The sequence below is a fragment of the Phragmites australis genome, chromosome 5 (assembly GCF_958298935.1).
Source record: "Phragmites australis chromosome 5, lpPhrAust1.1, whole genome shotgun sequence".
NCBI lineage: Eukaryota > Viridiplantae > Streptophyta > Magnoliopsida > Poales > Poaceae > Phragmites > Phragmites australis.
The window spans coordinates 15,720,217-15,864,395 of record NC_084925.1 but is presented as its reverse complement, the minus strand read 5'-3'; the positions used below and the strand labels follow the sequence as shown (position 1 = coordinate 15,864,395).

Genomic DNA, 144,179 nt, shown 5'->3' with positions numbered 1-144,179 from the left:
GGGATAAGCCCCATCCTACGAAGATTACAAATTTCTATATATGAGCAATAAGCACTTTCTCATGCGAAGGCTAAAACCTGCTCCCTCGTGTGGAGGGTAACATTCATGCATATGTAAAGAATAGGTGCTTTGATGCATATAAGTAGTGCGAGCACAAAGAAGATGAGTACTTCATTGATTGCGCGAAGATTAAATTCTTTGATGCATTTATCATGCGAGTGCATGAAAATAAACGCTTCGGCATGCAAGGGAAGGGTAAACGTGATGGCCGCATGCAAAGATAAAAACTTAGGTATAGAGCTCTCACTAGTCCATTCATCCATTCATGCATATAAGAATCGATTCATTCATATGAATGGTAGATATCCAGCATATGAAAAGGAACAAATGCTTTGATGGATTTATGTAATAAGTACACAGAAGATAATGCTTCGGCATTCATATGAAGACTACATTCTTCGACGCAAATGTAATGCGAATGCGCAAACAATAAATGCTTCGACATACGAGCAAAGGGTAACTAGTTTGATGCATATGTAATGCCGATGCGTGAAGAACACTTGCTTCGTACGTGCAGAGGGTAAGAATAGTTTCTTTGATACATATGAGTAATGCAAGTGTAAACTATTTGAGCATTCGAAAAAATGAACATGCACGGAGAATAAATATCTCGATGCCCGCAATGCAAAGCGTGCAAAGCGGATGCATCCTGAGTGATGATGTTTTGTACATTCATGATGAGTATGCGCTCCGTTGCAAATGAGTAATGCTGATATTCATAAATGCAAAGCGTATATAATCGCAAAGTATGGATGCATGCAAGTGCGCAAAAATAAACACTTTGGCACATAAATACGATATATGAGGCATAGATGCTTCAATGCAATGATGCAGTTTATGTATGCAGAGATGAAACTCTCCGGCATTTATGCGAGGAGCAAGTACTTTGGTACTTGTGGAGATAATCTTTGTTATATGAAAAATAAAACACATAGGAAGAGTAGATGCTTTGTCACACCGAAGAATAAAATATCCCTTATACACGGGAGAAAGACCTGCATTTAAGGAACGAACACACAAGCAAAGGGTAAGAACCTATACGAAGGACCAAAACCTACAAGCGAGGAATGAAGTCCCTCAAGCGAAGAGTTAGTATATTTATTCAGAAGAGTGAATGCTACTATGAAGCATGCATACATATGAAGGCCACCCTTCCCGCCTTAGCATTTCAGCAAACAAGCAAAGAGTAAGTAATTCGGTGCATTTATGTAATGCAACTACTCATACAGTAAATGCTTCATCATACAGATGTGATGCACGCATGCGAAAAATAAACATGCATGTTTGAAGAGCAAATGCTTCGGCACATATAAACAAAGAATAAATACTTTGCTGAACGTAATGGAAAATTAAGTGCTTCGACATGTTTATATTATGCACGCGCATGAGATGCCAAATGCTCTAGGGGGTTAATTCATTTATGCAATATGGTGAATAAATAATAATCAGCTGATGGCAACATTGTTAGCGTGCACGATTGAGGTTTTTTTGTGTGTGTGCAAACGTCAAGAGTAAGCCAGCTTACTCTATGCAGAGTGCCTGACTTAGCAAGCAGTATACAGGAGCGTACAACCCAGTTAGCAAAGAATGAATAAATTAATTAACTATAATGCTAGCACCCTTACATCCGATGTCGTCAGAAGCCTGTTGGGCCCACTCAACTACTGAGAACTTTATTCGATCCTGTTAGCACCTACGTAGACAACTCTGTAGTCTCCAGTAGCTTCATTCCTCTTCCTGCATTTTTTCTCTCTCCAATTGATCCATCCAATCCCCCAGCGCTCGAATCTGCCCCTGTCCGTAGCAGCAGCCGCCGCTGTCCCCGACGAGGTCTGTAACAACGTCAAGTTGGCGTCCAATAGCTAGTGCTTCCACTGTAGTTCACGATTCAGCATGTCCGTGGTTTGCGGGGGTCGCAATGGCGACACCGTGCGTCTCGTTCGGATCGGAGAGTGGTTGGGGTTTCGCATCATGGTGGAGGAAGTTGCAGAGTCGAGAAGGTTCGGCTACGTATTGGATCGAAAGAGGCTAGAATCTCAATCTTATAGGCAAGTCAATTGGATGTCACAGTGGCCTCTTTGAGATGTTGCATTCATGTATTCATTCCGATTGTTGCAACAACAATTATGACTATTGAGATGTTGCAACCGTTTCTCTCTAGTGTTGTAGTAGGTAAATTATGATATGCCATCAGGCGATTTGAAATGTTTCAACGATTACAACATGTGATTTGGCTCAAATTGGTCTTTTTGATTCTGCAATAGGTGAATTGGGTTGTTCCAGTAAGTGATTTGTTATGTTGGGGTGTGAATTTTTTACGATAATGCTCCTCCTAAGACGTCCGAGACTGCGTTCCGCCCAGACGCTTCATTCAACACAATGCGTAACCCTAGACCCAAAATTTTTATTCAATCGAGTTTGCAGAGAAGCGTGTCCATCTCTTGTCTCCAACAGAGCACCGCTCTTTGTCCTGCGTTCTCTGTCTCATCCAACCCGCTCTGATCAGGTCCAGGCCTGCTACTCCATGACCATCGATCGCTTTGATGTTCCGAAGCACATGCTATCCACCTTCACTATTGTCGTCATAGCCAAGCTCCTGGAGGTGGTCACGTTGTCGTTGGGCGTTGGCGTCGGCCAAAGGTGCTAGAGTTCAAGGACACCAGGAGGTTGTTGCCATCATTGGCGCTCGTGGGCACGCTCACGGCGCTACAGGTGTTGGCCCTAGAGCCCTAGTAGACGCCGCCATCGTGGTGCTGCAATCGTGGCCTCATGGTCAGTGGCTAGCAGCACAATAGGTCAGGCTCAGCAAGGGTCACTGCTCAACGGCACTTCCGCGCAGGTGAGATGAAGCAGCAAGGCATTGAATCGAGCGGTGAAGAGCTTTTTTCTATGTTGCAGCAGCTGATTTTGGATGTTTACAGATGATTTAGGATGTTGTATTAGCTTATTTGATGTTTCAACATGTGATTTGGTAGGATCAACTTGTTTTACTGATATTGCAGCAGGGGGATTGGGATGTTGTAACAGGAGATTTAGAATGTTGGAAAAAAATATCGATGTTGAGGTTATCGTTTTATCTTTTTTCTTGTGGCATGTTGCATGAAACATGGCACTGATATTGCGATGGGATTTTCTCTCTCCTAGAATCAGACGTCAGTAAGCTACTTTTTGTTGCGTGCAACATGATGGCATGTTGCTATGGGAATTTTCTAGTAGAGAATGAAATGGAGAAGAGATATTCGTGCCTTTTGTTATATGCAACATGACGGTATGTTGCGGTGAGAATTTTCCAGTTTGCATCGAATGGCAGAGCTGCTGTCTGGCTATTTTGATCCAACAGCCTGGAATCGTCCGGAGGGAGCACCGACTCTGGATATCCGGGCGCTAGCTCCTCTGATTAGTTAACTCACTGGATCCAAGCACGAGCGCACAACTGGCTGACTAATTGGGCTAGCACTAGGCACCCGTGATGCTGCAGGTCCTGAGATCGAAGGCTACCATTAATTCATATATTTTTACCACGAACAAATGCAAGGACTCACCTAACCGGTCCAATTGTGGGAGCAAGCCCCGAATGGAAGGCTCCTCAACCTAACACGCGAAGGCCAACGCACAAAGGTTGGCCTGTGAAGGCCCACCAAACAAAAGCCTGAGTCACGTGAACAGGTTGCAACGAAGGCCCGATTCACGCAGAGAGGCCACAGCGGAGGCCTACCGAGCGAAGGCCCAAGTTGCACGGAGAGGCTGCACTGAAGACCTATTGAACGGCGAAGGCTCACCATCACAATGTCAAAACTCTTCTCCCTCTCGAAGTTCATTGGTCCACCGCCCGCTCGAAGGCGGGCTTCACTAGACTTGGACGTGTTCGCTAGACTTGGACCTATGCACGCCCAGTCAGGCCTTCACCATCCGAAGGCAGGCCTGTCTTGACTGGCTTGCGGCGATGTGTCGAGGAACCTTTGTTATCATCAAAGAAAACATAATGTAGTGGAAAAGCTTCACTGTAATTCAGAGATTCCGTGAGAGAATAATCACAAAGAAAACATAATGTAGTGGAAAAGCTTTTTCTTCTCTATTCTATGTTTATAATGAAGGGTTTTGCCTCGTATATATAGTGCCAAAAATCCCTAAGAGATAGAATCAGATTTTTCAAAAGATAGAGATGGAACCATATTCGGATGTAAAACTCTAGGTTTCTTAACACTTCACTTTGGGCACTTATCGTAAAATGCATATATCTTATCAAAACTCTCCAAAAACCCAATGAAAAAAATTGAGAGAAAAAGTACCTAGCTCGCGATATGGTCACATAAATTGCCAAATTAAAAACCTTATCATTAGAAACTTCAAGAAAACTCATGTAAGGGAAAAAGAGTGCAATCCACTCAAAATTCTTCATATAATCTTCATGATTAACTTTGGACACTTAATCTTATTGATTAAGATTTAATTCCTTATTTCGGTATTATGTGAAAATCCTCTCCTTGAAATATGCAACTCTCTAAGTCTCATCATCCCAATACCACATGCACATCTTTCAAAACTAGATGCAGCGAGAGACTTAGTTAAAAAATCTGCAAGATTTTCACATGATTTGATATGCATTACCTTTAATTCATTCATTTTATGCAATTCATGAGTATAAAAGAACTTGGGGTCAATATGCTTTGTTAAGTTCATTTTCACATATCCTGATTCCACTTGTGCAACATATACAGTATTATCTTCATAGATAATGGTGGGGGATATTAGTAGTGTTCAAACCACATGACTGCTGGATATGATTGATCACTCTTCTAAGCCATGCGTGTTCCCTTACGGCTTCATATAAAACTATTATTTTCAAGTGGTTCATCAAAGTAGATGCAAAACTTTACTTTAACGATTTCCAGGATATTGCAGTTCCACCACATAGGAAAATATAGTCAGTATGTGATTTTGCTATATGCGGGTCTAACAGATACCCAGCATCTATGTATCCAATTAGACTTAGGTCCTAATTCTTTATATAGAACAGAGCCAGATCTTTGCTGCCTTGCATGTAACATAGAATATCCTTCACGCCCTTCCAATACCTTTTAGTGGGCTCTGCACTGTATCATGCAAGTTTATTTTTTGCAAACATTATGTCTAGCCTAGTGCAATTAGCAAGATACATCAGCGCACCTATTGCACTTAAGTATGGGAATTCTGGTTCAAATACTTCTTCCCCCTCTTCTCTAGGTCTATAGGGATCTTGATCTGCTTGCAATGACCTTCCGACCATAGGGGTTTTAGTAGAAAATGATTTTTTAAAACCAAACCACACTAACACCTTCTGAGTGTAGTTTTACTGATGTACAAAAAATCCATCTGACACATGCTCTAGCTGCAGGCCTAAGGAAAACTTGGTTTTATCTAAATCTTTCATTTCAAATTCAGACTTGAAGTATAAGATTGCTTCATCAATTTCTTCTTCTATACCAATGATATTAAGATCATCTGCATATACAAAAATCAATTCTCGGACCTGACTATTTCAACCCATATAGCAATTTCTTCAATTATACGCTATAAAGATGTCTATTTTTTGTATCCTGATCTGGCAATGGTATTCCTTCAGGTACCTTCATGTAAATATTCAAATCAAGGCTCCCATAAAGACATGTGGTCACAACATACATCAATTTTATTTTTAACTCCAGATTGACTGTCATCGAGATTAAATATCTAAAGGTAATACCACCTATCACCGGGGAATAGGTTTCTTTATAATCAACACCTGGTTGTTGATTGAAACCTTCTGCAACTAGTCGTGCTTTGCACCTCAAATTTCATTCCTTTTCATTCCTCTTATGAAAAAAACCCCACTTGTATCCTACTAGTTTGATACGGGGAGGTGTGCGGCATATTGGCCCCCAAACCTCTCTTTTGTTCAGGGACAACAGTTCAGCTGTTTATTGCTTCTGTCAGTCTTCCCAATCTGACCTCATTCTACATTCAGTGAGCGATGTTTGCTCAGGGTTAGGATCTATAACCATGACAATTTTATTTGCGAAGTATATATCAACTATTTTGGTTTCTCTATTCCATAATTCCCTTGAATTCACATAGTTCATTGCTATTTCATCATGGGTTGCACTTTTAGGTGGTTCTTTATCTTGCTCTTCATTATTTCTTTCGGTATACTTTCAGGTGCTTCCTTATTATTTCTTACTATGGGACCAAGGTCATTTAGTTTACCAGTGTCGATTTCAGCGCGCACATTTTCCCTGGTTTCTTTCTTCGTGGGAAGATTCAAATCTAGTATGCCTATTTCCTTAGGTTTCATACTGTCGCCATGTCTCAACTGGCTCCCCTTCTTCTTTCTTTGGGGTATTTTTATGATCGGCTATGGTAAGCTCTTAATTCTCACTTTCGCCAGACATCTTCGGCTATTTGGCACTTGAGGAACTTAATTTCTTATCCTTTTATTATTTTCAGATCTCCTAGGACAAGATGAGGGGTACTTTCTTTTGGTACTTCCACCCTCTTCTGTGCATTGCATGCAGTCACATACGACTTAGTCACGCTCCTCAAATCACAAAATGATCAGATGAATCATTTGCTAATTTCTGCAAATCAATAATTTTTTGTACTTCATCATTTGTTTCACTAGTGTGAGGATCATGTGCCGCAATTCCTTCTGCTTGCCAAATAATTTCCTGACACTTTTCATCCAAGGGTATATTTCCTCTCCTAATGATGAAAAAATATTTTTATCAAATATGCAACTAACGAAGCGGGCCGTATGCAAATTTTCAGTTGTTGGATCTAAATATTGGATTATGGATGCACTCTCATAACTGACATATATTCCAATTTTTCACAAAGGTTCCATAGCGCTTCATTGTGGCAGTGGCATTGGCAGATAAACCATACGTCCAAATTTATATAAATGAGAAATTTTTGGAATTACCCCTTGCCCTAGTTGCACAATTGAATGGATGTTATATGAGGATGGTCTATAATTAATGAGAGCTGCCGCATGTAAGAGATCATGTCCCCAACATGTAGTAGGTAAATTATAGTACTGCAATAAAGGTCTAGCAATGAATTTTATTCTTTTGCTTCGGCTAGTCCATTCCGAGTGTGGATAAGTGGTACAGAGTATTCAACTTTAATTCTCATACCAGTGCAATAATCATCAAACCCTTTAGAAGTAAATTCTCCAATGTTGTCCATTCTAATAGATTTCGCTCGATAGTTAGGAAAAATATTCCTGATTTGTTTGATCTACGAGATCAACTTTGCAAAGGCGTTGTTGTGGGTAGATAATAGACATACATGTGACCACTTTGAGGATGTGTCTATCAATACCATAAAGTTCTAGATCAGGCTAGAAAGCGCCTGAATAGGACTACAAATATCCCCCTAGATTTGGTCAAGGAATGCAGGGATTTCATTTTGTACCTTCAAGGTAGACGGTCTTATCATTAATTTCCCTGTAGCACATGCATGACATACTAGATCTTCATGATTTGGGAAATTATATACATTTATGCCATGACCTTGTGAGTTAGTAATTTTGTTCCTCATCATTCTAAGACCAGAGTGACCAAATCTATCATGCTATAAGGAGAATAATTATGCACCACAAAACACAGTCTTCAAGGTAATAAAGACTTCATGTGCTTTAATGCGAGTGTAGTACAAGTCACTGCTCATGGAGGGAAATTTTTCTAGTATTCTCACTTCACTATCACGCTTAGTGATGAGCAGGTGCTCCCTATCATCTTCTTCACTAGTTTCTACATAGAAACCATTAGCGCGAATATCTTTAAAACTTAAGAGATTTCTTGTAGATTAAAGGTACAACAATACTTCTTCAATATGCAAAGTAGTACCTACATGTAGTAGCAATTATCACTATCAGTGATAGTCATCACATTTCTAGAGCTATTTCTAATAGACTGGAAATACATATTTTCTCTTAAGATAATGTTTATGGTTTCACTATCCACAATACATACTTTCTCCTTACAGACACCACACATATTCTTTAAATACCCAAAAAATATTATTTGTAGCTAAGCTTGCTCTTCTAGAGCTTTCATTTATTCATTCAATTCTTCTAAATTCAGCAACTAAATGGATGGCTAATCACTCTGATTCTAGATAGAGTCTATGAAATATCGGCCACTTCTTCTTCAATGGCTTTCTTTTATGGCAGTAGAGAAGAGCAAAATAGAGGCCTCTGCATCCTTCATTGGGAGGTCTTTTACTACCAGTGCGGGAGCATCATCAACTTCCATGTGAGATATTTCCCTTTTCAATTGTGGCCACTTTATCCACCTCCATCCCCACTACAATGGTGAGGTGTGCTTCTGGCTTCTCCTTCTACTTCTTCTGGTATGCTTTCACAACATGCTTTTGTGTTTTGCAGATTCTGGTTTTGCTCACCATATGGCTTGACTTCTTTCATTGTCCTACCATTATCATCACCAAACTTGACCTTATCTGCCATCACTTTCCTTCCTCCCTTTCCCTTCTTCTTATTGCGGTTCTTGCGTGCTTTGAAAGAGTTGTGATTGACTTCTAGGCACAATCAACTCCTTGTTCGTGATGCCAACCATTTACATATTCAAATGACTTAAGTATTACTACTAGTAAAGTTGCATCGTGTTGCTAAATAGGATTAATGTAAATTTTCTGATATTTTCTATGCTATTATATTAATATTACTGAATTTAAACGCATAACATGCAATTTAAACAGTAACAATAACATAGAGAAAAATACTGCATAATTGCTAAAAATAGATGCAAAATTCAAATTCTAGAGGTTCTGGTATGCAAAAATAGAGCCTCTGGGTAATTTTCAAAATAATCAGGGGCCTAAATGCAAAAATATAGGGTTGCGCTCAATTCAATGAAAAACCTAGAGGTTAAAAGTAAAATTTTGTATTTTTTTCTTTTTTTCATTTCCACTAACCTTCTTCCTTTATTGGGTCGGCCCGCTAACATTAGGCTGGCCTGGCCCATCCAGCCCCCACTTAGACCCATTGCTAGCCGTCTCCAGGGTGGCGAGCGAGTGGAGGCAGTGCAGGACGGTACCGACATGACGGCGTGCTGACTGTGGTGCGCCCCGGCGCAACCCACGGCCGGTGCTTCGGCACTGATGCGCTTCCGGCATAGCCAAGTGATGGTGGCCCAGGTGGTGGCATGTGATGGTGCTGCTTCGGGTGGCGCAGAGGCGTGGTGGGGTTGGCGCACGGCGAACGATGAGTACCGATGGGTGGCGGCTGCCTACAATCGCGGTGGTCGCTGAGCTGACGGTTGGTGCGACAACCATTGGCCAGCTGGGCATTGCAACGCGTAGACCAGGTGCCACTTTAGCCATCTACGGCGCGGGACAAGCGCATGGCCAGTGGCGGAGGCGCATATAGGGATGTAACGGCACGATCGATGGTTGTGCCGCTTTGGGAGGCGCAAAGGGCACGGCGAAGCGAGAGGACCGCCGGCTTCCATGCTCGTGGTGTGCCATGTTTTTTTCTCTTTTTCTCGACCTGTGGCAGTGGCCTTCGAGCCACCGTGTTCTTGTGCCAGAGGGTCGGCCGCCGGATTCCAGCCAGCGGCATGGTGGTAGCTGTGGGCCCCACTGGTTCTACGCCATGTACAAATCCGAGGATGCTATGCTGATGCTATTCACGGTATTGTTCATGCTACTATTCATTGCTATGATGTATAGATCTAAAGCAAAAATAGTAGATACAAGAATACATACCAATCCGATTGTATCTTTTAATTCTTACCAATAAATTCGTGTCGCTTAGAGTATATAAGCTATGCCATAATCTGCCCGCTTGACAACGATGTCAATGCAATACTGATCGGTTGTAGGCAGCTTTGTTCTACTAGGTTGGTCTCTAGCAGAGCTTCATACTGATAACGTGTTGATGAACATTTGCTATCTGGTGTAGTCCAGAGATTCTGTGAGAGAATAATCACAAAGAAGACATAATATAGAGGAAAAACTTTATTTTTTTTATTCATCTGTATTTATAATGAGAATTTCTACCGTGTATATATAGTAAAAAAACCCAAAAAATGAAATTAAATATTTTAATAGCTCGAGACCAATCCACATTTGATTATAAAACTACAAATTTCCTAACACTATGCTCCTCCAGCGTGCGCGCGAAATTACTCAGCTACAGATGTTAGCTAAAACAGCGAAGGCGTGAAACGAGCCGTACATATAATTAATATATATCTCCCTCAGGTCTACGGGAACGGGAACGTGTTAGTAATAACATACCAAGGTCACATACAGAAGTTAATAACAGAGCAACACACGGTGGAACGGTTTATTATGGTTGTGTTTGTTTGAGCTTCTGCTTTTGAGTTTTTCTAAAAAGCTATGTTTTTGGTTTGTCTGAAAAGCTGTTTTTAGAAATTGGTTGTTAGCTTCTACAATAAATTTTTGGCTTCTCAGCACATAGCTTCTCAGAAAAATATATCTCAGCGAGCTTCTCAGCTTTAGTTTATTTTCCTCAGAAGTAGGCTTCTGGCTTCTTCAGAAGCCACTTCTCTAGAACCCCGTTTGTTCTGACTTCTGGCTTCTGGCTTCTGTCAGTAGCAGAAACAGAACCAGAAGCAGGAAACAAACACAGCCTATGAACGAGCAGCTAGCGCTAAGCTACCAAGAGGTTTTGAGATCGAAACCACTTCGTAGCAATCCTTTTTTAAAAAAATAAGTGGCGTGCAGAATTGGTTACCTCTGGCCGCAATAAATGATGTCGTGCAAGGCGTAGCCGTGGTCGGCATCCCCACTTACCTGATGGGTTTTTCATCCCCTTACACCAGCACGCTCCCGCCATATCAGATGGGGAGACTTTTCTTCCATTAAACTTGTTGTAGGGTAAAAATTGGTCCTATTTCTATTCTTTAATAGGAGAGTTCTCCGTCGGGAAATAGGGATCAGAGCCTCGTTGACATCACTAGATGTGGTGTGTGAAGGTTCTTCACGTTTCGGGCTGCGACGCGCGACAGCCCACGAGGCGCAAATGACCGCTTTGGTCCACGATTCGCCACAACCCACGAAGGGTGGAGGCTTCGGGCCGAACGCCGAAGGCCTGTGAAGGGGTCTTCGTGTCAAAGGTCTGCGAAGGGTGGGCTTTTGGCAACGAAGCCATTACAGGTGGTCATGGGATCAAATCCTACAGCCATGGCAACGAAGCCATTACAGCTGTCCTTATAGGAGTACAAATATTACGAATAAACTCTTATGCCTTTAATAGACTGTTCTATTATATGAGCTTTTTTTTTTAACCTAGACCTTTCTCTAATAATGTTTATCCTAGTTTTGTTTAAGAATTCATTGTGAATTACTATGATTTCTTCATTTTCTGCATTTCGAGAAGTGGGCATGTGGTCTCTTTGTTGTGTCAGAATATGTTCCTTTTTCTGTTAGATGTTTTCTAGTTGATGTTCAGATGATAATTTATGGGCAACTACTTGTGAAGCAAGTTTTAATGAACTTAAGAGGAAGCTGACAATGCTAATGTTACTGGATATCCAGAAGAATTTTGACATATATTGTGACGCATCCCGACAAGGTCTGGGATGTGTTTTGATGCAAGAAGGACAAGTTGTAGGTTATGCATCGAGACAGTTAAGGACTCATAAAAAAAACTACCCGATTCATGATCTAGAGTTAGAAGTCGTATTACATGCTTTGAAGATATAGAGACATTACCTCATCGGTAAAAGGTGAGAGATATATACAGATCATAAGAGCTTGAAGTATATATTCGCACATATAGATCTCAACTTAAGACAACGTAGATAGTTAGAGATAATCAAGGACTACAAAAAGCAAGTGTAGTTGCAAATACATAAAGTTGAAAAGCCTACTGCAACATGACTCCATTACAAGAAGCTCAACAAGCTTTATGTGAAGAATTACGACTACTTAACCTAGGATTTGTCATGGACATGGAGGCAGTAACCATGGAAGTGGAAACTAGTTTGGATGAGAGCATTCAAAATGGTCAAGTTAAAGATGAAAATATCAAGGAGATCAAACATAATATTGAAATAGGCAAGGCCCCAAAGTTCTCGGAGGATGAGAAAGGCATAGTGTTGTTTGGCAAGCGTATCTACATACCGGACCAAAAAGAGCTCAAGGAGATAATCTTAAGAGAAACCCATAAGTCAACTTACTCTATTTATCCAGGTAGTACGAAGATGTACCATGATCTGAAGGATCGCTATTGATGTGCTGGTATGAAGCAAGAAATTACCAAGTATGTAGCAGTGTGTGATATATGTCAACGCGTGAAAGCAAAACACTATAAACAAGCTGGTTTGCTACAATATTTGAAGATACCTGAATGGAAGTGAGAAGAAATTGTTGTGGACTTTATAGTGGGTTTACCTCGTACCCAGTTAGGCTATGATTCCATATGGGTCATTGTGGGTCATCTCACTAAAGTAGCTCACTTCATTCCAATTAAAACTACCTACAATGAAGCTAAGTCAGAAGACATATGCATGTCAAGGATTGTAAGCTTACATAGAATTCCAAAGAGGATAGTATCAGATCAAGGTACCTAGTTTACCTCAAGGTTTTGGTAAAACCTACATGAATCCCTCGATACAAAGTTGAATTTTAGCTCGGCATATCATCCACATACAGATGGATAAACAGAAAGAGTAAATCAAATACTCGATGATATGTTATGAGTGTGTGCTCTCCATAATCGTAATAGTTGGGACAGGAATCTACCATATGCAGAATTCTCTTATAACAACAGTTACCATTCTAGTTTATAGATGGCCCCATTCAAAGTATTATATGGGAGAAATGTAGAACACCTCCGCATTGGAGTGAACCTGGAGAAGGCCAAGTGTTTTGACCTAAGATACTTAAAGAAGCTAAATGATTAGAACTTGTTAGTTTGGTCAATCGTGGTGGTGGGAATTTTGGTTGAGGTGTTGGGAGGTTGGTTAAGTCAAGATGGTTGGAATCTTGAGGTGGTTGGTTATTTATAGTTGTTTACTTCTTTCCAAATGCGTTTATTTAAATATTGTTTTATGCAAAAGAGCCACATTACCATATTGTTGTCAAGCCTTCATATGTATAATTATATAGCCACAACTTGTTGAGTACGACATGTGCTCACTCTTGCTATCTGACATCCCAAAATTCTCATACATGTCATTAAGCATTCATAAGCATCATTAGCATCGTGATTGAACTTAGGGCTTGAAATAATTTTAAAACAGTGATTGCTCGCTTTAATAATAAGTGATGGCACTGTGAAGGAACTCACAAATTTACTATGTAACTTAGGGCTTGAAATAATTTTATAATTTAGCCCGTGAATTGTCAAGAATATTAGTGAATTGTCCCAGATTTTTGGAAATTAGATTTATCCTTAAAAATTTGTGCAAGTTAGAAAAGTGGACAAATTTGAAGAATTTTAATTCAAATTTGTCTCAATGTTTTTGGGTTAAAAAAATCAAAATGGGTTGCTTATGTTTTATAGTATCATAAAAAATTGTCCTATATTTTTTGGAGCTTAAAAGCATCTGGTTTGGAATAGAGCAAGAAGGATATATTTCACTCAATTCGGTCACTGTTCATTTCGGGCCCACTCATCATCCCCTCCACCTGACCTCTCACTCTACCATTGTGTCGAGTGCCGCCATTGTTGACCAACGAAACCAACCACCAAGCCACGCCATCGTGCCTACTTCCAAGGAGTTCAGCCGCTGCCTTTATCCTCTCTCTCACTATCCCTTATCTCTCCCTTTCCAATCTCTCTCTCTCTCTCTCTCTCTCCTCCACCAAGTATAGCACATCACAACATGGTGCCACCACCGTCAAATCCACCACGCTTAAGCCCCGATTAGCCCAGCACATACCAAGAAGAGCACGAAGGAAGATGCTAGTGCCTCCTTGGAGCTATTCATTGCGTGAATCCATCATCTCCCCGTCGGATCGAGCGTGTCATCGCCTTCTTTCCCAACTCTGGTGGCTCCACTCCACCCTTCATCATTGAGCTACCTCATTGTTGCCTCTTTGTGTTAACCGAACCTTTGGTGAGCTTCCTCGTGACCCCTTGAAGTTTTTACGTGTGTCTTTTTCCCATCGGCCCAAAGCTGGCACGGTCGTCCCCATACATTGTTCGTCACCACCCCTCTGCACACGCAACCAGCCATGCTCCAGCTTGGCCCATCAGCAAATAGCGACACAATTGAGTCCACACGCCCACGTAGAGCCTTTGGGTGCCCTCGATTGGGCTGACTTGGCTATCGTTTGCCGCTGGCATGCTAGACCGATCCACCATGGTTGTCGCCTCCTTGTGCTCGTCGTTGACCATGCTCCGGCCGAGCTCATCAGTCGACACTTTCCTGATGAGTCTCCCCATTGCGCACTGGTACCATGGATGCTTCTTTCCATCCATATTCCACTACCATCCACCGCCGGTGACCCTGCACCACCGCCCGTATGCGTAGCCGGCGAGGCCAACTGCGGTCATATTATTTTGACCGGGTATGTGGGCCTTGGGCCCACTGGTTTGTGTCTCGGGCTAGTCGCCTTTGAGTGCAAAAATGATTTAGGACATTAGTTTTCGGATATATCAAAAAATGCAAAATAGAATAATTTCTACACTGTTATTCGACTGAACCTGGTAAAATGCATAGTAAATTAAATATTGATCAAAAAAATAGTGGAACAAATTTTTTTAGCTTCGTATGGTCATACTCTATTTATTAAAAATACTAGGAGATGTGACATATGTACTTAAATTATTATAGTTAATGAAATTTGTTTAAGCTTCATTAATTCATAATTAATTATTGGTGAGTCCAAAATTGGTGAAACTAATTTTGTTAATCTTTTTAGATTGTGAAATGTTCATTAAAAATACTCACCCTCATGTTAAACATAATTAACATATTATTTAGGATCAAGATTTGATTTAAGCTTAATTAATCTAGGAAAATATTAACTGTTTAACAATAAATCACAATTAAGAAAATCATTGATGATTTAAACCCATGAAATGATGCATTGCATCTCCACTATTATTATGCATTGTGGAGAATCTCTCATCGCATATCATCCATACTCATTACAATGCACCGTTCCTTTATTTAGAAACCGACGCTTCGGAGAGTCGTGTACTTCAACCTAAGAACGAACCAGAGGAGTTCGTGAGTGAAGTTCATGAAGCACCAGACAACCATCTACCATATCTCTCCTATAATTTGATGAATCATTTTTCAGTTTGCTAGAAATTGCTATGTGTCATATATGCATATTTTAGTGAGTCAATGTTGGGAATTGGATATATCATATTTGTTGTATAGTACCTACCTTAATAAAGTTGTTAGTCCTGATCTTTATAGCCTCGGTATAATGTGTCATGGTTCAACTTAAAAGTGATGCAGTAATGGCTTAGCCTTGCCTAGGTCCTTGGCAAAAGTTGAGTGGTGGATATCACCGTCGTTCGCGAGCTATAAGGTTTTCAAGTACTTTCCAAAAGAATGATAAGTTGTGATCACAGTTGATGAGATTGAGACGATGTAACATCCCAAAATCTTTAAATATGTCATTAATCATTCATGAGCATGTTTAGCATCATGTTTATTTGTTTGAGCCAGTTTTGCAAGCATTTAAAACTTTAAACATAATTTGTCAAGTTTAATAATAAGCGATGCTTTGTGAAAGAACTCACAATTTTGCTATGTAACATAGGATTTGATATAATCTTATAAAGTATTACATGTAATATGAAGAATATTAGTGATTTTTTTCCAGATTTTTGGACTTAAATTTGAAGCTTGAAAAATCTGTTCAAGTTACAAAAGTTGACAACTATGAGAAATTTTAATTTGAATTTATCTTTAACTCTTTAGATGAAACCATTTAAAATGAGTTGCACTTTATAGTATCCAAGCACATATAGCAGAGCCCTTGCTTTTCTCCTTCCCAGCGGAACCGAGCAGAGCAGCAGCAGTAGCTCACTCTCTCGTGCTCTCTCTCGTCCAAACACAGTAGCAGTAGAGCCTATGCTCCTCTCTCAGTCGAGCTTAGAGCAGCAGCTATGGCTCTCTCGCATCTACGCTCCCGTCAGGCCTCGGCGCGCAGCTCCAGAACCACCGCTCGTGCGGCTCGTTTTCCTCGCGCTCGGCATCAACGCAGAGAGCTTTGCTGGACTCCTCTCAAGCCAGCGTACACAACCCGAGCTAGAGATCTTCTTCCCGTAGCCCAGTGCCACAGCAGAGCTCCTCCATCGCCGCCGTGAGCCCAAACCGCCGTCGTCTTCTCCAACTTCGGCGGGCAAGATCCGGTCGCACATCGATCCACTGCAGCAGTGCGTCTTCCAGCCAACTGGGGGCATGATGAGTTTCCTGGGACTCTCCTCGCACTCTTTCCTGTGCCAGTTCATCGTTGTCCTGTCTCCGGCATGGCCATCCGCGTGAGCCGAGCGCCGCAGCGCCATGGCGCTCATCGCCGGCTGTGCTCCGGCCAGGACTTCCAGCCGCTGCCACCCTCCGCTAGCCGAGACTTGCTGTCGTTTGCCGCCGACCGGTCTGCATAATGTTGCAGCCATGGTTCTACTGTGCAGCCTTGGAGGCTTTGTACGCCTCTGACCAAGACCATTTTGACTGAGGTCAAGTGCCTGGGGCCATTTTCATGACTCAGGCTAGTCGGTCCCGGTCCCGGTACCAGTGGATTTTATTAGCGAAGAATGAGAAGTATCAGGTAAGCATCTATTATATCTCTTATATATTTTGGTGAATTATTGGTCAATTTGCTAGATATTGCTATGTGTCGTATATGCATGTTTTAGCAAGTCGATGTCAGGAATAGTGTAGATCCTATTTGTTGTATGGTACCTACCTTGGTAAAATTGTTAATCTCGGTCCTTATAGCTTGGGTATAATATGTCATGGTCTAACATAAAAATAATACGATAATTGTTTAATCTTTGCATAGGTCATCGATAGAAGTCGAACGGTGGATGTCTCCATCATTCACGAGCTACAGGGTTTTCAGTCACTATGTCAAAAAAAAAAAGACAAGTTGGAATAATTAGTTGGTGAGATTTGAGACAAAATGTGGGCGGTGTCAGGGCAGTTCGGGAGAGGAGGCCTAGGTGCCATAGACCGCTTGCATCGTTTAAGTACCGTCTGTGGTGTCTGTTGGCTTAAACATATTTTCGTATTACCACATATCTGAATATAGTAAGGATGAGCTAAGTATCATACGTCACAGTGTTCATTTGAATCATCCATCCAAGGTGCAAGTTGTACTTATAAGAGACTCCTAGGGGTATTCGAGCATGGACCTAGGTACTCTCTGTATGTTTGGGCATGGGAACAAAGATTCAGGTAGATACGTGAATGGTTATCACGTGAATCATCATTTGCAACTGACGTGTTGTATGGTCGATGGTCTCATGTTGTGTGGGTAAAGTTGTACTCCCCTATATGGTGTAAAATTAATTTGAATTGCCGCACTCTCGGTCATGGAGCACGCTAAAGTTTCACAAGGTAACATCGTAGAATTCGTTCAATTTGGGAAATGAAAAGTATGTGGCTTCTGGGAGAAGCATGTGCGAGTACTCATTTTAGTTGAGCAAGTTTACTTTACTAAAGTTTACATTTATTATCGGTTGATGCTAGTTGTTTGCGTCATTATATTGGTTAAAGTGTTTTTGCTAAATTAACTTAATTTTGTGGCTTTTTCTTGCTATTCATCCAAATGTATTATCCTGCAAGTCAGGAATATATATACCCATATTATGTAAGTCTTAGAAGTGCCTTCATACTCAGAGTGCTGCCCTAAGTTGATGCAAGTAATGATAAGCTAGTTTTCGGATACTTTTATCTTGCCAATGCCGGTGATGGGCAGGAGTAGAGGAGGAATGTCTGAGCTAGTCCCGGTGGTACCTCATGGGCAATTGCGCCACTGGCCTTTTGGTTTTTATTAATACCCTTCCGCTACGTATGACAACTCTAATATAAGTAGAAACTGGAACTTGTGAACAAGGTATGTAAGAAAAGTTAAAATGTTCACACTATGTTCATATCATGTTATGAAACTATGCTGTAAACGGTATATACAGTGATCTTAGGCTTTGTTGAGCATATATCGGGACTACTGGAATTACTCCCGTTTTAATCGACTTAATTATTGATTAAGCCGGGTGTAATTTGGACAGGTCTGACAGACAAAATGTAGGCGGTGTCAGGGGCAGTTCGAGAGATGAGACACAGGTGCCATGGATCATATGTGAGTTAGAAAAATTGAGACGAGATGTGGACGATGTTAGGGGCAGTTCGAGAGAGGAGACCCGGGTGCCATAGATCATTTGCATCATTTAAACACCGTCTGTGGTGTCATTTGGCTTAAGCACTTTTTCATACTAACCAGATATCTGAATGTGGTAAGATGAGTCGAATACCTTATGTTGTTGTGACCCTTTGGCTTGAACGCCTACGGTGTTGTGCGCTAGCGGGCTTGTAGAGGTATCTAGGTTGCTCTAGGAGTAAATCTAGTTGACCTTCGCACCGAGAGGCGCATGTCCCAATCGGTCGGGACTTATTTGGGAAAGGTTATCACAGGTACCTCTTGTGTAGCTATCAAGTTGCACAAGCCGAATGGTCTCATATTATGTGGGTAAAGAAGTACTCCCCTGCAGAGTATAAAATCAATTCAAATTGTTGCATTCTTGGTCATGAGCACGTTTAATATCTATTGGACATTATCGTAGAGTTTTGTTCAGTTTGGGAGAAAAGGAAATTATGTGGGCTGTTAAGAGAAGCATGTGATGATGCTTATTTGAGTTGAGCAAGTTTATATTTCTTGGAGATTACGATTATTGTTTGTTAATGCTAGTTGTTCAGGTCATCATGTTGAATCAATTTAACGTGTGGCATACTCTTTGCTATTTATCTAAATGCATTTTCCTTGGAGTCGGAAATAGTATATACCTATATTGTATAAGTGAAAGAGCGCATGCAATGCGATGAACATGAGTGAAATACAATGCAATGTGATCCGAATGCTATGAAAATGCACATGAATGAAGTGCATAAGTAAAGAACATGCTAGAACAATGCTTACACAAGTATGATCATAAGCTCACGGTATAAATGAATAAACGAGGTGTTGTCCAAAAAGGATAAAAAAAAATAAAAGATGCACATTTAAACGAGGTTGATGTTGAGACAACACCTAACATGCCACTAAATATTTTTCATAGATAGGAGTGCACTAACAAAGATTTCTAGAAGTGTACCCTTAAATTATTTGTATTAATTTATGTACAAATTTTAGAATTTAACAATGTGAGGCCAAATATGTGCTAAAACCATGTGCCAAACTACTATAACATGCTGACCACTGTTTTTACTAGAAAGTACTATATTTATAAAGATTGTTGGAACTAGATTCACTTCTTTGGACTTACCATGAATTAATAGTAAATTATATAATGTTTAACGTTTAATTCAATACAGAAAATAAAATGCAAATAACATGAGTGCTAGCATTTTCATAGTGTAGATCATGATCATACAAAGCTAACAAAATTTGTTTCACAATTGTTGGACCATTATTCAATTTACTATGAATTCTTGAAGTTGCAGTCGATTTCCATGTTGTATAGATAATCGTGTTTTTAGATTATTAAATTGACGTGCCAATATTTTTACACCGAGCAACAACTTTTCCAAAGATATGAAAGTGGGGCCGGAATAGTTGACTCAGGTCAAAATTGCCTTGAGCCCCAACTGCACAATGTCGGGCCAGCAGCAGCACTGTGCAAGTCGGCCGGTGATGGATGACAAAAAGACCCCCCGAGCGGAGTGCAGCGGAAGAACCAGCACATCAACATGAACATGTCGGAGGGGCACTTGGCCAGAGGGTCTAGCCAGAGCGCAATCGGTGGCAGCCGCTCGCTCGATGCAACAGTGCTTGATGCCCCGCGGTGGGACGTGCTGGTGTTGGGGCATGCGTGTGGAGTAGGGATCCTCACCATGTGGTTGGATTGAGCAGAGAAGCTATGGGCTGGCGGCGTGTCGGCAAGGGGGCAGAGGTGGTTGCTAGAGTCAGGGAAGAAGACTGCACAATTCTTGAACCGACTAGAAATTGACGACACTCGTGCAGGAAAGGCGTCGGTGACGGTTTGGCGACCTCTTCCTTCTCTCTCATTCCCCATGCGAAATGTCACCAACATCCTCAACCAAGTGCCTATCCTCTCCCCCTCCCGTAGCTCTCCCCCTCTGCTCCCTCACTCACTCTCCTCACTGAGCCTGGCTGAGTTGAGCAAAATGGAAAAAGCATCCTCCTCCCTCTCTCCCAGCTGAAACATTGACCCTAAAGAACTCCAAAATTTGCCAAACCTTTTCCATAACTCCTATAATTCGTAATAAACCCATTTTAAAGAGATTCATCTCAATAGCTCATATAGAATTGAAACAAAAATCCTCCAAACAGGGCTACTTTTAAAAATTCTAGCAATTTTTAAGGCCAGAAAACAATTCTCAAAAATCTGAGAAAATTCACTAACATTCGTCCCACATATGTACAAATTTATAAAACTATTTTCAACCCTGTGTTATTTGGTGAAAAAGTAAGTTCCTTTATAATGCTCCATTTAATTGTATTTTTATCATTTCATGTGATTTTCTCTTTTTAATTCAATTTGAATTCAAACCAAATTAATTTGCACAACATCCCATCAAATGATTATGAATGCTTATGAATTTCATGTAAACATGAATATGCATGAATTTGGGGTGTGACATGGAGATTGCGAGGAAGCTAGCCATGCAGGAGAACCGTCCAAATCGCACTCAGCTTAACCAAATATGATGGCTGGCTATAAAGATAAGAGCTAGCACACGCCTGTCCTTTCGGTGTGCCGCGTGCTAATCCATATATAAAGCCAACCATCGCAACCACTATTCGATTAAAACGAGCACAATTTCGGTAGTCCTGATATGTGCTCAATATCCCATGATCACAAAACATATTTTTACAACAATCATGTCATCTCAAGACATAATAAAGTGCAGGTAATTAAATTGGATTACATGTCTTGGATAATATTACAAGCCTCAAGTTAAAGTGCTACAAATCTGAAATTTAAAAGTTGGCAGCACATATTACAAGATCAAGCACTCAAATAGACATTAACACAAGCTAGATGAATCATATTACAACAAGTTAAACCTCTTGCGAATTAATGTCTATGTGCAACGCAAAATAACCAAAATGACAAAAGCTAGTGGTGCCATTTGCCCTTAAGGCACCACCGAATTAGCCTCAGAGAAAATCTCTACTCTTGCCCTTCGCTGGCATCGGCGGGTACAAAGTAGCCATACACAAGCTCATATTCACCTGCAAAAACTCAACAACAACACCGTGAGTATGGAGGTACTAGCAAGACTTACACAATAGGGTACATATATTCCTGACTCAAAGGATAATGAATTTGGATGAATTAGCAAGGAATATGCTACAAGGCTAAATTGATTTAGGGAAAGAAATTTAACGACACAAATGTATGAGCATCTATTATAACTCAACCTCTTAGGATATCCTATCATGACAATAATACATAACCATAGACAACATATGAAATGATTATCTCAATATTGAATATGATCATCTCAACATAGAACATAATGGAACCATCACATCTCATCCCACATATAACCACATATGGTCTTCTCAACAAAAGACATAAATAGCCACCTCATTTTGTCCCACGCACCACCATATCACAAATACCAAACAGGACTCTACGATGTCGTCTAATGAATATTAAGATTGCGAGAGCACGGCAATTTAAATTGATTTTATACATTACAGGGGAGTACATATTTACCTATATGACACCACACCACCCTCTATACAACCAGTCGGTTGCAAGCGATGATTCACATGGCAACCGTTTATGTACCCACCCCGAACCTTTGTTCCTATGCCTGAGTATGCAGAGACAGCCTAGGTCTACTCCCGGAGCAACCTCATATTTCTCTTACAAGTCCGCTCACTCACATCATGGGAACATGAGTCAAATAAATGCGATGACTTACGATACTTAGCTCATCCTTTCCTTATTTGGATATGTGGAAGTACAAAAAATTGCTTAAGTCAACAGCGCCAACAATACGGTGCTTAAACGATGCAAACGGTTTATGGTAGCCAGGTCCCTCTCTTGACCTACCTCTAATACCACTCACATCTCGTCTTATTCTCACAACTCATATCCCAACATCATTTTCATTGTGAATAATAATTAATCCATATAGCTCATGAATGATGGAACGTTCCACCGTTTGACTTCTACCGAAAATCTAAGCATGTCCAAGAAAAGTTCACACAAGTTTTAAGTTGGACACTAGCAACTTATACCCATGTTACAATGATGGAGATCATCAATAATCAAGGTAGGAAAAGAGCAACAAGATAAGTTCTACCTGATTCTCGACAACAACGTGATAACTGTGCATATATGACACTAGCGATAACTAGCAAAATTAAACTATCCAAAATTCATAAAAATATAGAAGAAGTATGCATAGATACTTGTCTTAGTACTCAGCTTCACAATTAAGATCAATCATAAGTTTCAACTCAAGAATATCCGTCACTTTCCGGTTCATCGCTAAAAGAAAGACGGTATAACGCAATTAACATGCATGAAATGCATATGAAAAATAGTCCAAATGCCATGAAAATGTGCAAGGAGGTAGTGTACTGTGCAAGCACATGATGTAATAAGAATCATAGAATTTAAAGTGCACATGCTAATGGTATGAAGAAAACAATAGGGTGCTGTCCAAAAGGACTAAATAAAATAAAAGACACGTATTAAAACAAAGTTGACGTTAAGAAAACAGCTAGAATGACATTCATTATTTTTAATGTGTATTGGTACACTAATAAATATTTTTATAAGTGGTATCACCTCTAAATTATTTTTAATCTTTTTTTACAATTTTTAGAAGCTAATAATGTGAGATCAACAAATGTTAAAACAATGGGCCAAACTATTCTAACATGCTGGCCAATATTTTTTTCCTAAAAGCAATCTATCTTAAAAGATTAACAGAACTAGATTCACTAATCTTAGACATTCCAGGAATTTAGGGTGAATTAAAAAATTTAAAGCACATTAAATTCACTACAAAAATTAATTTACATTTTTCATGAGCACCAGTATTTTTATACTGTATTATAAGACCATACAAGGTTAAAAAATGTGGTTTCACATTTTTTAGGAGCTATATTTATTTTCCTATGTATTTCACAATGTTCAGCTGATTTAATAGTTTATTAAAAAAATTGATTTCGCTCTTTCCTGGAATAAACCAATAACTAAATAGCCTAAGAACGTTTCCTATTCAGATCCCTAGCCTTTGTGATGATAGTGGGGCCAGGGCCCATGTTTACCAGGTCTACACCTTTGACGGGGTCAACCGAGCTTGAACAGCCATGGCAGCGGCATTGACCTTCGCAGGCGGTGAGCGGCTGCGGGGCTTGGTCGGAGGAAAGTCTAGGGAGCTGCAGCATGGAGCAGAGAGTTGGTTTGAAGCAGCTGTGGCAACATGCAGTGGCTGGGTTGCGCCTAGTGGCATCAATGGTGGCGGCGACGCACAGTTGTGTGTGGCATAGAGAGATAAGGAGGCTGCGGGGAGTAGAGCTGGGACTTTGGGCTGTGCTTTAAGGGCCGGCCCAAGCCTGGCACAGCCCGGTCCAGCCTAAGTTCGACCCGGCACGAGCACTAATGAGCCGAGCTGACCCGGCCTGATTTATGGCCTGGGCTGGGCCTTGATATGGGGACCAATGGGCGATTCGGCCCGGTACAAAAAATGGGTCGGGCCTGGGCCAGCTCGGTACGAAAAAAGCCCGAGGCACGGTGGCCCAGTTCGTCATATACAATCTGCAAGCTGAGTTGTGATATGGTGATGTCAAATAAAAGAAAGAAAATTGGCTCTGCTCGGTCACATCTCTTAGGCCATTTTCCTGCATGTCAGAAGAAAATGGTCATGGACTCATGATGTACTGAACATTGAGGCAAATGAGAATATGCAAGGTTCAGTACCATGGATTTGAATTAGAGGCTGTAAGTTAAGAAGCTAAACAGTTTATGATTATACACATCCCTGCAGGATCAAGAATTGTGGTGATTTACAACACGAGCACATGAATCTCTCAACCAAACTTCACAAGCAAGCAGTACTACTAAGCTACAAGCAAACGTGAGATTAGGAATACAAGGCATACAACCAGGTGAGCTAGTGAGCATATGCCGGCGCGCCCTCACGCGCCCTCCAGTGCGGTGGAATGTGGCGGTGCTGGGCCCGTGCAAGCCTGGCTTGACGAGGCCCATCGTGCATCCGTGCAGGGTCTGAGCCTAGCTGAAGGTGGCTTGGGCCAGCCCGGCCCGGCCCGAACAGTTTCTCGGGCCATCCTAGCACGGCCCAGAAGGCTCGAGGCCCAAAGGGGCCGGGTCGGGCCAGCCCGACCCGACCTGGCCCAAGTCCCACCTCTAGCGGGGAGGTAGCTTAAGGGGTCAGGGAGATTCACCTTCACGTGCTAAAGGTCTTCGCAGTTCTCGTCGGAGTGGAGGAGGGCTGGATGAGGTGGTCAGTCGAGAGGTCCTCGGCAGCGGCAATGGAGACTGGCGGCAAGGAAAGCTCCAAATCCGGTCTGTGCAGCAAGGTATACAAGCCCAGAACAGGTCAAGAAGATGCACAAGATCGAGTAGAAGACATGCCCTAGAGGAATCAAGCTGAAACTTACCAACGGGGATGGATTCGGGTGGATGCTCGGAGAGGAAAAACGTGAGGGAGGAGGGAGCATCTGCTGTCTGCCTGGCCGAGTGAAGTAGTGAGGGAGAGAGGAGAGAGATGAGGCAATGGAGGCTAGGTAGAGAAGGTCATGGCGGCTCCTTTGAGGTGGATCGCTTGTTTGTGGCTGGGAGAGGTACGAGGCTACTGCTGCTTCTGTGTGCTAAGCCGAGTGAGAGAGGGTAGCAGAGAGAGGGTCAGCCAAATCCGGATCCTTTGACTTCAGGGGCATGAAGTCACGAGAGAACAGTAAATTGTGAGTAGGTAAATAGTTTTTTTGACATCAATTACTGTAGCAAAGTACTGTAGTAACGGTTCCGTTATTTTACTGTACCGATTACTGTTCCCATTGCACTGTAGCAGAGCATCTGTTCTATCCATCCACGATCCAACAGTCTATGGAGATTTGAAGTCACCTAACTTCACCCGTCGGTGAAGTGAGAGGATTCGATTCCAGGTCAGCCATGTCTACTTTACCTTTGGTCCACCATCCATTTCTGTAATGCTAGCGAATAGATAATTAAAAGTTCAATACATGTAAGATGCCATCCTAGATAAATAAATGAAGTTGGTGGATGAATAGAATAGCTCATCACATGAATATGATCTAGGCTCATTCCTTAAACAATTTTACAAATTAAAATATTAACGTTAAATATATGGTTTGAAAGGGAAGTTGTTATTAAAGTTGTTCAAAGTGGATCAAATACACGAATACAAAGTGAAATTTACCTGTTCTTTTTAACGCACTACTACTAGCACGCGTCGTCCGGGCGTCCGGCTATCACCTGTTGAGATCTAAGGACCCCGAAAAGCCCCCAAATTCCCAAACCCCAGTCAGACTCGTCTTTCCTCTCCCCGCCCGACCCGCGATGCCCCCCAGATCGGACCACGCTGCAGGCAGCGCGACCGCAGCCGCGGCGGCCGCCCAGACTCAGGGATCCGACTTCGACTCGATCGACCCCCTCTTCCACGTCCTCCGCGTGCTCCCCTTCTCCTTCCTCCGGCCGCCGCGCACCCGCCTGAGGCTGCCGTCCAACCTGGTGCTCCCCTCCCCGATAACCGTCTTCTCCCTCATCCTCCTCACCTACTTCGCCGTCGTCTCTGGCCTCGTCTACGATGTCATCGTCGAGCCCCCCGGCATCGGCAGCGCGCAAGACCCCGCCACCGGCGCCGTCCGCCCCGTCGTCTTCCTGCCGGGACGCGTCAACGGGCAGTACATCATCGAGGGACTCTCCTCCGGGTTCATGTTCCTCCTTGGCGGCGTCGGCATCATCCTCCTCGACCTCGCCGTCGACCGCACCAGGCCCCGGAGCCTCCGCGTCTCCTTCGGCGGCGCCGGTGCAGTTGCCGTCGTCATCGCCTACGCCATGGCCATGCTGTTCATCCGCATCAAGATCCCCGGCTACCTATGGTGATTGGTGAGGTTGATAAATCTTACCGGTTACCAGATCCGTTGCAAGATCTCTCTACATCCAGATAGATCTGCTTGCTGTGGTTGATGGAACTAGCGTACTACTCTTTTAATTATGTTAATGTTATCACAGGTGCTGTATGATATAGACTCTAAGTTTCTGGCTGAGAATTATCATTTTGAAATGGTGCCGAACATGGTTTTTCTCAGTATTGTTATTCAGTGATTGCATGGGAATCAAATTTCTACTAAGTAGATCTATTTGCTGTAGTTGATTGAACTACCGTTTTTTTTCTTCGACTAAGTAGCGGTTATGAGTTATCTCCATTGTATTTTTCTTGGAGATATATTTGTGATTGGAAGAATCAAGAATGAAAGGATGAGGGTTCAGAATGTGAGTGAGATGAATTTTTTGGTTAAAATACAGGTATTAGATATGTTACTGTATGATATTGGACCCTATAGATTGTTTGTTGGAAATTTTTTCTCTTCAAGTGTTGCAATGTTTTCATGATATGTTGGTGACTATGAATCTATGATAAAACTACGATAACATACTTCAAAATCTCTTTGTTTTGCATAATATATTGTATATTCAGTAAATTATTGGAGCATTACTTTTTAGATGTTTCCATTTTGAATATTTGAAATTGGGTTCATGTGGGGCTAATACCTCTTTTACTGGTTAGTGACTATGCAAATATACCGTAGTTCATGTTCACACGTTGTTTCACAGTTCTTGTAATTAGCCTTTTAGTTTGTGGATCTGACCTACCTTTATCGTATAATTGGTTAAGCTAATATGACATTTGTTCTGTGTTTAAATGCGGTGACTTGCTTCTAGATTAGGCCAGATTATTGTCACTATCATACGATTAGGCGTTTACCATAGCAAATCTAATATAGGACCAAATGTGTTGTTGATTTCTGGTTCAAATCTCAAGGGTCACATCCACTAAATAAAATTAAGACCGATGGAGAGCTGGTTTTCTTGGGGTCCGTATATGATCTTTTTTCGGGGTTGCTTCATGGGCCAAATATTCTCAGGGACCTTGGAGTGCCTATGAATTTAGTTTAATTCTTTTGAATAGTAGCGATTATTCTGCATTTGTTCATGAGTATGTGAACAATCCCGTGCAATGTGAAGTTATTGAATGTAAATAATCCCAATTTGTGTAAAGTTATAGAATGTAAATTCTGTTATCAGCAGTTCAGCACTCAGCAGAATGATGCTGTAGGACATTTTAATAAGCATTTGTGACAAGAAAGATTGAACCTTGACAAAATCACTTAGTATATACTTGTAGTGGAGCTTTGACTCTTATTTATACTACAATATTTAATAGGAAATCAATTGATTATAAAACTTTTGTAGAGAATATTTGGTTTTCGTTGAATGAATGGGACCTAGGTTTTCCACCTGTGTAAAAATATTTAGAGAAGAGGTGAAATATACAAGTGGATGTGAACAAAGAAAAAAAAAAGAAACAAGAAATGGGACATTGTGGAAATAGAGAAGTCGCTGCCTCAAGAAGATACTAATAGCATTGCATAAATAATCCCCAAATTCTGTACAATCTACTTCTATCCTTTCCATGTCGTGCTTATTGTTTTTCTTCAATAAATTTGTGCTACCATATTCAAATCACTGTGGTGATTACAAGGATTTTTTTTTTTGGGTCTTGAGAACTGCTCCAATTCTAACATCATTGCATCCTAGGTATGCTTGTGGTTCGTTAGTTGAATAAGGCTACCTGGTCGTACAAGTTTTTGTTTGGCTAATGAAATGTAATGAATGATCTTCTAAAACTGAGTAATTCCACAAGGAGGAAAATTCCTGCGAAACTTGTCATACAATTTTTTGTTGTTGTTGTATTTGTTTGTAGCTGCAGAGGGAAATCACATCTTTTATATGTAATTCTGTATCATATTTTACCCCAATTCCAGGCATATTTATCCCACTTCCAGGGGAACATTTGTATCAACATTTCGATCTGTTAACCTAATAATGCATGATATTTTATTGTGAGATTGAAAATACAGTTTTGTTTGGCATAAGCCATTAGCCTTACTTGAATAGACGTTGTAATATAGTACCCTAATCAACTTAAAGGGAAGAGTTGAGTTCTCCCTATTGTCTTGATTTAAATGAGGGAATGTGTTAGAATGTGTTTGTATGGTATGGAGATACTTGCAGTATTTTTGAGATGTGGGCATCTGGCTTTTGAGCATGAATTTTGTTTTAAAGTCAGTCGTAACATACTAACGTGGTGCTGTCCTGGTACAAGCATGGTATCTTGTCATGATGTAAACACTTGGATTTGCAAGAAATGAATGAGGTTTTAACCTGCATTCTGTGTAGAATGTTGAGCAGAATGGAGGACATGAAATAGGGCATATTTTAGAATATTTTTCTGGCATGGAAGCTTGGAAAGTTCGGGATTAAATTTATGTTTGGATTTGTTAAAGCATAGCATGATATTGTCCCGAGGGACAAGTGTGGCTATTAGCACATTCTTGTCTTGAGTTGTTAAAATAACAAAAACGGAAACTGGTGTACCGTGCTCTCTATGGAATGTTGTTTAATATGAAATGATATAATAAAACGATGCTGACCTTAGGGGTTAGTGTGGTTAGTTAAATTCATAATCGGGTGTGGAAAATTCGTGCTTATGATGCTGAATGTTTGGAGGTAGATGTTCTGTTATGTTTTCCTGACAAATGATATGGATAGAGGTGCTTTTATTATTTGCACCTGAATGTAGACGTCTTTGTTGTTATCTGAGTTATATCATTTTTTTGTAAGTATTGCACTTATTTTTGAGTCTGAGGTTGTTAGTAAACTTGTATGGCTTATGCTTGCAAGAAAAGTATTCATGGTATGTGGGGGGAAAATAAGCATCCATCCCCGAACTTTTTTTTGGGGGGGGGGGGGGGGGTGGGCGCTGGGATATGGGTCGTACTTAACTATATTTTATAAACTGCTAAATACTTTTCTGTCAAGCGACTGGGAGAGACAATTAATTGACGAAAATTCTGGAAAGGTTCGAAGCGTTTGTAAGTGTGGTTAGAGGGTATACACCATCATGATTTGTGATAGCTTGAAGCATTTTTCTCATATAACAACATCAGCGGATTTCTAAATTTTTTTGAAGGGGCACCAAATTTAAGCACGGATTGTTCCGACTATTGCTTCTCTAATGCCCCTGATGTTCTATCTAATTGTTTTTATTCGAGAATTTTGACGTTACACATGAGAATTAGAGGTGACAGCGGAAAGGGTTCGAACCTGAATCTAGCCCAGTTCTGCCCGCGGCCCCATGTAAAATAAGGCCCAGCCCAATTCGAGGAAGAGGGCTGTGTTCTTGCGTAGTCGCGCCATTGCGGCCCCTCCATCCATTTCGAGATTTCGTCTAGTAGCAAAGTCAGGGCGTGGGAGTGGAAGACGGAGACGAACCAAACGGCACGCTGGAGATAAACGACCGTGTGTGTGACTACTCAGATATTAATTTGTAGCCCTACAACCCAGCTGCGTCTCGGCAACGTAGTACTAGTTCGTGTGGATAGGATGATGTAATGGCCAATATTGTCAGCTATCCAGACCAGATCAAAACACATTTTTTTTTTCTTTTATCGGGATCAAAACGCAATTTTTTTTCTGTTATCGGGTTCAAAACACAACTTTGTTATGGATATATGGCCATATGGCATTAACGCAAGCGCATTGCAAGCAGGGTATACAAATCATTTAAAACCGCTTGGAAATTCGTGAATATCAGCCAATTCGGTTCGCACCATATTTAAAAATTGACCTGTTTCGAATTTGAATTCAAAAAGTTTCAAAAAATTAAAAATCACAAAATATTCTAAAAATACTAAGATAATTATAAGACCTTTTGTGAATTTTATTTTAAAAAATAATGTCATTTGTATTATATTTCAGGAGAGAAAGTTTGAAAAAAAAAGAAAAATATTGAAATAGGTCGTATGAATATGATGATTTGGCCCATCATGTTAAGGAAAATCTTAACATGCAAACACATATTTTCTTTATGTAGGGTGTATCTTAACAGGATCTTTAAAATTGGCTTCAGTTTAATGTAGAATTTTAGTATTTCTCCATAATTTTTACAAAGTTCACAAACATAAAGTTAACATGTTAAGAAATTGTAAGTAACTTTTTCATGTCTACTATTATTTTTCCTATATAAAGTATAGTATAAGTAAACTAATAAAAGTAGTTTCATTAATCTTGAGATGTGATGAGTTAGTTCTGAATTAATCTAGCTTCAACACATTTACATAATTATACATGTTACAATAACTATTTCATGAGTTCATGTATTTTTACAAGAGATAGAATCATGTAAGAAGACTAACAAAATTGGTTTCATGATTTTTTTTTATCAGCAAAGAATTAACTATACATTTAACTAGGTTTAGCAATTATATTTTCTCACAGAAAAGATACAACTTTTTAATGCGTATAAATACTTTTATTATATAGATCATGTTACAAAGTAAACCAACAAAATTTGTTTCACTTGATTTGAAGCTTAAATGAATTAGTTATTGATTTTACAAGATTGAGCTTTTTTTTCTGAACTGCAGGGTTTTTGATAAAACGGCGTGGTTTTCAATCGAATTCGAGCGGTTTTTAATCACAAATGAAATATGAAAATACGGTTGGTTTTCGATAGAATTTGAGCGGTTTTGGCAAAAATCAAGCAATTATCAAATCATCGATTAGATCGGTTTTGTCTCTAATTTACAAATTTGAGCGAATTCTTCACTAAATTTTGAACGATTTTATGATATTAGTGAATTTTAAAAAATCGCCAGGTAACGATTTTCAAATCTCAAATAATTTTATTAACCTGATTTACTTGTTAGATTCTTCCCAGTTTCTAGTATCCCCACCCCAAAAAAGTCTCGATCGACTAGCCAAATCCAAAAGGGCACCTTTTTTTTTCTCTTTTTTGCTTTCTGTGAGGTCAAACCACGTACTACCAAACAGTGCTCCCTACTCCCGTACTGTTCCTGTCGTGGCGGTCAACAGTACAGTGCGTGGGACGTGACGGGGGTTCGATGGCTAGTGGGAGAAGGACGGCCTGTGCCGTGCCGTGCCGTTCCGTGCGCACGCACGCACTACGGCTCCAGCAGCGGGATGCCCGCGCGCGGCTCGGCAAAACTCCACGCGCGCGTGCCCCGGCTAATGGTACGGTACGGTGGATGGATGGCCATCTCACCCGCCGCGGTGTCGCACTAGCCAGCTAGCTATATCTCGCCACCCGCTACTACGGTACGGGGCCGGATTCTCCACGCGTGGCGGCAAGAAGGCCTCACGAGACGACGACGCATCGTTTGCCTGCGCTGCACGGCGGAATCACCACAGCACTGACTGGACGGCGCGGCACATTCGCCGCGTGCTGTGCGGATGTGTACTGTCGCCTGGATCGAGTACGTACGCAACGCACGTCGCGTCATACGGATGGACTGTGCGGCCGGGATCGATGGATGGATTCCGTGGACCGGGCGCGACATACGCATACAATCCGTTGTTGCTGGTCGCAGTACTATAGAACAACATATTACTATCTGTTTTAAAACTATTTTACTGTTATTTTAGAGCCGATAACGAGTACTGAACAGTAATAGTCACCAATTATTATTATTAGCTCGATGAAGTGGAAGTAAAGGAGTTATCACTACCAGCTAAAATTACGAGCTGATAGTGATGATGGATGAATCACTATCGGCTGAATAATTTCAATCGACAGTGATTCTTAAGACTCACTATTGGCTAAATGCTTCAGCCGACAGTATTTTGTCTCTCCTTCCTTACTATGCGCCCTCCTTTTGTCCTTTTTCTATCTCCTCGATCTTTTCGTCTCTCCCTCTCAATACATGCATATAATAAAACATATATTTAATAAAAATCAATAATAAATGTATCTTCATTAATACATAGTAATTCATATCATATTCGAGTGAACACATATTACAAGTCATAGGTATCGATAAATATACATATATACATAATAGTTCTCATAGGTCACCACCAAAAAATCGGTCGAGTTGAGCCAGTCCAGTATCCCTCTACCTCCTCCGCGAATGGGACCGCATCTCTACACGGACAGTTGATGGTGTGTGTACATCTAGGGATGTCGGGGGACGGATGGTCGTGGAGCGAAGGACTCGATCATGTCTGATCGACCGCAGCATCGTCTAAGCTCTAGGCTCGCTGGCGTATCAAAGACATCAAAGTCTAACGCCTAAACGTCACTACGGTTTGAGCTTTCGATCTCCTCCACAGCACACTAACGGGCCACCCTCTCGTCTTCCTCCTCCTGGGCACGCTTATAGGGGATACTGCTTCTTGCTCCTCCGCAATGTATAGCTGATAGGTCAGCCTCTCATCATCCTCTTCCTCCTAGGCACGCATACGGGTCATTGCTTCTGGACCAAGTGTACTGACATGAATACAATAAGATACATATTTAATGTAAATGAATAATAAATACATTTTCATTAACACATAGTAATTCATGTCTTTTATTAATACATAGTAATTAATACCCTCCATTAAAATAATGTCACATGGTGATATATAAATCATCTAATCACCTGGTAGCCTTTCTACTTGTCACATACTCTTGATTAGAAGGTACATAATCATTTAAAGATCTCTCACGTGTCGATGGCACGATCGGTTCATGAAACTCGCCAGTTGGTTTGATAACATGTTCCATGAAGAATCCGATGACTTGTTCTTGAATGGCATGTATTTCTGTAGGTTGTAACACACCTGTGCTTTATTTGGAGCGCCGCGTTTGAAGAATCGAAAGAATTAGCCTTCAAACACGTATAGAAATTGAAAAGAAGGCACGATTTGTAATTTCATACCTCAAGATCATTGAATATGATAGCGTCTCCGTTAGGACTGAATCTATGAATAAAAGTAAGAACATAGAACCCGTAGAGATTGTTACCGGATGGTTGCCTTATACACTTCAAGAGGAAAGGATTCATCAGTGAAATGAATTAAACCTTTTTATTCAGTAGAAAATCAGGTCATGAATATTCCCTGCGTGCCAGAAAGTCGGTTTTTACATCATATTAATTCCTGTATGAACGATACATAACACTCTTTTTTAGAATCATGTGTACACCCTGTATGTGAATATGAATACCAATTAAACTTAGATGCAATCGACATGAAGTTTAAATGATTGAGTTTATCGGTTTAGCATGTCAATGAGGTCTTGGTAAGTCATCTCATATCTCTTTTGTGAGTCAAAGACAATGATCTTGCTCAAGTGTAATACCCTAACTTTCAAATTTTCTCATTAGTATAAAATTTTGCTAGAATTAAATAAAGGTAGTACATTTTTGTTCAATTAGAAAGGAAATTAATTTCTAAATTTAATTTTCCATAGGTTATAACCATGCTTGATGCATTCATGCTGCTGTAGTTTGCAATAGGTTTTTATGGGTGAAAAATATTTGCAAAAATTCACTAGAAGGCGCTCATTTAAACCCTTTGCGAAAGTAGTTCAAAAGCAAATAGAAAAGCTTTTCCAAATTTTAAAATCCTAACCGGGCCAATTTTCCTCTCAAATTCGGCCCAAAATCTCTCTTCTCCTCTCCTCTCAGCCCGGGCCAAGTCTCTTTCCCTCCCCTCTCTCCGCTAGGCCTTGGCTCGGCTATCTCCCGCGTTCCCGCTAGGCTAGCCTGTCCGGGCGAGCCGGCCCTCTCCCGCTCCGAGCCACCCTCTCTCTATCACGCGGGCCTGAATCGAGCTATCTAGCCACCAAACTGAGCCGGCTCGCATTCTTCCTTCTCCAACCCGGCTCGATCCCCTCCGCTGGCCGCCATTCAAATCTGCGCCTCCCTGTGCCCTTTCTCCTCTCCGAAACAGTCGAATTCTAGGCATTAAGCGCTATCAAGGCACCTCGCCCATTTCCCCCTCTTTATTCCCTCTCTAATGCTGAATCAATGCGAAAACCATCAGCCTTTAAGGCCATGGCCGCCGCCCCTTCACCTTCGAATTTCGACCGCTCCTCTCACCCTCTCCCCTATTTAAGCTGCCCTCTACCTACACGGCTCCGCAACTCCTCCACCATCTCATGCCCCTTTTCCCTGATCAAATTGTCGTCGGCACCGTCATCTTCATCATCTCCGGTGAGGAAGCTCCGCCGTAACCTATTTTGCACCTCCGTGCTGTCTCCGACCGAGCTAAACGCTCTTTTGGCTCTGCAGGTTTCCCTAGAGTCGTTCTCGTGGGTCATCATTGCCGTTCGGTCACCGGAGCACCGCCCTGCCACCGCACCGACCTCCGACGCCGCCCTCACTGTTGCCTGGCTACCATGACCTCGCTTTGGCCTCGATTTTGTTTAGGTTGAGCTTGTTGTCCTCTGCTCTCCATTTTCCACCGCTCACCGGAGCACCCCGGCCACCGGCGCTCGGTTCCAACTGTTCTCCGGTCACCCGCCACCGTGCCGAGCCCCTCCAACGCCTTCGGTCCATGGTGGACCCATGGACCGAGGGTCTTCTCTCGGTTCACAGCCCAGTGAACTTGGTCCATGTGTTTTTCAATAACAAAAATACTTCATTTTCTGATTTATGACATCATCAGTAAAAGAGATTTTCTATATAAAAATAATTGGTTTAATCTCTGTTATTAGCTAATTTTACAGTTTAGCCCCTAGAATTTCAAATCTGATTTAGGGATTTCATCAAGTTTTAGTGTTGTCTTGTGTACTGTTCTTGTGTTTGATTATGTGCTCGTGTGGATGAATCGGTTCAAGAGCAGTTCAGAATTTTCTAGGAAGAAGACTTTGAAGGAACTATGCATCACCTTGATGAAGGCATGTGTCCTGACCATGTTGTGAGCCCATTTTTCAATTAAAGTCAGTTTTACAAAAGATGCATGCTGTTTTTGTGGTAAAATGGGGTAGTTTAGAAAACACTAGCAACATGTGTAGTTTTCCTCTGTAGATGTTTTATTCGATAACATGAGTATACTGCTTAGCCATGCTTTTAGATGAACATGTAGTATATAGGTGATGAATCATGAGCTATGGAATTAAAAGTTGAGATAAGTGATAATTGATATTGTTAAGGGTTTTAGCAACAAGGAATCTAGGGTTTGGACAAGAAGGGGATGTCCGTTTGTGCCTGTTTATGCGTTCCATACATGGTTAGCTCTGGATGGATATTTTGGTGATTACCCTTGTTGGATGGTTGGCTGTCTTGCCCAGACCATGTCAATGACCGGTTCGTGGAGAGACCACCTATGAAAATAGTACAACCATGAGATCTATATGGTATGACTTGGCTAAGTAACTACATGTTCTCCTAGTGGTGTATGAGCTAGATGGATGTGTACAGAAGGAAGGGGTACTTCCCGATTCTACCTGGCACAAGAGGGGGCTTCTAGGGTGGAGGGTTACTCCTTTTATGTATGGCAATGAAACCTCAGTGGGCAAGTACATACTGGGAGACTCTTTGGAAAAGCCTCGAAGTGATCTCTCGACGCACACCTCGGAAGTGTATAAGGTTCCGACGAGTATCAGCAAAAGAGTTGATCTTTACTCGTGGGTAAAGTGTACCAACTCTGCAAATTGTCAAACTGAATATTCAGCAGTGCTCACAGTTACGAGTAGCATGGACCTCCACATGATTAGCTGGGTGGATGTTTTTCATTGTTAAGAAATGGTTGAATTCTCAGAGGTTAAATGAGATCTTTTGTACTTCTTTCCTTTTAAAAAAATTGCCTTTTGTAGTTATAAAAATTGCCTTTTGTAGTTATAGTATAAAAAATTGGTTTTTATGTAAATTGAACCTTAGAGCATAGGAAATCTTGGTTTAAGCCTCCATGTCATACTTTCCCCCACTTGTTGAGAATTGGAAATACTCACTGCTTTTCAGAAGGTGAAGTTTTTGAAGGATATCCTGAAGACGATGCAAAGTTCTAGGCTTGTGGAGCTTCTGGTCGACTGTCTATGGAGTGGGCACTACGTCGTGGTTCTTTTTCGCTGCTATGTAATTTTTTTAGACCCGTGTGGTCATTTTGTAATAAATAACATTGTAATAATGAACACTGTGTCTGTTTTCTACTAATCACGTCGCTATATATATGTGTAACAGATCCTGACATATATATAGTTTATATTCGGTTTGACCTTAAAACTGAGTGTGATATAAGTGGTATCAGAGCCGTGATGTTCGTAGGACGCAAGCCTAGCTAAAAATGATCGCATATTAAGGATTTAATTTATAAAAACTATAATTTCAAAATTTTGGTTTACCCATGTGCTTTATTTTTATTGTTTCATTTTGATAAAAATTGTCTTACTAATACTCTCTTGTGCTTTATTTTTATTTTTATTGTTTCATTAGTGGAGTTTTGACATTTATGATCCAAAGGCTCCGATTAGAATAGATCAAGAACCCTCGCAACCACTACACCACTACTCCATGATTATCAACCGTGCCAAGACGCGGTCGACCTCACCAAGAAGATTTTTCCTGCAAACAAATCGAGAACACAAGCAATAATAGGTAGATGCCATCTGAATATTGCTAATTAGCAATGAAGCAATCGAGTTTGGGGTTCAACAAACCTATAAACAGCGAAACTGTATTAAACAGAATAATCTAAGCTAAACCTGAGTCTAAACTACAATGGCTACTGTGTATATATAGGGGGGCATGAGGAGGTCGACCTAGGATTGTGCAACCGTGGAGAGAGGCATGCACAACCTAGACTTCGATTCTGACACGATTACGAAACCTGACAGGGTTCAAAACAGTAATGCAGCACCTTATTCCTTTGACTCTAACTAAACTATAAGGAATATTTGGTCGAGCTCATATCCATTGGAAGTAGCTTGTCGTAAGCTTTCCAGAATGTCCAAGATTTCCTAAAATGGATTTCGTATGAGAGAGTTATACCCGTTTTACTGACGTGCTGTCTTGGAACTCGACTTCGACCATGACCACCACTTCAACCATGACCACGACTTCGACCACGACCACGACTTTAACCACGACCATGACCACGACCAGAGCTTAGCCTTTAATCCTAGCAGACTTGGCCTTCGAGGAGTGACGTCCAAGTAAAGTTGTGGTGCTTCTCCCACGTTCGTATGCAATAAAATATCACAAGAATTTAGTGGTAATCCATCCAAGGAAACACGAATAGCAAGGAACGAGTTCACCTTGTGGTCTAATTGTCATGCACGTGCTCCTGTAATTGGATCTTGTATGATTTGAGGACTATTAGTGGTATTGATCGTATCCGAAGGAGCCATGGGCTCATCAGGAATGCTCACTCAATCAAATAAAGGGTATTCATATGGGAGAGATTAATGTGGTGAACGAGTTCATGGATGTCTTTCCCGATGACCTTCGAGGTATGCCGCCAGACCGTGAAATTGAGTTCAGAGTTAGTACATTGAACTGCTCCTATATATAAGAGACCTTATAGAATGGATGCTAATCAACTGGCTGAGCTAAAGGAGAAAATCTAATAGCTATTAGACAAAGGGTTTTTCCGCCAAATTTCTTCACCCTAGGGAGCCCCGATCATCTTTGTACTTAAGAATGATGGAACACAAATGATGTGTATAGACTATCGAGCCCTTAATGAAGTGATCATCAGGAACAAGTATCCCTTGCCACACATTGAAGATCTATTTGACCAGTTGAAAGGTGCATGCGTGTTCTCCAAGATTGATCTTCAGTCCAGGTATAATCAGTTGAAGATTCACGCTGCAGAGATATTCCAAAGACCACGTTTGTTACTCGATATGGTCTGTATGAGTACACAGTAATGTCATTCGGTTTAACAAATTCCCTAGCCTACTTCATGTATCTGATGAATAAGGTCTTCATGAATTTTTTGGATAAGTTTGTCATGGTATTTATCAACGATATCCTCATTTTCTCCAAGAACGAGAAAGACCACGAGGAACACCTAAGCATGGTATTTATCGACGATATGCCAAGTTGAGCAAGTGTGAGTTCTGGTTGAAGGAAGTACCTTTCCTAGGTCATATTATTTTAGGAAGGGTTATTGTAACATGGTTATGTTGCGAGGAAGCCAACTAGAATTATGTAAGGATTTCAAAAAATTAAACTTGGGTTTCATCGCTGATATGGGCGCAACTGCAATAGAAATGAAGTCAATATTGGAACAAGACAACCAAAAATTAGAGGTCTCCGTAGATTCAAGATTAAAGAGAAATTAGCACCTAGGTATATTGGACCATTCAAGATAATTGCCAAACGTGGACATGTAGCATATCAATTGGAACTACCATCTGCACTGACCGATGTACATGACGTCTTTCATATATCTCAATTGAAGAAATGTTTAAGAGTGCCAAGGACTCTCCCCTAGTCCTCATTAGGGCATCTACTATGGATATCGCTCCCTCTTGAGTCACAAAGACTTAAGTGCTCTCTCATGATTGCCACTTCTCTATCTCCAGATTGACGTGCATCAAACCAAGCACAAGCTTCTCTTGGGTCTCCCACAAGAACTTCAAGAGCTCACTAGGACACCTCCAATTACCAAGACTGGCTAGGTATTGCCAACCATTAAGAGTAACAAGCCAATAGCTTCACTTGACCTAAATCAAGTCTAGACTACAGCTAGATGCACACTTGCTACTCTCTATGCACTAATGAAGTCCTTAATCTTCAATTAAGAACTTTGCAAATTACTCTAGTCCATTATCTTGCTTCTTCATTACATACATAGTGTTTATGCTCTTCTAGGATAGAAAGAGATAGAAGTGAGATGAAGTGAGGGGGTATTTATAGGCTAGAGGTCCAAATCTAGCCATTGCCCAACCATCCATGATTTTTGTGAACACTGGATGAACTGGTGTACACCTTCTCACACACACTGGACCATCCGGTGTGTATTTTTTCAATGGTTGGCCACTGCAAGCTGTCATTAGCTGTTACTGCTGATAAATGCTCCGACGTTCTATTCACTTATCAGACCATCCGGTGAGGAACACCTCCACTGAGCCAAAAGCAAAATTTGTGGAAAATACTCCGGTGATGCATACCCAGTGATCAGCAGATCATCCGGTATATTCAACTCCATTTTCTGAGGATTTGCACAAGTTATGTAGAATACTCCGATGTGCACTCAACACTAACACCGGACCATCCAATGTAGACATTAACTTTCTCTCTTAACCGAAAAACACTCTAGTGTATATTCTCTGTTGATCATCAGACCATCTGGTGTGAAATTTTTTTCTAAGCTCATCCAATCCAAACTCTCTTGAGCTCTAACTTCTCGACATCTCATCCATGGGCTTCTCTGAGCTACATAGTACTAGAATTTCACAAGTGTGCATCTAACCAAGTATAGACTCAACTAAGTCAAGCTACTACTCTTAACCCCTCTTATAATACGATCAAAATACACAGAAAGAGAAACTATACTACTCTAAGTGTCATTCATCTCCTTGTGACACTTAGAACTAGAAGATCCTTAATCTTGATGCTCATATCCTTTGCTCGTCCATAGAATCAATTTTAGGGACCAAGATTACCCAATCATCATTGTGAACTAAATTTTTGATACCCTTAAAAACAAACTTGTTAGTCACAATAATATGGTTTTCATTAATCACCGAAACACTTGCCACTAATCTAGGGGCCTAGATGCTACAATCTTTCACTTTTTGGTGATTGATGACACCACAAAAGAGAGATAAGGATATGAATTAAAGAACATCCTATCATACTAGGCACTTAATGGTATATAACAATTAAGCAAGAGAAAGCATAGCACTAGAACAACTTATCATGCTATTTGAAATAGAATTACACTGAGCACGAAATGAAACACAATGTGATGACAAATAAAATACATCAATGGAGAGAACCAAATAGCCTGTTATTACATCAAAAACCAATAAGATCCAACATGCTGAAACCCCCTTAGATCCCTCTGAAACTACTACTCCCCCTAACACTCTTACTCTCTCTCTCCCCCTAATGCTCCCCCCTTTGGCATCTAAGCACCAAAAAGAGATAACTAAGACGCATCCAGGGCCGAAGGAGATGAAGGAGCCATCGCTGCCGAAGACAGGCGCACCACGAACTGAGATCTTGAATCGGAGTCGAAGTCGAATGCGGAAGAAGCGATCTCGGTGGAAACAACGTCGATGTTAGCTAAGAGAGATCCTATTGAAGGCTCGACAAAAATTGACGAAGCAGGAACCTCTAACAAAACTGCATCTGGATAGGGGTCGGAGCTAGAGGAACCTTGACCCTAGGTGGCCACCTCCGTTAGTGTGGAATCAAGCTTATCAAACACTGACTACACAACTAAAGTCCGTTGTATAGGGACAGTCGACTGTGGAGAGTCCTCAAAGCTGAGAGGTCCAGTAGTTAAAGGTGTCATCAACATAGTAAACACTGGCCTCTGAGTAGTCCTGCCAGGTTGAGAGAAGACTCCAGTGGAGAAGTGTGGTGACACTAGGATGCCTAACATAGGAGTAGCTAAGAAACCACTGACGCTACCTGAAAGAGGACTCGGGGCTGGAGCAGAGGCTCGAGGTGCAACTAGCAGCTGAAGGCCCATTGCCTAGAATATGGATCCCAAACAACTAGAGATGAAAGTGAACATCCTGTCGTTGTTCTCCCTGTCTAACTGAAGAGCAGTGAACATGGCCTGCTGTTGTTGTAGAGACTACATGAGCACCAACTACTACTCTTGCTGGCACAAAAGATCAGCCTGAAGCTTCACCTGTGTCTTAGGCATGGTGCTGCTGCAACTGCTGAAGTATGGCAGTAAGCTCTGAAGGTTGTGCAGCAGGAGCCACGAGAGGTGTCATCTCAAGTGCTAAAGAGTGTGGAGCTGAAGTTTGCAGAGTAGCCTTAGAGGATCCTCCTACCTCAGTGTTGTGTGACCTAGCAACCGAAGGAAAATACTCAATATCATTTGAGTCTGAATTGCTGTCACTATCTAACATTGAGTGAGGGAGCTTAGCCTCAGCCTCTGCTAGGGCTTGATCCTGAACTGCTGCCCTCTATCTCTCTCTCTCTCTCTCTCTCTCTCTCTCTCTCTCTCTCTCTCTCTCTCTCTCTCTCAGTAACTGGAATCTGCTCCTGAGCACGAAACATGATGCGCTGACCTCGGCATCTATCTGAAGGTGCAGTAGGTGAGTATTGTGTGAAGTAGGTCGGAGACTACTTGTAGGACTGAAGAAACTCAAGAAATCTAACCGAGTGAGCTAGCATATATGAAATCAAGTGCGCATAGGGCTCTTGTATAGTCATGGTCATCCCATCTGCTATCACATCCTCAATCTCATAAAGAATTAAATCCACAATATCTAATTGCTGGTGAGTGAGGATGAAAAGAAGAAACCACTGCTGAATACTCACGATAGCTTCTGCAAACTATGTCTCATAGCCATGTGATTGGCCTTCGCCTTAGGTGTGAGCATGTCTGGTAGTTTGGATGAACCTAGGATGAAGGGTTGTCTGAATAGTGTCCTGATCTTGTCATATGTCGAGAAGTGACCTCCAACCAGAGGATGGTGAGGGGGGTTGGTGTTCGCATGAACAACATCGTGAAGGTACCGAGCACTCGCTTGAACCCCTAATGCCTCAAGATTGTTGTTTCTATATAATCTGATCTACTCGCCCTGGAACATAAACTGAATGTAATCCCGCTCTGGTTAGATCCAAACTGTGGCATAGAACACTCTGACCCACTTTTCAATGTATTTGTTCACATCCGTGAGTAGAGCTGATAATCCTGGGAAAGCGTCAAAGTGATGTCTGATATGCACTCCTCTTACAGTCAACTGCATATAATGCCAGTTGAGCATCTTATGCTCACTCAAGATGACCTTTCACCTCAGATAGGACTCATGGAAGCTCTCCTGCAGTATGGTCCAAAACCTGGGATTCACCCCCTCATCTCTCGTAGGGTAAACCACTTGCTAACTGGCATGAACCTCAACTTCTTGACCCTTGGTGACTTGAAGGATGTCATGTCACGCAACCTGATCTCTGCCTATGCTGGAGGCTGCTCTGTCTGCTGCTGCTCCTCCTCCTTATCTTGCTCTTGCTCCCAACGAGCCCTCTTCCAGCTGCCTGACTAGCCAGAAGGCATTGAACCCAACCCTGTGGCAGAACGAGTGTAGGTGGAGAACTATCGCCTTTGATCTAAAACCCTCTATGGTGACTAGCACATTTGTATATCTATCCCATTCTTTCTGTTCCTTTGTCTTCTTCTTCGGTTGCTCAAATGCTTTGCCCTTATCGCGGTGCTCATGACCCATCTAATAGAGAGAATAGAAGACACATAGATGAGCGAGCACTTCGAGTTTAAGGAATTTTCATGAATTTTGCCCAAAATCGAAACCCTCAACATGTTTTGGATGCAGATTGAGAAGAACCTTCTATGGATTTAGGAAACACGACACTAGACTTGATCAAATTGCACAAGATTGAACTGATTTTTATCAAATTTAGCATTAATTTGATCAAACTTGGATGAATTTCATGAGATTGCTCAACAAAACAAACAAGGATTTGCAAAATTGAAGGATCGGCTGGCTCATCACGAAGAAGACTTGACAAAGAACATGGTGGTGAGGGAGACACAATAGATAGTGGACACTGGGTGGCAGCGCCGGTAGTGCTAGGGAATGGTGGTGGCAAGGCTAAGTGCATGGCGGCAACACTAGGGCAGAGCTCTGGTGAGACACAGTGGCGAGCGGCACTAGAGTGGAGTGGTGGCGAGGTGGCTAAGGCAGCGCAAGGGGCTGGACACGCGACTGCTCTGGAACTCAGCGATGGAGGATTGATGACTTAGTGAGGCGACGGAAGCTCAGGCGGTGGCATGATAGAGAACAAATTGGGAAGTGAAAGCCAAGCCCAAGAAAAATATATGACTAGTGGGTCCCATGAAAAATGCGAACACTGGAAGGTCCGGTGATACACATCCTGAACATCGGATAGATTCATTGGACCAAATTCCAGGAGACTTGCCAAAACTGAGCCAAAACCAATTTTCAAACACCAGATAATCCACTGACCTCTGCACTGAGCATTGGACCTTTTCTTAGGAAAAAATCAATTCTACATGTTGGAAGGTCCGGTGATGGAAATATTGTATGTGTCGGACAGATTTCTAGAACTTCTGAGATGTTGCCACTGACTTGAACACTGGAAGGTCCGGTGAAGAACTCTTAGTAATCACTGGACCTTTTTTAGGGAAAATGCAGAGATGATAGAGTTTGAGCGTCGAATGGTCCGTTGAGAACAGAGAAAGGAACACTGGACCCTCCGATGAGAAGAAAAACTCTCTGCTAAACTAAAATCTCTGACTGAGTCCAAACTTCAAATAAACACTCAACAAAAACATATGTGTGGACTAGCTTGAGTGAAGAGTTTACCCTCTCAAGCACTCATTTGCAAATATTTGCCCAACAAGGCTATACCATATATAGTTTTCACAATAGGCAATAAGAACCAAAAATAAAGGAGGGAGAAAACTCCGAGGAAATGTATGAGGCATATTGTCCATGAACTTAAAGATTAAGGCTTTAAATTCGCTAGGACTTCACTCAATAAGCACTGGCATGAACATCTTTTTAAGCACAGTTATAGAGGTGTATGTTCACATTGAGAGCGAACAACAATCTCAAACAGTGATATTCTCCTTTGTGATCTCTCTACCGCCAATGCACATGCAATGCAAAACAAATGCATGAAAGTAAACATGATTGCAAATTATATGACAAATGAATGCATAGCATAAAATAAATCTATCTTGCCACATTACTTCTTTCTCATGCTTCTTCATGGTGAACCCAACAACATACCTTGAGTAAAACTAGGGGGCCACCAACTGAAGCAAAACCCATATTCACCACTATTTTGAGAAGGTTAGACAAGTACCTATCATAAAATGCATGTCTATAACAAGACATCACATGACGTTTGAAACATCTATCATGTTCATCTCACTTTGCATTCTACAGAATATGGCTTCATCTAGAGGTTTTGTGAAGATATCCACCAATTGATATTTCGACCTTACTTTACTAAGAGAGATATCATTTTTAGCCACATGATCTCTAAGGAAGTGATGACGGATATCAATGTGCTTTGTGCGAGAGTGTTGAACGAGATTGTTTGCAAGTTTTATGGCACTTTAGTTGTCACAAATGAGTGGAACCTTCTCTAGACGAAAACCAAAGTCTAACGCTTCATATAAAGGATTTGAGCACAATATGCTCTGGCGGCTATGTATTTTGCTTCCGCGGTGGACAAGGCTATGGAGTTTTGCTTCTTAGAACACCATGAGCAAGTGGCACCCACCCGATGTACTCTTACAATCCACACGACATCTGAAAAAGTCCGAATCCAAGTAACCTAAGAGTAAGAGACTAGTGTCTTTGGGGTATCACAACCCTATGCTAGGTGTATGCTTTAGGGATCTAAGGATTCTCTTAACCGCTTTAAGATGTGACTTCTTAGGATTAGCATGAAAACAAGCACACATGTATACACTAAACATCATATCGGGCCTAGATGTGCGTAACTCCCTAAATTTTCGATTTTTTCAATAGTTTAAAAGTTTTCTAAATAGGAGTTGTAGAATTGTTTAACCTAGAAGAAAATTAATTTTTAAATTTAATTACAATGCCATAGGTAATATTCATGCTTGTTGCATTAATGTTGCAGTGATTACATTAGATTTTTATGTGTGGAAAATATTTGCAAAATTTTGCTAGAAGGTGCTCGTTTGGAAGCTCTTTGCGAAAATTGTTTGAAAATAAAAAAGAAAGAATTTTCTAAATTCCTAAACCCTCCCGGGCCGATTCCTATCTAAACCCAGCCCAAATCCCACCCCCTCTCTCTCCCTCTCTCCCTCAGGCCGCCTCTCCCTCCCTCTCCCCATTTGTGCTGTGGCTCAGCCTTTTTCCATGCATGCTCGCTAGGCCTAGCCCACTCGACTGAGCCAGCCTCCCCTAGCTGCCGCTCTCTTTGTCCAGTGGCCTGGCTCGTGTCGAGATGCTACCGAGCTAAGCTGTTGGCTCCCCTTCTTCCTACTCCAGTCAGCCGATCGCCTCTGTCGTCTGCCGCAAATCCGGTGCCTCCACACGCCTTCTCTCCTTCCTATAATGGCCAGATCCAAATCCTTAATTCCCCTTTAACCTCTCCCATTATTCCCTCTCTTCAATCTTCGTTTGAATGCTCGAATCAATGTGGAAACCAACAGCCGTAGTGGCCATTGATGCCACCGGTTATTCCTTTGTGCCCTAGCTATTCTGCTCGCCCACACACCTATTTAGCCACCCTTGGCTAACATGGCAAATTTCTGCAACCCATCCACCCAGTCGCGCCCTGTTTCCTCACCCATAGTGCCATCACCGCCGCTTCTTCTCTGCCGTCGGTGAGTAGCACCATCGCCCCAATCCCGCGCCTCCGCACCATCTTTGGCCATGCTGACACACCCTCTGTGTGCGCAGGTGCAAGAGGAGCTCATTGCATGGTCCCCGATGCACCTTCGTGGCCAAGGCCCTTTCCCCGACATCGCACCGATCGCCGCCGCCGCTGTCCGCATAGCTCAGCCTCCATGACACTGCCTCGATTCCAAAGTTGCTTGGGGTGAGCTCATCGGTTTCCCCTCTCCCTTTTCCACCTCTCATTGAAGCTCTCTGGCCGTTGGAACCCCATTCCGACCGCTCTCTGGCCACCCGCCACCGTTGAAGCCACTACCGGTGTTGTTGGTCCATTGTGGACCCATGGACTAAGGCCTCCTCTCGGTTCACAGCCTCATGGTCTCAGTTCACGAGATTTTTCTTATAAAAAATAATTCAATTTCAGTTTATGATGTCAGCTTGCGTAATAATTAGGTTTTTCAATATAAAAATAACTACTAAAATTTGGGTAATTTTGAAGTTTAGCCCCTAAAACTTCTAACCCTCACAACTTTTTGCTCGTAGCTCTATTTTCGTGATCTTTGCCCTCAAATTCTTGTAGCGACATGTAGAATCTTATTATAGGGTTTTAACTGAGTTTTATTACTGTTTGGTGTACTGTTCTTAGTAGTTTCCATTGTGTACATTTTCGGTATGCTGATATTTAGAAGGTGAGCAGTTTCTGAACCTACAGGATTAGACTTTTGAAAAATTTGAGAAACTCTCCACTAACTTAGGGTTGTATGTTAGCATGATATACTTCTTGCATGCTTTGTCTAAGATGGAATCCCTTGCTAGGGTTTACTAGTATTTGAATCAGCTTCCTTATCACCATTGATAGAGTCCCTGGGATAAGGGTAGTTACACTTAGTCGCTGTCATGGTTGGTTGGGTACAAAGTAAATATGATTATTGTCTATGCAACATGAATTGGGAATGGTAATTTTGTAGCAACATGGAATTTAGGGATCCTAGCAGGATGGTTGGTTTGATGATAGTGTGGGAATGCATGTGTGTGGGAAATGCATAATTGGGCAATAGTTAGGAGAGGTGCGCCAGCGGCGAGCAAATTATGGTTTGTACCTATGTAGGATCCTAAGGACCTGTTCATGGAGCATATAACCCGGCTAAACAGCACAACCACGAGGGTTAAATGGGTACAACCTGACCAATTAATTAGCCACCCCTCTAGTTCTATGGGCACCAATGGACGGTTGAGTGGCACAAGTGGGGGCTTCGCCAGTTCTAGGCTGGTGTTCCCTTGGTTGATGCATGTGAAAGATGGAAGACCATCTAGCACTAGATTTTAGTTTCTGCTATGCTTTTATTTAAGACATGCAGATCCTTTTGTAATAAATATGACGATAATGTAATTATGGCACTGTGATGATGCACTGATGATGTAACACATGTATGAAACTTGATCCTGGCAAAGGTGTGGATGTACCTGGTTTTGTTTTTTAAAACTGGGTGTGACAGAAGTGGTATCAAAGCTGTGTTGACCATAGGACACAGCCTAGTTAAGGACTTATATTTGTACAAACTATTTTTATAAAATTGTTTTCTTTTCAGTTGTGCCTTCCTCTGTCTATTATTACACTTTATAAAAGCTGTTACAAATTTTCTTTCCTGTTTAAAATTTTAGATGGCCCACATGAAGATTACCTCACGCAAGCATGTTCTGGTCCCCACTCAGGAGGTTCCCACTGGTGTTGTATGGGCACTCCTACCCCCTACCGAGTTTAACTCCGACGGACAACACACCTGCTACTTCCCCTGCACGCTGTGGTACCTGCTCCAGGGACTAGGCTTCCACAAGGCCCCAGTCTACAAGGGGTCAGGATACCCCTTGGTGACTATGTCTACTCCTGGACAATGGAGGTCACCATGTTCGAGAAGGCCACTAACGACAGTTTTCGCCGAGTTTGCTATGTTCACTCCGCCATTGCCCCTAGAGCTACCCTCGAGGATGGGATCAAGGACGCTGCATGCTGGGCTCTAGCCATTCTATGTAGGGAAAAAAGACAAGTTCTTCGCCTCATTCAGTTCGGCAAGTTCCCGCAGCATCCAACTGGTAGCTTGTCACGTCCTGAAATCCGTAATTGTGTGTTTTAATCCTAAAACATGCAATTTCAGCTTCATGTTCCAGTTTGGGTCACTGGAGCACCTCACTTTGAATCAATGAGGTGGGAGAAGGAAAAACTAAGAGAAATAAAAGAGCTAGAAGCAAGTCTGGACTTTTCTCTAGGTAAATGGGGCCCACTTGGGTGGAAAATATCTCTCTATAGGTGGGCAACAACACTCTCTCTCCCCCTAAAAAGCTTGCCCATACGTACTACTCACCCACTCCACCAGATAAGGCTTTTTGAGGAAGCAAGTTGGAGTTGGCTGTCTCTCACTCTCTCTCTTAGGCTCCCTTTTTTTTCCCCTTTGGATCCCTACCTCTGGGAGCAAGATCAAGGTACGTATGTGGTACTCACGTGACCACCAGCTCAAGGATTACTCGTCCATCCAATTCGTTTTCAGTTTCCCCGAAGGAATTCGAGCTGGTTCTGAACTTATTTGGTGTTCTTTGGGAGAAGCAAGGAAGCAGCAGTTTTTCCTCTCTTCTCCGAGCCACTTTCCATCGTTTCCTCCTTCAACTGGCGGTCACCAACCTCAGCAAAGGACCTTGGGTGAGTCTGCTAGGCTCCCATGGCAAGTATGCTCATTTTTTGTTGGATAGACCTTGAATCTGGAACTAGGGTGGCAAAGTTCTTAAAGTTCTTCAGTCTGGGGACAAATGAGGATTTATGTGGATTTGAGTTAGGAATCATGTTGCTAGGCGGTTGAGCAAAGTCTAGACCCTATACATCCTTCTAGGCATATTTACTTTTGATTTAGAGAGACTTCCAGGTTAGTTTAGCCTAGTTTTTCCCTTCGTAATGGCTGCTGTTCTGGAGCTGCACGAGGTTGATTTTACTGTAGCGCACGAGTACTGTTCAACCAAGCACCCGGGTACTGTTCACCCGAGCACCCGACCACATTTACCTGAGCACCCCCGGGTACAGTTCACCCGAGCACCCGGGTACAGTTCACCCCAAATACCCTCGGGTACTGTTCATCCGAGCACCCCGGGTACTGTTCACCCGAGCACGGTGCACCCCAAGCATCCTCGGGTACTGTTCACCGAGCACCCACTGTTCACCCGAGCACGGGGGCTCTGTTCACCCCGAGCACCCGAGCACGGTCCACCCCGAGCACTCCCGGGTACTGTTCTCCGAGCACCCGATCACTGTTCATCCCGAGTACCCCGGGTACTGTTCACCCCGAGCACCCGAGCACGGTTCATCCCGGGTACCTCGAGCACTGATCACCCGGTACCCTGAGCACTGTAGCAGTGCGCAGGGCGGTTATCAGGCTTTTCTGGAAGCTAGTAGCTTGTAAAATTCATAGTTAATTCGTACGAACTCCAAACTTCATGAGACCAGTTGCGTTGGCTTCGTAGGAATATGAACTACATGTTAAAAATGCTGAAACTCATTAAATACGTTCTGAGAATTTATCTATTGATTAAATGTGTTTCAGCTTAGTTAAAGCACAAATAGGCAATGCCATGTTCGAAAGTCATGAGACCACTGGGAAAACTCTCATTTTGCATACTGTGATCTGGGAAAAATATTATCATGTATTGTGGAGCATATTTTTCTTATATGGTCGCATTTCATACATGCTCATTACATTGCACGCGTTGCTCTCTATAGTGAACGCCGATCCGTCGATCCCGGAGGCCGTGGGCGATCGTGAGGCGTCCCACCTTTCTGATCCAGGGCAGCAAGGCAAGCATCTATCATATTGCACCGTGTCAATTCAAAATCTAATATGTTATCTACGCTTATGTATACATTGCATGTGTCGGGTATCGTGTTGGGTAGAACCTATGCCGATGCATTCTCCCATTTCGGTCGCGTGTCATGTGTTATTCCTTGGAGCCTAGTGGTGTCGTCGCGGTCTAATTTTAGTTCGCTATGCTTAGTGGTACTTAGGCTTTCCGGTAGAAGTCGACGACGGCGTCCACCGTTGTCGCGAGCCTAGGGCTTATTACTTGTTCACACTTGTGGTTGTGTTGATGATGAGTCGGTTTGGTGAGTGGTGAGTTGAGACGAGGTGTGGGCGGTGTTAGGGGTGTCATCTGCTCACGAGGAGTCCTCAGGCAGTTCGGGGAGGGAACCCGGACACCGTAGACCGCTTGCACCGGTTAAGCACCGGCCGTCGGTGTAGTCGGCTTTAGCACTTACCTTACTCACCACATGCTGATATAATGGTAGGCGAGCTGATTACCTTCGCAGACGTGGTCATGTGGGCCTCGTCATAGACGGTGTGAGTCCGGTTTGAGTCCGGGCTTTTAGCGGTATTAGTTTGCTCGGGGAGTAGTTCTAATACCGCCGTGCCGAGCTATGGTTGATCCACATGGTTGGGCCTGGTTGGGAAAGGTTGTCACGGGTACCCCCTTGTGTGCATCTTAGCGGGTGGCACAAGCCGTATGGTCCCTGTGTCGTGTGGGTCCAGGAGTATCCCCCTGCAGGGTGTATAATCAGTTCGAACTGCCGCGCTCTCGGTCATGAGCATCGCTATCGCTTATCTCCACCGAGCGACCATGTTTTGGTCGTAGAGTTTCGATGTGGGTTGTGGCATGGTTGGATTGGGGTGGTTTGGTCGGTATGTGGTTGGTGGTTTGGTGGGAATGGTTTGCTTTTACACACTTGTTGTTCATATATCTGTTCTGATCAGTTGGTTGGCAGGGTTTGAGTCGGTGGTTGGTTAAGTCAGTTGCTTACACCTAGAGTCTAGGTTGCTTACCGCTTAATGAACTTAAACATGTCTTAATTCTTGCTACAGCTTCAAATGCATGATCCTTGGAGTCGAGAATATATATACTCATACTGTGTAAGACTTGCTAGTACCTTCGTACTAAGGGGTGCTGCCCTTAAGTTGCTTTCAGGTTCGCAGGTTGGCGAGGAAGAGGCTGTGTTCGGCTACTTTGTGCCTGCCGATCAGGGTGGCGGGCAGGAGTAGCACCTTCTACTCCGAACTCCGGCGCTTTTGGTATGGAGCCTAAGGGCATACGGCTCCATACTCTTTTGTTGTATAGGTTTTTCTTCCGCTGCTTAGTTGTTGTTGTTCCTCTTTTGTTGTAAATTGTGGAAGAAGTTGCATGTTTAATAATGGTAATCCAGTTTAATTATTTGCTCTCTATTAAACTGTGTTGTGATATTTGAGTTGGAAGGCATGTGTTCCGATCCTGGGCACAAAACATGTGCCGGGACTACCAGAATGGTATTCTGGTTAATCGTCGAGGTTGTGATTATGAATAATGATCCTCCTGATGATTAATTAGAATACTATTTGGACGGTTCCTCACAGCTTGGTATCAGAGTCTCAGGTGCCGTCGGCTGGCTACCCACGACCGATGTGGTTTGTACCACGTCCTGCGTTCTCCGCTCCACAGGGGCAGGCTGCACGACCAGCCGGCTCCCAAGTGAGCGTGACTGGTGGCTCAGGCGGTCCGCGCTTCAACTGCGGCTGCGTCGGCCATTTCTCGAGGGAGTGCCCGTATCCGAGGCCGGGAGCCGCGGTGAGTGCCCCGCGACCACCGCCGGCTCAGTCAGCACCGCAGTCTTCGCAGGCGACTCACGTTCCCAAGCGTGGTTGAGCTCGCCACACTACCGCCGACGAGGTTCAGGAGGGTGACACCGTCCTAATGGGTACGTTGGATATGAGTTTCAACTCTGACATCTTTTCTACAGTGGTTTTGTTTGATTCAGGAGCCTCTCACTCCTTTATATCTTCGGATTATGTTTGGAAAAGTGGGTTGAGAGTCAGTGCTACCCACACGCCATACCTTATAGAGGCCCCAGGGGCCAAAGTTTTAATCAACCAGTGTGTGAATAAAGCGGCGGTAATTGTCAACGGAGTTCCCTTCTTTGTCAATCTGTTAGTGATGAACTCGAAGGGAATTGATGTTATTCTGGGAATGAATTGGCTCTCCAAGAACAAGGCTGTGTTAGACTGTGCTCGGCGGACCATCACCCTCAATGGTTTGTCAGGTACTTGGGTCCAGTTAAAGCTAGAGGATGTCAAATCCTGCCTGTTCGCCGTAAAGGCTGTCCCCACCAGGATTATGGAGACCATTCCTGTGGTGTGGGAATTTCCGGATGTCTTTCCGGATGAGTTGCCTGGAATGCCGCCTGGTAGGGCAGTGGAGTTCTCTATTGATCTCGTGCCCGGTGCGGCCCCGGTTTCGAAGAAGATGTATAAGATGTCGCCAGTTGAGCTAGTTGAGCTGAAGAAGCAGATCCAGGAGCTGCTGGCGAAGGGTTTCATTCGTCCTAGTTCCTCACCTTGGGGATGCTTGGCTCTATTCGTGAAGAAGAAGGACGACACTCTCCGGATGTGTGTTGATTACCGTCCGCTGAATGCAGTCATGGTGAAGAATGTGTATCCGCTTCCTAGGATTGACATCTTGTTTGATCAGTTGACTGGAGCCCGAGTCTTCTCAAAGATTGACTTGAGGCTGGGCTATCACCAGATCAAGGTCCGACCAGAGGATATTCCAAAGACAACATTCTCTACTAGATACGGCTTGTATGAGTTCACCGTTATGTCGTTTGACTTGACTAATGGGCCGGCTTTCTTTATGTACCTCATGAACTCGGTATTCATGGAGGAGTTGGACAAGTTTGTCATTGTTTTCATCGACGACATTCTGATATACTCCAAGACTGAACAAGAGCACATTGGGCACCTCCGTATTGTTCTGGGCAGGCTCCGAGAGCATCAGTTGTATGCCAAGTTCAGCAAGTGTGAGTTCTGGCTCAGGGAGGTGGCTTTTCTGGGACATGTTCTATCAGAGAACGGAGTGGCAGTTGACCCGAGCAAGGTGCAGGATGTGCTCGACTGGGTTCAGCCCCAGAATGTCAGTGAGATCCGGAGTTTTCTTGGACTTGCAGGCTATTACCGTCGGTTCATCGAGAGCTTCTCCAAGGTTGCGAAGCCGATGACTCAGTTGTTGAAGCAAGGCAGCGTGTTTGAGTGCTTAGATGCATGTGAGTCTGCCTTCCAGACATTGAAGAAGCTGCTCACGACCGCTCCAGTGCTTGCTCAGCCTGATGTGACCAGAGGATTTGATGCGTATTGCGACGCGTCCGGCATTGGTCTCGGCTGTGTTTTGATGCAGGAGGACCGAGTCGTTGCATATGCATCCCGACAGCTGAAGCGTCACGAGGAGAACTATCCGACACATGATCTTGAACTTGCAGCTGTCGTGCACGCTCTGAAGATGTGGCGCCACTACTTGATGGACAACTTGTGCCGTATCTACACGGATCACAAGAGCCAGAAGTACATCTTCACGCAGTCAGATTTGAACATGAGGCAGCGCAGGTGGCTTGAGTTGATCAAAGACTACGAACTGGAGGTTCACTACCATCCTGGCAAGGCGAATGTGGTTGCCGATGCTTTGAGTCGAAGGGCTCATTGTCACTGTCTTGTAGCCTCGCCGATGGATTCCACGTTATGCGACGATTTCCGGCGTCTTGGGCTTGATATGGTGCCGGATGGTTTTATTGCCAATCTCGAAATCAAGTCCATGCTCATTGATGAGATTAAGGCTGCACAGAGGGATGATAAGGGTATGGCCCGAATTCGAGAGAAGAGGAAGATCGGGCAGGCCTTGTGCTTTACTGAGGATGATCAAGGTGTTATCTGGTTTGGGGACCGTCTAGTGGTTCCGAGGGTCGAGGCGCTGAGGAAGAAGATCCTTGATGAGGCTCATGATTCGTTGCTATCCATTCACCCTGGCAGTACGAAGATGTATCAGGATTTGAAACCCCGTTTCTGGTGGACTCGCATGAAGCGGGAGATTGCTAGGTATGTGTCTGAGTGCGACGTCTGCCGAAGGGTGAAGGCTGAACACATCAAGCCTGCCGGCACACTCCAGCCTTTGCCCATTCCATCTTGGAAGTGGGAAGAAGTTGGGATGGATTTCATTACCGGCTTACCGAAGACTTCGAGTGGGTATGACTCTATTTGGGTCATCGTGGACCGGTTGACAAAGTCCGCGCATTTCCTTCCTGTCAGGACCACTTATTCTGCTAAGCAGTATGCGGAGTTGTACCTCACTAGAATTGTTTGTCTCCATGGAGTGCCGAAGAAGATCGTTTCTGATCGGGGTACACAGTTTACTTCTCATTTCTGGAGAAATTTCCAGGAGGCTATGGAAACTGAGTTGTTCCACAGCACGGCGTATCACCCGTAGACGGATGGTCAGACGGAGAGGGTAAATCAGATTCTCGAAGATATGCTCCGTGCTTGTGTGCTCACTTATGGGAAGAAGTGGGACATATGCCTGCCGTTCGCAGAATTTTCGTATAACAACAGTTTCCAGGCTAGTATTGAGATGGCGCCATTCGAGGCCCTTTATGGTCGCAGGTGCCGTACGCCGCTGAATTGGTCTGAATCCGGTGAGCGGGCTTTTCTGGGTCCGGATTTGGTCAAGGAGGCAGAAGACCATGTCCAGAATATCCGCAAGAGTATTCTCACGGCCCAGTCTAGGCAGAAGAGCTATGCGGATCGACGTCGCCGAGAGCTCACATTTGAGGTGGGGGATCACGTGTACCTGAATGTCTCACCTCTCAAAGGCGTTCGTCGATTCCAAGTCCGAGGCAAATTGGCGCCTCGGTATGTTGGCCCATTTCAGATTCTTGCTCGGCGTGGAGAGGTCGCGTACCAGTTGGACTTGCCTTCGTCTCTCTGCGCCGTACACAATGTGTTCCATGTGTCACAATTGAAGAAGTGTCTCCGAGTCCCGACGGAAGTCGTTGATATTGCACCCCAAGAGTTGCAACCGGATTTGACATATTGTGATCGACCAATTTGTATCTTGGATGAAGCCGAGCGCAAGATACGGCGCCATTCTATCAAATTCCTGAAAGTCCAATGGAGCCACCATACAGAAGCCGAAGCGACATGGGAGCGGGAAGATAAGCTCCGCTCCGAGTATCCTGAGTTCTTTGAGGACTTGTGAAAGATGTCGTAATATGGCATATTTGGAATCTCTCACATGAGTGTTCTCATCGTTCTCTCCCCAACTCGTACTGAATCTCGGGACGAGATTCTTTTTAGGGGGGGAGGTTTGTCACGTCCTGAAATCCGTAATTGTGTGTTTTAATCCTAAAACATGCAATTTCAGCTTCATGTTCCAGTTTGGGTCACTGGAGCACCTCACTTTGAATCAATGAGGTGGGAGATGGAAAAACTAAGAGAAATAAAAGAGCTAGAAGCAAGTCTGGACTTTCCTCTAGGTAAATGGGGCCCACTTGGGTGGAAAATATCTCTCTATAGGTGGGCAACAACACTCTCTCTCCCCCTAAAAAGCTTGCCCATACGTACTACTCACCCACTCCACCAGATAAGGCTTTTTGAGGAAGCAAGTTGGAGTTGGCTGTCTCTCACTCTCTCTCTTAGGCTCCCTTTTTTTCCCCTTTGGATCCCTACCTCTGGGAGCAAGATCAAGGTACGTATGTGGTACTCACGTGACCACCAGCTCAAGGATTACTCGTCCATCCAATTCGTTTTCAGTTTCCCCGAAGGAATTCGAGCTGGTTCTGAACTTATTTGGTGTTCTTTGGGAGAAGCAAGGAAGCAGCAGTTTTTCCTCTCTTCTCCGAGCCACTTTCCGTCGTTTCCTCCTTCAACTGGCGGTCACCAACCTCAGCAAAGGACCTTGGGTGAGTCTGCTAGGCTCCCATGGCAAGTATGCTCATTTTTTGTTGGATAGACCTTGAATCTGGAACTAGGGTGGCAAAGTTCTTAAAGTTCTTCAGTCTGGGGACAAATGAGGATTTATGTGGATTTGAGTTAGGAATCATGTTGCTAGGTGGTTGAGCAAAGTCTAGACCCTATACATCCTTCTAGGCATATTTACTTTTGATTTAGAGAGACTTCCAGGTTAGTTTACCCAGTTTTTCCCTTCGTAATAGCTGCTGTTCTGGAGCTGCACGACGTTAATTTTACTGTAGCGCGGGGGCTCTGTTCACCCCGAGCACCCGAGCACGGTTCATCCCGGGTACCTCGAGCACTGATCACCCGGTACCCTGAGCACTGTAGCAGTGCGCAGGGCGGTTATCAGGCTTTTCTGGAAGCTAGTAGCTTGTAAAATTCATAGTTAATTCGTACGAACTTCAAACTTCATGAGACCAGTTGCGTTGGCTTCGTAGGAATATGAACTACATGTTAAAAATGCTGAAACTCATTAAATATGTTCTGAGAATTTATCTATTGATTAAATGTGTTTCAGCTTAGTTAAAGCACAAATAGGCAATGCCATGTTCGAAAGTCGTGAGACCACTGGGAAAACTCTCACTTTGCATACTGTGATCTGGGAAAAATATTGTCATGTATTGTGGAGCATATTTTTCTTATATGGTCGCATTTCATACATGCTCATTACATTGCACGCGTTGCTCTCTATAGTGAACGCCGATCCGTCGATCCCGGAGGCCGTGGGCGATCGTGAGGCGTCCCACCTTTCTGATCCAGGGCAGCAAGGCAAGCATCTATCATATTGCACCGTGTCAATTCAAAATCTAATATGTTATCTACGCTTATGTATACATTGCATGTGTCGGGTATCGTGTTGGGTAGAACCTATGCCGATGCATTCTCCCATTTCGGTCGCGTGTCATGTGTTATTCCTTGGAGCCTAGTGGTGTCGTCGCGGTCTAATTTTAGTTCGCTATGCTTAGTGGTACTTAGGCTTTCCGGTAGAAGTCGACGACGGCGTCCACCGTTGTCGCGAGCCTAGGGCTTATTACTTGTTCACACTTGTGGTTGTGTTGATGATGAGTCGGTTTGGTGAGTGGTGAGTTGAGACGAGGTGTGGGCGGTGTTAGGGGTGTCATCTGCTCACGAGGAGTCCTCAGGCAGTTCGGGGAGGGAACCCGGACACCGTAGACCGCTTGCACCGGTTAAGCACCGGCCGTCGGTGTAGTCGGCTTTAGCACTTACCTTACTCACCACATGCTGATATAATGGTAGGCGAGCTGATTACCTTCGCAGACGTGGTCATGTGGGCCTCGTCATAGACGGTGTGAGTCCGGTTTGAGTCCGGGCTTTTAGCGGTATTAGTTTGCTCGGGGAGTAGTTCTAATACCGCCGTGCCGAGCTATGGTTGATCCACATGGTTGGGCCTGGTTGGGAAAGGTTGTCACGGGTACCCCCTTGTGTGCATCTTAGCGGGTGGCACAAGCCGTATGGTCCCTGTGTCGTGTGGGTCCAGGAGTATCCCCCTGCAGGGTGTATAATCAGTTCGAACTGCCGCGCTCTCGGTCATGAGCATCGCTATCGCTTATCTCCACCGAGCGACCATGTTTTGGTCGTAGAGTTTCGATGTGGGTTGTGGCATGGTTGGATTGGGGTGGTTTGGTCGGTATGTGGTTGGTGGTTTGGTGGGAATGGTTTGCTTTTACACACTTGTTGTTCATATATCTGTTCTGATCAGTTGGTTGGCAGGGTTTGAGTCGGTGGTTGGTTAAGTCAGTTGCTTACACCTAGAGTCTAGGTTGCTTACCGCTTAATGAACTTAAACATGTCTTAATTCTTGCTACAGCTTCAAATGCATGATCCTTGGAGTCGAGAATATATATACTCATACTGTGTAAGACTTGCTAGTACCTTCGTACTAAGGGGTGCTGCCCTTAAGTTGCTTTCAGGTTCGCAGGTTGGCGAGGAAGAGGCTGTGTTCGGCTACTTTGTGCCTGCCGATCAGGGTGGCGGGCAGGAGTAGCACCTTCTACTCCGAACTCCGGCGCTTTTGGTATGGAGCCTATGGGCATACGGCTCCATACTCTTTTATTGTATAGGTTTTTCTTCCGCTGCTTAGTTGTTGTTGTTCCTCTTTTGTTGTAAATTGTGGAAGCAGTTGCATGTTTAATAATGGTAATCCAATTTAATTATTTGCTCTCTATTAAACTGTGTTGTGATATTTGAGTTGGAAGGCATGTGTTCCGATCCTGGGCACAAAACACGTGCCGGGACTACCGGAATGGTATTCTGGTTAATCGTCGAGGTTGTGATTATGAATAATGATCCTCCTGATGATTAATTAGAATACTATTTGGACGGTTCCTCACATAGCTTGGTGGTCATCTTCGCTCTGGTCAATAATGAGCTAGATGGATGTCTGAGAGACTAGGTCTGCCTCACTGTCGCCCTCTATGCATAGTTTGATAGGGCCCTCGATGAGCTTGAGGTCAATAATGTGCATCACGTGGAGCAGGAGTAGCACATCCATGAGCTTTAGATCTTGCTAGAAGACCCTGACTAGTTTCTGGAGGAAGACCCCAAGAGACCGGTGGATGCACCACCCCACTTCCCTCCGCACAAGAGGCTTCGTCTGGAGGTTGTAGTGGGTGCAGCAGGTCCAGTTGGTTTGGCAGGCGAAGAGTAGTACCAAGATAGGAGGATGTTCCCTACAGAATAGATCGTTTAGACCTGTTTGTTTCTTTTGTCTTGTGTCGTCTATTCTAGTGTATGGTTGATGCTTGTGTCCATGGTGTGAACCTTGTTTTGAGTTGGATCTTTGTATGAGTGTTGGTGTAATGTGGGTGTTCTTCCTCCACATTGCATTAGTTTATCTTATAATAATATAATATTACTTGGGAGTCCTTTTGCTATCTATTCTTGTCATATCTTTTCTTCTTGTATCAACCCTTGCTATACCCTTATGTCCCCCGCTTGTATCATGGCTACCAACAGATGGTGAACACCAGTCATGGCAACAACACCAACAACAACCACACCAACGCCAACTAGCACGATCTCCCACCCCCGCTCCCTTTGATGGATGGAAACCAAGTTATAACTATACTCTAGGGTTTGGTGCAGACTATGGCCAATAACTAGCAACCCTAAGTTTAGAAAGCCCTACCACAATAGCCACAGTCCAAGCTCAGAACTTTCCTGAGTACCTAGCCACCCATCTTCTCCTAGGCAGTCGAACCTATGGAGGCAGATGACTGGCTAAGGACTATTGAAAGCAAGTTGCAGAGAGCCCAGTATACTGAAAGGGGAAGAGTTCTATTCACCTCCCACCAGCTTATGGGGCTAGCATAGGAATGATGGACAATGTACACTACCGCACATGAGGATCCCAAGGAGATCACATGGGTAGAGTTCAAGAACAGTTTCTGCACACATCATGTTCCTATAGGAGATGTGAAGCTGAAGAGGGAGTTCCTCAGTCTGCAGCAAGGACCCATGATAGTGAGAGAGTACCTCTCCAACTTCACACAGCTCTCTCGCTATGCCCCTAATGATGTCGACACAGATGAGAAGAAACATGACTGTTTCTTAGAAGGGCTCAACACAGGACTTCAGTAGGCTCTCTCGGTGAATGAGTACCCCAGCTTCCAGAAGCTGGTAGACAGAGCAATCATCATGGAAAAGAAGTGGCAGAATGTTGGAGAGGAATGCAAGCATAGCCTGCAATGTCAGTCTTCAGGAAGCAACACCCGTCCTCACTACAACCCCCTACTCTAGTCTTCAGGAAGCAACACCTGACATCAGTACAACCCCCCTACTCTAGGTCCTATGTTCCACCAGGGAGGACATTACCAATAGTAGATGCCACCACAAAAGGTACCTAGCCAGGTTACAGGTGAATATAAGCAGCTAGTGCAACCGGTGTAGCAGAAGCAGCAGCAACAGTCGCATCGTAACTACCAGCAGTAGTGACCCAACCACAACAACCAACCCCAACTGATGAGGACATGGCTCCTTTGGATAAAAGCAACACTGATAATAATCCTCAAATTGTACAAAGTCCAAATAGGTGAACTAGGTGAACTCGTTCCTTGCTGTTCATGTTATTTTGGATGGATTACTACTAAATTCTTGTGATATTTTAATGCTTAGAAATATGGAAGAAGCATGACAAGCTCACCTGGAAATCATTGCTCGAAGGCCGAGTCTACTTAGAGTTAAAGTCGAGTCCTAGTTGAACTCCAAATTCTGCTCGGAGTCCCAGGACATCACGTCAGTAAAATAAGTATAACTCTCGTATGAAGACCCATTAAGGTGATCCTAAACTCATTGGAAAGTTTATGATGAGACCTTTCCAACGGATCTAATCTTGACCAAATATTCCTTATATCTTAGTTAGAGTCGAAGAAATAAGGTGTTGCGTTACTATTTTGGGCCCTGCTGGGTCTTGTAATTGTGTCAAGGTCGTAGTCTAGGTTGTGTACGCCTCTCTTCATGGCAGCACAACCCTAGGTCAACTTTCCAACGTCCCCCTATATACATAGTATCCATCATAGTTTAGGATTGAGTTTTTCTTAGATTGTTCTGTTTTAGATAGTTCCATCGTATATCGGTTTGTAAAGCCCCAACTCGAGTACTCCATTGGTAATCAGCAATATTCAGATTGTATCTATCTGTTTTTGCTTGTGTCGCTTGCAAGAAAAGCCTTCTTGGCGAGGTCAACCGTGTCTTGACATGGTTGATAACCACATAGTAGTGATGTAGTGGTCGCGAAGGTTTCCAATCTATTCTAGTCAGAGCCTTTGGATCATCAACGTCGAAGCTCCACCAAATTAACTTATCATATTACCTTTCAGAAGATCGGGCACTCTGTTCCCTCATAAAGTAGTATCAGAGCTTCACGTTAGGTAATCTCAGTTATTCGCTTTGTTTTGTCATGTTTCCATTACATAGAGTCCAAAAATTTGCCCCACAAAAAAAATTAGATCTTATTTTTTTCGGGCTGTCCAAACCACTTTGTCTTCCACAATTTTGTTTTCAGTATTCACGTTGTTGAGTTTGAGCCCATCATTGGTGTCTATGTTGTTGGTCGAATCATCATGTTCTAGTTTCTAGCATCGAGTCCTTGCTGTTTAGTAATCGTTTATCTCGGTTTTCTCTTGTCTGCTATAGCCGAGATCATACCGCTAGTTGAGTCGACCATCTACTTAGGTTCAGCCACTAGACATTTCATCACTAGTCGGGTTCGATCACTAGTCTCTTCGACCACCTACTTAGGATCGATCACTAGTCACTTCAACCACTAGTCGCTCTGACCACCTACTTGGGTTGAACCACTAGTTCCTTTGATCACAAGTCGGATTTGAACATCTATTTTCTTCGATCACTAGTTGGATTCGAACATCTAGTCGCTTCGATCACTAGTTTGGTTCAAGCATCTACTCGCTTCGACCACTAGTCGGGTTCATCCTTATGCTCTAGTTAGACCACCAGTTGGGATAGACCATCTACTCGAGTAGCTATTCCATAGCCAAAATAGAGGAAGCCGAAGTTCAGAGAGAGAGAGAGAGAGAGAGAGAGAGAGAGAGAGAGAGAGGGAGTTTTGAGTTTGTACCATGCTCTCCGAAAATAGTTTGTGACCCACATACCTCTTTGGACCTAGAAAAGTTAGTCGAAGAGTTTTGAGTTTGTGTCACAATCGCAAAAAAAAGAGAAAAGCAAAGAGTGCAAAAAAAAAAAGGAGTACAAAAAAAAAGAAAAATAAGAGAAAGAAAGAAAGAGAATTCAGTTTCCATTGCAAATTTTGTTTCATTGTGCTTGTGTCTATCTTATTTTCAGCTTGCTTGAGCTAGTTCTAGGAACATGTTCGAGCCAGCAACTGTGACGAGTACTATGGACTTTTATTTAGCTTTGCTAATTTGATTTCAATTATTACTATTCTTTGCTACTAAATATTGCTTGTACAAGATACACCTTCTCTCGATCAGAATGGTTTCTCCCTTGCCACTACCTCACTCGCACCTAATAATGTATCACGAATCAATCACCGATTGTGCTGACTGCTGTGATTGGTAAGAACTCTTGCAAGTGCGTGGTCAGATGCTTGAGAGTGTGTGACTCCATCTTCACCACCTAGTAGTTGATATGGATATATATCTTTTATTGTTTTCTATCTTCGACTAACCATGGTAGGAAAAACAAAGGATGCGAAAGAGTGTTTTTTGAGGGAAGAACTCACAATGCTGCTGGATGATCATCGATAAGCTATTAATGATGACATTGATAAGAAGCTTGCGGGAACAAATACCGCATTACAATGACTTAACAATAGCATTGCAATGCTCAATACACACTTGGATCGGTTGGTCAATCAGCTACCGAACAATGGTCGAAAAGATCCTCATGATGTGGCCCATGAGCATGAGGAGTTCGTCGCAGATGATGAAATTTTGAGGCAAGAACAAGAAGCCTTTGATGCATGACAATGGGACCGATTGAACTTCAACCATTAAGGTATGAGAGGTAATAATTTTAAGCAACATAACCCACAAGTTAATGATGATCCACTTGCTAAGGTTAAATTTACTATATCATCTTTTGTGGGCGCTTATGATCCTGAAAAGTATTTAGATTGGGAGATGATGGTAGAACAGAAGTTTAATGCTCATTTAGTTCCTAAAGTGCATAGAGTTAGGCAAGTCACTATTGAATTTAAAGATTTTGCAATCATCTGGTGGAATAGAGTATGCATCGATGGATTAACACCTACTACATAGAATGCTTTAAAGGTTGCGATGTGAAATAGATTTGTTCCACCCTCTTTTAAACATGACTTGCATAAGAAATAACAGAGCTTAAACCAAGATGATAGATCCGTAGAAGAATATTATCAGTTGCTACAAATTAGTATGTTGCATTGTGATATTATTGAGGACAATGACACACTTTTACGGAGGGTTAAGACGTGAAATTCAGGACATAGTTGATCACAAGGAATATAATAATGTTCCTAGATTGTTCCAACTTGCATGTTTGGTAGAAAAAGAATTACAGGGATGACAACAGAGGTCAAGGAACAATTTTGGAAGCTCGATTACTTCAAAATCAATGCCGGGACAAGTCAAAATAGCTCACATTCAGATACTCAGTCTGCTGCCCCCTTCTCGAGTAGGGCGCATTCAGCAGCACCTTCGACAACATCACACGCTTCTAAGGTAAGCAAATCTGCAAGTGTACAGGCCCCAGCCAAGAGCTCTTTTTCAGTTGTTTTGACTGGTTGAGCGACTGGGATTGTTTGCCACCGATGTAAGGGAATGAGGCATGTCACGAAGCATTGTCCAAGCCAACGAACGTACATTGCAACCAAAGATGATGGATATGTAAGTGCTAGTGATGTTGAGGATGAATATGCTCTTGTAGCTAACCATGCAAGTGATGAGGATGAAAGTGAGCCGGATATCGACCGTGAGGAAGTGTTTGATGCTGCCATGGAGGATTACCGGACCCTTATTGTGCAACGAGTGTTAAGCACTCAAATGGATCAAGTAGAATAGCTACAATGCCACAATTTATTTTAGATGTTCCTCATAGTCAAGGGTTACCGTGTTGGAGTCATTATTGATGGAGGGAGCTACAACAACTTGGAGTATATTGATGTATTTCCAACTGAAGTATCACCGGGATTACCACCTATTTGAGGGATAGAACATCAAATTGATTTAGTTCCGGGAGCGACCTTGCCAAACCGTGCTACATATAGGACCAACCCGGAAGAGACTAAGGAAATTCAGTAACAAGTTCAAGACCATTTTGGACCGTAGGTACGTACGACAAAGCCTTAGTCCTTGTGCTGTTCCCGTTCTTTTGGTTCCTAAGACAGACGATAGTTGGCGTATGTGTGTTGATTGCAGAGCCATCAATAACATTGCTATAAAATATCGTCATCCTATCCCTACGCTAGATGATATGCTTGATGAGTTGAGTGGTTCTATAATTTTCACTAAAATTGGATTGCGACGTGGATACCACTAGATTAGGTTGAAACTTAGAGATGAATGGAAAAATGCATTTAAAACTAAGTTTGATTTGTATAAGTGGTTAGTTATGCCTTTTGGGTTAACTAATGCACCTAGTACTTTCATGCGATTGATGAACGAAGTTTTACGTGCTTTCGTTGGAAGATTTGTGGTGGTATATTTTGATGATATCTTGATTTATAGCAAGTCATATGAACTACATTTTGATAATCTACGTGCTGTTTTTAATGCTTTGAGAGATGCACGTTTGTTTGGTAACCACAAAAAGTGCACCTTTTGCACCGATCAAGTCTCTTTTCTTAGCTATGTTGTTACTCCATAGGAAATAGAGGTGGATGAAGCAAAAATTGAAGCCATAACGAGCTTGCCAACTCCTAAGACTATCACCTAGGTGAGAAGCTTTCATCGTCTTGCGGGGTTCTATCGACGTTTTGTGAGGGATTTTAGCACTATTGTTGCCCCATTGAATGAGTTGACAAAGAAATAAGTGGCTTTCAAATGGGGACCCTCACAAGAAATAACATTTAAGTTGTTGAAAGTGAACCTTACCCACGCTCCATTGCTCCAACTTCCGAATTTCGGTAAAACCTTTGAACTAGAATGTGATGCTAGTGGGATTGGAATTGGAGGTGTGTTAATGCAAAAAGGTAAACCAGTTGCTTATTTTAGTGAGAAATTAAGTGGGCCAAGTCTGAATTATTCTACCTATGATAAAGAATTATATGCTTTAGTTTGAGTACCTGAAACTTGGCAATATTATCTCTAGCTCAAAGAGTTTGTTATAAATTCTGATCATGAATCACTAAAACATATTTGGAGTCAAGCTAAATTGAAAAAACAACATGCTAAATGGGTAGAATTTATTGAGTCATTTCCTTATGTCATAAAGCGTAAGAAAGGTAAGGACAATGTGATTGCTGATGTGCTTTCTAGGCGTTATACCATGTTATCTCAACTTGATCATAAAATTTTGGTAGGACTTATATGCTACTGATTTAGAGTTTAAAGAAGTGCTTGAATATTATAAAGAAGGGAAAACGTAGAATAAATATGTGCTAAATAACGGATTGCTCTATCGTGCTAATAAGCTATGCATTCCAGCTAACTCTTGTTTGTCTTTTGTTGTTGCAGGAGGTGCATGGAGGAGGATTGATGGCACATTTTTTTTGCAAAGAAGACTGAAGATATGCCAGCAACCCATTTCTTTTGGATAAAGATGAGGCGTGATGTCGAACGCTACATATCACGTAGCACTACTTGCAATAAAGCTAAATCTCGCTTAAATCCACATGGTCTTCACATGCCTCTTCCTGTTCCTAGTGCACCATGGAAGGATATTTCTATAGATTTTATTTTAGGGTTAGCTAGGACAAAGAGGGGGAGGGATAGTATATTTGTAGTTGTGGATCATTTTTCTAAAATAACATATTTTATACCTTACCACAAAAGCGATGATGCTACAAACATAATTGATCTATTTTTCAGGGAAATCATTCGACTACATGGAGTGCCGAATACAATTGTCTCGGATCGTGACACCAAGTTTTTGAGTCACTTTTGGAGATAACTTTGGAACAAATTGGGGACAAAGCTATTGTTTTCTACTACGTGTCATCCCTAAACTGACGGTCAAACAGAGGTCGTCAATCGTACATTATCGACCATGTTGCAGGCTGTTCTAAAGAAGAATTTTAGGATGTGGTAAGAGTGTTTACTACATATTGAATTTGCTTACAATAGGTCGGTAAACTGCACCACCAAGGTAAGTCCGTTCCAAGTAGTGTATGAATTTAATCCCCATGCTCCTATTGATTTACTACCTTTGCCTATTTCTGAAAGACTTAATTTAGATGCTAAGAGATGTGCTGAATTTGTTCTTAAGTTGCATGAAACAACTAAAAAGAATATAGAGAGCATGACGAAAAAGTATTGAGTTACTGGAAGTAAAGGTAGGAAGGAAATAAAATTTGAACTGGGTGATTTAGTTTGGTTGCATTTGAGGAAGGATAGATTTCCAGAATTAAGAAAATCAAAGTTGATGTTCGGAGCTGTCATGTCCCAAAATGTTAATTATGTAACTAGGCATGCCTAATCATGATTGCATTATGTTTTGTGTGATTGATTATCAATTCTAGTTTAAACGTGTTCCAAAAGTTATGCGTTTTGATCCTTCATGTATTCCCCCGCATGCACATGAGTATTTGAGAGTGAAAATGGCTTAGAAGCTAATTAGGAGAAACACCATAGATATTAGAAAAGAAAAAGAATAAGAAAAAAAGAAAAAAGAATGAGACTTTCAGCACCGCGGTTTGACCGGAGCTCCCACGGTCTGACCGCTAGTACATAGAACGCCCATTAAGAGGATCGATCACACTCTCTCACACTCACTCTTTCTCACTCTCTCCCTCACTCAAGCCCAAGACAGAGAAGAATAGATCACCTCGACGGCAGTCAATGATCGGAGATCGACGGAGGGGACTCCCTCAAGCTTCCCGATGGTTTCTCTGAGCTCCTCCCCTCTTCTCCCTCACCGAAGGAAAGTTCATCCAACCACAAGCCCATACACCACCCTGGGGCCTGATCTCCAAATCACAGCTTCTCCAGAGTCGATTAATCCACTAGAAAGCTTCTATACATCAAGTTGAGGCACCCCCTAGTATTTCCTCGTCATTCTCGAGCTCTAATCAATCCCCATTCCATTTAGACCCAAGCTTAACCCTAGCCTAGGGCTTATCAATGGGGTATGTTGAATTTAGCTAGGTGAATGTTGTCCAAATCACTTTAGAAGCACTCCATTAGTCCCATAGAGCATTTTGGTACCCTTCGTGGTTGAAGGTTTCGCCAAAGCCTTCGCCGGTGGCCTCGCAAAGTGGCGCTGGTAGAGTCTCACTGTCTGACCTCTACTAGTGTTGGTCTAACCACCATATGGTGGTTTGACCACCGACATACCGTCGGTCTGACCGCCAGAGGCCAAAACCTTCTGCACACCGGTGGTCTGACCGCCACAACAACACTGATCTGATCGCCAGCCACTTAAAGCTATATGCACTTAGGTTGTCTTATCCAGGGTTTCAAACTTTGAAACCCTAATCATTTGGTGTTCTTTTGCAAATGTTTTCAAAACACAACACTCTATTAATATGCAAACATGCTTCATATGCACACTTTTCCATCATTTGGTTATTTATGCAATGCGTTCTTGATTCATTTAGAGATCCATGCATATGGTTGCATGGTTGCAATGGTGGGTACGGCGGCTTTAGCTGATTCTCTAGTGGTTTTCCAGGTGGATTCCTACCTCTCTTAGCACTTCTGTGTTCGAATCCCCATGGACGGCCCGCTGTGGCAGCAAGAGTTCATCTTGCCCCAGCAAATACTGCAGGAGTTTCTTCTAAGGAGGAGACTCAAGCTAGGAGACGAAGTTTGAGACGAAGGAACACCACGAGTATATTGATGATAGGAAAAATGGATCAATCTGGGGGGAGAATCATAGGTTTGCCGTGATGCGTGCTCTATGCCCGTCACCATTGTTTTTTGTTCGCCTATCCCTCCCTTCTGTCCCCAGATGACCATGGCCCCCTATTTATAGGGTCATGTGTAGCTTGGCGTACAAGTTATCATAATGTACGAATATCTGGGACCCGACTAAATTACTGGGTCTTATCCCGGATAACTACTTTCTATCCTATTGGGGAGATAAATATCCACCGTGGTAACTATCGTGCTGCCTGCCCCTTGGAGTGCGGAGAGTCAGTCACCAATTGCGGACCGGTGCCGCACTGTCAGGGGTGCCAGGGTGTCAGAGTGGTGCCCATCAGTCTAGGCCTTTAATGCCGGTCACTTCTTGGCAGGCAAAGCACGACCGGCGCTCCCCTTTCGGTAGATCTTCCCAGGGACTGCTGACTCACCCTGCTGCCTTCGGGAAGGTGGCCTGATCATCCCGAGGCGGGGGCCTCGGGAGGCATCGATCTGGGAGGTGAACGCTTCGGGAAGCAGGACTCCGGAAGACCGGGGCTTCGGGAGGCTGATGCTTCAGGGGACCGAGGCTTCAGGAGGCTGAGCCTTCGGGAGGCCGAGCCAGTTAAGCCAAGGGAAGGCTTCGCAGGTACGAAGGGACCTGATGACTTTGGAGGTCGAGCCTTTAGCTGAGGATCCGGAGATCAAGGCTCCAGGGGGACCTGGATAGTAATCTTCAACCATTATCCTCAAGCTGGCTTATTTTCCCCCCAACAGTACCCCCTCATTCTCGGGCCCCGACGTTTCGGAGGGGGGATAGGATGCAGAGGAAAAATCAACCCCAGTCTGGTGTTGTATCAAGGATGCCTCATGGTGATTCTCTGTCCTTCGAAGTCGCTAGAGTAGAGGTTTCATGTAGGTTTGGAGAATCCCGTATGTTCGTTAGGGGTCGCTAGGGTCTTGTGCCGAAAGAGGTTTGGGTCATTAATGTAACGGGACGTCCACGCGAGAAAATGAGGTATTTCGTCATGGAGTGCTGCCGCATGTTGGAGGGAAACTGGATAGGGCCACGACCCCCTCCCCTAGGAGTCTTAATGGGAGGACACGTTGATGTTCGTCCAGCTTCATCTTCCGAACTTACGTGGTTGCGTGGCTCAGGTATAAAGCCAGGGTTATTTGGTTGGAGCCTCCACAGCTCATGAGCAAGAAGTTATCCTTGACTTGAGTATGACATCATCTTCCTCCTCATCCTCCTCATAGACATCGATGATCTCAATGGCTCCTCTGGGAGCCGGGCTGTTTCGGTCGTCGGTAGAGGCGTCAGAGGCGAAATAGCTTCCTCCCCTGCATGGAAGGTGGTTGTCCGCTACTCCGAACCGACCTTTGGCTGGGAAGGGTGTGCCTATCGAGACCATCGATATCTCCAATGACGACGAGGAGATCGACTGGGATCTCCTGTTAAGGGAGAGTGAGCCGGCACCAATGGGGCTGGTAGTGAAGCAGGAAGAGGCTGGGAAGGCGAGGGAGAGAGCATCGTTGGTGACCTCCTCAGAATCCTCAGCGTCCTCTGGTAGCTCAGGAGCTGGCTACTGTATCAGCTTCCGCAACAGCGGGCCGCAGATGAGACACATATGCCGTCTCATGCGTGGCCCCTACCGGGACTCGTAGGAGGTGAAGGAGGTTACCGGGATGGCGTACTTGGTGACGCCATGATATACCCATGTCATGGCTGAGCTTAGTCACCTTGTACTCTTTCTCCCTTGTTTTGCTCTGTAGGGAACTATCTTCTTCATGGCAATTTTTGTACGGATGTTTTAGTTCGTATCCCCTGGATGTACTGGTTGTTTAATAATATAACATGGGTCTTCAGGAACAGTCGTGTCTCCCTCCGCATCGCAATGCGAGAGGACCTTTCGAAGGGGTGGCTGCATGCTGTGTGCTTTCGTGCCTCCAAACCATACTTCTTCGTCCCTTTCAAAGGTGATGGCTAGTTTTTCTGACGACCGGTGGATACTTAGGCTAACTAAGTAGAACCGGGTGGAGTAGTGGCAATCTCATCATCTCTGGTTACTGCGTACTCCTTCCTAATTTGTTCCAGATTTCTGACTCAGCGAAGTCCCTCTGGAACCTTTGGAGACGAGCTCTGGAGGTGGTCCTTGACCCTTCAGGTTCCTTAGCAACTACCTGGGTTGAAGGCGATGATGTGTTAGAGGCACAACCGAAGGCTTAGGCAAGAGAGGTGGTCCGCAACCCCCTCAGCCCTTAGCTGCTGCCCGGCTCTGGAGGTACTCTATCCGGAGCATGGCAATGGCGCGTTGGAGGCAAAACCGAAGGCCGGGTGGAAGAGAGGGTCCGCGACCCCCTCGGCCCTTAGCTGCTGCCCGGCTCTGGAGGTATTCCGTCCGGATCCTGACGACGGCGCGTTGGAGGCGAAGCCGAAGGCTGGGTGGAAGAGAGGGTCCATGACCCTCTCGGCCCTTAGCCGCTGCCAGCTCCAAAGGTATTCCATCCAGAGCCTAGCGATGATGCGTCGGAGGCGAAGCCGAAGGCTGGGTGGAAGAGAGGGTCCGTGACCCCCTTGGCCCTTAGTCACTGCCAGGCCTTGCTATCCCTGTAATGGATAGTCGGGGGTTCCACTATGTTTCCCGTGCCACACAGCATGGGCTTTTATTAAATGTTAGTATAATAAAAATGACGTATGAAATGTGTCTTAAAAGGAGATGGTAGGGTAATGATTTTACCTTTTACCATGCGTGTTTTGGAGTCATGCGGGTCATACCTTTCCCTGCAGGGAGGGGGATTTTTATACCCCTTTGATTGGCCTGCTGTGCCTTTTTAGAGGCTAGTGGGTTTTGTACCCCTTCGGCACGGAGGTATTAGCCTTCAAGATGCCGGGGTACCTTTCCCGCTAGGTTTTTTAGAATCTTTTGGCCCGGCGGAGTTTTTGAAGAAACATCTCCATCGTGGGGGTTTTTCAGAAGTCTCTCCGTGGTGCAGAGGTTATTGTGAAAGCTCTTTATCGTGAGGAGGTTTGGAAAAGGCTCTCCATTTTTGCCAGAGGCCTGTGAAAGGTTCTCTGTTCTCACCAAAGGTTTTGTAAAGCTCTCCATTTTTACGGGAGGTTTTGGTGAAGCTCTTCATTTTTTACCAGAGGTTTTGGTATAGCTCTCCATTTTTACCGGAGGTTTTGGTAAGGTTCTCCATTTTTACCAGAGCTTTTGTAAAGCTCTCCGTTTTTATGGGAGGTTTTTGGTGAAGCTCTACATTTTTTCCGGAGGTTTTGGTAAAGCTCTCCAGTTTTACCGGAGGTTTTTGGTGAAGCTCTCCGTTTTTGTCGGAGGTTTGGTAAGGTTCCTTGGCATGTATTAATTCCAAAGGCCCTACTCACTATAGGAGCTACGCAATACCTTCCAGGAAACCTTGGCAGTCTTGCCTTCCAAGTGATCTAGGCATGCTACGCCCGCGGTGTGTAGGCTTGGCGTGCTCCCAGGAAACGCCCGGGGTGCACCGCTACACTGTCCACCAAGGATGTACCCTGGCGCATGGCATTTATATGACCGAAGCTGTGCAATGCCTTTGGGCACCCTGGGCATAATCTGCCTTGTAGGTGACCTAGGCATAAGCGACGCCTACGGTATATAAGCATGTCATGCAAAGAGGATTCCTTGCGATAGCATTCCTCAGAGCACTGCATCCTCACATCACGGCAGTCCCCTGATATGCGGCGTCCACACACTATCGAGGCTACACAATACCTTCTAGGAAACTTGGGCAGTCTTGCCCCTCAGGTGACCTAGGCATGCTATACCCGCGGTGTGTGGGCTCCACTTCCGACCAGGGCAAAGCCTACCCTCTGGGAAACCTTTAAAGGTGACCTTGGGTTTAGGCAAGCGATGCTTACTGGTGCGTGGGCTTGTCACGCCTCTGGAGAAATCCCCCGAGGGCGCCGCAACTGCTTTACCAAGGAAGTTCCTTAATAACCGACATCTACACACTATCGAGGCTGCACAATACCTTCCAGGAAACCTAGGCAGTCTTGCCTTCCAGGTGAGCTAGGCATGTTACCCCCGCGGTGTGTAGGCATGTCGTGCAATGAGAATTCCTTGCGACAGCATTCCTCGGAACACCGCAACTTTGCCACCGAGGACATCCCCCGGGGCATGGCTTCAACACCCGAGGCTATGCAAATGCTTTCCAGGGAACCCTAGGCATAATCTGCCTTGCAGGTGACCTAGCATGGGTGGTGCATGTGGGTGTGGGCCTCATTGTCTATCGAGACTATGCAATGCCTTCCAGGAAATCTAGGTAGTCTTGCCTTCCAGTTGATCTAGGCATGCTACATCCGCGATATGTGGGCTTGTCACGCCATCCGAAGATGTCCTACGGGTGGTGCCGCAACACGGTCTATCAAGGGAATCCCTTGATACGTGGCAACTACACTTCCGAGGCCACACAATGCCTTACAGGAAACCTGGGCAGACCCGCCCCCCAGGCGACCTAGGCATGATGCGTCTGCGGGAGTACAAGGATTTTGCATGGTTATACTAGCTAAGTTTTGCAGTCTACTGTTGGCAACAAGAAGCTATTTGTAGCATGAAACATAGCTAGGTTAAACAACTGCTCATGCTAAATGAGAATGTAACTTAAGTTCTACTGCATCTACTTAGTAGCTATCTTTTGCAGAAAGACTTCTAACAATATAGTTGGAGGCCCCCAACAGAGTCTAACCTTGCCGCATGAAAGATGGATCACAAGATAAACTACTGGGTAGTTAACAGTGATGTACCTTTGTAGGAATAAGGCCTCTATTGTGAGGCTTGGCGGCCTCAAAGCCTATGGCTAGGCTGGGAGGGGCGGAGCTTGACCCCCTCCACCTTTAGCCATTGCCCCGCTCCGGAGGTAACCCGTCCAGAGCCTGGCGGCGGCATGTGGGAGGTGTGGTCGAAGGCTGGTCGGGAGAGGAGGTCCTCAACTACCTCAGCCCCTAGCCGTTGCTCGGCTTCAGAGGTACTTCGTCCGGAGCCTAGCAATGGCGTGTCCCCGACACAGTTCTCATTACTGGGTATGGCACCATTGATAGTAGGGTTGGTGGTGATGGTGCAAGGTTGAGGGGCCGGGGATTCGCCCGGGAGTTTACCCCAGGCCCCGAACTCTGCGTCGTCCTTCACCGACTCCTTTTGTGGCCAGGTTTTTGGCTTTCCTTCCGAGGTATTCCTCCCGGAAGGTAATGAGGGTGCGACAGTCGTTGGTGTTGTGACCATGCCCTGGTCCGTGTAGGATGCACCTGTATGCCTCCGGGAGCATCGAAGCTTGGAGTTGTCGTTGGGGTTGCTACCGAAGGTGGTGTGCCTCAGAACCTGTGGTTTCCCCAGGGTTTCCTTCCCCCTTGGGAGACTATCGAGGCCGCTCGGTGAACCGGTTTTTGGAACCAAAGTGGTTCTGACTATGCCTCCCTGGACGAGGTGGGCTTGGAGTTCCCTGCGCACGGTTTGTGTTGCGAGGGTGGCATCGGAGGCGCTGGTGGGATCCGCGCCTCCCGAAGCCCTCTGTCTACCTGAGGGGCCCAAGGAGGGCGCTGGGTGGACAGACTTTCCATAGTTGTTGGCTTGCTCAGGGTATTCCAGGTGTGATCGAAGGGGATACCCGGGGACCAAGCCCAGTTGGGAGCATTCCTGGGTTGGACCGCCCAGAATCATTAGAAGGCGGCTTGCTTGGCTGTGGCTTCAGCAGCATCCTCTCCTGAGGTGGTGAGGTCTTTGTTGTGTAGGGGCTAGAAGGCCTCTGCGCTGTCTGGAGTTCCTGTACCGACCCAAGGTTCTGGGTTGTTGATGAGAGGATTAGGCCCGATCTTCCGTTAGGTAATGGTAAGTCGATTGGTGGAGACTCGATGTTGACGATCCAAGGCTTCCGATCAGGACAGAACGCAACCCTTGCAGTCGCTACACCACTGCTCCATTGGTTATCAACCATGTGCGGCATGATTGACCTCGCCAAGAAGGCTAATTCTTGCAAGCGGATCGAGAACACAAGCAAGAACACGGAAGAACACAATCTGAAATTACAAATATGATTAAACTCACGAGTTGGGGTTTCACAAACTGAACGACAGCGAAACTATTCAATGACAGATTAATCTAAGCAAAACCCAAAAAGTTTATGACGATGGCTGCTAGATATATGAAGAGGGGTGTGCTAGGGTTTTGGGCGAGGGGGCGTCCACAACTTGGTCTTAGACCCGAACACGTTTACAAGGCCCAATATGGCCCAAAATTGTAACACAACACATTGTTTTGATGATAGAAAATAATCGACCATGAAGATAGAGATGGGACCAGTACCAAAACAAAGCTATCATCCTTAGCTTTCCAACTCATCAAAGAACACCTTATTTGGACTCCATATGAAGTAGTTATGGCCGTTTTAGTGCGGCGCTGTCTGCTGAATCCGAACCGAGTTCCGATTCCGACTTGAAGTTGGCTTAAGCCCCGTCTGACTTGGCTGTTCCATAGGTGCTTCTCCCATATTTCTAAGCATAAAAAATTCACAAAATTTGAGTATCATCCCATCCTTATAATTAGTATTATGGACAGCGAGTTACGAATTCACCTCATGAGTTAAACGATGTGCAAGAGCCCGTATAATCGGTCCTTGTAATGGATCAATCACCGGAGGATCACTTGTAGCGTGTGTATCTAAATGAGTGATGTCCTCATCAGTTGGCCAAGGTCGGAGGAATACCGTCCCACATGGCAACGGGGCTGGAGCATGCATACGATGCGTATGGCTGAGACAACCATGCATACGGTTGCATGGTTGCAATGGTGGGTACAACGGCTTTAGCCGATTCTCTGGTGGTTTTCCTGGTGGATTCCTACCTCTCTTAGCACTTCTGTGTTTGAATCCCCACGAATGGCGCACTGCTGGAGCATGAGTTCGTCTTGCCCCAGCAAATACGGCGGGAGTTTCTTCTAAGGAGGAGACTCAAGCTTGGAGACGAAGTTTGAGAGGAAGGAACACCACGAGTATATTGATGATAGGAAAAATGGATCGATCTGGGGGAGAATCACAGGTTGGCCGTGATGCGTGTTCTGTGTCCGTCGCCACCATTTTTTGTTCACCTGTCCCTCCCTTCTGTCCCCAGACGACCATGGCCCCCTATTTATAGGGTCATGTGTAGCTTGGCGTACAAGTTATCATAATGTACGAATATCTGGGACCCAACCGAATTACTGGGCCTTATCCTGGATAACTACTTTTTATCCTATCAGGGAGATAAATATCCACCCTGGTAACTATCGTGCTGCCTACCCGTAGAGTGCGGTGAGCCGGTCACCAATTGCGGCCCGGCGCCACACCGTCAGGGGTGTCAAGATAGCCTCCATTACGCCAGGGTGTTAGAGTGGCACCCATCAGCCTAGGCCTTTAATGCCGGTCACTTCTTGGCAGGCAAAGCACGACCAGTGCTCCCCTTTTAGTAGATCTTCCCAGGGACTGCTGACTCACCCTGCTACCTTCACGAAGGTGGCCCGATCATCTCGAGGTGGGGGCCTCAGGAGGCATGGATCCGGGAGGTGAACGCTTTGGGAAGCAGGACTCCGGAAGACCGGGGCTTCGGGAGGCTGAGGCTTCGGGGGACCGAGGATTCAGGAGGCTGAGCCTTCGGGAGGCCGAGCCGGTTAAGCCAAGGGACGGCTTTGCAGGTACGAAGAGGTAGTGTGAAGGGATCTGATGACTTCGGAGGTCAAGCCTTTAGCTGAGGATCCGGAGATCAAGGCTCCGAGGGGACCTGGATAGTAATCTTCAACCATTATCCTCAGGCTGACTTATTTTCCCCCCAACAGCAGAGGCTCCGTAGAAATGTGCGGACTCTCCACAAAAATGTGGATACTCTAGACATTTTTGCATACTCTCTGCACTTGACAGATTTTAATCTAAACATATCAGCACAAGAATATATGGGCTCACACTAGCACAATAAGACTTAGTAGCACACCACAATCGCATAAGTTCATGTCCACCACCACAATCACACGAGGGTGCCAATGTGTTGATGGGTATGTTATTTGTGAATTATAATTCTATCGTCATTCCTGCAGTTGTTCTTTTTGAATCGAGAGCTTCCCATTCTTTTATAATCCCACGTTTAACATTTCAGATTTGAAGCCATAATTGGGGATATTGATGAGCTTGAGTAGAGGATGACTTCAATTCAAGAGGGGGAGGATGATGAGGACATGGCTCCTTCAGATAAAAGCAATACTGATAATTATCCTGAAATCATACAAAGTCCAATTACAAGCGCCCATGCGAGACAATTAAACCACCAGGTGAGCTCGTTTGTCGTTGTTCATGTTATTTTAGATGGATAACCACTAAATTCTTGCGATGTTTTAATGCTTAGGAATATGGGATAATCATCAGCTCACCTTGACATCATTAGTCGAAGGCCAAGTCTACTCGGAGTTAAAGTTGAGTCCTAGTCAAACTCCAAATTCTGCCCGGAGTCCCAGGACATCATGTCAGTAAAATGGGCATAACTCTCTCATACAAAGTCTGATTAAGGAGATCTTGAACTCATTGGAAAGCTTATGACAGGACATTTTCAATGGATCTGGTCTCAACCAAAATTTCCATATATCCTAGTTAGAGTCAAAGAAAATAAGGTGTTATGTCACTGTTTTGGGCCCTGTCAGGTCTTGTAATCATGTCTATGTTGGAGTCTAGGTTGTGTACGCCTCTCTTCACAGCAGCACAACCATAGGTCAACCTCTCCACATCCCCCCTATATATAAATAGTAGCCATCATAGTTAGGCTTAGATTTTACTTAGATTATTCTATTTTAGACAGTTTCACCGTATATCATTTTTTAAAGCCCCAACTCGAGTGCTTCATGGGTAATCTTCAATATTTAGATTGTATCTACCTGGTCTTGCTCGTGTTCTCGATTTGCTTGCAGGAAAAACCTTCTTGGCGAGATCAACTACGACTTAGCATGGTTGATAACCATGGAGTAGTGGTGTAGTTGTTACGAAGGTTTATGATTTATTCTGGTCAAATCCTTTGTATCATCAACGTTGAAGCTCCACCAAATCGTACCTTTTGGAAGATCAGACACCCCATTCCCCCATCACCAATAGCAGAACCACATCGGTCAAGTATCAAGCAACATCGGCCCATGCTTCAGTTGTGGTAATTTCAGGCATCGCACCAACAAATGTCCCAAGAAGCAGCAAGGTCAGGCATAGGCTCAGGTCAACATCCAGCAGCAACCCCGACAGAATGCTATGTACAGTCGCGTCAACCAAGTTGCAATAGAAGAAGCCTAGGATGCTCCTGATGTGGTACTAGGTATGTTTTCTGCCAACTCACACCCTGCTACTGTTTTGTTTGATTATGGTGCCACACATTCATTCATATCATCCCAGTTTGTGACTGTATATAAATTGCCAAGTGCAGTAATGAAAGGTTAGGTGCTAGTTAGTTCTTCTTGAGGAGAAATAGAGTCAAGGCATGTATACCCTAAGATAAGTATAAACATAAGGAGGGTAGATTTTTTGCAAACCTTATCATTCTGGAGTCTAAGGGGATAGTATCATACTGGGAATGGACTGTTAATGCAAGTACCATGGAATCATCGGATGTGCCACGAAGACAATACAATTGATACATACAGATGGTACCAAAGTGGAGTTCCAAGCTACGATGAAATCAACTATCAACTCCAAACTCAATTAGGCTAATGCAATGGAAGATAGCAGAGTGGTTAGTGAATTTCCGGACATCTTCCTGGATGATTTGCTAGGTATGCCGTCAGACTGTAAAATTGAGTTCATTATTGAGTTAGTAGTCATAACAGCTTCTATATATAAGAGACCATATAGAATAGATACCAATCAATTGACTGAGCTAAAGGAGCGAATCCAAGAGCTACTAGACAAAGGGTTCATCCGCCCTAGTTCTTCACCCTAGGGAGCCTCAGTCATCCTTGTACCGAAGAAAAATGGAACACAAAAGATGTGTATAGACTATAGAGCCCTTAATGAAGTAATCATCAAGAACAAGTATCCCCTACCCCGCATTGAAGATTTGTTTGACCAGCTGAAAGGAGCATGCGTGTTCTCCAAGATTGACCTTTGGTTCAGGTATCATCAGTTGAAAATTCACGCCTCAGATATGTAACACCCTGATTTTCAGATTTCTCAATTTTCTAAAATTTTCCAAGATTATTGAATAGCTTCACCAGTAGTATAGGTTTAAAACCTATTTTCTTAAACAATCAATCAATATAGGTTATTATTTTGTGTACATTGCATGCTGAGTTTTGCTAGGAGCCAGGTAAATGCATTAGAGTTCTTTTTCCTTTTATTTCTCTTTGGTGTTTTGAATGAAAAAGTTTTTGAAAAGGTTTTTATAAAACTCAGTAGTGAATAAGTTAAGGATCTTAATGGTTGGAATTCAAAGTCTTTGAATTCATCATCTATTCAATCCTTGATTATACCTGATCCTTCTTCAGGTCAAGTTTTGGATTTCTTTGTCGGTGAGAGCTTGGTTGGCACATTGGATCATCCTTGCCTGGTTTGAAAACACAACTAAAAGAGTTAAAACACTATTGACAACGGAAACATAACCAAATAAGAATGTGCAGGCGCAATGATGACTTATGTCCTCAGGGTTCATTGTGTACCTCCCGTTTATCCTAAGAAATTGGCAAACATAGTATCCACAAAGAACGGTATTGAAACCTTGATTGTGGCACTACAAATAAAAACGCAACGTATTCGTTAGTTCAATAAAACTCTTCGTCATTAATAGTGGGATACAAGAATTAGAAGTTATGTTATTACCGGAAAGTGTGTACGGACCGTCATCGCATCCGGCTTGTCCGTATCGTGTATCCCACCTTTCGTTATGTACCACTTGTAGGCCCTATTCGAATGCCAACAAGTGATTATCAATTCATAAATAATGTATAAGAATTTTAAGTATGGGGGATTTCCTTTACCTCTGTATAACGTTAATGAAATCTTGGTAGGATTTTTGTTGGAAATTGGCAAAGTCAAGGACCACGAGTCTGCTCGACTTCAGCATCAGCATTATACAAATATAGTGATTGCTACATGAATACTTGTTAGATTCTTGATCGATCAACTAAGTTGAACACTCATGTTAGATTTATAATGTATCACACTTACTTAAAGTTGTAGGGAGCGAAGATGCAGTCCTTGTCTTGCATTTCTAGCATAGCCCTTCCTATGTAGGTTGACATTTCGAGCCTTTTTATTTTGGTTGCTTCTTTTATGACCCGTGCTTTATCCTTTTTACTCTTTCCCTTAAGCCTAGGGTCATCAGTCCTTATGTTCACGACCATGTTGGGCTGGGAAATTCATTGCGGATCAATGAATCCGACATGCCTCTTTAACTTATCCGCATCGTTAAATTGCATCCTACAGAGCAAGTCAATAGTCATTAGCTTCTATAGCATATATTGGTACATATATGAACGTAGGGGTAGATTGTTGGTACTTACAGGCACCACACGCTTATGAGATTGACGTCAAGTTTGTCGAGGCGGAACAAAGCGTGCATGTCCTTGAAATCCAACATGAGGTAGTTGTCTCCGCTTAGATAAACGATAGCGGGGATAGAGGCAGTGATTATGGAGAGCCCCACGCGACATGCCCTCATGTACCATTCATGGAATTTTCTCTTCTCCCACGGACCTTCCTGGAGTTGAAATGATGGCAGAAATGGTTTGCCATGCTCATAATTTCGGGAACATCCAGTGTAGGCACGAAATCTATCTGTGAGGTACTTAATGCTTTGACGATCTCTTTCGTGAGATCGCCCTTCGCTGGAGATTCCTGAGTGGATGATGCCTTTGGTTTTGACGAGGACAGAAGCCACCTCTTCATCGGATCAAGTAGATCAATCTTCTCATATGGGGTAATCATTGTAGGAACTCTCTGATGCTCAGGTGATGGATGTGCCAGAGGCGGAGACGCCGGAGTCAGAGACGCTGGAGGCGGAGGTGCCTAAGTTGTAGACGGTGAAGCACGATGCGAAGTTGCCTGCGGCGGAGATACCGGGCGTGGGGGCGACGGTGCTTGAGGCGGAGAGGGTTGGCGTGGGGGCTGAGGTGCCTGAGGCGGAGTGGGTTGGCTCTGGGGCTAAGGTGCCTGAGGCAGAGTGGGTTGGCTCTGGGGCAGAGGTGCCTGAGGCAGAGATGCTGGGCACTGGGATAGGCGTGACGCTGGCGAATGTGACTTCTGACAGCTGAATATGATATCCCGTCTGGGCCACAGAATGAAGTTTCCAACAGCCTCATCGAGAATCTCAATACCCTCAGGTGTGCTGATTTCAAGCTTGTACTTCATGAAAACCGGCTGCACCGAGTCCACTTGTACCTTGGCGTAACCGGCCGGAATATCTTGACTGTGAAACACACGGCCTGGAATGGCCTGGCCAGTGGCAGCCTCAACAGTGAAGTCTCCCTTGCCGACCAGAACATGAAGAATGCAAGGGGTAGCCTCTTTGATTTCATCCACATGATATCTCTGGCTATCGAAATGTGTGGACCCGACGCTTCTCCGAAATCCTGGGCTGGTTGGTTGCTCTATCAGCATTAATGCCGCTCTTTCCTTCTCCTTTTCATTCCACATCTTCATGAATTCGACCTTAACCTGTTCTTGTATCTGTTCCTCTAGGGTCTTCTTATATCTATTACGTGTCTTGTACTGGCCCGCATCGTTTGGGAACCCATGCTTCTAGCCCACTTTTGATCCGATGCCTCGAGTGTGACCCGAGTGTTCCTTGTTCCCCAGGGCCTTGGTAAGCAGGTCATTCTCCCTGTCGGGCTCTAGAGACCCTTCCTTAGCAAGCCCTTGGATGGTCTGGGTCACCTCCATGGTCTCGGGGCTATTGAAGGCTAAGTCCCAAGACGCGGTTCGTTGTGACCGAGCGTAGACCCAGTTCCTGCTTCGCTCGTCACAATTTTCTAAAGGGTTGGGTTTCCCAGCCCGGGCAACCTCTTCTTCTTGCCTCGTCCACTCAGGAATTTTGGGGGTGTACCCAGATGAGCCCAGGTGATGGTGGTGCTTATTCTTCTTCGCAAGGTGCTTGAACGATTCACCCAGTTTGATGGCATGAGGTGTGGTCTTCTGCCTAACAAACTCTTCCCATTGCTCTGGTGTAATCTTTCCGTATTTATTAATGGGTACCAAATTCTTCTTCACGAATTCCTTGTTGAGCTCACTCTTCCAGCCCCGGAAGCTTTTTCCCATAGTTTTCAATGCATTCTGTTTGGCTGCTTCCTCTGTTCCCGAGGGGAATCGGATGGTTCTCTGCAATGTTGCCCATAGGAATTCCTTTGTCTCATCCTACTCTAACCGCCAATCAGTTATAGTGATTGGGACGTATTCCTTGACAAGGAATCCACAACTGTTGCGGAATTTGGCGCAGGCCTCATGAGGTGCAATTGGCTCCCCTTCAACACCGACCTGTGTTATTGTATAAATGCCGGACGGCAACTTGTTTCTGCTACGCTCGCCCCTTCTTCGTTTCAGCGTCGGCCCAGAGGGACCTGAAGTTTCGGGCACAGATGTAGCGGTGGGTTGTGGCGCAGAATGTTGTGGCACAGATGATCGACGTGAAGATCTTTGCACCCTCACCCTCTAGAGAGAAAAAAAGGAGAGTTAACATCAACAGAAGATATTCCTCCATTTAAGAAGTATAAAATGCATTGACTCAACTAAATACCTCTTCGGCGGGATCGTACTCGTTGTCACTTTCCCGACGTTGGATCTCCTGATCGCACGGAACAGGGCTCAGGCTATGATACGAGCCCGAGCTTTTGCTGCTGTCGGAGGAGGACGGCTGGTGAGGGCTTGGGTTTCTATCCGACCTCTGTGCCGGGGAGGCCTCTATTGCGAGCGTCCTCTGTGCCGGGGAGGCCTCTATTGCAAGCATCCTCTGTGCCGGGGGGGCCTCTATTGCAACATCCGACATCCTGCTTGCTTCTGGTTTCTTAGGAGTTACTGTCCTCTTCTGCCCCATGGTACTTAATCGACCGCTGGATTATTGTTGCCTAGAAAAAACTAACAAGTATGCAATAGTACATCAATGAAATCGTGGCATCGTACGGGCATTCTGCTAGTATGAAAAAAAGGGGAATTTAGTAATAGTGTAAAATGCAAAATAGAGTATCATAGAACACAAGAAAAGCATAGAAATTAGAGAGCAGAGAATGACAATATTGGATTATTCCACGAGGTTGGTCTCAAGTTAGAACATAAATCATCCTAGCTACACTATACATGTGGCAATTCTTGAGATCTTTTTGCAGGATCACGTCATGAGTCTCTATCGTGTGTTTCAGATATGGAGAAGAGGAAAAGAGAGCTCTCCCTAAGTTCAACTAGATATTATTCATATGCTCCACAGAAGACTTTCTAAAAAGTGGTGATTTGTAGAAGGGGAAAAGGTCTAAGTGTAAGAAGTTTTTATAGCCCTAATTATGAAAGTACTATTGGTCAATTTTTTTGTGAACATTTAGTTCAATTAGTCCAATATGTTGTTTGCAAAAAAAATGGTGGCTTGAAAACATATAATCCCTATTAAACTCATGTTTTGAGCCTCTTAAAGTACAGCTCTTAAAGACATTTTTAGAATAATAAACTGCAACTGAATAATTAATTTGATGTGTCAGGTTTCTTTCAAGGTTTTCCTTATCATTAGATATTAAAAATGACACAGGGGCGGTTCCAGCAAAAAAAATGAGCAGTGTGAAGTATACCACACAGACGTCCGATGACAGTACTGTGTCATGGTGTAGTGCATGAATGGTGCCTCACAACCAGAATATTCCTCTTCCTGCAGCCTAACATAATAATTCACATACATTGGTCCGTTTTCATGCCAATATTCTTCAACGGTTTGTTTGTAGGCATTGACCTGAACATGTAGGACGAATGTGCTTGCATATCCCTATAATCAATTACAGCACTCAGAGCGACTCTTGTTGCATGTTAGCTAGGTAGCTAGTTTCATCTGGTCACTGGCTACAAATGTCACTCATTTAGTGCAGCTATTTAAGAGATACAATAAGAGTACTCATGCATTTTGCTAGTTGAGGAAGTTGAGAGATAAATCCGCACCAACTGTTACTAACCATATCTGTTCCTATTGAAATTGCAATACATTTTCTTGAGGCCGTGAAGTATTCCTTTATTTAGTTAAGCAATGTAATATGTTATGAGACCTTTGCTTGCTTTGGCTATAGTAATTTATCCATTAAAAAACCCTCAACTAAATGACAGTTGGGCCTTAATTTAGTCGCAAATGAATCATCTCACATCTCGAAGCAATGTATGATTCATGTAAACTACTACAAATAGTTCATAGTTAGCTCGGAGAGGACCACAACATATATGCTGATATGTTGCATTCATGAGAAAATTAGGTTCTTTTCTTTTAGGCTCTTTTCTTTCAGCGTTCCATCTCCAAGCTAAGGTAGTGTTTCCTAGTTAAGGTAGTGTTTAGTTAGGTAATGTTTAGTTAGAGAGTGAAATAAAACTATGTATATGAAGATAAGATAATTTTATTCATATACATAGGATAAGATAATGGATAAGATGGAACAAATCTATTTTAATACTTTGATCTTACCGTCAGTGATTTCACATGAACCAAAAAAATCCACTCCCACCTTCGGCGCTGCACCACGGCACGATGGTCAGCATCACAGAGAAGAGGGGGGCATCACACGTCCGGCCGGAGAACCGACTACGACAGCTCAGCCAGGAGGGGGATACGGACTTGCTCACCGGCGGCGCTGCACCGCGGCACGATGGCCGGCATCACAAAGAAGAGGGGGGGGGGCATCACACGGCCGGCGGAGAACCGACAACGACGGCTCGGCCGAGAGGGGGATATGGACCTACTCATCGGTGGCGGCGGCTCCTCCTCGGCGCTGTCGACCTCGGCGGCGGCGGCTCCTCCTCGGCGCTGTCGAACTCGACGGCGGCAGCGGTGGCTCCTCGGCGCAGTCAACCTCGGTGGCGGTGGCTCCTCCTCGGCGTGGTCACACTCGGCGGCGGCGGCTCCTCCTCGTCGGGGGCGGTAGCGGAAAGGGAGAGCGCGGGAGGCGGATAGATGGATAGCCTGACAGCACGGTCGATGGTTTGTGAAAGCACTAGGGTTTTCGGGGCCGCGCACAGTTATAGAAATAGAAACAATTTCCACAGGCGGTTGACTTAAGAAACCGCCTGTGGAAATAATTTCTACAGGCGGTTCATTAGGTGAACCGCCTGTGGAAATGGATTTTCACAGGCGGTTCACCTAAGGAACCGCCTGTGGAAACCTGTGAAATGATTTTTGCTTGTATGGGAAATACTATTCTATTACATATTAAAGCATCTTAAATATTCTATTACATATTAAAGCATCTTAAATATTCTATTACATATTAAAGCATCTTAAATGCATACAAGTCCTTAATACAAATTAAAGCTTATCCTAATTGTATACAAATTTCAGGGTTCTATCACATTGGAAAATAATTCGCATAACATGGCACTATTTGCCTTGAACTATTTTCCCTACACCATCCAGACGCATGTACGGCATCACAGATCTATCGAGGGTTGCTTTTACAAGTTTGATCTTTTCTGGATCTCCAAAAGGCGGCACATCGTCGAACTGATTGTATTCTTCCGCATTCTCCACATTCTCGACTCCGACAATTATTTGTTTTCAGGCAACAACTACGTGCTTCTTTTCATTCGCGGGATCGATTATATAGAAAACTTGTGCGACGTGATCAGCGAGTACCCACGGGTCATCTTTGTGGCCTACAATGCTGAGGTCGACAATTGTGAAGCCGTAGTTGTCCACCGCCACGCCATTTGGGTGTTTGACCCATTTGCACTGAAAGACGGGGATCTGCAGATTCACTCCATAGTCGAGTTCCTAGATTTCTTCTACGAACCCATAGTAGGTGACCTTTTCCCCTGTTGTGTCATAGGCTTCTGTTCGAACGTCGCTGTTTTGGGTCATGCTCTTCTTGTCTTTTGCTTTGGTATAAAACGTGTACCCATTAATGTCATACGCTTGCCATGACGTAACTAAACTTGATGGGCCACAAGCCAACATTTTCACATTTTTTTTATCTAGAGATTCACCGTCCGAAAGGTTTTGGTTCTTGAACCATGTGGTGAAGCGACACTTGTGCTCTTTCAAGATCCAATCATACGAGCGGCCTTGATTTTTTGTGTAGAGCTCATTTAGGTGTTGCTCGAAGTATGGCACCATTAACTGGATCTGCTGCAAGATGGTGAAATGTGCTTCTTCCACTGCTTTGTAATCATGATCGATGAATCTTTTCTTTCCTTTGGTCCCTCTCCCAGACAACCTCCCCTCATGTCAAGATACAGGTACACCAATCGGATTAGAATCTTTTATGTAATCGATGCACACTCAACGACTTCCTCGGTACTTTAGCCCTCGATCATGGAACCCTCTGGGTGAGCACGATTCCGTACATAGCCCTTGAGAATGCCCATGTATCGCTCAAACGCATACATCTGATGTAAGAATGCAGAGCCCAGCGCAATTATCTCATTCACGATGTGAACCAAGATGTGTACCATGATATCGAAAAAGGATGGAGGGAAGCACATCTCAAGTTGGCACAAAGTCTCTACCAAGGAACTATGTAGAGCACCCAGTTTTTCAGCATCGATCACCTTCTGAGCAATTGCGTTGAAGAAGTGACACAACCATGTGATAACCACCTTTATGTATCTTGGCTTGATACCCCTGATTGCAATAGGGAGCATCTGCGTCATCATCACATGACAATCGTGAGACTTCATGCCGATTAGCTTCAAATCTTTCATCGAGACTAGGTTCTTAATGTAGGATGAGTAGCCAGTCGGGACTTTCACCCCACGTAAGCACTTGCACAATGCCTTTTTCTCCTCAAGTGTCAGAGAGTAGCTAGCCAGCAGAAGATAATGTTTCCCATTTGGTCTGTCTTCAGGGTGTAGCTCTGGCCTAATTTCAAAATGCACCAAGTCCTTACGTGACTTGATTCCATCCTTTGTCTTACCTGGTATGTCCAGTAAGAGGCCAATGATGCTATCACACACATTCTTCTCAACATTCATCCCACACCTGGACCCCCTTGTTCCACAGTTTTGCCATATCTTCCATCAATGGTTCTAGAAACACATCTATATCGTTGCCTGGTTGTTTTGGTCCTTGGATAAGAATGGACAGCATAAGGTACTTCCGCTTCATGCATAGCCATGGTGGAAGGTTGTAGATGGCCAGGACCACTGGTCAAGAGCTATGTGAGGTGCTCATGTCACCGAAAGGATTCATTCCGTCGGTACTCAACGCGAACCTTACAATCCTTGGTTCTTCAGTGAACTCTGGATACATGGCATCGAACTTTCTCCATTGCCTAGCATCAACAGGGTGTCGAAGCTTAGTTCTATCCTTCTTGCGCTTATCGAAATGCCAACGCATCAGTTCAGAGTCCCTAGGGTTTGAGTACAGGCGCTGCAAGCGGGGTATCACTGGTAGGTACCACATCACCATTGCAGGACTTCTTCTCTTCTTCTCTGCATTGGAAGAAGTGCCTTCTTCGTCACGACCAGCATTACTTTTCTTCTTTTTCGTGTTGGCGGAAGCATCTTCGTCCTCACAATCATCATTCCTCTTGTACCGACTCGCATTGCACACTGGACATCTATCCAAGGCTTCGTACTATTTACGGTAGAGGATACAGTGGTTCGGACACGCGTGTATTTTTTGCACATCCAATGACAACAGGAAGATAAGCTTCTTCGCCAGATGAGTGGTGGTGGGCAAGGAGTTAGGCTTCGGAAGCATGTTTGCCAAGAGACTCAACAGATCCGAGAAACTCTTGTCGGACCATCCATTGCTGGCCTTCAACCTTAGAAGTTCAAGCACCGAATGCAACACTGTAAACTCCTTATCACAGCCCTTCGATTCCTCATACAAAAGTTCCTTCGATGCCTTTTTTAACGCCTCAAAATTATCTAAACCTCTCGTGTCCCTTAAAACATGCGGTTCTATGTGGCGTAGCATTTCCTCCAGATCAAAGTCAGCATCATCATCCAGATCAAAATCGGCATCATCATCCATCATAACATCAGTGTCGCCTTCGACTGCTCCCTCATCATCACCATCTACTTGATCAGCAGCGATGTCCTGGTTTGGTTTGCTTGTACGTTGTTCGCCGTGATTGGACCAACGTTTGTAATCCTCAACAAAACCTCTCAAGATCAAGTGTGATTTGATTATACTTGATTTGTCCCACAATTTCTGGTTCTTGCAGTCAGATAATGGACAGTATATTTCCTTTGTCTTCCTAGTTAAAGCGTCCTTCTTTGCGGCTTCAATAAAAACAGAGAGTCCTTTGATGTATATTTCTCCATGTCTTGGCGCATCATACATCCATGTTCTGTCCATCTTCAACTTCAACCACAAAATTAGATACATTAATTAATTAATTTGAAAACCAGAATTAAAAAGATTTTTTTAAAAAGGAAAATATGGGCTTTTATGATTATAATATGTCTACGCAATTGAATCCACATTAACGTAAATTTATGACTCAAAATAATGTGAATTCATTACTCTCTCTCCCTCTCCCTCTCCCTCCCCTCTCCCTAGATCTAGATCTAGATCTAGAGAAAATATACCCATTCATGATGAAACCTCCTAAGGCTAAAAAGCATCACATTCTAGCTACATTTTTAAAATATAATACTAGAATAATGTGAATCTACACAATTAAATCAATATTGCAACAAATTTGAGCTAATTTGATGATCTAAATGGCAAGAACCATGAGCATCTCTAGATCTCATTGAAACTCTAATTTAGCCTTAAATCTAAATCTAAACTTCAAGAAAATGCAAGCTAGGGATGAGATATACATACCTGATTTGGCTCCTCCAAGGAAATCAAAAACAAAACATTCCCCACCTATTTTCCAAATCGGCCGCCACAGTAAATGCTTACTGTTTGGAACAGTAAGTCTGTCTGAATGGAGCTGGCCGAGAAGAAGGAGTATTTATGGGCTATTTGCACAGGCGGTCGACATAAGAAACCGCCTGTGGAAACTAATTTCCACAGGCGGTTCCTTATGTGGACCGCCTGTGGAAATGGATCCATTTCCACAGGTGGTCCATGTAAGGAACCGCGTGTGGAAATTAATTTTCACAGGCCGTCCTCAGCCGCACAGGGCCGTAGCCACTTTCTCAGGCGGTTCTTCCTACGAACCGCCTGTAGAAATCAAACCTAGGTGTCTCGGAAAATAGGTTTTGTAGTAGTGGCTACTCGTGATGCGCTACGTCGTCTTCTCCGCGAATCCTCCTTTCTCGATCATCAAAGCAATGTGAGGACCCCTTCTTATCCTCCCTTACTGCTATTTTAGCATCATACTAAGTCCCTAGCCAAGCCCTAGCCCCGGCCAAAGCCTGATCTACGCCGCCACGGTCGTCACCGTCGCGGACAGCCGCGAGACAGCCATACTGTAGCTGATTGGCATCGACGTTCCTGACCGACTATTGGTCAAATCACCAAGCCCTTTCACCGGTGCGTGTCCCATGATGTTCCCCATGCCCTCACCAACCGGTTCGGCTAGTAGAGCAGCCAAACTACCGCAATCAAGGTCGACATACCCGCTGTCCGGTTTCTGGACGTGTTCTGCACGCGCACTGGATTTGCATTCGCATTCCCCGTCAATCCGAAAGCCGTATGGATGCAGCAACCACATCACGGCGTGTCCTATCAAGTATTCTATATTACCCTAGGAGCCCATCCCCGTTTGTGCAGCGACACGATCAGGACGCCATTGCCAATCACAGCATGTCGCAGCCATCACCCGTCTCATCTCCGTTGATCGTTCTTCCTCTCAGTGGATGATCTACCAAAACCCATGCAATAGCATTATGTTCCCGGGTTATATGAATATCTTTGTTCAAACGGTTTCTCAAATTTCATAGCCAATCTCTGGTAACACTAGCGTCTTCGTTCTTGCATCTGTTCGCGGTCACCACCAAACCTAGAAGCAGTCATCACTGTTTTGCCGCTACCTCGGATGACCCCTTTCAAAACCAACCATACCGCTGAGTTAGTATTTCCGCATTCTACGCCATGCTTTCCTTGTTTCATTGAAACACCACTGAAGCCAACATCGATGTCTGTGGCCACATGCCCGATCGCCATCTCCGACGAAACCCGAATCACCACCACTACATAGAGTCACCAGTAGTATCCTTAACCTAGAAACATAACCTTCGGCATTTTTGATCCATCATAGGTGGTCGATACTAGATGTCAGCGTATCCCTTCTTTAATCCAAGATGGTACTTGCATAGCATGTCAAGTCAGCACCACATCATTCTCCTTAGCCTAGTCAGCAAAATTTAGTCTGCCCTACACTTCTTGAATCTTGCATAATGATGTTGTCAAGCCTGACACAGTGATTGTGCGATAAAACCTTTCCCATAGAAAGATAGTTCCGCAAATTTAGCATTTCCTTTTCAGTCTAATCCATCTCTCGAAAGTTTTTCTCTTTTCATCTTAACTCTGATTTAGGTGATTCTTACGTCTAAATGTTTCTAAAATCATCCCTATCCAACCATAGTATTTTTAAAGTGTTTTGATGATATTTGGTATGTTGTTCTTAGTGTTTCCTTTGTGTTGTTTGTCAGTAGTTCTCGCGATTAGTCGATAACGTTCCGGAGCAGTTCGAGGGACTTCAAGACCAAGATTTCGATAACACTGAGCAGCATTGGGTAAAAGGCAAGTGTCCTTGATCATATTGAACCTATGTTTTTAAATGTTTTGTTTTACAAAATTGCATGCAATGTCTGTCAATATGATGGGTAGTCACCTATGTTAGGGGTTTCCCTAGATTTTCCCTTATCATCCCTTGGAACCTAGATGGTTTATGGTTAGGTGTCATTTGTGGGTAGATTGCTTAGCCATGCTTTTCGGATGTTGGGAAGTATCATATATTTGACTAATGAACATATGCAACAATAGTGGTTAACTAGTTAATGATCTAGCAACATGGAATCTTAGGTCTTGAGCAAAGTGGTTTGGATGGTTGTCATGGTTATGATTTGGTTTAGTTTTTGCTCAAGTAACCTAAGTAAGGACCGGTTCGTGGAGCAACAACCCAAGAAGTAACGTACCAACCACGAGGCTGATATGGGTAAGGCGTGACATACTGATTAGAGTCTATCTAGTGTGTGTTGGGTCAGCACAAAAGGGGGCTTCTGGGTAGGAGCTTAGTTTGCCTAAAGCCTGGCGGTGAAACTTAGTGGGCAGACACATACTGGATTAGTCTCTGGTTAGTGGAAAGTGTCATACAGCGATTCTTGGCGGCACACCAGTGGCGTGTGTTAAGTGTTTCGCGAACACGGCAACATGGAATTCACTGACTCGTGGGGAAAGCTGGACAACCTCTGCAGAGTGTAAAACTATTATAACAGCTGTGCTCATGGTTATGAGAGACTTGGATCCTCATATGATTAGTGGGTTGAGGTTATGAGTTTGATTGTGGTTATGGTTCTGGTACAGGGAGTACTAGATGGTTGTGGTTATGGTTCTAGTACAGGGAGTACTAGATGGTTGTGGTTTGGTTATAGTACAGGGAGTACTAGAAGGTTATGGTGTGCAAGGTGGGGAGTCTTGTATGCTAGGTGTTGGACTGTATGGGTTACATTCACTTAATACTTGCTTAATGCTTTTGAGTCCAAATATGTTTTCATTACTCGCATTTACGCAAATATACCATGTGTTAGCCTATTCTTGGTATAAGCCTGCATATCATTACTTTCCCCCACTTGCTGAGTACTCTATGTGCTCACACTTGCTATTTTCCCTACACCATGCGACATGTATGCTGTTGCTCTGTGAGTGAAGATGTTGAAGACTATCAAGACGAGGTTGTGACGTTCTAGGCGCGTGTCTCCCGGTCGGTTGCCTGCGGTGTTGTTGGGCACTAGTGCTTCTGTTCCGTTTCATATATCTTCATAGAAGACAATATATGTCAATTGCTGTAAGAGTTTAACGTTTAATTAATAAAAGTATTGCTTTTGTTACTTCACCTGTGACGTCCTTATGTGTGTTGAACATCCTGGGCACACATAAGTCGCATCTGGTTTTGGCCGTTAAAACCGAGTGTGACAAGATATTCCTAAGACCGCGTTCGTTACCCAGTATGGCCTGTATGAGTAAACGATGATGTCATTCGGATTGACAAATGTCCCCAGCCTACTTCATGTATCTAATGAATAAGGTCCTCATGGAGTATTTGGACAAGTTCATCATGGTATTTATCGACGATATCCTGGTTTTCTCCAAGAACGAGGAAGAGCATGAGGAAACACCTAAGGTTGGTATTGCAGAAACTCAGGGAGAACCAGCTGTATGCCAAGTTGAGCAAGTGCGAGTTCTGGTTGAAGGAAGTCCCTTCCTATGTCACATTATATCAGCAGGAGGTGAATTTGTGGACCCATCCAAAGTGATAGATGTTCTGAACTAGAAACCACCGCAGAATGTTTCAAAGATTCGTAGTTTCTTGGGTCTAGTAGGTTATTACCATTGGTTCAAAGAAGGTTTCTCCAATATAGCTAAGACAATGATAGAAATGTGTGAGATCATGTGATGAAAAATTGGTTTGATTGATGAAATTGGCAGAGCAAAGTGACTTAGCATAATGACATTTGGTTGATGTTCATGAGTTGCTAAGATATGCTTGGATAGCATAGTTGTTTTGATGCGCTATCATTAGTTGGGTATGCTTATGTTAGCTTGGTGTTGTGTGAACTGATCTTGAGTCAAATCGGGAAGGATTTGTGCTCGTACTCGATTATTGTTTGATTCATGTGCAGGTGTTGCTCGAAGGCGAACGTGGTCGATGACGGATCAACAAAACTAAGTTCAGGGAGGAATTGAGGTTCGACGACTAGGTTCAGGAGGAACTGAGGTCATGGTGATTGATGATGTCATGTGGGATGTTCGAGCTAAGAAAACAATGCATATGGAGACAAGGCTTCGCGATGGACAGAGGAGGCGATCTGATCGTGAGAGAACGTCAAGACTAATTTGTGTTCGAGTTGGAGCAGGCACGAGGGAGTCGTGTGGTGGCTGGACTTGAGACAAAAGTTAGTGTTGGAGACGAACTTCAAGTTGGTTACGTATATGTATGTATGCATGGGAGATGTGCATGCATGATTACGTAAAGAGTTGTTGGCTAATTAGCTTAATTAGCGGAAGTTGTTTTGGGATTTCGTGGAAATCCTTGTTGGATGCTTTGGAGAGGAATCTTGTAAACTCATTTATGCAATGAAAATCAAGTTTCGTAAGTTGATGAGTTGCTAATTTGGAATTTTCTCTTTGTTTTATATACTGCATGCTCAGTTTTGGTTTTCAGTTAATTTCATGTGTCTATGAAGTTTCATCTTAGTTTAATCCATCCAAAACCTTGCTAGAATATCAAGTGTTTGAACTGAGAAATTTTGAGTGTATTTGGTTTGTTCTCAAGTAACTTTTTATCAACTCGACTAAGTTTTGATCTACTCGATACTGGTTGACACAGTCTGCTTTGATCAGGAGTAACATTTGATCCACAAATCTGATTTACACGATACTTGTTGGGTTAGTTTTGTATTTGAATCTAGTTTCTATTGACCAAATTTTAGAGAAATCCGACTAGTAGATCTTTCTATACATCCTTTTTACTAGAGCTTGTGAATTTTGTTTTGAGTGGAATATGAAGTTTAAATCAAGTTTCAATTTGGGTGAGTTAATCTTTGAATTTGGTTTCCGCAATCATTCAACCCCCGTCTGATTGGGTATTTTGCGCATATTAGATCCTACAAACTGCTAGAGAAAGGAGCAGAGTTCAAGTGGATAGCCGCTCAAGATGCTAGTTTCAATGAGTTAAAGAAAAAATTAACCTCAACTCTGATACTGATCATGCTAGATACCCAGAAGCCATTCTCAGTGTATTGTGATGCGTCTCGACAAGGGTTAGGATGTGTGCTCATGCAAGAGGGTCATGTGCTAGCATATGCATCTAGACAGTTAAGGAAACATGAAGAGAATTACCCGACACATGATTTGGAATTAGCCTTTGTAGTGCATGCACTTAAGATCTGGAGACACTACCTGGTATGTCAAAGATATGAGATCTACTTAGACCATAAGAGATTGAAGTATATTTTCACTCAACTAGGTCTCAATCTCAAACAACGCAAATGGTTAGAACTCATCAAGGATTACGATTTGGGAATCAACTACCACCCAGGAAAGGCAACATAGTAGCTGATGCTCTAAGAACAAAATCTCAGGTCAATGCTATAACTTTTCAAGAGATGAGGCCCAATCTATGCAAAGAATTTGAGAAGTTAAATCTGGGAATCATGTGTAACACCAAAGTAGTTGCAATGGAAATAGACTCAACACTTGAACAAGATTTAAGGAAGGGTCAGCTTGATGAAAAGATTTTGGAAATCAAGCAACTCATCAATGATGGCAAAGCCCCAGATTTAATCGAAGATGAGAAAGGCATAATGTGGTACAAGCACAGAATATGTGTTCCAAACGTGAAGGCTATTCGGGATACAATTTTAAGAGAATCTCATGACTCAGCATATTCCATTCACCCAAGGAGTACCAAGATGTATCAAGATCTTAAAGATCAGTATTGGTGGTATGGAATGAAACGTACAGTAGCAGAATGTGTTGCTTTATGTGACATTTGTCAGTGAGTCAAAGGCAAGCATCACAGACTAGCAGGACTGCTACAACCGTTGAAGGTACCTAAGTGGAAGTGGGAAGAAATTAGCATGGATTTCATTGTGGGCTTACCACGAAGACAGTCAGGATATGATTCGATATGGGTCATAGTCAGATCGGTTGACAAAAGTAGCTCACTTGATTCTAGTCAGAGAAACCTCTCATTGTCCAAAACTGGCTAAGTTGTATATGTCCAGAATTGTGTGTCTACATGGAGTACCTAAGATAATTGTATCTGACTATGGTAGCCAGTTTACTTCACTGTTCTGGCAATGTCTACATGAGTCCATGGATACAAGGTTGAATTTCAGCTCTATGTATCACCCAGAAACTGACAGCCAGACATAAAGCAGTTTATCAAGCTAGCCTCAACCTGAAAATTGCTTAATCAAGACAAAAGAGCCATGCGAATCACAGATGTTGAGAATTGTACTTCAAATTTGGAGACTTCGTGTATCTCAAGGTGTCACCTATCAGAGGTCTACGCAGATTCAGGGTCAAGGGCAAGCTTTCACCTCGGTTTATTGGCTCATACAAAATACTAGAAAGATGAGGTGAGGTAGCTTTCCAGCTTGAGTTACCACCTCAACTCTCGGGAGTACATGATGTTTTCCATGTGTCATAACTAAAAAAGTGTCTGAGAGTTCTCGAAGAGTAGCTACAAGTAGATGAACTGGATGTGAGAGAATATCTCTCCTACTCAAAATATACAGTCAAGATTCTAGAGATGTTAGAACAGGTTACCTAGAATAGGAGAGTGCATATATGCAAAGTGCAGTGAAAGCATCATTCAGAAAAATAAGCTATCTGAGAAAGAGAAGATGGTATGAATGCAGAGTTTCCCCATCTCTTTTTTGATCCTTCTGAATCTTGGGAGCGAGATTCAGTCTAAGGGGGTATGTGTAAGACCCTAAATTTTCAATTTTTCCAAAAGTTTAGAATTTAGCTAGAATTTAAATATGAGTTGTAGATTTTGTTTAACCTAGAAGGAAATTAATTTCTAAATTTAATTAAAATACCATAGGTAATATTCATGCTTGTTGCATTCATGTTGGTAGTTACATTAGGTTTTCATGTGTGGAAAATATTTGCAAAATTTCGCTAGAAGGCGCTCGTTTGGAAGCTCTTTGTGAAAATTGTTTGAAAATAAAAAGATAGCATTTCCTAAATTCCTAAATCCTCCCAGACTGATTCCCATCTATACCCAGCCCAAATACCACCCCTCTCTCTCTCTCCCTCGGGCCGCCTCTCCCTCCCTCCCTCTGTTTGGGCCATGGCTCGAACTTATTCGGTGCGCGCTCGCTGAGCCTAGCCCACTTCGCTGAGCCAGCCTCCCTAGCTACTGCTCTCTCTATCTAGTGGGCCCGGCTCATGTCGAGCCACTGTCGAGCCGAGCCACTGGCTCCCCTTCTTTCTCCTCTAGTCGCTCGATCCCCTATCATCTATCGCAAATTCGGTGCCTCCTCGCACCCTCTCTCCTTCCCATAATGGCTGGATCCGAATCCTTAATTCCCCTTTAACCTCCCCCATTATTCCTTCTCTTCAATCTCTCTCTCAATGCTCGAATCAATGTGGAAACTGACGACCGTAATGCCCATTGATGCCACCGGTTATTCCTCCATGCCCGGCCGCTCCACTCGCCAATATGCCTTTTAAGCCACCCTCAGCCAACGCAGTGAGGTTCCACATCCCATCCACCTGGTCGCACCCTGTTTCCTCGCCTGTAGCGTCGTCGCCGCTGCTTCTTCTCTACCTCCGGTGAGTAGCACTGCCACCGCAATCCCACGCCATCTCCGGTCGTGCCGACCCCCTCTCTGTGTGCGCAGGTGCAATAGGAGCTCATTGCACCAGTCCCCGACGTGCCATCATCGTCGAAGCCTCTTCCACGATGTCGCACCAACCGCCGCCTCTGTCGCTCGCATCACCCGGCCTCCACAATACCGCCTCGGTTCCAAAGTCGCTTGGGGTGAGCTTGCTGGATTCCCCTCTCCCTTTTCCACCACTTATCGGAGCTCTCCGGCTACTGGAGCCCTGTTCTAGCCGCTCTCCGATTGCCTACCGCCACTGAACCCACCGCCAGTGTTGTTGGTCCATGGTGGACCCATAGACCGAGGCCTCCTCTCGATTCACAGCCTCATGGTCTCAGCTCATCATATCTTTCTTATAAAAAATAATTCAATTTTGGTTTATGATGTCAGCTTGCACATTAATTAGGTTTTTCAGTATAAAAATAACTACTAAAATTTGGGTAATTTTGCAGTTTAGCTCCTAGAACTTCTAACCATCATAACGTTTTGCTCATAGCTTTGTTCTTCGTGATCTTTGTGCTCAAATTCTTGTAGCGACGTGTAGAATCTTATTATAGGGTTTTTACTAAGTTTTATTACTATTTGGTGTACTATTCTTAGTAATTTTCTTTGTGTGCTTTTTCTGGTATGTTGATATTTAGGAGGTGAGCAGTTTGTGAACCTACAGGATCAGACTTTAGAAGAATTTGAGCAACTCTCCGCTGAAGGCATGTGTCCTTGCTCATTTTGCATCTAACTTAGGGTTGTATGTTACCATGTTATCCTTCTTGCATGCTTGGTCTAAAATGGAATCCCTTGTTAGGGTTTATTAGTATTTGTATCATTTTCCTTGTCACCATTGATAGAGTCCCTGGGATAAGGGTAGTTGTGCTTAGTCGCTATCATGGTTGGTTGGGTACAAAGTAAATTTGATTACTATCTATGCAACATGAATTGGGAATGGTAATTTTTGTAGCAACATGAATTTAGGGATCCTAGTAGGATGGTGTGTTTGATGATGGTGCTGGAATGCACATGTGCGAGAAATACACAATAGGGTTGTGGTTTGTACCTGTGTGGGATTCTAAGGACTGGTTGTTGGAGCATGTAACACAGATAAACAGTGCAACTACAAGACTTATATGGGTACGACCTCCCCAATTAATTAAGCACCCCTCTATTTCTATGGGAGCTAGTGGATGGTTGAGTGGCACAAGAGGGGGCCTCTACAGTGATGGAATCACTGTTAGTTGTGAAACCTTAGTGGATGCTTACTGGTCGGTGGGAGGTAAAGGCCTTGTAGTGATCTCTCGATGTGCACCTCGAAAGTGTGTAAGGTACCGATGGGTACCTGCAAAATAGTTGATCATGACTCATAGGTAAAGTGTGCAAACTTTGCAGAGTATAAAACTAATTGATCAGCCGTGCTCAGGATCAACAGCGTCTTTGACTTCTTCTTGATTAGTTGGGATCGGGAATCAAGGATCAGGGATTTGGGCTGGATGCTTGGGTAGCCAGGTAATGGGATTACCTGGTGAGTCAGATGGATTCCGAAGAGTTGTTCCTCTTGTTTAAATCATGGCTTCACATTTAGTAAATAGGATGCCTTTTGTTGGAGTTATAGGTTAAGTTTACTTAGTGTAGTAAACCAGTGTCTAACCTTTCTTGTCTTAAGCCCCATATCATGTTTTTGTACACTTGTGGAGTACATTATGTATTCACAACCGTTGTTTTCTCTCTTGCTTCCTACTGCTGATCAAAGGACAACAATGAAGCTGCACCCTTTGATGGAGACGACTTCAACCCAGAGTTCCTATTCTAGGCTGGTGTTCCCCCGGTTGACGCTTGCGGAAGATGGAAGACCCTTTGGCGGTAGATTTTACTTTCTAATGTGCTTTTATTTAAGGTATGCGGGTCCTTTTGTAATAAATATGACGATAATGTAATTGTGGCACTGTGATCATACACTGATGATATAACGCATGTATGAAACTTGATCCTGGCATACATGTGGATGTACCTGGTTTTGTGTCTTTAAAACTGGGTGTTACAATGTGGTAATGTAAAGAAGTGACCCAATCATAGAACGATAAAGCTTTTGGTCAACCAGTTTACCCGTTTCATCAATGTTGAGATGTCCATTTGTAGGTATGGGGGTCTTGATTGGCTTGCTGTCATCCATCTTGAACTTCTTGAGGATGTCCTTAGTGTACTTCTCTTGATAGAAGAATGTCCCTTCCTTCAATTGCTTGATTTGAAATCTAAGGAAGTAGTTGAGCTTGCCAATCATCGACATCTCAAACTCCCTAGACATCATGTCACCAATTTTTTTGCAAAACTCTTGTTACTTGAACTAAATATTATATCATCAATATAAATTTGACATAAGAAAAGCTCATTGTCGATGATGTTTGTGAATATTTTATCATCAATATAATCTTGAATCCTTGGTTGATGAGGAAGTCACGTAGGTGTTCATACCAAGCTCTTGGGGCTTGCTTGTGTCCATAAAGTGCCTTGTGTAACATATAAATATGATTAGGATATCTAGGGTCCTCAAACCGAGGGTTGTTCAACATAACCGAGTTCATTAATGAAGTCATTTTAAAAATGCACTCTTCACTTCTATTTGATAAAGTTTAATGTTATGATGTGAAGCAAATGTAAGAAAGAAACAGATGGCTTCAAGCCTTGCCACGTGAGCAATTTTTCACAAAAAATCCAACCCGTCAACTTATGCAAATCCTTGTGCAATAAGTCTGGCCTTGTTGGGTACCACCACACCATGTTCATTTTGTTTGTAGCAGAGTGTAAGACCCGCTTGGTTCCAATCATGTTCTTTTCTTGAGGCCTCTCTTCTAGAATCCAAACTTCATTGCGGGTGAAGTTGCTGAGTTCTTCTTCCATTGCAATCACCCAATCCGGATCATCAAGAGCCTCATCTACATGTGTGGGCTCCAAACAAGAGACAAACGAGTTATGCTCACAAAATGAAGCACATTGATGAGAGCATGTTCTTACTCCCCTATACAAACAAGAGTCAATTGGGTGATCCTTGGAAATGTGTGTTTGCTTCACATGTGGTTCATGACGTGTATCTTGAGGTGACCAAACATCTTGAGCTTGAGCATCCTCTTGAGAGATATGGACATCTTGTGGTGAAAGTGGTTGATCATCCTTCTTATTATTTTGATAAACTTGAGCCGCAATGGAGGTGCGTGGAGTGGAAGTAGAAGGTACATATTCATCCTCCTTTGGATTGATGTCCTCAATCGCCATCTTCTTTATCAAATCTCTCAAGGGTTCATCACACACATCATCACAAGAGACACCTTCTTATTGTGAGCCATTAGATTCATCAAACTCCACATCACAAGTTTCCTCAACAAAACCAGTGGCATTGCTGAATACTCAATATGCTTTGGAGTTTGATGCATAACCAAAAAGAAAACTAATATCACAACAATGCTCAAACTTCCCTAGGCATTCTCTTTTCTTGAAGATAAAGCACTTACACCCGAATACCCAGAAGTAGGAGATATTGGGTTTCCTCCCAACTAGAAGCTTGTATGGCATCTTCTTCAAGAGTCGATGAAGGTATGCTCGGTTGGATGCATGACAGACCATGTTGAGTGCTTCCGTCCAAAACTTCTTCGATGTACCATACTCATCCAACATAGCTCTTGCTAGAGTGATTAACATCTTGTTCTTCCTCTCCACCACGCCATTTTGTTAAGGGGTGTAGGTTGATGAAAACTCATATTTGATGCCTCTATCATCACAATATTCTTCAACTTGTGTTTTTTTCAACTTTGTTCTATTTTCACTCTGGATCTTCACAAGTGTGGTCTCAAATTCATTTTGATCCCTCTTCGTGAACTTCTTGAAGATCCTAACGGTCTTGCTCTTGTTATCTGAAAAGAATGTCCAAGTTTATCTTGTATAATCAGCAATAATGAAAAGGCAATAGAAATTACGACCAGACTTTTGTAGATAGTTGGTCTGAAGAGGACCATGTGTAGAAGCTCTAGGGGTCTTGATGTAGACAACCTGGACTTGTATGGATGAGAGCTTGCAACTTGTTTCCCTGCTTGGCAAGCACTACACAACTTGTCTTTCTCGAATACAACGTCCATCAAACCAACCACTATCCCATTATTGAATACCCTCTTGAGTTGGCTCATTCCAATGTGTGCAAGCCGATGATGCCAAATCAACCCATTTAAGTCTTGGTGAAGAGGCATCTTTTCAAGCTAGCTTCATTAGAGCAAAAATCTGCAAGATAGATATGTCCATATCTAAAGCCTTTAAAGATTAGATCATTATGCTTCTTGCTTGTTATGAAAACATCAACTTCACTAAATAAGAATGTAAAGCCTAAATCACATAGTTGAGCTACAAAAAGCAAATTAAAACTAAGATACTCTACTAAAAGAACATTAGAGATAGAAAGATCATTGAAGATTGTTACCTTACCCAAACAAGTTTGGTATATTTTACATGACATGCAAGAGCTTTAGGTACCCAAAGTTGCTAGTAATCTTACCCTTATCTTGAGTTCCAATGAATTTAGAAATAAATTTATCATTCTTAAGCTTATGCAACAAGAAATGATTTTCATTGAAGGTGGACTTGTAGTTAGAAGGCAAAGTAGGGAGGGGTTGAGTAGGAATTGGACACTCTCTTGTGTGGAGGTCGGTGACTTCACAATGTAGGCAATATAAACCAACTTCCTTAATAAAGCAATTTTTGATTTCTGGTGACTTGGTGATCTTCTCCACTAGGTTGAGGAAGCACCTAAGGCCTCTCTTGTTGTAGTATATTCCATTTTTCATGAGGATTTCCTTGTGCTTGTACTCTCCCTTAGTCGACCGGGCCACACACAAATTGAGACGTACAATCTCATCTTTGAGCTATTGCTCCCTTGCATGGTTAGTCTTAAAAAAAATGATATAGTATCGCATGAATAGAAGCAAGGTACATCAAGAGGATCATCATGAGTAGTAGATGCATTGACCTTTACAATATCAATAGTAGGAAATTCATTCATGCTAGGATCAATGGCATCATAAACTAGCTCAAGTTCTTGACATTTGTATTTCAAATCTACATGCTCAAGTTTTAGTTTCTTGTTGCTAGCCTCAAGTGGCTTGCTAGATGCAACTACTTCATCATGTTTCTTGAGCACATCATTGTATTTAGCAAGTAACTCATCATGACTAGAGCTAAGATTAACATTAACATTTTAAAGAGACTTCATTTTAGCTTTTTGCTTCTTGATGATAGTAGCATAGTTATTCATAAGCCTAGATAGATTATTAGGGGAAAGACCATCATCATTACTACTACTATCATCTTCCTTGCTACTCACCTTGTTGTTACCTTTTTCCATGAGGAACATATGTGGTGGAGGAAGTGGTGGATTGTCGGTGATGGCGAGGCTCACGAAGTTGTTGTCTTCATCATCACTTGAATCATCATTTGAGCTCTCACCTAAGACCCATTCAACAACATTATAAGCCTTGCAGCCTCCACCTTTCTTGTTGAAGAGCTTCTTCTTCTTCTTCTTCTTGTCTTGACCCTTCTTCTTGTGCTTGTCCTCATCATCACTTGCATCATTTGACTTGTTCTTGTTCTTGTTTCTCTTGTCAGGATGATGGCAATCATATGACATATGGTCGTAGTCACCACAATTATAGCACGTCTTATCTCCACCACCGAACGATGTTGTATTGCAGCTTGAGAAGTACCATTAGGAGGATCCTATGAATAATGTCTCCTTAAGACAATTGAGTTCAATAAGTATATTCATGCAACAAAATATATCATTGCACAACTTATTAGGAAACATCGTAAATTAATTAAGATTGTTCATAAGCACATGATATCTTTCCTCTCAGATTTTTCTTGAACCCTCATGAATTTCACATAGACCGATCCAAATGTCATGAGCTAACTCCTTCTTACTCTAGAGAAAAACCTCTTCACTAATTCTCTCAAAAATGACATATTTAGCCTTAGCATTCCATATAACTTGTTGTTCGGTAAAAGGTTAATCAAACCCAATGGAGGTGGCTAACAAAACTTTTGGGGAAATAGCCTTAAGATAGCTTGTCATGCGAACTTTCTAATAGGTGAAGTTCTTTCCCTCGAATTTTGGCACACAACCACCATACCCTGGGGCCATTGCTCTAGGATGTTAAGCCTATCAAGAGAATGATGCTTTGATACCAATTGAAGGTATCAAAAGGATCGAATGACCCAAGAGGGGGGGATTGATTTGGGGTCTAATTAAAATTACTTTTACCGAGCTCTAGAATAAGTAAGCAACCTTAGCCTAGATGAATAGTAATGCAACTACACGATTGAGCTAGATGAAAGCAAGTAAATAAGAAAGCTATAACACAAAGTAAATTACAGAATTAAAAACTTGCAAGAATGTAAATTCTCAAAGTAAATGCGGGAAAGTAAAGAGATGGACAAAAAGACATATAACTTTTTCCCGAGGTATCGACGAATTGGCACTCCCCCTAGTCCTCATTGGAGCATTCACTAAGGATATCACTCCCCCTTGAGGTACCAAGACTCAAGTGCTCCCTCATAATTTCCACTTCTTCATCTCCAAATTGGTAGGCATCAAACCAAGCACAAATCTTTTCTTGAGGCTCCCACAAGAACTCCAAGAGCTCACAAAAACACCATCAATCACTAAGACAGATTAGGTGTTGCCAATCACCAAGAGTAACAAGCCAATAGCTTCATTTGACCTAAATCCAGCCTAGACTACAGCTAGATGCATACTTGCTACTCTCTATGCACTAATGAAGTCATTAATATTCAATTAAGAACTTTGCAAATCACTCTAGTGCATCCTCTTGCTTCTTGATTACACATGTTGTGTTTCTGCTCTTCTAGGATGGCAATACATAGAAGTGAGAAGAAGTGAGGGGGTATTTATAGGCTATAGGTCCAAATCTAGTCGTTGCCCAACCACCCATAATTTTTGTGAATATCAGACAATCCGGTGTACACCTTCTCACACACACCGGACCATCCAGTGTGTACCTTTTTCCAATGGCTTACCACTGCCAGTTGTTATTAGCCATTACTACTGATAAATGCTCTGGCGTTTTCTATTCACACATCAGACCATCCAGTGAGTAACATCTCCACTGAGCCAAAAGCAAAACTTATGGACAATACTCTGCTGATGCATGCCCAGTGATAACCGGACCATCCGGTGTATTCAACTCCATTTTATGAGAATTTGCACAAGTTCTGTAGAACACTTCGGTGTGCACTCGGCACTAACACCAGACCAACTGGTTAGACATCAACTTTCTCTTTTAACAAAAAAAACACTCTGGTGTATATTCTCTGTTGATCATCGAACCATCCGGTGAGAATAAATTTTCTCTGAGCTCGTCCAATCCAAACTCTCTTGAGCTCTAAATTCTCGACATCTCATCCATAGGCTTCTCTGAGCTACCTAGTGCTAGAATTTCACAAGTGTGCATCCAATCAAGTCTAGACTCAACTAGGTCAAACTACAATTCTTAGCCTCTCTTTATAGTACGGTCAGAATACTAAGGAAGAGAACCTATACTACTCTAAGTGTAATTCATCTCCTTGTGATACTTAGAACCAAAAGATCCTTAATCTTGATGCTCATATCCTTTGCTTGTCCATAGAATCAATTTTAGGGAGTAAGATTCCCAATCATCATTGTGAACTAAATTTTTGATACCCTTCAAAACAAACTTGTTAGTCACAATGATACGATTGTCATTAATTACCGAAATACTTACCACTTACCTAGGGGCCTAGATACTACACAACCTCCCTACAATGGAACTTGTCATTCGAAGAGATAACTTTGGTCATTATGAACAAGGTGATCCGTCCTCGAATGTTAAGGAGTTTAGATTCATCAATGTTGCCATCCGGTAAGCTGAATTCCTGCTGAATAAAAATAGTAATGGAAAAAGTATGCAATTAGCATGAGCAAAATCATTTTATCATCGGATATTAGTAATTAATGAAGGCGGTTATGAAAAGACTATGCAATTATCTTACATCTGGGTATTTCATATCCTTTGCTACCATGGTTAGCAGCATGTGACGTGCAACATAGAAGTCGTAGGCGTTGCCCGATGGTTGTTGGTGGCACTAGAAAGAAAAAATGTCAGTTCAAAAGAAAAATGGTTGTACTAGAGTATTTTCAAATATATTTGCTAGCATTTACCACGAAGGCGATCTTATGTGTTAGTGTGCGGCTCACCTTCATATTATACTTTGGATTAGAGCGATTACATATGTCGAAAGCCCTACATGCAAAGATGGATCGATTAGTCAACATTTGGAAAAAATTTGAAAATTTCAATATGTAACCTAAGTCATGAAGAACTTACTCAACGAGGATTCCTTTGACCAAAGTATAGTCATGTTCTCCCCATACCCCGTCATGCCCTACTACTAGTCTTGATGAATCGAGGTACCAGACCAAGTTCCACTTAGGGACAATGACCCGTAAGATCCAATAGCCACTTGTGTTGTAGGCGGCCATCAGGTAGTTCTTCCTCGAAAAGTGGCCCATTGCCCTAGACATATATCCGACAACAGATTCCCTATCACGTTACATCACCGAGACCATCATCATTTGGGGCTTAAGGAATCTGAAGGGCTCTTTCTTCTATGATTCTTGCACCATGTGCATATAGACAAGAAGTTAGTTAGATTGGAGAATTAGTGGTAATAATTAATGAATGTCTAGTTTAAAGGACTTCCTATGTCTAGCATCGTAATAACCCCGCATCCATGCCATTAAGGTTAAAGAGGTCGTAGAAGTCGTTGAAGCCCACGAGGAAGTAGCTGTCCCCATTCAAGAAGTGACGATTCTAGAACTAGATGACAATGGAACTCTTCTTCGCTCTACAACCTTGTAGGTAGTAACTATGCCACTCGAAAGGTTGTCCCTAGGATCTGCTGTCAGAAAGGGTTTCCCAAGCTGGAATTTTGGGTTAGCCTTAGTCCAAGCTGCCCCTATGTCACGCTTCTCGATGATTGAGTCCTTACCATAGGGCTTGGATTTCTTCGGTAGCTGCTTCTTGGACCCTAGCTTGGACTTCTTCTTCTCTAGGCTTCCCTCAGGTTGCCTAGCTAAAGATGGCATAGTGGGCAAAGGAGACGCAGTTGGCTCATCTTGAGGTTAAGGTTCGGGTAGGGAATTCGGTGCACTTAAACATCGATGTGGATTGCTCCAAGATGGTTCCATGTGCACCACGATGTCCTCCTTCTTCCATTGGATCCTTTGAAGACGAGCTTCACCTAGCTTTCATATTTCATCATTGAAGGGGATGGGTAAATCTATATCCATCACATTGGCATGTACAAAATCCACAAAGACTATGGGATAGCTAGAACGTATCAGGACCGTATGTAACACCTTCACCTCTAAATGCACCTGGCCCTTTGCAATCTCAATTTGGTAGCCACCAGGTCTTATGATCAGTGTCACACCTAGTTTTAACAGACAAACCAAGTGTGGCTTATGTGTGCCCAGGAAGTTCAACACACATTAGGACATCACAAGTGAAGTAACGAAAGCAATACTTTTAACTTACAACCGTTTAACTCTTACATTAAAGAATTCACCTAAACAACCTATTAGCCAAACGACAGCAACTAAACGAAGGTAGCAAAATAGAAGCATTGGCAACCACAAGACTCCATAGGCTCCGATTGGAAGACATGCTCCTAGAACACCAGGTCATCGTCTTGGAAATCTTCAAAGTCTTCCACTGAGCAGCATATGTATTGCGGGAGATAGCAAGGGTGAGCACATAAGGTATTCAGCAAGTGTGGGAAAGATAATGATATGTAGGATTACAACAAGAATAAGCTAACACAAGTTATATTTGTGTAAATGCGAGTAAAGAAAATAGTAATGTAATTTAAAAGCAATAGACAATTGTTAAGTTAAAGTTCCCCACACGACCAAACTAATCATCTTGTAAACCATAACTATTACCATCTAATCATGTGAGGATCCAAATCTCCCATAACCACGGGCTTGGTTGTTATAATAGTTTTACACTCTATAGAGGTTGTCCAACTTTTAGCAATCAGTCGTAATATCCATGTTGCCATGTGTTGGAGCAAGAGTTTCTTCTAAGGAGGAGACTCAAGCTTGGAGACGAAGTTTAAGAGGAAGGAACACCACAAATGTGTTGATGGTAGAAAAATGGATCACTCTGGGAGGAGTATCACAGCATGACTTGGTGTGTTTTCACCTTTGTGCCTTTTTCTTTGCTGTCTTGCTGCCTTTCCCCCCTAGAGGACCATGGCCTCCTATTTATAGGGCCGTGCGTAGCTTGGTGTACAAGTTATCATAATGTACAAATATTCGGGATCTGACCGAATTACTGGGCCTTATCCCGGATAACTACCTTCTACCCTATCGGGGAGATAAATATCCATCGTGTTAATTATCGTGGTGCCTACCCCCTGAAGAGGGCAAGCCGGTTGCCAATTGCGGCTCGACATCGCACTATCAGGGGTGTTGGGGTAGTCTCCATCATGCTGGGGTGTCAGAGTTGTGTCCACTAGCCTATGTATTTAATGCTGATAACCTCCTCGCAGACAAAGTATGACTGGTGCTTCCCTTTTTGCAGATCTTTCTTGAGGCCTGATGACTCACCTAGTAGCCTCCGAAAAGCTAGCCCGGGTAGCGGGAGGCTGAGGCCTCGGAGACCGAACCTTTGGGAGGCTGAGCCTTTGGGAGGCAGAGTTTCGGAAGGCCGGGGCTCCGGAAGGCGGAGGCTTCGGGAGACCGAGCCTTCAGGGGGCTGAGCCTTCGTGAGGCAGGGCTCCAGAAGGCCGGGGCTTCGGAAGGCGGAGGCTTCGAGAAGCCGAGCCTTTGGGAGGCCGGGCTGATTAAGCCAAGGGGCCATCGGGGGTCCTTCATAACGACCCCCAACACCATGTTTGCAAGAAACTTAACGCACCCCAGTGGTGTGCCGCTAGGAGATCACTACAAAGCATGGTCCATCTATTAGGACTTGGTACCCCAATGAATGCCAGCCAAATGTCTAATCGATATGCTTTGCCTTAACCATATCGATCTCTTGTTTGGTATGATATTTCTTGGGTTGTCGCTCCACGAACCGATCCTTATATGTGACACATGGGAAAAGAATATCCAACAGAGAAATAACCAACAAAACCTAACAACTTGTCTTGGAATGTATCCACAAGCCCAGCACATGAACCACCATTATCAAACCAACTCATCGCCCAAGTCCTAGGGTTCCATGTTACTAAAACAAGTTCAGCATCACCATTGCATATGTCCACTAAACATGTATATGACACTTCCTCAACACCACAAAAGCACGGCTAAGCAATTACCCAAAAGACTCAGATCAACTACCACTTAGGCTTCAAAGAATGTAAAGGAAGAACTAGTTAAACCCTAACATAGATGACTACCCATCAAGTTGACTGACATTGCACGCAATTTTGTAAAACAAAACATTTAAAACATAGGTTCAAGATGATCAAGAACACTTGCCTTCACCTTGCAGCTGCTCAATGTACTCTAGCATCTGGTCTTGATGTTCCTCAAACTGATCCGGGACGTTGTCGCCTAATCGCATAATTACCGGCAAAGCACACAAACAGAACACACTAAAAACAGTACACAAAACAACATAAAAAGGAGACAAAACCTATATAGAAAGATATAGCCCTGAAAATCAAATCTAACGGAGCTACGATGAAAAAGTTTATGATGATTTGACTAAACGAGGGCTTTTCTGCAAAATTACATGAATTCCAAAGTTACTCGAATTATTTTTTAGTACTAAAAATCTAGAATTATTGAGCATTTGTTACGCAATAAAGATTAAAGATTGTTTTAAAAGAAAGAAAAACAATTTAATAATCCTTGGATTCATCCGGATCATCGGATCTAGATCTAACGGTCTCGGATCATGGACTGATTGCACGGGCGTGTAGACAGAGGAGGGATGGGCTTGGCTCATGTGACTGACCATGGACCAGAGAGCGGCATCGGCTTGGTTACGGCAAAGGGTGGCCGGACTCTCGTCGGAATCAAGATCTGACATGTGAGGGGCTCCGGTGAGTGGTGAAACAGGGGCATGGGGGCTTGACAATTTGGCTATGGTGTTGGCAGAGGCGGAGGACCACCAGAGCAGCTCAACGATGGTTGGCGGCGACCTCGGATGGCAGAGCATCGCGGAGAAGGCACTAAGGCTTCAGAAACTTGACGAAAGGTTGGGGAAAAGTGGCATAGTGCTTCGGGGAGGGCAAAAGTGTGCACATATATAGGCGGGGAGGCTTGGGGAGGTCAGGATGAGTTTGACTAAGATTCAGCGGTGGCGGATGGAGTCCAAGCTTGATTTTTCTCGTTTAAACGTGATTCCGTTGGGGATAAGGCAGCAAGAGATAAAGGGGATCCTAGGGATTTGATTGGGAAAGTTTCTAGAAGGTCTTTGGTTTGGGTTAGGCTCAGATTTGGATGGGATGCGGTGGCTGGCACATGTTCGAGCTTGAGTCGGAATCCGACTGGAGGTAGGAGACAGGCCTAACATGTGGGGTCCACATGTCGGCAGCTCGGGGTGAAAGCGGCACAGAGAAAGGTGCATTTGGGAGGGTGAGGCAGCAAGCGGGCGGGGCGCGGGCCGAGCATGGCCCACGCAGGAAGGGAAGCAGCGACCAGGCCAACTCAGCTGGTGGTTGGGCCAAAGGGGAGGAAAGGGAAGCGGGTCGGGGTTAGGGTGAGGAGGGCCGGGCTGGTTTAGAGATTTAGATCTTCTCCTATATTTTTCTATTTCCAAATCTATTCCCTTTTTCCATCTATGCTTCTCCAACTCAAACTAAAGCAAGGCAAATCAAACCAAGCCAAATAAACCCTAAAATGCCTATTTTAGCATGAATGCACTTCAAACAATTATAACCTATGTCAAATTTGGATTTGGTTTTAGAAAATAGGTTTTATCCTACCCTATTTGTTTAGACCTTAATCAAATCTAGAAAAATTGTAAGAACTTGAGAAATTGAAAACTATGGTATTACAAACCTACACCCTGGAATGAATCTTGCCCTCAATATTCGTACAGATCAGAGAAAAGATGAGGAAACTTTGACTTTAGATCTTCTTCTTTTTCCCATGTTGCTTCATCCTCTGAGTGGTGGCTCTACTGCACTTTGCACATTGGTATCACTTTGGTTCTAGTAACTCTTTCTGATCTTTCAATAATCTATACTGTTTACTCTGTCTAGGAGAGATCTTCTTGAACATCCAACTCTTCCATTGGCAACTATTCTTTAGGCACTCGAAGACACTTCTTCAACTGAGACACATGAAAAACATCATGCACATCTGCTAGTTGAGGCAGTAACTCTAACTTATAAGCTACTTCTCCTCTTTTATCTAGTATCTTGAAAGGTCCAATGAATCTTGGTGATAACTTCCCTTTGACCTTAATTCTACAAAGACCTCTCATGGGAGAAACTTGAGATAGACAAAATCTCCAATTTCAAAAACCAATTCTCTTCGTCTGTTATCAGCACAACTTTTCTGCCTAGATTGTGCAATCCTTAAATTCTCTCAAATTATCTGAACTTGCTTTTCTGCATCTCGTAGAACTTCTGGACCAAAAACTTGACTTTCCCCAGTCTCATTCCAGAATAGCGGTGTTCTACACTTCCTTCCATACAAGGCTTCAAATGGAGGCATTTGGAGACTTGCCTGATAACAGTTGTTGTACGAGAACTCTGCATATTGTAGACTTTTTCCCAACTTCTACCATACTTCAGAGCACAAGCTCTTAACATTTCTTCGAGTATCTGATTTACTCTCTCAGTCTAACCATCTGTTTGAGAATGATAGGCAAAACTGAAATTAAGCTTCGTGTCCATAGACTCCTGTAGCTTCTGCCAAAACTTCGAAGTAAACTGAGTTCCTCTATCCGAAACAATCTTCTTCGGTACTTTGTGCAAACATACTATTCTTGACATATATTGCTCTGCTAGTCTGGCTCCACTATATGTAGTCTTAACCGCGATAAATATGAGCAACTTTAGTAAAACGATTAACTATAACCCATATAGAATCATATCCTCCTTGTGTACGGGGTAATCCGACAATAAAATCCATACTGATTTCCTCTCATTTTCACTCAGGTACCTTCAAGGGCTGTAGCTATCCTACTGGTCTCTGATGTTCTGGTTTGACCTTTTGACAAGTATCACACAGGGCTATGTATTTTGCAACATCTCTTTTCATTCCATACCACCAATAACGATCCTTGAGATCTTGATACATCTTCTTGCTTCCAGGGTGAATGAAATATGTTGAATCATGGGCTTCACTTAAAACTAACTCTTTAATGGCCTTCTGATTGGGCACATAGATTCTCTTTTTGAACTACACAATACCTTGACTGTCTTCTGTAAAGTCTGGTGCTTTATAATCCTTAATAGGCTGCCTTGTTTCCTTGAGCTTTTCATCTTCAAGTTAACATTTACGAATATCTTGCTCTAAAGTGCAATCAACTTCCATGGTACTTGCTTCTACATCTACCACAAAACCAAGGTTAAGCTTCTCAAACTCTTTCCATAACTCGGGTTGACTATCTTGAACCATCATCGAGTTACAATAACTCTTTCGACTCAAAGCATCGGCTACCACATTAGCCTTTCCTGGGTGATAATCGATTTCCACATCATAGTCCTTGATTAACTCTAGCCATTGGCGTTGACGAAGGTTTAAATCCGGTTGGGTGAATATATATTTCAAACTCTTGTGATCAGTGTATATATCACGCCGTTTTCGAGTGAGATAGTGTCTCCAAACTTTCAATGCATGAACCACTGCTACTAATTCCAGGTCATGCGTAGGGTAATGCTCCTCATGCTTCCTTAACTGCCTTGACGCATAAGCTACGACTTGACCTTCTTGCATAAGAACACATCCAAGTCCTTGTCATGAAGCATCACAATAGATATAAAAGTTCTTGCTGATGTCTGGTAGAATTAGCACTGAGGCTATAGTCAATCTCCTCTTCAATTCTTCAAAACTTGATCGACAATCTATTGTCCATTTAAAAACCACATTTCTATAGCAAAGAGGTAAGAGGTTGAGCTATCTTAGAGAATCCTTCTATGAAGTGGCGATAATGTCCTACTAAACCAAGGAAACTTTGGATCTCTAACACATTGGTATGCGGTAACCAATTCAACACATCGTTCACTTTGCTTGGATATACTACTACAGCTCCAGCTGTTATGATATGGCCGAGAAAAGTGACTCGATCTAACCAAAAATCACACTTACAAAGCTTGGCATATAGCTGATGCTCTCTGAGTGTCTGTAGCACAATTCTCAAATGTTCTTCATGTTCTTCTTCATTACTAGAGAAAATTAGAATATCATCAATGAACACCACTACAAACTTGTCTAGATAATCCATAAATACATTATTCATGAGATTCATGAAATAGGCTGGGGCATTGGTCAATCTAAAAGACATAACAGTATACTCATATAGTCCATATCGAGTACTGAAGGCGGTCTAGGGTACATCTAACGATCGAATCTTCAACTGATAATATCTAGACCTTAGATCAATATTGGAGAATGCTCGGGCTGCTCACATATGATCAAACAAATCCTCAATTCGGGGTAACAGGTACTTGTTCTTAACGGTCATTTCTGGAATCAGAGTGCAGCTTCTGGGTATTATCCTTCCTTTGGCACACTTTATCACTCCATTACTCTTGCTAATTAACCTCTTCTAAGAATGACGTCTGGGTCTTTGGATTCCCGAACCAACAGATTGGTTAGAAGGTCTACCCCCTTAAAAAAAGCGGACTTCTTTGACAAGAATTTCCAGTTCTTGAGTAGTAGATAGACTAGAGATGGAGCGGAGAAACATTAACAATTCTCAGGTAGAACGAGGGGAGACAAAACTTCCATTCGAGTCTATTGATACGAAGAGATGACATTAGATCCACATTATTACAAGGCTGCATTTGACGTGTGATTTATCACTCTCAACTTCTTGGTGTCTACTAAGTTTCCTCTGTGGCAACATAGTTGACCTGCTCATGGATGAAGTTTTGCTGCCTGTGGTTGTTCTGAGCAGCATCTAACTTCCATTATGTGCCTGCGGTTGAGACTGAGTAGGCTTTGAAGTGTTGGTGTTGGCCCATTTTGGATAACTCTTAGGACAATATCTCACAAAATGTCCTTCTTTCCCGTAATAGTAACATCTCTTGCCCGAGGAGGAAGTAGCTGAGTTGTTCTTGGCTTGAGGAGTGACAGGCAGAGTAGAACGGGGTGTTTGATAATTGGGGTGCTAAACAGGTGCTTGAGGTTGAGGCCTGTACTGACTCTTGGGACGGAACATATGCCCTTCCCGAGGAGCTTGAGTTGACACACAAAGACATGAGTTGCTTCCTTGTCCTTGAAATGACATCTTCCTCTTCTTCGGTTTCTTTGGAACTTGACTGACAAGATTGCCTTGTTGCACTGATCCAACTTGATTGTTGCACTTCTTGACACGCTTTGCCCTGTTCGGTTGAAATTGGTTGTAGGTAATCACCCAATCACTGACGTTGAGACCCCAAGGATTGCTTTGTGTTTGGGTATTCTATTGGTCCTTGGAGTTCTATCCTTCATCATCAATGTGTGAGTGCTGAACTTGACACCACAGGGGTGTTATAGTCTGAAGAAAAGAATTGCTTCCTGATTTCTATTGTGGGAAATGCATCTCCATCTTATTGTTACTTCCATGATGTCTATGCTCGTCTTTTGCACTAAGAGCTTTAGTGATATGTAGTAGACTTTCTATACTCTGAGCTATGCTTTGAAGGATCTGAGTTTGTGTCACCACAAGTTGTTCCTTATTGAGTTGAGGTGGCATCTGCTGGTTGTTATCGTTGTTGTTGGGGTTGGTGTCCTCACCATGCTAGTCTTTCTTTATGTTCACCATCTGATCGGGATTGAGGAGGAAGGTTGGGGAAGAAGAGAAAGGAATAGAAGGAGAAAACCTAGCTATACTATTAACTATAGAGATATATAAGGAATATCGCTGTTACCAGATGCTAGAGCATCACTCAACTCATTCTAGCACTCAAACAGAAAATAAAAATCAGACTAGGCACACAACACAAGCACACACTACCAACATCGCTCTAACGTTTCTGAAGACTGGGGAAAATCCTCCTATAACTCAAAAAAATAAAACTGGGAGTAGTGTGGAGGTGGATCTTCATATCTTTAGTGTTGCGGTCGATGATTCTTCCTCATAGCAAAGAGTCTTCAACTTCGTCATCGGAATCTTCATACGAGGTAAAAGCATCAAGTGAGATCTTCAAGTGCATCATTCTTGAACAAAATAACTGGGATGGTTTTACCATCTAAAAGTTTTGAAATTGGGAGTATTGGAAATTCATTTTGCTTAATAGGTTGAAGTAGGTAAGTAGAGAGAGAAAATGAGAGGTTAGAAAAGTATAGGGATGGTTTTTTTTCCAAAATAGTCTCTTTAAAATATGCCCTTATGGCATGACCATTCTATGTAGGCTTGCGGTCCTACACTCAGTATGGCTCTGATACTATCTGTCATACCCAGTTTTAACGGACAAAACCAAGTGCGGCTTTTGTGTGCCTAGAAAGTTCAACACACATAAGGACATCACAGGTGAAGTAACAAAAGCAATACTTTTAACTTACAACCGTTTAACTCTTACATTAAAGACTTCACCTTAACAACCTATTAGCTAAATGATAGCAGCTAAACAATGACAATGGAATAGAAGCATTGGCAACCACATGACTCCATAGGCACCGACCGGAAGACAAGCTCCTAGAACACCAGGTCGACATCATGAAAATCTTCAAAGTCTTCCACTGAGCAGCATATGTATTACAGGAGATAGCAAGAGTGACCACATAGAGTACTCAACAAGTGTGGAAAAGATAATGACATGTAAGCTTATAACAAGAATAGGCTAACATAGGGTATATTTGCGTAAATGCGAGTAAAAAAATGGTAATGTAATTCAAAAGCATTAGACAGTTGTTAAGTAAATGTTTCCCACACGACCAAAAGTAACCATCTTGTAAACCATAACCATTACCATCTAATCATGTGAGGATCCAAGTCTCCCATAACCGCGGGCTCGGCTGTTATAGCAGTTTTACACTCTGCAGAGGTTCTCCAACTTTTAGCCACAAGTCGTGATATCCGTGTTGCTGTGTTTGCAAGACACATAACACACACCAGTTGTGTGCCGCTAGGAGTTCACTACGAAAAATGGTCCATCAATTAGGCCCTGGTACCCTAACGAATGCTAGCCAGGTGTCTAATCGATATGCTAAGCCTTACCCATAATGGCCTAGTGTTTGGTACGGTATTTCCTGGGTTGTCGCTCCACGAACCAGTCCTTATATGTGACACTTGGGCGACAACTATCCAACAGAGAAATAACCAACAAAATCTAACACATATCCTTGGAACGTATGCACAAGCCCACCACATGAACAAGTATTATCAAACCAACCCCTTGCCCAAGTCCAGGGTTCCATGTTACTAAAATAAGTTTATTATCACCATTGCATGTGTCCACTAAACATATATATGACACTTCACCAAGATCCCAAAATCATGGCTAAGCAATTCTACCCAAAGGACTCAGATCAACTACCACTTAGGCTTCAAGGAATGTAAAGGAAGAACTAGGTAAACCCTAACATAGGTGACTACCCATCAAGTTGACAGACATTGCATGCAATTTTGTAAAACAAAATATTTGAAACATAGGTTCAAGATGATCAAGGACACTTGCCTTCTCCATGCAACTGCTCAGTGTACTCTAGCTTCTAGTCTTGATGTTCCTCAAACTGATCCTGGACGTTGTTGTCTAATCGCACAATTACTGGCAAAGCACATAAATAGAACACACTAAGAACAGTACACAAAACAAAATAACAACAAGACAAAACTATCTAGAAAGATAGAGCTCTGAAAAATGAATCTAACGGCGCAAGAATCGCTTAAAACGGAGCTACGACGAAAATGTTATGATTATTTTACTAAATGAGGGATTTTTTGCAAAATTACATGAATTTCAGAGTTAATCAAATTATTTTTTTTACTACTGAAAACCTAGAATTATTGCGTCAGCAGAGTGTTTATTGCACAATAAAGATTAAAGATTGTTTCAAAAGAAAGAAAAACAATTTAATAATCCTTGGGTTCATCTCGGTCCTTGGATCTAGATCTAACGGTCTTAGCTCATGCATTGGTTGCATGGGCACGTAGACAGAGGAGGGGTGGGCTCGGCTCATGCAACTCATCACGGACCAGAGGGCGGCGTTGGCTCGGTTTGCGACAGAGGATGGATGGACTCTCGCTGGAATCAGGATCCGACAGGTGAGGGGCTTCGGCAAGTGGTGGAATAGGTGCACGGGGCTCGGCAACTCGGCTACGGTATCGACGGAGGTGGAGGACCATTGGAGCAGCTCGGCGATGGTCGGCGGCAACCTCGGACGGCGAAGTTTCATGGAGAAGGCACTACAGCTATGGAAACTTGCCAAAAGGTTGGGGAAAAGTGGCGTGGTGCTTCTGGTAGGGCAAAAGGGTGCACATATATAGGCAGGGAGGCTCAAGGAGACCAGGATGAGTTCGACTAAGATTCGGCAGCGGCGGTTAGAGTCCGAGCTCGATTTTTCCTCATTTAAATGAGATTTTGTTGGGGTTAAGGCCACAAGAGATAAAGGGGATTCCAGGGATTTGATTGGGCAAGTTGCTAGAAGGTCTTTGGTTCACGTTAGGTTCGTATTTGGATGGTATGCAGCAGCCAACGCATGTTCAATCTTGAGTTAGAATCCGACTAGAGGTAGGAGATGGACCTAACATGTGGGGTCCACATGTTGGCAGCTCGAGGTGAAAGTGGCACGGGGAAAGGTGTGTTCGGGAGGGAGAGGTGGCACGCGAGCAGGGCACGGGCTACTGCTGGTGCTGACGAGCCAGAGTGGGAGAGCGGGTGAGCTTGGGCCGAGCATGGCCCACACGGGAACTAGGCCGAAGGGGAGGAAAAGGAAGCAGGCTAGGGTTAGGGTGAGGAGGGCCGAGCTGGTTAGAAATTTAGATCTTCTCTTATGTTTTCTATTTCCAAATCTATTCCCTCTTTCCATCTATGCTTCTCCAACTCAAACTAAAGCGAGGCAAATCAAACCAAGCCAAATAAACCCTTAAATGCCGATTTCAACATGAATGCACTTCAAACAATTATAACCTATGTCAAATTTTGATTTGGTTTTAGAAAATAGATTTTATCCTATCCTATTTGTTTAGACCTTAATTAATTCTAGGAAAATTTTAAGAACTTGAGAAATTAAAAACTAGGGTATTACAATTAGTGAGCATGGCGTGGGCCCATCGATAAGGTCTATAGTATCCGGCTCCATGAATGGAGAGAAGACAAGTTGTTCGACCTCCCTGGAGGCTTGACTACTCCTGCGTCCAGTAATAGGGCTATCATCCACTGGTGTACTAGGAATTACGACTCCCTATGACGCAAACCTTTGCAGGAGGTCTTGATGAAACGCTCTCTATGATTGACTGGGTCAATGCTTGCACATTGATTGCATCCGACCTCTTTCTCTTCTTATACATCCTGACATATTTGGGGAAGCCTAACTTCTAGCCCTTCGAACTAGACACGCTTCACACGCGACCTAGGTGCTCAGGGTTTCCTAGCGTAGTGGTAGCTCATCATGTTCCTCAACCCCGGTGAATGAACCTTTGGAGGATTGAGCTACCATTTGTTTCATATTTTCAGCGACTGACTTGGTTTCATTGGATTTGCAGGTGATTTATACACTATCTGACAGCTTACCTCTCACTCACAAATACGATTGTGATCGTCCTGGGAATTGCAACCAAGGATTTTTGTGGCCTTCGTTGGCTAACTTTTCATCCTCTGCCTACCGTTTCTCCCTTTTCCCCACGTACCCACATGTGCCTAGGTTGTGGTTCTACTTGTTCTTTGCCGAAGTTGCTTCTTTGTTGACCTCTCTATTTGGAATGCCTCTAAGCTCTTCAATCCACAAAAGCTTCCCAATCCTCACTTTTCATATATGGGTACTTACTGAAGGGCTCCAACCCTTTTGCCATATGCTCATTAACAATCTTGCTCTTGTGGCTTCTCCAAAAGAGATCATTTACATAGCAGCACTGCAACCCTTAGCCTTCATGTTCTCCGAGAACTCCAGAAATGTATTGACGCCATCACTGAACAAGGCGTTCTTTTGAGCCACATTGAGGTCATCGAACTTTGAAAGGGTCAATGGCACCCTCTCCCGAGCATTAAGGCATGCGAGCTTCCGCAACTTCTGCAGGGCCTTCTTCTCCGTAGTCATGCTGTCATCATCGATTTTTGTGATGGTAATCTTGTCTGTCGGCCACTTTGTTTCTACTCTTGGCCTTTGTACTGCTGCTCCACTGAGACCAGGTTGTGCAAACGCCTAACTAGGAGCTTGTCCTTAATCAGAGGATCCCGATGAAGAAATGTTGGCAGACATCTAATAGATATGAATATGTAGATACAATTGTATAAGTATTAGTTAATATATTCACTTTTATGATTTTCCTGTAAAAATATGATATATTTCTTATCTATGAAGGAGGATCCTAGCTAATTTCTACAAAGGTAAAGATAGGTCCTAATCTCATTCGATGATACGTGGCCCGAGTAGGTTTCTATGCTCTTGTATGGTTCTAGAGAAAATTTTGACATATCTCCCCGTTGTTCTCCAAATAAACATTTCGACAACAAGCCAAGAGGGTGTGTATCCGAAGAACAACAAGGAGATGCCACTAAAATTCTCTCTAGAACCATACAAGAGTACAAAAACCTACTATTCGGGCCACATATCTTCAAACTGTCCAAAGTTCGTGAACAATTCGGAAGCATCTTCTAAAAAATATGATGAGTTTCTAAGTCATATTTATAATCAAACACTCTCGAACAGGAGATGTAGGTTACGCATGTATGCTAATTCACTTTTAGGACTATTACAAATTTATTTTTAACATTGTGCAAACTTTAATAAGGAAACAATGGCACTAAATAGAACTAGAGCATATATTAAGAGATATGATAATAATATGATAGTAATGGCATAACTGAATAAATTAGCATCGATATCATGTAAAAGAGCCATACAAACATGGAACAAAATATGGACAGTGGGATTAAATATAATCATGCCTCTCAGTTTGATCATTACAGTTGGCCTCAGGGCTAAGAAATCCCTACTCCCTAACTGTACTGGTTTGCATATTATTAATTGGGCAAAATATAAGACCATAACTAGCTACAAAACCTGAAAAGGTTTTCTAGACTGAAATAGAGCACAAATGCAGATGTTGTTCTATAGAAGAAAAGGCACCAATTCTACCCAGAAATAGGTATGCTACTTCGCATTCAGTTCATCAACAGATTATCACGCTAGGTGCAAGTTCTGAATATCATCAGACATGAGTAAACCACAATTGTACCTAGAATCTTGCCCAATTTCAGTGTTTCCACAAACATCATCAAGCATTTAAGCAGTAGATGACCACCAATGTATCCAGATCAAGAGAGAGAAAAAAAAGAAAGAACTCATAGCTTAATGTGGCAGGCGTCGAGGAGGAGGGGCCGGGGGCAGCGTCCAGGAGGATGGGGTGGTGACTATCGAGGAGGAGGGGGCGGCGGTAGCATTGGGCGGCGTCGGGTGGGGGCGGTGGCCTCCCTTAGGTTAGCGACGGTAGGTGGGGGTAGCGGGCTCCCTAGGGTTGGCGATGATAGTGGGCTCCCTCAGGTTGGCAACGGCGGTGGGCTACCTCAAGTCGGCGATGGAGGATGGGGGAGACAGGCTCCCTCGGGTCAGCGACTACGGATTGGGCGGCGGGATCCCTCGGGTCGGTGATGACAGATGGGGGCATGAGCTTCCTCAAGTCAGCGATGGTGGGTGGGGGTGGTGAGCTCCCTCAAGTCGGCGACGACGGGTGGGGGTGGTGGGCTCCCTTGAGACAGAGATAGCGGATTGGGCGGCGGCCTCCCTTGGGTCGATGGAAGGACATGAGAGGAGGCATCGGGACTTAGGCAAATGTGGAGGCTAGGGTTCTAGCACCATTTTATATAGGCACTCAATAGTGACGAATCATAACTTCAACTTGTCACTACTGACGTCTACTTTAGTGATGGGGAACATAATTCACACATCACTAATGACTGGTTGAGACGTGTGGTTTGAAAGTCAGTAATGACGGGTTATAGCTAAGACCCGTCACTAACGTGAAGTCATAAGTGACGGGTCATAGATATGACCTGTCACTAATGACTTTCAAAGCGATATTGGGATATTTTCTTTTAAGAAAAGAATTTAATTTTTCCTTCTAATTTAATTATTTACTTTCTGAATTTTACAATTGTAAAATTATGATTATGCACTATTTAATTCATCAAAATTTTGCAAAATTCATAAAAATTCAAAAAATCATAATTTTTAATCTAAGTTCATAAAAATCATAAATATTCATCTAAATTAATAAAATTCATAAAAATATAAAAGTTCATAAAAATTCTTCTAAAATCATCAAAATTCATCTAAATTTGTAAAACAAAATCGTTAGAAGTAATCTAAATTCAAACTTAGGGTTTCAATCCACATCAAATTCAAGCTTATCTGAATATTAAAAATATTACAAATTTGAGGTTACATCGATTCATGCATCATTTGACTTGTACTCATCGTTTTCATGCTTTCTTGACATAGATTCCTTCATTATAGCCAGAACGTTGGTAGGGAGTCTTCTCGTTCTGTGCAACCTATGGCATGATTGCAGTGACAAAAGGAGGGATTTCATCAAATTGATTGTACTCATCTTCATCAATCACATTTTCAACTCTAACAATACGCCTTTTCCATGTGAGGACCACATGGAGTTTCTTATTTGTCGTGTCAGTCACATAAAACACCTGGGCATATGTTTAGTGAGTACGAATAGTTTGTCCTTATATCTGAAATGTTTGAGGTTAATTCTAGTGAATACGTACTTGTCTTTCGTAATGCTATTTGTCTCGTGTACTCAGCACTGAAACAGGGGTACCTGGAATCCTAAGTAATCAAGCTCCCACATCTCCTCTATCTAACCGTAGTATGTGCTACTCTGCATGATATTATCATAAGCATCTATATGGACACCGTTGTTCTGGTATGTTTCTTCTGATCTTGGTCAACTGTGTAGAATGTGTATCCGTTTATATCGTACCCTTGATATGTTGTAATTGTGTATATAGGGTCTGCGGCTAGTTTCCTGATCAAATCACTTGTAGGAGTACTAAATTGACTGATTCGATCTCAGAACCAAGTGTTGATCCTTTGAATATGTTGCTTCACAAGCCAAGCTTCGATCTGCCCTGAATTCTCTTGAAGAAGCAACTACTTATGCTCGACGATATATGGGGACACTTTTCTCTAGAACCATACAAGAGAACAGAAACCTATTACTTGGGTCACATATCCTCAAACTATCCAAAGTTCCACTACTAGAAATTGATATGTTCCCTATCGAGAAATTACTAGGGAACACTGAAAAAATCATAGGAAACAGGTTTCCCTACGGAATCTCCTAGGGAAAGGCTGGTAGGGGAAATGTTGTTAGGAAAGGTTGTGTGCCCTACAGTTTCCTCTGTGTTCCCTAGGGAAATCTCCATTCCATACAATTCTAAACTGTAGGGAACACTGGTCTACGTGTGTAAACTTCTCGTTCACTACTATTTTTGTGTTCGTGGGATACATGTCCACATGGACATCACTTTCCCTAAAACCTTCAAATTCATTCATTAATAGTTTCCCTACAAATTCACATATTAACAATTTCCCTACAAATACATATATTAATAGTTTACCCACGAACACATCCATCAATAGCACCAGAATGAAATCGACACTTTGAAACATTAATCCATTCATTACATACACATGCAATAATTTATCAAATGGTTCACCTTGTTAATATGGTCATGCAAGACCATAATTGTTGTGCATCTTGTTATAAGAGTGCATACACCAAATCAAGTTATAAGAGTTCATCACAAAATTCGCTTGAACTGTTCACATTAGCATGGCACATCAACAAGCTCAAAATACACCAACATGGCACATCAACACATTAAAAATACTTTGAACCATCAGCGTCGCAAAAGCCGCAACCATTGTTCAGCTGAGCATTACAGCAATAAGGAGGGTGAGGTTCATCCGAACTGGGGGAGAAGCTTCCTTCAACACTTGAGGACTCATTTCTATATCGTCGGAACACACCTTGAGCTATATCCTTTGAAGTGTCTCTTCTGGGTTTTCTAATCCAATAGCTGAGGTGAAGGGATTATTGTCCTACACAATAAATGAACAACAAGGTTCAATTAGAAAGCAGAAAAGTCAGGTTCTGGTGAAAAAAAAGACATGTGAAATTGGAATTATACCAAACTGCCTTCTTTACAGAGGTTCTCTTCTGTACAGCATAATGCAGAGGCTAATGCAGCAGTTCAGATCAGCAGCCATGTGGCATCAATGCAGAGCCTAATGCAGCAGTTCAAATTAGCAAAAACTAATGCAGATTTGCATATTAGCAGTTCAGATTTGCATATTAGCAGTTCAAATTTCATATATCAAAGAGCATGCAGATTTGCATATTAACAGTTCAGATTTGCCCCAAAAGTTCAGATTTTGGGGCACACATTGACACTCATAATTGCTACAATGAGTTAGCTAAACAGCTCATCGGCACAAAGACAATATGCAGGATAGAAGAGACATACATTTTTAGGATAGGCTGAAGCACCATGTGCATGATCGAATGATGATGAAGGAGTTGAATTTGGAGTTTTGGGACTTGTTGGGGGGAAAATAAACCATCTAGGTCCCTCCAGAACCTTGATCTCCGAACCCTCAGTTAAAGGCTCGACCTCCGAAGTCATCAGATCCCCTCACGGTACCTCTTCATACCTGTGAAGCCTTCTCTTGGCTTAGCCGGCATGGTCTCCCGAAGGCTCAACCTGCCAAAAACCTGACCTCCTGAAGCCCCAGCCTTCTGGAGTCCTGCTTCCCAAAGCTTTTACCTCCCAGTTCCATGCCTCCCGAGGCCCCTGCCTTTGGCTGCTCAGGCCGCCTTCCTGAAGGCTACAAGGTGAGTCAGTAGGTTATAGGAAAGATCTGCTGGAAGGGGAGCACCGGTCGTTCTTTGCCTGCAAGGAAGTGACCGGCATTAAATGCCTAGGCTGATGGACGCAGCTTTAACACTCCGGCGTAATGGAGGCTATCCTGACACCCCTGATAGTGCGGTGCTGAGACGTAATTGGCGACCGGCTCATCGCACTCCAGGGGGCAGGCACCACGATAGTTACCACAATGGATATTTATCTCCCTGGTAGGGTAGGAAGTAGTTATTCGGGATAAGGCCTAATAATTTGGTCAGATCCCAGATATTTGTACATTATGATAACTTGTACGCCAAGCTACTCATGGCCCTATAAATAGGGGGCCATGGTCATTTGGGCAAAAGGACGGGCAAGACAGTGAAAAAGACATAGAGGATAAAATACACCAAGTCACGTTGTGATACTCCTCCTAGAGCGATCTATTTTCTCCACCATCAATATATTCGTGGTGTTCCTTCCTCTTAAACTTCGTCTCCATGCTTGAGTCTCCTCCTTAGAAGAAACTCTCACCGTACTTGCTGGGAAAGACGAACTCTTGTTCCAACAACGCGCCGTCCGTGGGGACTCTAACACAGAAGTGCTAAGAGAGGTAGGAATCCACCAAGAAAACCACCAAAGGGTTAGCTAAAACCGCCATACCCACCGTTGCAAGCATGCAACCATATGCATGGCTATCTCAGCCATACCGTATGCATGCTCCAGCCCCGATGTCGTGTGGGACGGTGTTCCTCCGACCTTGGCCAACTCAAAACCCTGGGTCGGTACAGGAACTCCAGATGATGTGGAGGCCTTCCAGCCTCTACACGACGAAGACCTTACCACCTCAGGAGATGATGCGGTCGGAGCCACAGCCAAGCAAGCCGCCTTCCAAAGGTTTTGGACGGTCCAACCCAGGAGTGCTTCCACCGGGTTTCATCCCCAGGTTTCCCCTTCAACCACACCTGGGATACCATGAGTGAGCCAACATCTTCGGAAAGTCTGTCCACCCAGTGCCCTCCTTGGGCCCCTCAGGCGAAAGAGGGTTCCAAGGAGACGGAGGGCTCTGGGGTGCGCGGACCCCTCCAGCACCTCTGACGCGGCCCTCATAACGCCAACCGCATGCAGGGAACCCCAAACCCACCTCGTCCAGGGAGGCATAGTCAGAACCATTTCGACCCCAAAAGCTGGTTCACCGGGCAGCCTCGATGGTCTCCCAAAGGGAAAGGAGACCCTGGGGAAACCATAGGCTCTGGGACACACTACCTTCGGCAGTGATCCCAATGACAACTCCAAGCTCCGGCGGCCCCAGAGGCACACGGGTGCATCATGCACGGACCAGGGCACGGCCATAACACCAACAACTGCCGCACCCTCATGACAATCCAAGGGGAATATCTCAGAAGGCAAGCAGAATACCTGGCCGCAGAAGGAGTAGGCGAAGGACGATGCAAGGTTTGGAGGCCTAGGGCCAACTCCCGTGCAAATCCCCGGCTCCTCAACCCTGCACCATCGCTACCGACCCTACCAATGCTACCATGTCCAGCAACAAGAACTGAGTCGGGGACAAGCTGCCGCCAGGCTCCGGACGGGGTACCTCCGGAGCCAAGCAGCGACTAAGGGCTGAGGCAGTCGAGGACTGCCTCTCTAGACTAACCTTCGATTACGGCTCCAACATGCAATCGCCAGGCTCTAGATAGATTACCTCCAGGGCTGGCAACTGCTAAAGGATGAGGGGGTCAAGCACTGTCTCTCCCAGCCTAGCCACAGGCTTTGAGGCCACCAAGCCTCACAATAGAGGCCTTATTCCTACAAAGGTACGCCCACTGTTAACCACCAAGTAGTTTACCTAGTGATCCGTCTTTCATACGGCCATGTTAGAGTCTGTTGGAGGCCTTCAACCTTACTGCTAGAAGTCTTTTTGCAATAGATAGCCACTAGGTAGAACCAGTAGAACTTAAGTTACATTCTCATTTAGCATGAACAGTTATATAACCTAGCTATGTTTTATGCTACAACTAGCTTCTTATTGCCAACAGTAGACTGCAAACCTTAGCTAGTACAACCATGCAAAATCCCTACACTCTCGCAGATGCATCATGCCTAGGTCGCTTGGGGGGCGGGTCTGCCCAGGTTTTCTAGAAGGCATTGTGCGACCTCGGAAGTGTAGTTGCCACGTATCAAGGGATTTCCTCGATAGACCGTGTTGCAGCGCCACCTATAGGACATCTTTGGGTGGCGTGACAAGCCCACGTACTACGGACGTAGCATGCCTAGGTCACCTGGAAGGCAAGACTGCCTAGATTTCCTGTAAGCCATTGCGTAGTCTCGGTAGACAGTGAGGCCCACACACCACGGGTGCCACTTATGCCTAGGTAACCTGCAAGGCAGATTATGCCCAGGGTGCTCTGTAAGGCATTTGCATAGCCTCGTGTGTCAAAGCCACGCCCCGGGGGATGTCCTCGGTGGTGGAGTTGTGGTGCTTCGAGGAATGCTCTCGCAAGGAATCCTCGTTGCATGACATGCCTACACACTGTAGGCGTAGCATGCCTAGGTCACCTAGAAGGCAAGACTGCCTAGGTTTCCTGGAAGGTATTGTGTAGCCTCGATAGTGTGTAGATGCCTGTTATGAGGGGACTTCCTTGGTAATGTTGTTGCGGCACCCCCGGGGGATTTCTCCGAAGACATGACAAGCCCACTCACCAGTAAGCATTGCTTGCCTAAACCCAAGGTGACCGGAAAAGGTTTCCCGGAGGGTAGGCTTTGCCTTGGTAGGAAGTGGAGCCAACACACCACGGCTGTAGAATGCCTAGGTCACCTGGAAGGCAAGACTTCCTAGGTTTCCTGTAAGGTATTGTGTAGCCTCGATAGTGTGTGGATGCCGCATATTCGGACGGAGTACCTCCGAAGCCGGGCAACGACTAAGGGTCGAGGGGGTCGCGAACCACCTCTCCCGCCTAGCCTTCAGCTTCACCTCCAACGCTCCATCGCTACGGACGGAGTACCTCTAGAGCCACGTAGCGGCTAAGGGCTGAGTGGGTTGCGGACCACCTGTCCTGCCTAGACTTCGGCTTCGCCTCTGACTCACCGTTGCCTTCAACTTGGGCAGTCGCTAAGGAACCCGAAGGGTCAAGGACCACCTCCGAAGCTTGTCTCCAAAGGTTCCAGATGGACTTCACTGAGTCAGAAATCTGAACTAACTAGGAACAAGGCCCTACCAGTGTGAAGCCCGAGAAGTACGCAATAACCTGGAACGACGAGGTTGCCACTACTCCATCCGATTCTTCTTAGTTACCCTACGTATCTACCACCACCAGATTCCTGAGGCCACCTCTCCCCTAGAAGGAGCAAAATCAGCGATAATTTATGTGAAAGCTCGGTACCTCGATCGTCAGAAAAACTAGCCATCGCCTTCGAAGGGAACGAAGAAGTGTGGTTTGAAGGCACGAAGGCACACGCGCATGCGGTCACCCGTTCGAAAGATCCCCTTGCACTTCGATACGGAAGGAGACATGACCGTTCCTGAAGGTCCATGTTATATTATTATACAACTAGTACATCCAGGGGACACATACTGAAGCAACAGTAAAAAAAATTGCCACGAAGTAGATCCCTACGGAGCAAAACAGGGTGAGAAAGAGTACAAGGTGACTAAGTTAAGCCATGAGCCCACCGCAAGGCCATGATCGATGATGAGATGTGGATATATCACGACATCACCACGTATGCCATCCTGGTGACCACCTTCACCTCCTACGGGTCCCGGTAGGGGCCACGCATGAGATGGCGTATGCGCCTCATCTGCGGCCTGCCGCTGCGGAAGCTGATACAGTAGCCGACTCCCGAGCTGTCAGAGGACAAGGAAGAGTCCGAGGAGGTCACCGACGGGGCCTTCTCCCTCACCTTCCCGGCCACCTCCTTCGCCGCCAGCTCCACAGACGCTTGCTCGCTCTCCCCCCGCAGGAGATCCCAGTCGATCTCCTCATTGTCATCGGAGATACCGATGATATCGATGGACATGGCCTCCCCCACCAAAGGTCAGGCCAGAGCAGCGGGCAGCCGACTCTGCCGGCCATGTCATCGGAGATGGAAGCGGCGTGGCCATCGGCGCCTCTGTCGACGACCGAAACAATCCGGCTCCCAAAGAAGCCGTCGAGATCATCGATATCTCTGAAGAGGATAAGGAGCAAGATGATGCCATGCTCAAGCCAAGGTTAACTGCTCACTCGTGGGGCTGTGGAGACTCCAGCCGGGTAACCCCAGCTTTATACCCAGGCCAAGCAGCCATGTAGGTCCAGAAGATGAAGTGGAACCAACACCACGGTGTCCCCCATTGAATACCTGGGGGGCCGTGGCCATGCCCTAGTCGTTCCTCCAACACATGGCAGCGCTCCACGACAAATGCCTCGTTTTCTCGCACGGACATTCCGTCACATTAATAATCCAAACTCCTTTCGGCGCGTGACAGGGGCGTGGGCACAAGACCCTAAACGACCCCCCGTATTGTCCAGTCAGAACGCAGCAGTAGTACATCTTATCCTGCCAGGCAAACACGTAGGATCCTCCAATCCTACACATAACCTCTACTCTAGCGATCTCAAAGGGTAGGAAGAACCATATTGAAGGAATCCGGATAACTTGTATCGGTCTTAACACGAACCCCGGAAGTACACCACATCCATCAATGTCCCTTTGACCTAGGGTCCCAACACCGCACATGATAGCTCCAACAAACTTTGAAGCAGATCGCCACCACCAGTACACCATCAGCATTGGGCTCGCCATCGACATCCATGGTTTCTAAACGAAAGAACTTCTTAAAGGACAAGGAATATCCATCAGGCATCCTTGATGCTATACCAGGCTGGGGTTGGTTTTTCCTCGATTACCATCTAGGTCCCTCCGGAGCCTTGATCTTCGGACCCTCAATTAAAGGCTCGACCTCCGAAGTCATCACATCCCTTCATCGTACCTCTTCGTACCTGCAAAGCCTTCCCTTGGCTTAGCCGGCAAGGTCTCCCAAAGGCTCAACCTCCCAAAAACCTGACCTCACGAATCCTCGATCCCCCGAAGCTTCGGCCTCCTGAAGCCCCGGCCTTTTGGAGTCTTGCTTCCCAAAGCTTTCACCTCCCGTTTCCATGGCTCCAGAGGCCCCCGCCTCGGGCTGTTCAGGCTGCCTTCCCGAAGGCTACAAGGTGAGTCAACAGGTCTTAGGAAAGATCTGTCGGAAGGGGAGCACCGGTCGTGCTTTGCCTACAAGGAAGTGACCGGCATTAAAAATCTAGGCTGATGGATGCCGCTCTGACACTCCGGTGTAATGGAGGCTATCCTGACACCCCTAACAGTGCGGCATCGGGCCGCAATTGGTGACCTGCTCACCGCACTCCAGGGGGCAGGCACTACGATAGTTACCATGGTGGATATTTATCTCCCCGGTAGGGTAGGAAATAGTTATCCGGGATAAGGCCCAGTAATTCGGTCAAATCTCAGATATTTGTATATTATGATAACTGGTACACCAAGCAATACATGGCCCTATAAATAGGGGGCTATGGTCATCTGGGCAAAAGGACGAGCAAGACAGTGAAAAAGACACAGAGATGAAAATACACCAAATCACGCTGTGATACTCCTCCCAGAGCGATCTATTTTCTCTACCATCAATACATTTGTGGTGTTCCTTCCTCTTAAACTTCATCTCCAAGCTTGAGTCTCCTCATTAGATGAAACTCTCGCCGTACTTGCTGGGGCAAGACGAACTCAAAGAAATAATTAGTTTAGAAAAGTAGTGTGCATATAAGAGAAAATTAGAGATGAATCCCACAAAATTTAACTAATTGATTTCGAAACTTGTCCTTCAACTATCCCTATTCTATGCGATCAGATTCCAACTAAAATGATTAATTGAATTGAGATACATACATTTTCAGGAGGGACTAAAGAACCATGCGCATGAATGGATGATGGAGAATGTGTTGAATTTGGAGAGGCTGAAGCACCATTTTGAGGAGAGGCTGAAGCATCATTTGCAGGATAGGTTGTACCACTAAACATAAGAGGAGGTGGTAGCTGTGCTGCTTGAGGCGGAACTGCAATAGACGACATTCCCGTATGCCGAGCCACATGCTGCATATTTTGGTTGCAAAGAAGCAAAAAGTATAAGACAATTATGCAGCGTATGAAAATAAATTCTGGAGGAGAGGTTCAAGTTATTGTCAAACCTCTGCCCCACTCAAGCACAAATTGAGCGTAATTCTTCAGTCACAAATAGCAGTACACAATAAAAACCAAATAGCAATACTCAATAAAATATACAAGCTTTACATGCCATGACAGCTGAACTGAAATAAAATGAGGAGACACTAAGAATACTTACTTAGCCGACAAAAACTGATGCCCTCCTCCCTTGATCTCCCTTCTTTTCTCTCTTCAATAGTTGATGCCCTCCTCAATTTGCTCTTTGTTCTCCTCAAAATCAATAGCACCACAACATCAAGAAAAATCTCATCCCATTGACCAACAATAGCACCTAATTTGGACTACAAACAACAAGAATAAGAAGAACAACATGCCAATATATGAATGGATTATAGGCCCAAAGAGGCTACTGGACTGCTAGGGCATGGCTAGATTGGATGGAAGGGGCTAGGTTTGGAGTACCCACACCAATGTCTTTCATTTGTGCTTCATCTTGTCATGGTGGCTACATCTACAACAAGCAGGGCCTTGAAGCTTGAGGATCGAGAGGATAGAGGCCAACGGCTTGAAGCTTAGGGATGAGGAGGAGAGAGGTCGGCGGTTTGCCGCTGGGTACCGGGGGCCGTTGGCTTGCTCCTGGGTACTTGGCGCCCGCTGGCTACAGATTGAGTCGCCGAAGAGAGCAGTCGCTAGAGCAGATCAAGTGGAGGAAGCCCCCGTCGTTGGTGCAATAGAGACGAGGGGAAAAGTTATATCTTTATTAGGAGCTAGTACCCTTTGCTACTTTGTTTAGAGAGAGGAGAGCTAGTATCTCTTCGCTGGGATTTGTATCCTTCGACATTGCTAAAGTAATGTCACCGGTGAACAGTAGCAGTGACATTAACCCCTCATCGACCGCTAGATCTAAAACGGGAGTACCTGATTGCCTGCTATAGTAAATAATGTTATGGTACTGTTCATCCAGACTTAAATCACTGTCCATTTCGGTGACATTGCTTCATAATGTCAGAGGATGCGAGTCCCCTTCGCTGGGCACTTGGGAAAATTTTCACTCTGCAGCAGGGGAAATTTTTACAGCGTGGAAGGAAAAATAGGGACACAGAATTCAATCCTACGTGGTGTCGATATGGCGTGAACCCCGTGGTTTCCCTACGAACTGCAAAAACACTGTTGGGAAAGATTTGTTTCTCATGGAGAAAAAACTCATTTCATAGGGATAGAAATATTCCCTACAATTAGAAAATCGCTGCTAGGGAAACAAAATTATCGTAAGGAACATGGGGGTTTCTATAGTGTTCGTGGATAATTCGGGAGCATCTTCTTATAAATTTTTATAAATATAACAAGTTACCAAGTCATGTTTATAATCAAACAATTCCAAACAGGAGATGTAGGTTACACAAATTGGGTTCACTTTTAGGAATATAATTAACATAATTGCACCATACATATCAAGATTTGCACCTAATAGCACTATAATAGCAACATTATTTCACTTTTAGGAATATAATAGCACCATACACTACCCCAAAATAGCACATTAGTGAAGGATGATAACCATCATTAGTGATAGTTACTGCACCCATCACTCTTATTGCGTCACTAATGACAATCACCAGTGACAGGTCATAATTGAGACCCGTCACTAAAATGCGTCTCCTATGGCATGAGCAGGTCTGTTGCTCGTCACTATCAATCCCTAGTGACAGGTAGCTTTCCAACCCATCTCGGGGACTCGATCATTAGTGTCGGGTGTTAACCACAAAATATCACTACTGTCCGAGTCATCAGTGACGAGTTGTTACCACCCGTCACTGGTTACTGAGTCATTAGTGACGGGTAGATTTCCAACCAGTCTTTAGGACTCTATCATTAATGACGGGTGCTAACAACAACCCGTCACCGGTGACCGAGTCATTAGTCACGGGTGTATTTACCACCTATCACTAATTATCTAGAACCAGTGACGGGTAGCTACAACCCGTCACTGTTGATCGAGTCATCAGCGACGGGGTGTTATGAGTCATTAGTGATGGGTATCTTTCCAACCCGTCTCTAATGACTGAGTTCCAGAGATGGGTTGGAAAGCTATCTGCTACTGGGACTCGGTCATCAGTGACGGGTGAATTTACCACCCATCACTAATATTCTCATCCCCCGAATGGATTTACCTGTTTCCTGGCTACATCCTGAGGCAATGTTAGGATTTTGCAGTCGTCTTCTCCTACAAATAAGACATATCTAGATACATTCATGCCATAATCACCATTCATTTCAAGATATATACCCACACTGTAGGGACCAAGTCACGAGATATGCAACAACAAATTACATAATCAAAAGTCCTCAAAACATACAACGACACAAGTCCACATCAAGATAGTTACAAATTACGTAAGTCAAAAGTGCAACAACAAATTACATAAGTCAGAGCTCTGCCTCCGAACAATAGAACTCGCCTTTCGAAGAGACAACTTCGGTGATTAAGAAAGAGGCGATCCGTGCTTGAATGTTGGAGTGCAGACTCCTCGATGTTGTCGTCTAGTAATCTGAATTCCTGGTGAATGAAATTAGTTATGGAAAAAGTATGCAATTAGCGTGAGCAAAATCATTTTATCATCAGATATTTATAATGAATAAAAACAGCTATGAAAACAGTATGCAATTATCCTACATCTGGGGATTTCATATTCTTTACTGCAATGAATAGCAGCATGTGACACGCAAATTAGAATCCGCAGGAGTTGCCCAGTGGTAGTTGGTGGCACTGGAGAGGGAAAAAACCATCAGTTCGAAAGGAAAAAATATAGTAGTAGAGTATTTGCAAATATGATTACTGGCACTTACCATGAACACGGTCTTATGTGTCAATGTGCAGCGCTCCTTCGGATTGTACTTTGGATCAAACCGCATATACATGTAAAAAGCCCTACATGCGAAGAGGGATCGAATAGTCAACATTTGGTGTAAGTTTGAAAAGTTCAATATGTAACCTAAGTCACAAATAGCTTACTCATCGATGATTTGTTTGACGAAAGTATAGTCACGTTGTCCTCGTTCGCCGTTAGGTCCCACCACTGGTCTTGATGAATCGAGGTACCATACCAAGTTCCACTTGGGGGCAATGACCAGTAAGATCCAATGGCCACCCATATTGTGGGTGGCCATCAGGTAGCCCCTCTTCAAAAAGTGGCTCATTGCCCTAGCCACATATTCCACAACAAATTCCCTTTGTTGTTCCATCAAAGAAATCATCATATTTTGGGGGTCAAGGAATCCGAAGGGCTCTTTCTTCCTTGTTTCTTGTATCAAGTGTCTACAAATAGAAAATTAGTTAGATTGGGAAATTTAGTGGTAATAATTAATGAACGTCTAGTTTGAAAAGGCTTACAATGTAAAGCATCGCAATAACCCTACATCCAGACCATCGAGGCTGAAGAGGTCGTAGAAGTCGTTGAAGCCCACGAGGAAGTAGCCGTCCCCAGTCAAGAAGTGACGATTTTGGTAATATAAGACAATGGAAACCTTCTTCTCCCTACAACCTTGTAGGTAGTAATTATGCAACTCAACACAAGGTTGTCCAGCCCGCCGAAGTGGATCTACCAACAGCAAGGGCTTCCTAAGCATGAATTTTAGGTTTGCTTTAGTCCAAGCTTCCCCTATCCAATGCTTCTCGGTGATTGAGTCCTTACCAGAGGACTTAGATTTCTTTGGTAGCTGCTTCTTGGACCCTAGCCTCGACTTCTTCTTCTTCTTCTTCTTCTTTGGGCTGCCCTCAGGTTGCTTATTTGTAGATGACGGAGTGGGAAAAGGCTTCTTCTTCTTCTCTGGGCTGCCCTTAGGTTGCTTAACTATAGATGGCAGAGCGGGCAAGTGACACAACTAGCACATCTCAAGGCTGAGGTTGGGGTAGGGGACTTGAACATCTAGGCAGATCGCTCCTAGAAAACGTGTCCACCACGATGTCCCCCCTCTTCCATTGGATCCTTTGAAGACGAGCTTGACTCAGTTTTTGGATCTCATCATTAGGGGGGACGAGCAAATCTATGTCCATGGTATTGGCATGTATAAAATCCATGAAGACCATAGCGTAGCCAGGACGTATTAGGATCGTATGTAACACTTGGACATTTGGATGCACCTAGCCTTTTGCAACCTCAATATAGTAGCCTCCATGTCTTATGACCAGCGAGCATGGCATGGGCCCACCAAGAAGGTCTATCGTATTGGGCTGCATTGATGGAGAGAAGATAGGTTATTCAACCTCCCTAGAGGCTTGACTACTCTTGTGTCCAGCAATGGGGCTACCACCCGCTGGTGCACTAGGAATTACAACTCCCTAACCTTTACATCACATCTTGATAAACGATCTCCCTGATTGACTGGGTCAATGCTTCCACATCTATTGGGACCAACCTCTTCCTCTTCTTATACATCCTGACGTGTTCAGGGAAGCCTAACTTCTAGCCCTAGGAGCTGGGCACGCCTCAAACGCGACCTGGGTGCTCAGAATTTTCCAGTGCAGTGGAGAGCACGTCATGTTCCTTGACCCCGGTGAATGAACCTTTGGAGGAGTGGGTTGCTATTTCTTTCACCTTTTGAGCAATTGTCTCAGTTTCCCTGGATTTGAAGGTGATTTCTCCACTATCTGATAGCATACCCCTCACACGCAAATACGATTGCAATCATCCCAAGAATTGTAACCAAGGATTCTCGTGGCTTTTGTTGGCTAACTTTGCATCCTCCGCCTGCCATTTAGCCCTTTTCCCCATGTACCCACCTGTGCCCAAGTTGTGATTCTGATTGTTCTTTGCTCGAAGCTGCTTCTTTGCTGAACTCTCCATTTGGAACATCTCAGAGCTCTTTAACGCCACAAAAGTTTCTCAATCCTCTCTTTTAATATATGAGTACTTGCTGAAGGACTCCAACTCATTTGCCATATACTCATTCACAAGCGTGTTCTTGTGACTTCTCCAAAGTTTGCGATCATTTTCATAGCAACCCTGCAAGCCTTCACCTTCATGTTCTCCGGGAACTCCAGAAACGTATTTACAAAATCATTGAACAAGACATTCTTTTGATCCACACTGAGGTCATCAAACTTCAGAAGGGTCAATGGCACCCTCTCCTGAGCATTAAGGTCTGCGAGCTTCCGCAACATATGCAGGGTCTTTTTCTCCATAGGTAGGCTGTCATCATCAATTTTCGTGACAGTAATCTTTTCAGTCGGCCACTTTGCTTGTGCCCTTGCCTTTCGTACTGTTGCTCTACTGGGACCTAGTTGTGCAGACGTCTGACTGGGAGCATGTGCTTCATTAGAGGATCTCGATGACTCGTTGGTAGACATCTAGTAGATACGAATATGCAGATACAATTTTCTAAGTCTTAGTAACTAATTTTTATATGAATTTATGAAAATATGATGTATTTCTTATCTAAAGCGAAGGATCATAGCTAATTTCTAATAGGAAAAGATAGGTCCTAATCCCATTCAATGATATGTGACCGAGTAGGTTTCCACACTTTTGTACGGTTCTAGAGAAAATTTTGGCAGCACCTCCCCGCTGTTCTCCAAATACATGTCTCGACAACGAGCTGAGAGGGTGTGTATCCAGAGAACAACAGAGAGACACCACCAAAATTCTCTCTAGAACTATACAAGAGCACAGAAACCTACGCGGGCCACATATCCTCGAACTATCCAAAGTACATGGACAATTCGCAAGCATCTTCTTATAAATATGACGAGTTGCTAAGTCATATTTATAATCAAACACTCCCGAATGGGAGATGACGTAATAGGTTACACAACCTATATTCATTTTTTGGGATTTTCTAACAAATTTAATTTTAACCATCATGAACTTTTTTTGCAATATGCATACATTAGTGACAATAATATACAACAGCAGATAAACAAGAATAATAATTAATGTGTGCTATCAAGACTGAACATAAGCAAGAATAAAAATAGGTAAACATGGACATTGCATATGCCAAGCATATAAACATCAAAAACATATTTATGTTATCAAGTTTTACTCTCAGAAAGTGGGTTATGACTGATGTCACCATCCAAACGCCAAATTGGCTATCTCATATCATCGGTATGTGTGACAGCGCACTCTTAATTCTTAGATCATTTCCGAGAACAGCATGCACTGCAGCCACCATATTATGTACATTGAAAAGCAAAAATTCTACATGGTTGTGCTAAACTGCTAACCATTGATTCACATACCCTCTATCTCCTATATTACCATAAATACCACATAGAAATCACAACTCATGGGTCAAAATTAGGAACACAAAGAGTTTAAGTATTGAATAGTAAGTGTTAAATGGGTAAGATAACAGCACGCCTAATTCATCTGTGCTAAACTGCTAAGTTCATATTGTCGCACCTAAGTAGACTACGCTGCCACACACATACTCACTTAGCCGTTGTCATCATCGAGTAATATAATGCGACATACCATTGCATTCACCGCAGGCACACAAAGTATGGAAAAATGCACAGAAGTAACTCATAATGGCGCTTGAGGACGATGGCGACAGGCGTCGGTGAGGAGGGGACAGCGGGAGGCCTACCTTGATGGATGAGGACGATGGCGACGCAGAGCACGGTGGCGTGGGCTCCTCGGAGTCATGGTGCTCATCAGGGGAGAGGCAACAGTGGTATGGGGTCCTCGACATTGGGGTAGTCAGGGATGAGGGTGCAGGGCAAGACGACGTCGGGGAGGGGGATGGGGACGGCAGAGAGACGGTGGTGGCCTCGGGGACGACCGGGAGAATGAGGCGAGGAGGAATGGGCGGCGGGCGCGGTGGGACTTAGGCAAAATCGGAGGCTAGGGTTCCTAGTCCCATTATTTATAAACATATCATTAGTGATGGATGAATTTACCACCCGTCACTAATGATCAGATCATAGTGATGGATGGATTTACCACCTGTCATTGGGAGTTGGTAATTAGTGACGGGTGGTAAATTCAACCATCACTAATAACCTCTTTCATGACGTGTGATATTATCACCCATCACTAATGTGATCATCCCTCTATTTACATGTATATTGGCTACATCCTGAAGTAAAGTCAGGATTTGGCAGCAGGATAATCCGATGATGAGAAAAATGTACTCAATTAGCTGTCTCACATGCATTCTTAATATCACACACTTTTCCAATTAACTTACCTTTTCATTAATTTATGATAAGTAAGTACATCACTACAAAAGAAGATTCGGATTACACACAAAAAAACCCATCCCGACTACAAAAGAAGGGTGCTAAAGACAAATTGCTAAATTCGGATTACCACCATAAACCTAGGTAAGTAATAGACTACGATTCATCAGTGTCATTGTCGGAGTTGCCACCAACGCTGACCATCCCCTCCTCCTCCTCCTCCTCCTCCTCCTCCTCCTCCTGTCTTCCTTGGTCATATCAGAGTCACCGCCCATCTCCTCATCCTCCTCCTTCTTGTCGTCGTCCATAATGTCAAAGTTGTGGCCCATCTCCTCCTCCTCCTCCTCAGTGTCAGAGTCGCCGCCCATCTCCTCAACCTCCTCCTCCTCCTCACCATCGTCGGTGTCAGTCCCTGCCCATCTCTACTTCCTCCACCAAGAGGTGTGCGATGGCCTTGTCACTGACAATGGCCTCCGTCGTTCCCTCGGCTTCACTGATGAGTTCCGCCTCATGGATGATGCGAGCGATCACCTCATCATTGGCAATCACTTTCTCCTTCTCATCCTCCTACTCCGCCTCCACCATCAAGAGGTCCCAATCGATGTAGTCCTCGATGGGGGCTGGCACTGAGGACGACAACGCCAGGTCCTTGTCGTTGGCGGCCATAGACGACGCTGGATTAGAGGAGCAGGGCGGTGGGTGCGGCAGCAAGGAGGAAACTTAGGATGTGTAAATTAGAGGCTAAGGTTCCTGGACCCGTTATTTATAAACATATAATTAGTGACGGGTTATAGATACGACCCTTCACTAATGATCAGGTCTCTCCGTCCTGGCATTTGATCATTAGGGATGAGTGGTAAATTACCCGTCACTATCTATATCTTTACTAAGGAATTTATCTGTATACTAGCTACATCTTTAAGCAAAGTCAGGATTTGGCAGTCGTCTTCTCCTACAAACATATCACAAATTTGAGGTTAAATTGAGATACAGACTTAACTAAATATTGCAAATATTACAAATTTGAGGTTACATTGAAATTCAGACTTAACTGAATATTAGAAATTTGAGGTTATATTGAAAATCATTTGGCATGTGGCAACCATTTTCCTGCTTTCTTTACATGGATCCCTTCATTATGGTTGGAACATAGGTACGGAGTCTTCTCGTTCTGTGCAACCTGTGGCATGATTGCAGTAGCAAAAGGGGGGATTTCATCAAATTGATTGTACTCATCCTCATCAACCATGTTTTCAACTACGATGATACATCTTTTCCTAACGAGAACCACATAAAGTTTCTTATTTGCCATGTCAATCACACAAAACACTTGGGCAACTTGTTTAGTGAGTACGAAAGGTTCGTCCATATATCCGACAAGTTTGAGATTAACGCTACTGAATCCGTACTTGTCTTATGTAATGCTCTTTGTCCCGTGTACCCAATAGCACCAAAGCAGGGGTACCTTGAATCCCAAGAAATCCAGTTCTCATATGTCCTCTATCTGATCGTAGTATGTGCTCATGTGCATGTTGTTATCATAAACATCTATACAGACACCACTGTTCTGGTATGTACTTTTCTGATCTTGGACAACACTGTAAAATGTGTAACCATTTATACTGTACCCTTCATATGTTGTAACTGTGTATATGGGGCTTGCTGCTAGTTTCATGATCAAATCACTTGTAGGTATACTTGATTGATTGATTCGATCTCGGAACCAAGTATTGAACCTTTGCATATGTTACTTCGCAAGCCAAGCTTCGGTTCGCCCTGGATTGTCCTGAAAAAGCAACTGCTTGTGCTCGTTGATATATGGGGACACTTCGCTCATTTGTTGCAACACGAGGAAAGGAGCTTTGTCATATGCCTTCGGCTCAGGAGTACATGTTTCCCTAGAATTCCTTGCTCTGCGAGCCTACCCTAATGGTGAGAATGAGGCACACCGATTGGGTTATCTGGGTCCATGTAATTAACACACCACTTTACTACCTCCTTTGTAGAGTAACCCTGCACGATGCACTCCTCAAGAAAAGCTCCATTCCTTATGTACGACTTGAGAACGCCCATGAATCTCGCTCATATGGATACATCTGATGCAGGAACGCAGTGCCAAGAAAACAAATCAACTTCATAAGGTGAGCTATGAGATGGACCATGATACCGAAAAAGGATGGTACGAAATACATCTCGAGAAGACATAGAGTCTCGAAGTGTCTTTTTCTAGCTCCCCTAGTGCTTCCGGATCGAGTACCTTCTAACCAATTGCATTGAAAAAAAGAATAGGCTCATGATAGCCTCTCGAACACCAATTGGCAACAGGTTGCTAATTCCAACCTCAATCATCTACGTCAAAATCACATGACAATCATGAGTTTTCATGCCGGCAACCATTTTTAGCTCTTCCACCAAAAGAAGTATTCTAATGTTGGACGAGTAACTGGAGGGAACTTTCACACCGTGCAAGAACTCGCAAAATTCTTTTTTCTCCTTCTTGGATAGGGTGATGCAAGAAGGGAGTAGGAATTTCCCTTTATCCATATCCTTGACATCAAGCTCCGGCCTTAAGCCCATTTCTTTAAGGTCAGCTCGTGCATTTTCATGATCTATTGTTTTCCCTTCATGTTGAGCATTGTACCGAGGAGACTATCACAGATATTCTTCTCTACGTGAATAAGGTCAACACAGTGATGAACGTCTAAGTATTTCCAATAATAAAGCTCCCAGAGAACTGATTTCTTGTTCCACATTCCATTTTCATCACTCGTGGAGGATCGTTTTCACTTGCCAAGGACAATATTGATATCCTTAACCTTATAATAGACATCTTACCCACTAAAATGCCTTGGAGGTGATGCTTTCTCTGTTGTGCCATAAAACTGAGACTTCATTTTTTGGTACCAGTGGTTCCTTGGACGGAAACGTCGATGACGCATGTACATTGTTTTCTTTGACTCATTCAACCACATACTCTTAGTATCATCTAAGCATTGGGGGCAAGCTTCACCTTTTCTTTTACTCTGCCCTGACAAGTTACGAAGTGCTGGCAGATCATTGATGGTGACAAACAACATCGCATGTAGGGTGAAGTATTCTCGCTTGTACTGATCCAAAACCTCAATGCCTTTAGACCAGAGTGCTTTAAGAGCATCCACCAAAGGCCAGAGGTACACATCGATGTTGTTACCAGGTTGCCTCAGACCAGGAATTAAGGTCGACAACATAATATATTTTTGCTTTTTACAAAGCCAAGGTGGAAGGTTGTAGATAGACAGTACAATAGGCCAGGTGCTATATGAGGTACTCATGTTACCAAATGTATTCATGCCATCCGTGCTCATAGCAAACTTAATATTTCTTAATTCTTTAGCGAACCACCCAAATGTGGAATCAATGGTTCACCACTGAGCTGAAGCTGCGAGGTGTCGTATCATTGCATCATTCTTACGACCCTCCTTGTGCCACTGCAACAATTGAGACTCTTTTTTGTTCTAGAACAAACGCTTCAAATGGGGAATTACAGAGAAATACCACATCACCTTTTTAGGAGGCCTTTCCTCTTGCTGCCTTCCTCCACGTCACCATTGTCATTTCTACGCTTGTATCGATGGGTTTCACAAATAGGACATTGATCCAAGTCTGCATACTCTTCATGAAAAAGGACACAACCCTCCTTACATGCATGTGTATTTTCTACCTCCAATCCCAAAGGACAAACTATCTTCTTCTCATTGTAGACGGTCTTAGGCACCTTGTTCCCCTTTGGTAGCATGTCCTTTAGCAGATGCAATAATGCTTTAGAACTCCTACCGGACCAACGATGGGTTGCCTTCAATTGCAAAAGTATAAGCACCGTAAACAACAACATGTATTTCTCCTAACAACCAAGATAAAATGGTGTCTTCGAGTCTCGCACCAGTTCCTGAAATTTGGAAAACTCACCATCACTATACTCATCGTGCCCCTTAGCATCACGCACCATTTGGTCCACATTCTCCACGAAATCCAGATAGTCATCATTGAATCCTAATATGTCTGCGTCCCTGAGATAATCATCCATATCACCAGCTAGCGGGAGTCCTTGATCCGTACTGCTATCTGGGAGGACCTAATCCATTTCCCCTTCGTTAAGGTCTTCCTTGCCGTGTTTGTTCCAAATATGATATCTCTGTTTGAATCCATACCTTAACAAATGATCGTACACATTGTCAGGTTTTGGGAACTTCTTCTCATTCTAGCAATCACATCATGGACACCAAATTGCCATTTTACCCCGACCTTCCATATCCGCCACTGCGACACTCAAGAAAGACTTCACCCCGCTTATGTACTCATTACAAGTACGGAAATCAAGGTACATCCAACTTCGGTCCACCATCTGAAATTGAAAAATATTAATTATAAATAGAAATGATAGAGAAGGTAGAATAAGTACAAAAATTCTAACTCAATTTAACTAATTAAGTGTGTACGTCTGTTCTAGTGATAATCGAGACAACAATTAACATCCAAATATGATACATGTTATCTATGGTGAAGGATCCTAGCTAATTTATAATAGGCAAAGATAGGTCCTAATCCCATTCAAGGATATGTGGCCTGAGTAGGTTTCCATACTCTTGTATAGTTCTGAAGAATATTTTGGTAGCACCTCCCCGCTGTTCTCCAAATACACGCCTCAACAACGAACTGAGAGGGTGTGTATCTGGAGAACAACAGGGAGACGCTACCGAAATTCTCTCTAGAACCATACAAGAGCACAAAAACCTACTACTCGAGCAACATATCCTTTAACTATCCAAAGTGCGTGGACAATTTGGGAGCATGCATCTTTTTATAAATATAACAAGTTGCCAAGTCATATTTATAATCAAACACTCCCGAACGGGAGATGTAGTTTACTCATGTACGCTAAGGGGGACAATCCACATACATCAAGATCTGAGAGAAGGAGCAAAATTGTTGATTCTAACCCAAACCCTAGAATCCACCATGCATATATGAGCAAGAGGAGGAGGAGAGGGAGGAGGCAAACCTTCAAAGGCCAGAGACAGACACCAACTTCAAATCATCGAGATTTGATTTGGCCTCAATAGGATCGCTAAAAAAATCGCCCCTTCATTGAGCAGCCACGGCAGACAGACACTATCTGGTCATGCTGATCGTTGAATAAAATAACAGTAAATATCACTCATTAGTGACGAGTTATAAGGACAACTGTCACTAATGAGTGAGCTATTATGATTGGTCTCACAACAACCAATCACTAATGAGTGACCCCATTAGGGAGCCGCCAAGGCAACATTTAGTGATGGGTTATAAGGACACCCGTCACTAATGACTCAACATTAGTGATGGGTTATAAGGACACCCGTCACTAATTATTTAACATTAATGACGGGTGATAAGGATACCCATCACTAATGACTTATACAAGAAGAGATCGACTTTCAGAATAGAGGCATGCATTCAAACAGAGAGTACTTCAATAGATCTCATTCAACGGAACAGAACATAACTTTGATGGACGACATCCTAAAGCAATGTCAGGATTTGGCTGCCGTCATCATATTCAAGAACACAGATATACATCCAGAAACTTGAATTTAACTCAAGTCAGTCATACAATATAGTTATGCATACATTACGTACCTATCCAAATATACATACATCATTACACTTGAGAAACCACGTAGAGATGTGTCTTGGTTTATGCTTTGTGATGAGTGATTGACAATGTGTGGATTTGGTTAAGTGCTTGTTTGATTGCCAATGCATAGGTATGTACTGCAATAATAATCTTGTCTAACCAAAGTTGCAAGAAATTGGAGTTAGTTCGATGCAGAAGGTTTTCACTCACCGGACAATCCGGTGTGTAGGTTTTTGATCTCACTGGATAGTTTGGTGTATGACCGATATGAGCACTGGACTAAATTCTATAGAGAAGGTCTTCTAGCATTAAAATTTGAATCAAACGCCAGATGGTTCGGTGTGTGCATGGCTAAGCACCGGACTAATATTTCCAAAGAGGCTGAAGTGTGTGCCTGGAGCAGAAGAACTCACCGAAACATCCGGTGTTCACATTTTGTGTCACGTCTGTTCTTCTCAATTGGGATTTGATTTGGACTAACATGTGATGATATTACTTGGCTCTGGAGATACATGTTTGCTTGTCTATTGATATGCAGGTGTTGGAGGCAACTTGACAGTCGACGGCAGGTGATCAAGGCCAAGTGGGTTACTTGGTACCGGACAATCAAGGAGGCCGGGCGGAGTCAAGGTTGATCCTAGCTGCACACATGAAGACCAAGCAAGGCATGGGATGAAGGTTGACGAAGACGGTGTGTTGACAAAGTCAAGCGAAAGGGATGCCGGTGCAAGTGACAAGGCGGCCCGAGGGATCGAGAGTGGGATAAGACTTGCCGACAATCAAGATCACAAGATGGAATATACGTGTCAACATCGGGATGCTTGCTTCAGGGCAAGTCAAGCAACGATAAGTCACGCTTTGAGAAACGTGCAAGGCGATTTCGCTGTTTGGCCTCAAAACCATGGAAGGATGGAGTGCACGTGGTATCATCGCTAAGCTAGTGTCGAGAGGAAGCTGAGTCGTGAAGGTGTCAAGGCCGTTCGATGGACGGAGCAAAATTTGGACCAAAATGCCCCTGTGGTAGGTGAGAGACCATTGTTAGCAAAGGGTAATTTGGGGACAATGATGCTTAAGGGTTAAGCAACCCCTCTAGATCAATAAATAGAAGTGGTTGGCTGGTGGTTACCCTTGAGCCAGCCATTTGAGATCGAAGAGATTGGCTTTATAGGAGAGGAGAGGATAGGCTTAGACTTGTAAAAGGTTAGAGCTTTTGGAGAGGAAAAACTTCTTATAATCTGCCTAAAATAGGGCTGACCTATGAGATTAATGAAGTACAAGTCTCTCCATTCGCTCATGCTCACCTCCTTCTAGTCTCTCTTTTGGCTCCGCGTATCCTTGCGAGTTTGTCTTTTGGCTTGTGATTTTCGTCTTTTCCTTTTGAGCTGAAATTTTCAGCACCATGCGAGGTTGATCTTCTTGTTGCTAAGGGCATAAAATGCGCATACAATAGTTCAAATTTGGGTATTGCATTGCCTTGCCTTTAAGTCATCAACTTTGAGATCTTTCTTGCCCGGTGCCCATCTTTTAGTCTTCTTTGTAAAGTTTTAAGCTTTTTGTGCTAAGGATCATGGATTGACTTTATATTGGACCTCGTGTTCATACTATATCCGTAGAGTCACAAGGTTGCAAGTTTCTCTGCTGTTTCTCTCGTTTTGCTTCCACTTTCTTCTTTCTTTTTTGTTGAGGAGCGTTGGATGATCAAGTGGGAGAAGGCTATCAAGTTTTGCAAGAAATTTTGTGAGGCGCCATTCACCCCCCTCTAGTCACCTTGTTCGGTCCTACAATTGGTATCCGAGCCGGGTACATCATTAGTTGACCATAACTGATTTTGTGATCTGTAGGTGTAGGATCGAATACGTGCAAAATACCCAATCGGGGGGGTGAATGATTGCAGAAACCAAATTCAAAGATTATCTCACCCAAATCGAAACTCGATTTATACTTGGTATTCCACTCAAAATAGATTGCACAAGTTCTAATAAATACAATGTAGAGAAAGATCTGCTGGTCGGATTGCTCTCAATTTTGCTTAGCAGAAACTAGATACAAATACAAAACTAACCCAACAAGAATCGGGTAAATTGGATATGTGGATCAAGAATTATTCCTGGTCGAAGCAGACTGTGTTAACCAGAATCGAATAGATTAAAACCTAGTCAAGTTGACAAAAAGCTACTCGAGATCAAACCAAATCCACTCAAAATTTTCTTAGATCAAATACTAGATATTCTAGCAAGGTTTTTGGATGGATTAAACCAAGATGAAACTTCATAGAAACATGAAACTAATTGAAAACCAAAACTGAGCATGTAGATTATAGAACAGAGAGAAATTTCAGAATCAGCAACTCATCAACTCACGAAACTTGAAATTCCGAATCAGTAACTCATCAACTCACGAAACTTGATTTTCATTGCATAGATGAGTTTACAAGATGCCTCTCCAAAGCATCCATCTAGGATTTCAACAAAATCCCAAAATAGGTCTCTCTTGAGTTTCTGTGCTACCCTGTTCTGCACTTACCTACCCAATACAACAGACCTCTCTATTTATAGGGTAGCCACATGAACAAACATGACCGAATTGAACTACAACTCCCTGTTGTATTCAAACTAGTGTCTATCCTCCTCTAATCACCAAAGGACAAACTACTTCCGCTAATTAAGCTAATTAGCCAACAACTCCTATGTAATCATGCATGCACATCTCCCATGCATACATGCATATACGTAACCAACTCAGAGTCCATCTTCGACACTAACTCTTGTTTCAAGTCCAGCCACCACACGACTCCCTCGTGGCTGCTCTGACTTGAACATGAATTAGTCTTCAAGTTCTCTCATGATTAGATTGCCTCATGCGTCCATCGCGAAGCCTTGTCTCCATACGTATTGTTTTCTCAGCTCGAACGTCCCGCATGACATCCTCGATCACCACAACCTTAGTTCCTCCTGAACCTAGTCGCCGAACCTCATTTCCACCTTGAACTTAGTTTGTCGATCCGTCATCAACCACGTTCACCTTCAAGCAACACCTGCACATGAATCAAATAACAACCGAGTACGAGCACAATTCCTTCCCGACTTGACTCAAGATCAGTTCACGCAACACCATGCAAACTCCAAGCAAAACCAACACGCTAACATAAGCATACCCAACTAATGATAGCGCATCAAACCAACTATGCTGTCCAAACATATCTTAGCAACTCATGAACATCAACCAAATGTTATTATGGTAAATCACTTTGCCCTGCCAATTTCATCAATCAAACCAATTTTTCATCATATGATCTCATAATCTCCCCCTTGATGAAAATATTGGTAACCCTCATGTGAACATTGGTAACCTTTTAACATACATGATTTGATTTTAAAATCAAACACAAAGTGAAATCAAAAGATCATAAAAAATCCTTTGAACAAATTTTTTTGTAACTCCCTTTGAAAATGAGCAACTTCCTCTCCACCTTTGGTAATGATTTCATCAAAAATTCAAAAGACAGAATCAAGTCTTATTATTTAAATCATTTCAATGAGCATCAAAAATCATCCACATATATAACAAATACTCGACCAAGCCACACTATCAAGAATACTTGCACTAACCCATCTACACATGTAAAAATATAGTGTGAGCACAACTTATCAAGTATAACTAATAATTTATTTGCAAGGCATGGTCTCCCAATCTCAATCACTCAAATGCTCAATTTATATGCTATCAAAAACATGAATATCCAAAGTATGTCATTGTTTTGATTAAAAAGACATATAACAAGATGTCAATTTTGATGTCAAGAACTTCTCATATTCTTTTACAAGGAATTATATGCACCATTAGCCTTATTCTATCCAACCATGCCAAGCCTATGTTAATAAGACAATCAGAAGCTTAAGACCATGATTACGGTCATACATGACTTCTTCCAAGTTTATATCAAAGTGCAATGATAAGCAGTCTCGAAAAGAAGAAGTGCGACAATGCATACTTTCTTGATCTTTTGTCTATCAACTATTATTCAGCACTTTTTCATTTATTTGATTCTTTCACATATAGCATTTTTATCAAAGATCAAAGCAATCAAGAGAGTTTAACCATGAAAAAATTTAATTCAAGTTGTCATTC

At 43.4% G+C, this 144,179-nt stretch overlaps 1 protein-coding gene across 1 annotated transcript; it reads left to right on the top strand.

The window, feature by feature from the left end:
• Positions 1 to 25,689: 25,689 nt before the first annotated feature.
• On the top strand, positions 25,690 to 26,534 carry LOC133918847 (uncharacterized). The gene has a single exon (XM_062362925.1). The coding sequence runs from the start codon at positions 25,784 to 25,786 to the stop codon at positions 26,327 to 26,329; it is 546 nt and encodes a 181-aa protein (XP_062218909.1). The 5' UTR covers positions 25,690 to 25,783; the 3' UTR covers positions 26,330 to 26,534.
• Positions 26,535 to 144,179: the final 117,645 nt, after the last annotated feature.

Coding starts and splice junctions, on each gene's coding strand:
- LOC133918847 (XM_062362925.1), top strand. CDS start 25,784: ATGCCCCCCAGATCGGACCACGCTGCAGGCAGCGCGACCGCAGCCGCG.